Raw genomic sequence first — 128,422 nt, 5'->3', positions numbered from 1 at the left:
CATTTGCATTTATTTTCAATATGCACAACTTACATTCCATCAAATGCAGTGGAGACAGGCTACAGTTGGCCAAGTGCTTTCAAGATGCCTCCATCAGGCTGTGCTCACAACATCAGTGACTGCAGTTCTGTTACAAAGTTCCATATCCTTTATAATGATAAAGATTTCCTTTGAAAGAGTAAATTCCAGAGGTAACACACACACTGCAATTACTTTTTTTTGTTTGTTTGGATTTTTTTAAAAAAAAACTTCTCTGAGCAATTTTGTAACAGCCACGTCTTTCAGGAAACACAGGTGTGTGACTTCGTCATGGTAAGAGATACACAACTGTGTTTCTGCATGGGACAGGGAACTACTTTCGTGACACTGGTTTTGTTCTACACAAAGGCGCGCTTGCAATAAATTTTTACAAGTTTTGTACACCATGAGCTGAATTCTGAGTTCCAAAAATGTGAAGTGTGGCAACAATAACAAAATGGATTTATAGTATCACTCTGGTATCTTGTCATGTGATTTTCTTTCTTCAACAAAGTTTGTTTACAATCAACAAGTTTGAAATACAGTCAGATATACTACTGGGTGCTTTTTTTGTCTCGTTCTTTTCTGAAATAGGTGGGGAAGATGTTTGATCGTCCTCTGGGGGTGTAGGTGAAAGGATAATACTGGTAGGTAAGTTACAGGTTCTCACTATAAGATCACTAGAGGCAAAAGCCTGACAATTTTATCCAGTTACCAAGGACAAAAATATATTATTTAGAAAGGAAAGAGTTGAAGAAGCCTTTCAACATAGTCTACACACAAGCATAGGAAAGGGGACTGCTTACCCCCCCCCATGCCCTCCCAACAGCCACTAGTGATGCTTCCCAGCTGCCCCCTGGGCAGGGAGGGGCAGAAACAAGGGGGTGGCTGACTGTCCTGACTCTCAGAGGTGGTACCAACCCTTTGTCCATACTGCTTTGGCTTCCTAGCAAGGTTTGTCTGCACCACCAGTGGCACGCACGGAAACCACGACCTGCGTGCCAAGTACGAGGCATTTGCAGGCAAAGCCAGATGCGCAGCACCTGCTGCTGAGTGCTGCTCCACTGCTCTGAGCGGGCAAGTTACTGCAACCCGGGTTAAACCTGAATCCACAGAGGGAGCAGAAGCCTTGCGGGAGAAAAGTAAGTGGGACTGCAGTTGGTTTTTGCCAACAACCCCACCGAAGATGTCCCCAAGCCTTGGGCCTGCATCCCTCCTTCCCCCGTGGCCACAGAGCCGCACGCCAGGGTGCGGGCTGAGGAGCACCCTCCAGGTACGTGCTGCTGTGGCTCAACACTGATCTCTTGCTGCGATGTGTCAGGTGCCTGCTGTGTCTTAGCTTGCTGCTTCGGGTATTCATAGTAGCTTCTGTTTTCCACAGAAATTCAGTTTGCAGCTAATTTGTAAAAAAAAAAACACACTGGCTTTTCAGGGAACGTTTAATTAAACATTAGCAGAAGTGACCCGTGATCCCCTTGATGTTAGCTGTTTCATGGTTCTACAGACCCAGGCCCTAGCAGGTGATTGTTTTTCTTAAGTTGCTCAGCTAGTATCCAAAAAAAAAAAAAAAAAGTGACAGCCCTTAATGTGCTGATCTGAAAGGGGCTTTAGTATGGTCTAAAAGACAGTCTGCACCCTTCACACAATCAGCTCTGCCAAGAAATCGGTTCCTTTTCTCCTATGACTTGTATGTTTTTGTGCCACAACTGTCACTGCTGAGTAGCTGGAGAGGAACCCACAGGTTTCTACCCCGAGACCTCACATCCATCAAACCACAGTGCTTGCCTGCAGCAGAGTGGAAGCTCACCCCAAACGCGCACCAAGGCTGGAAGCAGTGTTGGGGTGATGGGCTGGCACGAAGGCAGCCTGGAGGCTGCCAGGGCTCCATGAGATGCCAGCATGCCCAGCACAGCACCTGCAGGTGGCTCTGCACATCACTCCATGGGCATGCAGAGGCAGGAGGGACCTAGGGAGATGATCACAAGCCCCTGCAGTGAGACCAGCTACACACCAGTTGAGACATCCAGCTGTGTCATAAACCAAATGAGAATTTCCCTGAGCTCACAGCTGTGGTTGGAGAGCCCCCCCAGCAGCACATCACTTTGCTCCCCGGTCCCTGGATGTGCCATGAGCAGAGCTAGTGCTGTGTGTCATCAGGCTATACGGCCAGAATTGAGAGAAGCAATGCAAATAATCTTTAACACACTAATTGAATAAACCAAGGAATTTAATTTGTGAAATTATGAAATCCAGGATCTGATTAACACCGAGACACACACTCAGGCACAACCTCAGCACCGTCAAATAAAACAGTGCCACCTATTCAGATCAGGCCAGGGCCTGCAGTAACTCAATCTCCTGCCAAATTATTCTCAAGAGAATTTGCAATTAATAATTCCAGCAACACAGTCTTACTTAATCAAGCCAAACTTAAAAGTTCCATTTTGCAATGTTTTCTAATATCCTGTTCCACATGCTCTGCCGTTCCCAGAGAGGAGCAGAAGGAAAAAAGTGCCAAGTCACAGAGGCTGCAGGGAAGGACACCCCCAGCCGTCACTAAGGCAAAGCACAGGCTCTCAAAGCACCATCATCCAAGAGCAGAAAAGCTCTTTACACCCGATAATGGATGGCATCTCATCAGACCCCTGCAAAGCAAAGCCATCTCCACGCTTCAGAAACTGTCTCCGCGCTCCAGTTTCCTTAGGTTACAGGACAGGCCAGATGCACAGCTAGACTCAGTTTTGTCTTTGGGAATGAGAGTTAAAGAAAACCAAAGGTGATGAGAACTGAGGAACCAGAGACCTCTTTCCCTCTTTTGCTATTCCCACTTCACCGCTTGAGGCCTTGGACAGGATTTCCCACAAGCACCCACACCAGAGATACTGGCACAGAATTTAGGTGTATTACCAGCTTTAGCTCTTTTATTTATTTATTTTCCTTCAGAATCTGTTTCCTGTTACAGATTTTGCCTAGAAACCTGCAATCCGTTCTTCATCCAAGAAGCAAGAACAGCAGCAAAACAGGCTCTCACTCTTATGGGGAATTCATGATCCACAAACCTGGATGAGAATAACCTCACCTGAGCAGACAGGCTCACTTGCAACAGTGCAGCTCTGCACTGGCCCAGAGGCAGCTGGTACCAACTGTGATGTGAACACACTGAGGTGCAACAAGCCAAAATACGCTCCTTTTCATACTTCCGTGACTTGGGACTGGATTGCACTGTTTTAAAAAAAATTGTTAGATATCCCTTCTGCCAGATTTAGTCTGCCCAAAATCAGCAAGGCAGGATTTAACATTGCAGCATTGTCTTGTACACTTTGGGGAAGCAGCAAAGCAAAACACTTCAATCTCTTGTGGATAGAAACAAAAAATAAGAGAGTCAGCCACAAGGATGACAAATAATAATCTGCAAAAATGGAAAGTTGTGAGGGAAATGGGAGGAGGGGAGAGACATTTATTTAATTTGGTGTGAATAAGATTAGCATCTGCAGCCAGCCACACCAGAATAAATTGCAAATCACTCTCAGAAACTGGGAAAGTTCATTGCCTGCTTCCTATCTGTATCCGAGTCTCTTAACACTGAAACTGTGGGAGATAAAAGACAAATACATGAATTAATGTATATACGTGTCTCTTGAACATTTGGACTGAAAAAGCTGGTCTCCAAACTTAAGCAAGTGTAGCTCCAACCAGCCACAAAAGAAAGTCCCCATCCAACACTCACAAAGAAAAATGTCATTCTGTACCTGGCAGGTTTCCTCCAGTTTGTCTGTGCTGGTCCCCTTCTCACTGTCTCTCTGATCCATCTTTTTTCATTCCTCTCCACTACTATGACCAACAACCCAGTGCCACCTGTTACAGAGCTACTTCTGAGACTGGGTGGAAGAGAGGCATCCCAGCAACTGGCTTAGCTTAACATTAGCATAACATTTTTGTGTTCAAATGCTCACCTTTTTTCATTCCTATCCCATGATTAATATAGAGCAGGTAGAGCACTGCTCTGTTCACAAAAGCAATTTCAAAAGTGCCACTGCGGAGTCCCACAGTTTGTCTTTTCAGACACCAGATAATGTCAAGTATTTATTATGCTGAACACAGATTACAATCCATAGTCTGCAGCCAGTGCAGTTAAAAGTGTGCTGTTAAATACTGCAATTCAGGTTTAATAAACTTATTAAATATGAGAGACACTAGTACTTTTAATGAAGAAAATACGTTACTGCCACCAGGAGCTTGGTGTACGTGGCCCTGGACTAGAGAAGCTCTGATGTATCTGAAAGGTACTTCATTAGGACTCAGACCAGCTGCTAAACATCTGCAATCCTTACAAGGGTCTTGGTCAATGCAATAAATAGACACTAGATGGCTTAAACAAGTCATCCATATTCAACAGCCCTCTCTTACCTGGGATGACAGCACCAGTTTCAAGGCATTGTGTACTTACAGTGATTTTAGAAGCTGCTTTTATGTTGCATAAAACACACCTGCCTCCCCGCCCCCAATCTGGGGCAAGTTTGCAGACACCGAGCATAGACACTCCAGTGGACTCAGTGGGTGCCAGCAACAGCTTTCTACTGCTCATGCAATAAGCAAGAGATTCCTGAACCTTTGTTCCCACTGGTCACCATGAACAAACTGTTTTTCAGGATTTGTCCAATAACATCAACACCAAATTTCCATGGAAACACCTGCAGAGGCAGAGTGGTTCAGCAGACCCATTGGAAATTGTGTATCATGAACAGCTTGCAAGGCACTGGAGTGAACATTTCTCCAACTACTTCCCAAAAGAGCAGCCTGCAGGAGCTATGACCAGGCACCCCCTGTGCAAGAGAGACCAGGTGCCTGACAAAACTGGGCTGCAAGAGCGCTTCTCTGCTACAGCCCAAACCTCAGGGGTGCTGCAAGTCCTGTCCTGCAGCAGTGTAGGTGGGGACCCAACCTCATGCCTGTGCATCAGGCCTGATATGCCTGACCCTGCTCTTCTCTCCGTGTGCACACCCTACCTGTTGCCTCATTGGTTTTATGGCTCCTGGTCTCAACTGGCCCTGCTTTTATGCTGCAAATAACCAAATCACTTCAGTGTTACCCCCAAAAAGAGAAAACCAGAACAGAAAGAGAGAAAGAAAATTTCCTCTTGCTGTTTCTTTTTCAACCAGGGAGAGTTATTTATAACATGAATTGTTATGAATTCATGTCTTTGTTGCAAGGTAGCAGTGCCCTTTCCCAGCTGACAGAGCCTCTCCAGCAGTGACAGCCTCACAGTAGCCTGCAGCATTTTATTGCCTGAGGTAGCTTAACCCAGTTTCTCATGTGGCTAATGAAAATCAGCAGTGGATGAGATTTGCTGCTGCTGCTGTTCTTCAGGACCCTGCACAAAGGCTGAGGCGCCCAGTGACAAGTGAGCAGCTTTATCTTCTTAAGACAGATTTACTTAAAAATGGGTAGTTGCAAAGTCGTCTTCCATCATTGAAAACAAAGCAGAACAACCTACCTGGAGTCTAAGGGATCTACAATCCAGTTCAAAAGTTGCCCTTCTCTCCTGTTGGCACCCTAGGTCATTGAGGCACTCAGCAGAGAGCACAAAACTCCCTAGGCAGTTGACCAAAATCCTGCTTTGCCCATCCATGCTGCAGGGCACCAAAGGGGTTTGTGTGCTGCCTTTCCTCCTCTCCCCAAAAATTAGATGCTCCAGGATGCTTTCAACCCCAGCAGGCACCATGGGACAACCCAGAGGCATCCACTTAGTTTGGAGCAATCAACCACTCCACAGTCCCCAGGGCTGAGAACTGTCCCCTGTAGAGGGACAGCCTTCACAGGAAGCAGTAACATGGCCAGTGCCACACCTGCCAGGCCCTTACCCACACAGGTGCAGCTGAAGGGCCCAGCTCTGCCCTTCCCACCTGCCCCTGCAGCACTCTGCAAGTGCTCACCTTGGCACACACCCAGCCAGAGCCTCTCTTGCCAAACAGCACATGGGTCTCCCAAAGAAGTAACGAGCAGCAGATTTGTAGGTCTCTGAGCTGCTCAAAGCAGCAGGGAGAAAATGGAACAGGAGTGTTTTAAGGAAGGGTGATAGAGGGTCACTGTCATGGGACGCTTTGGACATTTGGCACCTTCACACAGGCCTTGGGTTTCACCAGATGTTCCCTGGGTGGACCCGAGCCTCCCGAGTCAAGCTGCGGCCACAGAGCTTCACTGTAACTTTGCAATAGCAATTGGAAAAAGACACAGGTCTTGTGTTCAGCATGGCTGCCAAAAGTTAATTAAAACAGCAGAAACAAACTAAGGGGGGGGCTGTGCATATGACAGGTTCATCAGTGGGATCAGGTAGAGCTGGTGCTCAGCACGTGTCAGAGCAAGCTCCCGCAGTGAGCTTTCTCTACCTTTCCACCTCCTCAGGGCTAATTTAAGAGCTGTTCTTCGCTGCCCATAATAATCACGAGTCAGGGGGGTGGGAATAATCAAATTCTGTGCTGCCGAAAGAAGGAAAGTGGAACAAGGGAACAGGGAGAAAACTGGTCTTGCTGCCATCTCCAGCTTTCATAAGGAAACTGGTGCTCCAGGGCACCCAGCGAAAGCAAAAGGAGCTGCCAGCAGGAGCCCTCCCTGCAGGGAAAGCCAGGCAAGCAGGAGCTCGGCGGCTGGGAACGGAAAGGGCACTTCCCACAGTTTAAAAAAAAAAACAACAGTGGGCTGGTATGTAGAACTGAACACAGAACTAAGTGTACCAAGTAGACAGACAAGCATTTCTCTGTGGTTACCTTGCATTCAGCCAGCCTCTTTCGCACATACAATCCCCCCAGATCTTTCCTGAGAGGCAAGGAAAAGTTCACATTCAACTCACATGGATTTGGACCCACCTTTTGTGGAAATGACCTTTTATTTGGCCAAGTCTAGGAAAGATATTCCTTTTCCTCTCAATGTTAAAGGGAATGCTTTTTCTTTTTCTTTTCTTTTTTTTTTTTTTTCAGTCTTTCCAGAAAGTCACTCAATGGTCCTTGCTTCAAGGGCATTGCTCACTTTTGCCAGGCTCAGTTCTGCTCAACACAGTCTGGACATGTCTTCTGCTTCATTGCTATAAATTATTCTCATCCATATCACTGAAGTATAGTATTGGCACTACCAGAAACAGTGTGGCTGGTTCCCACCAATCCCACAATGCAGAAGTTCCCAAGTGCAAAAGCTACTTTCCCTTTTTGCCTTCATTTCTCTAGCAGTGGAACCCAGGGCAGTCCATCTTGAACAAGGACCCCCTTTGTGCCAGGTGAGGATATTTAGAAACTCACACAAGCCCTTCTCTAAGCACAGTTAATAAAGGTCTAAATTCAGATACAGCAAAAGATGATTGCTTTCAGGCTAATGGAAAATTACATGGCATGTTTTCAGAAGTCCATGAAAACTTGTTTTCTTCAGAAGTGTATGTGAGCTCTCAAAGACTGTCCCTTAGGGACTGTGCAATGAAGAGACACCAGAATGTCAAAGATGCTGTCTTCTACCTAGAGACTACTGAGAATGCCAATTCTTACGGGTTTTTTAACTCTGTAGCAGTTTTGGATAGGAAGGAAATTCTTAAAATGGCATGTGAAATTTGATCCCTGAAGACACTAGATTTCTGCTATTTACAATAAAGTACAAAATTAATTTCCTGACCTTTTTTTTGGTATTTTTTTTTTTCACGTTTTATCTTTCTGAGTCTGAAATTTAAAAATGTCTACATTTGGCCATTTGCCAATCTCCCAAAAACCTGTTCACATTTTAGGCAAGAGGTAAGGAGACCACTTTGTAAGTGAGCTGTAGCAAAGAAAGGTAATTTGAGACAAGTGCTGGAGGTGAGACTCTACATAAAACATATGTAGTATCAGCTGCTTGGTCATTACTTGTGGATGTGCTCAGTTGGCACTGCCACCTCACATGTTCCTGGCCATGCCGTGCTGCTTACCTTGCTGGGTCTTCTCCAAGATGCTCTGTGCAACTGCATGTTTGTTCAGCCTTGGGCATGAGCTACCGGGAACACTTCAGCTGGAAACTGTTAGCCATGCACCAAAGGACATGTCAATGTCAGTATCCAGACTTCTATCAAAGGAATATGATTAACACTGAGTAATAATTCCTCCACCTCCTCTCCAAGCTCCCATCAGTCTCTGACTTCAGAGATTTCCTGGTGCATGTTTTATATGTGTGTATGTTTTACAGTCCTTTTTTTTTTCCCTGAAAGGGCTTTCACATCCGTGGAGTAATTTTCAACAGTGTGAATTACTTTTGTTTTAAACTTGGCACCTGAAAACATCTGCTTTTGCCTTCTCATTCACTGTTTGTGAATTAACCAAGGGTTAACTCCCTGTGTTCTCCTTACTGTGCAGGATCTAACCTCTTCTTGCACAGGCACCATACATTTCCAGCTCAAATCAGGTGGAGCAGGACAATTCCTGCTCCTTGCTGATAAAGAAACTTCAAATTAACAGGGAAAGGAAGCAGGCCATGGCATCCACTCAGCGCCTCTCAGCTTCCAGTTGAGCTACGTCTGCCTCCCCTATTCCATTTTGTCCACTGTCTCTTCAGATTGTTCAGCATGCTCTGTGAATACTCTGATCTATTCCAGCACATAAACCTGTTCTGAAAAATAAGAACCACAATAGGTCAGAGGTGGAGAGCCAATTTTTGGCATGTTTCCTGACTATAAACTGACAAACTCTCAGGAGCACCAGTTCAGATCAGCAACCTGCAAGCAGCGGTCATGGACATCTGGCAGCATTTTGTCTATTGTTTTCATCCAAAAATACCCCCTATCTTAACACCTACAGGCCCAACACTGATTCACCTTGCTGTGCTGCCCTTGCTGGTACCACCCCTCAGGATCATTGACTCAGGGCCTCTCAGAGCACTGTCCAAAAGCTGGCTGTTTTCAGTACAAAGCCTGAAGTACAACATGAATGGCAAGCATCTGTGGAAATCTTAATAAGTAACAGCTCCAAGTGCCTCATCCTGTTTTTACTGGAGTCAAGTGGAGGATCTTCATTCCTCACCATCCCTCCATCTGCTGCGAGGACAGCTCGGGGAACAGCTGTGGCAATGGTTTGTCTGAAAAACCTCCTCAGCTAGTTTAAGAGGCTCAGTCTATAAGGGGAAAAAATCAAGCTGACAGAATCAGACCCCAGAAGCTCTGATAAAAAGAAAAAAATATTTTGAGGAGTGAAGCTTAATCTTCAGACAAAAGGGCTGGAAGCCAAAGCTAGACTGGTTCAGCCTGGAACCAATTACTCATTCAATCAAACTTATATTGGAGTAGATGACAAGAAGATAATTATATCAGCTGAAGAACAAGATTTCCTAATTCTCAAATTCATTGGTTTCCCATGATGTTTAAATGCCTAAATTACAGTTTTAAAAACAATACTGAACACCTCTGTAAATCAGTCTCATATTTTTTACATCTGAGCTGAATGCTCTTGTTGAAGGTCACACTCAACAGAAGTTGAGGACTTGGCACAGATATCGCTGTTGAAGATGTTACAGCTTATGCTGCAGAGCACAGGACAGCTAGATCTCATTTCATCTTAAACTATGAAATTACTGTCTTGTAAAATACCTTTTTCCCCTTTACTATTTTTCATCTTTTCTACCTAGATATCTAAGATATCACCAGTATGTGTCATCTTCTTTTGTAGATCCTGCTATGACAGAAGACCTGACACTCACCAGTGACCTGAAGGTACCACCCTCTTTTGAAAAACTCATTCAATAGGGAAAGAAAAAGCAGTGTCTTCATACAATTCTAAAACCAGCTGGCAGAGAACATACCACCAGTGTGGTTTGCACCATACCAGACAAAACACAAATCAAATACAAGATGAAGCATTTGCTTTCTCAAGATTGTCTAAACCAAAGTGTTATGTACCTTCCAAGCATGAAGGTCCCTGTCAAACATTGACTTGAAGCTGAAACTGAGACCTTGATGCAACTTAAAAATGTTCTCTCTCTTGCTCTTTCCTCCTCTCTTGCCACTACAGGCACTGGTGGCTTAAGACTCAGATAACAGCAGTAAGACTGTTTTGGTATAAATAGTAATAATAATAATTATTAAAGGCATCTCAACTGAAAAGCAAACCAGAACATCCCTCAGCTCAGGCTCTCTCTTGAAAACAAGAGGGTTGACTTTATGGTGTAGTTAAGCCAAGCTCCAATGGCTTTCAGCTACAGAAAGTAACACCACTTTCCATGCCTGTTTTTTTTGCCAACCTTCTTCACACTCCACACTGGCTCACCACCAGGCATTCCCAGTGTCCCTTTTAACTGCTGCTAGCTCACAGATCAGCACAGGACTGTGACAAAACTGTACCAAACATCTCACAGGGATGAGCAGGGAGGAACAATACCTGAGGCAGATATTAGGTCCCACTGCTCCTCATGATGAGCAGGCTGCTCTTGTATTTCACTTGTGCTGGAGCGGGGGACTAGCACATCTTCCCCCCTCACCTGCTTCTGGTTATGAAGCCCTGCCACTGGGTTCTGACTCCAGCTATCTAGACCCTTCAAAAAGCCAACTAAACTCTCCATGATAGACAGAAAAATATAATCTTGTCCTGCTACTTTATTCACTTAATTGTCTCAGGGAACAGGCACCAACACTAGCAACAAGGCAGGAGAGGCAGGATCAGCATCCCTCTCCCCCTCAGCAGCAACAAACAGATGGGTTCAGCTGAGTGTGGAGCTGCCACCTAGGAACACACCTCACATCCATTTCAAAAACAGCCTGCTGGACAGGAAGAAAGGTGGCACAAAAGTTAAAAGCATAAGCAAAAGTTAAAAGTAGAAGTGGTGTTCACCACACAATCAGAGCCCAACAGATTCTCAGTGCTCATTTTCTAACCTACTTTTTACCACAATGCATGGATTAGGAAAGTGAGGTTCAGTTACTACAGGTATGGCAGAAAACATGGCTGTTTGCTACTTCCAGATCCTTCTAATAAAAACAATAATAATAATAAAAAAAAATCCTAGGGCTGAAAACATCTGGTGGGTAGAAATAAGGACTTCAAAAAGGTCTCTTCCTGCATACAGATCAATAACATGCTGCTGTGCTGCAAGAAATCAAATCAAATCAAAAGAGTATTTTGCACCCATTCAGACAACCTCTTGGAGGGCTGTAGAGAGAGAACATCTGTGGACTGACTTTATTCCCAATTTTTAAGCTTGATTACTAGCAGATCTTAAAATAGCTACTGGATCTTAAGCTGTAAATAAAATGTGCAGTCTAACAAAAGATGCAACCCTCACATTTGTGCTCATTCTGTAATCATGGCTTATTATCCCAGACCATTTTTTTTCAGTAGTTTCTGTTAATTTGAAACCATTCTGTACAGGAACAAGCCTCTTGCTAGAGTGCTCTATAACAAGTTAATGCTAGGAAATTATTCATTGTATTTCAGGCTGAATGAGGACACGTGTGCAACTCAGGACCACTCAGATTTTATAGATCACCTAAGTAAGGCAAGGTAGACGTTGGTATTTGTATACAAAAATAAAACATTTCAAAATAGCGAAGGTTATGGCAGTAACACCTTGACTGGGAACTGGACAATGTTCTGTAGGACCCACCTTAAAACAGGACAACAGCTCTTACCTCAAGCAGATTACAGCCTTTTAATCTCTCCCAGTATTCAGCTTCCTTTCCAAATGCATGCAGGCATGTTCTTGAAAATTCAGGATTTAAAATGCTTATGTTAAGCCACACAAAAATTAAACATTCCCTTATAAAAGAGGTATAAATATATCAGGTTTTATGCACAGTGATAGGCAAGCAGAGTAAACCCATGCATAGAAACCAGCAAAGAAGCAAGACCTGAAAGTCCAGAAAATTAATTCCACTGAATAGGAAACAATTATCATGCATCTACTTGGGTGTACGGCAAAGGAAACAATGGAGCTCTGGTGAGATGGAATGTAAAGTTTGCTGGATGATTCATTCCATGCTGATACTTAAAACTAAGAAGTTCACTGCAAACAGTACACACAGAAAAGGGTAAGACTCTAGACAGACCTAAGACACAACTCGGCATTTAACATTGGATTAGATTAAAAGCTTCTACTGCCAGAAGCCTGTTGCAATTATCTTCTAGTATTACCTGTCAGCTCACAGGTGTGAGCTCACAGGGCATTTCAGATGGAGAATTCTCATTTAAGTTCTCATACACATCTGCAAATGCCACGTTGTTTCTTTTGTTTACTGCAGTTTGACAGGGCCTTTTTATTTTTGCCAACCATAACTAATAAAGATCTATTTGCTTAATTTAGACTTTTTGAAAGGAGCCAACTAGTCACTGACTTCTGGAACAACAGCAGAGTGAGTCTGCACCCAAGAACTCTCCTTTCCTACAGTCTAATAAATAAAAGTCTCCTGGTCAGTATTATTAGAAAGTGTTAAAATCTTTCCTATAAATGCTTCTGCAGCTTATGGCAGATGAACATGTCTTCGGGGCTAACTGTAAAGCTAAGTTCCTTAGATGGGGAGCAAAGATCCTAGTCCTGTATGCCACCAAGAGCGGGAAAGAAGGATGCCACCCAAGAACTGACTTGAGACATCTCTGAAGCTGGACAAAACATGAGATTTTTTTACCTCATGCATTCTCCTGCTTCCCATTTACCCTTCAGGAGCACATTGTACCATGTACCTTACCTGTTTGGTGTGCAGCCCTGCTCTGCCCAGGTGATGCTGTAACTGAGCACCATGCCCTGGCTCAGCCCCACTTACCCTTAGGGCAGTAGGAGAATCCCTCACTTTTACAGCTGTTCATCACCTGTGGTGGAAGATTTGCACTCTCCCCAGCTGTGTCAGTACAAGTTCAATTGCAAGCTCTTTGAACTACACTTGTGAAGTGTTTGCCCCCCCCAAAATCTTTTAGAAGTCTTTTTCTTTGTTTTAAATATGGAAAATTTAAGATCTAGCTTCAAGTGCTCCACAGACATAAGAATTACAACCCTGCAAAATGAAGAGCAGAAAGACAACATGAGCAGATGAGGACAGGCACCCCAATCAACTATGGGAGCAGCTGCTGCAATTGTCCTGTAGGAGGCCCTGCCATGCCTGGCACGGTGGCATCTGGCAGCAAAGAGTGGGACAGTAGTAGTCTGGAGAAGATGAGGCCTAACTGGGCAGGAGGAGGAGTTTCTTAACAGTACATTTTCGGGTGACTACAGCCAATGTCAACTCACTCATGGTAAAGCAGCTTCTGAACTAAGATAATTTCCTCAAAGTTACCTTATTAGTTTAAATACAAACAAATTATCTTTTCATAAACACAAATATACATCCACGTATACACACTTTTAGAATGGAAACTTTACGAAAGAACCAAGTGAATTTAAGCATTCAAAAACTACTTCAATCTACAAGCTCCAGGCAGAGTTCTTAGTTTTACTCAGTTATACTAACAACCACACAGTTATCTATAAAGCATTCTTCTTTATTTAAGTTAAACAATTTTTTAAGGATGGTTTCCATCTATAAAATGAACAAAGTACAAGCTCTGTACAGCAGACTTTTCAAACCAACTGAAAAAACAGTTTCCAAACTATGTTTTGAAAATCTGCAAAACAAACAACATCACCATTCTTGCTCTGAAGACGGTAAGAAAAGTTCTCAGGAGCTTTCACCACAATTTTCTTCGAGGGCTCTTAATTTATCTTTAAAATGGGCAAATTTCTTCAACATTAAAACCCCCTAACATCACAGTAAGTAACTTTGGCACACTGTCATGTAAACATAACAAAAGGATACCACTTCCTGTCTGTCCTCTCAAAGAAAAGCAATGCTGTCCTTAACATACAGCTCCTAAATTAAAACCCCTATGCACAGCATCCATGGGGAATTAGTGAAAGTATTCCTACTTGATATGATAGCAGTTGACGTTAAAGACTTAAGAGGTGGAATATGGATTTATTTTTTTTACTACCAATTCTGATTCAGAGTTAAGAGGCAGGTCAATATGCAGACTTGCAATGGCTGATTTCAGTTAGTACTACTTCTACTATGATCAAAGGTGAAAACGGAAAGGCCTCCATGGGAGAAGCTGAATGGTTGGTTTTCCTTTTAAATTGTTTTTCAAAACCTCAAACAACTGACTCGCTGCTGAGCCCGCATTGCAGCAGTTATTTTTCAGAATGTTAAGAAATCTACTGCTATGTTTATGAAGCACATTCTTCAGGTTCTCACCTAGGCTAAAAGGCTACAGACAGGGAGAGACAGAAAGCTGAAAAATAGTTTATCCACTCTACGGCCTCTAAAACAGGCAAGTTTTGAAGAAAATGGATTGTGAAGAAGTGTGGAAATTAAGGTATTAATTATTAATTTAAAAAGTCACAAGGTGGATAGGATAAATTGGATTTAATGCCACCATCCAAAAGGTATGTAGATACTTGCAAGTCATAACTTCAGACACAAGTTATTTTGGGGCACACTGACCGGCACAGTTAAAGCCATTCTGCCCAGAAGAATACCACCTCTATACCTAATGTACAGACGCAGCCAAAGGAAACTGAAAAATCAGGATCTACTCAATTTCCAGGAACAAAGGAAGTGGGGAACAACACCAGCATACTACAGTACAATAGATGTTTTTTATCTCCTTATGATCAACTCCTACATTTTTCCAAGATCCAGCATCTTACCAAAATCACTTCCTGGCACTGCATGTCTGCATTGATTTTATCAATGCTGTCTCACTTACTAGTACTTATTTACCTTTCCTTAAGCTTATTGAAACATTTGCTTTTAATAAAAAAGTATATAGTCTATGCAAACGTAAGAAAGGACAAGTCAAAGTTGGGGTTAACTTTGACAGTATTATTTCAATACAAAAATGATAACAGCTGGACCAAAGCTGCAAAATGCATTGGTTCTATGGTTAAGAACACATAGGATCTGCTGGTATCCAGGTTGATTCCCAGAGCCAAGCCCAAATCCATTCAAAAGTTTGATTTAAAAGAAACAAAACGGAAGAAAATTCCCCAGTAGTAGGTCTATAAATTAAGCAAGTGCAATTCAGAGATACTACACAGCTGCTCATCCTTGCAAATTAAAATTCAGATCTTGTGCTGTTGACAGTGACATTACTATCCTACCTTATTTCTGCAACTCAAAAGGGGAGTTTGAGACAAAGACATTTTTCTCATTAGGGCTCAGAATAGAACTGTGCTGAACCCGTAGGACTGCATGAAAGATCTGCACTGTTTCTGTAATTTCATGACAATGGAAGAAGTATTTTAAAGACAAAGTACTACATAAATGATCAACACAAATATCAGGCGCAAGTTTAACGTTATCCAGAGCACATGTAATGGATTTCCAAGCTGGAAGAAGCATTCTGAGCAATGATCTGTGCAGCTGCATGGGCGTATTCTGCTATTTCCTCTCTCCTCCTGAGCTTCATGATCTCCAGTGAGGGTGAAGTGTTAAGAAGTAGATCCAGTTTGCAAAGCAAAAGCATCCAGTGTTAGCACGGACATCATACTCAGCAGCACAAAATCTGCACCTTCGTCAAGTTTCACTCTCCTAACATTCCAATCCCATTTCTGGTTATACACATGTCAATCACTTTGCTGATAATTATAGGATGATGAAAACTGATAAAAATCATTGGGAACTGACAATATATATACTTTCATATTTATATTTAGAGTCCATCATAGAAAAGTTCATATTCAAATTACCAAGTACACACAGGAGAAAAGACCTTCAAAATGACAATTCTGTTTCTGGAAACGACAAACCATGATTTCTAGGCAAATGGAGATTTCAAATGACTTTCTCCTAGTAATTTTTCCCACCCTCCCCTCCCACACCATGTTCCCCACAGGAGTTTCTTCAGATCCTTTTTTTATCATACATCAGTTGTTCCTTGAGTTAATTATCTGCTGTGCAAGTATGTAACTGAAGACAGAAAGGAACCATTGAAGTCTTCACACCAAGACATAACTGTGGTTCAGTCATGGTCAGTGACATCTCTGCAGTGCTCCAAGTCCTCTGGATCCCTGGTGTCTGCTTCAGCACTCTCCTACTTTCAGATAAAGGTGGAATACTGAGGTATATAAGTTCCGTGGAAAGTTTTAAGAAATACATCAGTAATTCAATCAAAACTTTGCCCAACGTCTATGAATCAAAACAGCATTTTGCTTTTAAGTCCTTCTACTGCTGCAGATTAAGTGTGAATTTCCACTGTTGTGACAAAGAAGGACCACAGATTTCCACGGTGAGACCACCGTTTTTGGCATTTCGGCTGTCTAGACAGAGGTTGCTGCCAACGTGTCTCAGTTTAGAATTGCTTTCAATTTGTTCCCATTTCTGGAAGAGAAAAGACAAAAAGCAGGAAAAGGTTAAGTTCTACATCCTGTCCTTTGAGGTCTTCATAAGCTTCCCAGGCTTGTGCTTGGGAAAGCTGTGAAAACTGAAATAATAGTATGTAGTTTAGCTGATTCTTGAAGAAAACTATGTAAGTTATGGCAAGCCTTGCCGACATCACTGTTCTCTCAGCTAGCACACTGAAATAGATACAGAACACACCAAATCATTTGCCTCCACTTCAGCACTTCCCAAATACGCTGTCACACCACGTTACCTGTGTGAAACCTTCTGTCAGAAGAAAAAAAATAAGTCACAAAACCCATCCACACATCACTACGATTCTAAACCCAGAGAAGTGAGAAGCATGATCACGATAGACAACTTCACAGAAATCTGTCAAGCACCTTTCAACTATACAAAAGACAACCAGTTCTGTGCTGTTAGAGGCTCTTTGTCCAAGGTGATACCAAGGACAGAGAAAACCCCAAATACAGAATGCTCAATAAAACAAGTTCTTTCTGTTGCATTTCTAATAACATATTGTGCCTTTAAACCTTCTCAAGGAAATCCTGTTTCTCCTTTTCTCCAAGAATATTCTTCCTGCCTCAAGGAACAGCATTTCAGCTACTTGTCTTCAAAACCTGAGATATAGAAGCAAGGAAGCTGGCAGACAATCAGAACTGATGACTTAGCAGAAAGAGATGAATTAGTATACAACTAGATCAAAAAGATTGTGTGACTCTGCAAATGTGATTTTCCTCAGGCATGGGAAACACATGAAGTCACCAGGTTGCCTTAATAACTTGCATTGAAGGAGTCTAGTCCTGTTATAAACAGGTCACAGCTGAAAAGAAGGAAAGCTAAACCACACTCTTCAGAGACACAGACTACATAATCTTCAGACTTTACTGAAGAAGGCCTTTTGAAAATACACGGGGGAATATATCTTCTACTTCAGAAAACAACATGGCACTTGAAGACTGTTACACATCAACGCTGTTGGGTGAAACCTTTACATAAGGTCAATGTTGGGATAACACCTCTATGTGTTCATAGAAGTTTCCACTGTCCTAGGAAAAGAAAAGCCCAGGACACAAGCTGAATCCTGCTGCTCTGGCCAGATGTTCATGTATATAGTTAGGATGCATGACAACAGCAAAGCAGAGTGAAAAGGAGAATGGATTGCAGATATGACGAGCAGTGCACGTTCCTGCATTCTCATTCACAACCCTCGTATTCCCACTGTTTGCGGAGCACATTTGTGACATACTAACCTGTCTGCTGTCATTTTCCCTACAGCCCTGAAGTTTTATTAGTGAACCAGGTGCTCTGTCCACAACAGTAAGGCACAAATCCATATGTTTCACCGACTTGTCCTTTGTTAAGGCCCATTCCTAGAAAAGAGAAGAAAAAAGTGTACAAAGTTGTGTATGCTAACACAAGCACAAGGCGCATATACTATCTCTGCATATACAACACAGATCCTGTAAACAGCTACGTATGAGCATTCAAAGAGTTCATTGCTTTCCACAGAGCAAAAGAGGAAAAAAGGTCTGTATTCAAATGCAGTAATTCCAATTGCTTCAGTATCCCTAAGCCAGCTCAGGGCCTGGCTGGCTGTTTGCTCCCTCTGCTGGCTTTGCACAAGTACAGCGGGCAGGCACACAGGTCCTCAGGTTTAAAATAATCGTCCTGCTATATTTGTATCTATATATATCTGTGTGCATGTATTAAATATCCCACATGTTTTCTATGCAGGAGAGAATTTTATGTATGTAAAAAATGTATTACATATATAAACCCCCTAAAAGCTTGGGCTGCAGAAACACTGGCCACCCTACTCACATGCTTAACAAAGCACATGGACCACAATGAGGAAGGGAAGTTCTTAACGTGACAGAGATCACTAGAAAGCAATACACAAGCAGGTCAAACTTAGGAGTAAAGGGAAAATGTTACTTCTTATCCAAGGAGTGATGTACAACATCGTTCTTTTAAATGCAATGAAATATGCAACTTCTTAAATAAGAGAGCAAAGAAAAGCTGTTTTGAATGTACTGCTGCCCTGCTTGTTTGATCTCAGCACACTCATACACAGGGTCTGATCATGCCCAGCTTCTCTCCGTGCCTTTCTCCCTGGTCTCCAGGATCCAGAGTGGTCTTCATTTGTTTAATTATCCTTTGAGGAAGGAAGCTGATCTATCAACTAAAGCCATGCTAATTATCCAAATTATGCTCATGACACAAGCACAATTAGCTTTTCTCCAGCAACTAGAGGATTCAGAGTTGTACAATACAAACTCTAGACACAGGGCCAAGCCTGGCCAGGATTTAAATGTTATTTGGCAAGGAATGAGCACTTCAGAAAGAAATTAAATTACTAATCACATCCCTTTTTTCTTTTTTTCTTTTTTTTTTTCCCCTTATTTTCAGATACCATAACTGAATTTTTGGCTTGCATAATCACTTTTAAACTCTGCAGATTTAACAATGACTGAATTCCTTTGAGAACAGATGGTCAGGAAACAAACAGAACTTCTATCCTGCACTATTACAAGTAACCATGCTGGTACAGGTAGAAAGCCATTAGATGGGTACCATATTATGCAAGTACTAGAATAATGACAACTGTGCAAAACAAAGCAAAAGCTGGAGAACTCTGTGTATCCCTTTACTTGATTCCTAAACACATACACAGAAACTTTCCCTTTCACTCTTAATATGTAAATTATTTTCCACTAGATTCATTTCAGATGACAGCAAAATCACTTGCCTTCTCAGTTCTCTCCAGTTTGTAGGTATCAACAAGAATCATTAATAGCCACTTCTAAGAATGTAAGGGCATAAGTTATTTGCAGAGCTTACCAGGAATCACAAAATCCCCTGAAAAATATGGCCCCCTTGTAAGATTTATGCTGAACAGTGACAGCTGAAAGTTCTACCAGGGAAGTGGTACAAATTGTGTTTGAGAACCCTGCAGTCAGAGAAGGTAGAGCCTTGAAAATACTGCTTTATACATCTTCACCCTTCCATCAAAAGGCTGGAAGAGCCCCAGACTCAACAGAAATGACGTAAGAAATTAACACATCCAAAAGCTGAAGATCCTGCTTCACCGAAGCTCTAAGCTCTGCTGCTGGAGACATCTATGTGATGGCTCTTCATTGTATGAAACAGCATGTACAGATGCTTTCCTCCAGTGACTAGCAACTATGGCTGGCAAGAATGGAGCTAAGATTTAGCCAAGTTACCAGAAGAGAACTTGAAAGCTGTGTGTGTGTGCTCAGGGCATTGGCTGGAAATAGGACAGTTCTGCATAACAACTGGAAAATCAGGACAACTGAAAAAACCTGTGTCACAAATCAGAAATATAAAGTTAGTAGAACAGCACTAACCCACAAGCTTCCCCTTGCACCTGAAGTGCCTTTGGCTTTACCTTTATCTCCGTACCATAACCCTACGTATTTGTACCTAACTGCCAAATACACCACAATGTCTTCAGAGGTGCACATCCACCTTCCTACTCACTGAATTCCACCAACCAGTTCAGGGCTTGGGACAGAAATCCCTTTTTTACTTAAATTCTGCATTTTTAATTGTGTTGAGCATAAGCCACAGTATGCTCTTCAAATTATAGGTGGTCTCCATAGCCTATAATATCTGAGTACTCTTAATCCCAACCTGCTCCAAACCCTCTTGATAAGAACAAGTGAAAAACACGTAGCACAGATGTGAATTTCACCACTACCCCTTCTCCCATGCTGAGCTCACTCTGTTCATTCCCTCTAACGCTATATGAATAAAACGTTGGACATAAAACCTGTTTTTGACCCATTCTGTGTCTTAATCTGTCTGAGTGTCCTCTCACAGGCACCTGTTCAGAGCATGTGTATACTAGTTAGTGAAGGTCAGCTTCACAGAAGAAACTACACAAAAAAGTGGGTCAGCTTCAGAGGAGGCTAACTTGGTGTATTTATAGAGAATACACAACATCACCAGAAACTTCCAAGATCTCTGCATCAAGGCAATTCTGACACGCCCACCCTTTCTCCTAAAAACACTGCGGTGTTCTGAAAGATGAGTGTGCTTTCATAAAGGTAACAAGAAAAGCCTCTCCAGACATGTTCTCTTTAACTATGGGGAAAAGAGGCATATCTCAGATGTATGATGGCAATGCATTAAAATCAACACGATGTATCTTCCAGGAAATAACTTCTTTATTTACACTTCATCTGATTTTAGGGTTCTCCCCTTCTAATTTAAATCAGAGAGCAAAATTTTTATGCTCATTCAACACTAAATTCCTAATCGATCAGCCTTTTATTTTAACAGAGGTACCTGAAGTACTAATCTTATATTTGATGTATAGTCAGGTTGATTCTGAACAGAATTTAGTGACAAAGCAGCACACAAAATAGTGAGCATTTATGCACACATTTCATGAATAATAACTAAGTCACAACAGCATAGATCCTTTAAAATAATTAATGCTCCCATTTACAGATTTGACACATTTGCAAAGAGTAGAATTAGAAAGGATTTCTGAAACACACTGATGTTTCATGAAGAAGAGATGATATTTAGGTATTTCTGTTTTGAAGAAAAGGTAAACGGGGATTTAAGACAGATTTTCTTTTTGTCCTACTATTGTAAACTGGAAATTACTAATAGGACATGACAGTAAAGCATCCTTCTATTTTGCTTACCTTAGGCCATACATTTAATACAATCCAAATCTTAAGTAAAAATCCCACCCTCACCTCTCCCCCCCAGTCAAACACACCAGTTATTTGAAAAAAGCTTTCTATATAAGTATAGAACACCTAGGAAGGAAGTTACTGGCCTCTAGTGTAAAAGCAAATATTAACAGAGGGAAAGGAAGGGGATTAATCTAGTGCATACTGAATGAATCTGTGGGCTCAGATTCCAAGCCTGAAAATGCAAAATTATACTTGAGGGAGAAGTTATTTAGCCAATCTGTTATAACTGATCTGCTGATTCAGGTTTATCTTCCTATCACCAGGACACAGTACCCGCTTGAGTCAAAAAGTTTCACTTTTCTTTTAAATTGTGTACTGTGGGGAAAAAATGAATGGCATACAGACCTGGTTTCCCCCGGCATTATGACATTCATAAACTCCAACAACACCATCTGCAAAATGGCCCAAAGTGTCAAGGCAATTGGTACCCTGCTGCAAAGCCCCAAAAGCTATATCTTGATGATCAGGTACCCTAAAATAAAACCAGAGATATCTGCTTAATTCAGTTTATTTTTATCATTATTTTTTAAACTCCTTGTCTTTATTTGGAGTATTTTTGAGGTTAAAGATGAGTGATGATTGCCATATGGAAATCTCAATCATTTTCTAAGGAGAGAAGGCAATTATCTGATCATGAACTGATCAAACAGGAGTAAGCTTGCAAGCTTAGGACAGAATACACAACAAAAAGACTTGTACCAGAGAATGAGGATGAACATAGAAACTCAGCACAAAAAGCAAATTAAAGATGACTAAACATCATCATTAAAAGTCACTCAAGCTTAATGGCCAGTTAAGGCCATTAAGCCCTCTTGTTTTTTCAACCAAGCTAGCTTGTGGCAGAAAGAGGTTAGATGACATTACACTTCAGTAATGCTTAAGGTAGCACATTTTCCAGGAGAGCTTGCAAGATGTATTTTTTCTGACAAATTAAAATAAATATCCTCTAGCACTTTTAAGAGAAAATAAAAAATAACTTCCTCAGCATCATCCTGGTTCACAAGAGTCTGCAGTGTTCGTGGTTCTGTACATGTTTCACTAGGGCTGTAAAGGCTGGTGCTTTTGCATTCCAAGCCTGGATGTCACTAGCAGTTACCTGACTCTACTGACATGAAGTGCCCACAGGGAAAACCCAAATACTCTTACAAGCCACACACAGTACTATCTCATCATTACACTACCAATACTGGGTTGGCAGCAGACCAACTAGTTTATAGACTCAGATCTGACAGACATATTTATTAACAGGTTATTAAATAAAATCCTTTTTATCCTTTCAAAAAGTTTCTCTTTGACAATTTTTCATTAGTTAGGATACATTCATGTCTTGGGCATCCACCCATCTCTGACAAACATACAAGGCTCTCCTGGATGCTGACTCCTGTTACCTCTACTGTACTGTCTCCTCACTCATGTGCTTAGGTGAAGGCAAAAGCTTTAAAGGGACAACAGGATACAGGACAGTGCACTTGTGAGAAAGCAGCTTGTGTAGTAGACTAACTTCAGGCTCAGATAAGTTGAGTCCTTTGGACACTGTTCCCTAGAACACCTGCTACTGCAATTGTAGTTGTGATAACCAGAAAAAGAAAAAGCAGCTTACTAGGGAAAAATGTCTCTGTAGGAATAGAACTAATAAAGACATAAGCCCACGAAGCATTGCTTTCATAAATAAATTTTAAAACATCCTTTGCATTCAAGATAGGAAAAAGAAACTGATGATTTCTGGGGACTGCCAAGAAAAGAATTCCATGCTATCTCTGATTCAGCAAAAACTCACCGTAACTCAGGATAAACATTTTCAAGATACCACTTGAAGGGTTTGCAGCTAAGTCTCTTTCTGAGTTCCATTCGGCTCTGAATACTAGAGGGGGAAAAAGGAGCAGTTTTAAAGGTCAGGCTGCTGTCCTCATGTACATTAAGGAATACACAGAAAACTCAATAACAGTACTATATCTTAAAGAGATAACATGTGAGAGCTAGCACTACTTTTGCCTCAGAAGGTGCTGTTTCTTGAAGAACAAATCAATAGGACAAAGAAGCACTTGTGACTTACTTGCCATAAGGTACATTCCTGGCTGAAGGCACTGCTGCGTAATAGAAATTTTTATACTCATCCATCCAGACTTCTGCTGCCCTCCGTGTATTTCTAGGGACAATCACATGGAACACTTTAGTTACATTTTCTCTAGCTGCAGTGAAAACATCATTTATGCTTGGCTTGATTTTAATCCTTCCTAGTATTACATAGTCAGCTGCCGCAAACCAGGCACAAGGTTCCCTATTAAAGACCTAAGTAACAGAAAATCATTAGAGAGTAACATAAATTTCACTCTAAATGAATTTAATTCAGTTACGTCTTTCCACATTCATCCTTGCTTCAAGTTTTAATCCAGAATTTAATACAGATCTTGGAGTTCTTTCTGCAAACCTCATGGAAGTTACGGCTTTGTTTGTTTTTTTTCAAGAGACACTTGACAGAAGCCAAATTCAGTGAGTGTTCACCTGGATAAGCAAGATATTTGGAAACAAAAATCTCAGTAACGGTCAGTATTTAATAATACCTTCCACCTTTCTGAAAACAGACATGCTAACTTAGGCAAGACACATTTTCAGTCTTCATCTTATTCCTACCCACAAAGCACTCAAAGTTCCAAAAAGACATAAGCTGTCATGACATTTAAGGCTATGAACCAAACAAGTCTGCTGTAGCTGAGGTTAACAGAGGACAATCAGTAATTAGAATATATTTTTTATTTTACCTTTAAAATTCAATAGAGATTAATTATTGCAATAAATGTGGAAAACACTAACCAAATTCTTTACTTCTAATCAAACATCTCCAACTAAAATTCCTGCACTTATGTAACTGGTGTCTTTAAAGCTCCTTTTGGACTGCAGGAGGATAATGTCTTTTTCTGTCCTCTGGCTTTCATGTAAAACTCATTTACTTCTATTGTTTGTAATTTTACCCATAGAAAATTAATCTTATTTCACTTGCAACTGCCATGCTTTGAAGCTTATTTTACATTTGGCAGAATGTACATTTAAAATAACTGAAGTAAACTCAGCCAACCAATAACTTCTTTAATGTGATTTGCCAATTCAAAGTCAAAATTTAGTCAAGAAAAAGTGAGTTCTTTTTGCAGGTCACTGAGAAGGAAGGATGTGAGGAAGGAAAAAAGTCACAAGATGGACATCAATAATTTTTTTGTTTGACGACCAGTTCTTCCTTATAAAGACTCCTTTCAATTTTTTGTAAGCAAAACCCCACTCAATCCAGATTAGAAAGCTATTTCAGTTTGTCTTCCCTTGCAGTCTCTCAGGGTTGTGTGCCAGCCAGCCATGCAGCACCTGCCCCTGTTCCCTGTTCAGTGATCAGCTTGGCTGCTCACAGGTCAAAGGGGTTTTGATGGTGAGAGAGGAACTCTTTGCTTTGCCAGGGTTTAATGCCTCCAAAGGCACTTTCAAGGCCAGAAGACAAGCATGACGCTTCCCCATAGCTCAAGGATGAACAGCTCAAGCTTAGTGAGACATGGATATGGAAACTGTGTAAATACTGAGAACTGCCTTAACTAGTAAGACCCCAGAGAAGGTAGGGTGCTGAGGAACACAGCATATTGTGGACTCAGAATCCAATGCTGAACCACAGTGAATGCAACCTAGCACCAAGCCATCAGAAGTAGCTTTGCATGGAGCAGACTGGGGTCTGCAAGGTTTATTAGCTCTCTGAAGTGGTGTATTAAGCCCGTGCATACAGCTCTGACAAATCCTGCCAGAACCAAGCTGTACCTGCCCACCATACCCAGCCAGGACATCTCCCCTCTCATGAAACAGGATGCCAAGTCCTTCGTCTAGAATCACCAACTTGTTTTGGCCGGCAAAAGGCTGCATACCCACTAGTCAGCTAAAAAGAGGATGCTAACCCAGATCACTCCGGAACAAATTGTAAAGGAACAGATAATGGTGTAAGCTTACAAGTCCTCACTGCAAGACCAGCACAGATTCCAGGCACCAGGTTTCTTGGCACCATGGTCCTACATATAGCTGGCAATTCCTATATTATAAGGAATACGGGGAATTGCAAGGGAATCATTACCTTAAGTTTCCCATTCTCTCATTGCTAAAACTGACTTTAAGGCATTGTTATATTGGTTTGACACCCAAGAAAACTGACTGAGGAGGAAACCTTTAAATATACAGCAACTTGTCAACCCTGATTTGAGTAATAGGCAGCTTTTCTGAGTTAAGGAAAAATAATTCCAAAGAAACAAATAACTTCAAGGACATTTCAGAATTTGAGGCAGCAGGATAGCTAGGGTAATACAAAGGTAATAAACCACTTTCAGAGAAATATAGAACTGTAAAGGGCTGTAAGTACTCAAAGACTCTAGTTTGCAGGCTCCAGCTGTCCTCACCATTCAAGTCCATGTGGGACCTGTTTTCAAAGTCATTTTAAACACAAATGACTGGAAAACACAATGTGACTTTAAAAAAACCCATCCTAGCAACAGTCAGGGCATTTGATTGATCAAATCACAATGATGATTTAATTTCACAACAAAATCCAAAAGCTTTAATACCAGTACAAATGCAGAATCTTCAACCCCTGCTAATATGATGTATTTGTGATGTCTGCTGTGTCTTTCCATGCATTCAGCCACACCCTTTTCCTATTTTTCAGTTCAGCTATGTTTAAGTACATATTTAATATAACAAGGAAAGCAGCCTCTTGGCAACAGTTCAAAGCCAGAAAAGCTGCAGAGGAGTGGCAAAACTGCACAGTTTACATTTCTATGAATCATTTTCCTTGTTACAACATTGTAATTTCAAAACCTACTGTGAAACTAAAACAGTTGCATCCTAAGCAGAGTAATGCAGTTTAACTGGTAGATCCTTCTACTCTCTTGATGCACACTATAAATACTGGAATAGAGATGGGATGTATTAAGACAGGATATTTCATTGCTAGCTTTTGTTTTCTCATAAGTACTATTATTAATTTTTCACCATAGAATAAAAGATGGATCTCAAAGCATAGGGACCAGAAAAAACTCTAACTACTTGAATGAAACAAATTCACTGTCATGTTTAGCAGACTCAGTCATCTTGGTGGCAGAACCATCAAGGAAGAGAAGAATTATATCCCTAAGCAGGTTCCTTAATCTAAGGTGGAAAACTAAGCCAAATATACTGGCTGCTTAGAATGTTCTTATGAATTTAAGTACATCTGTGTTCTCTGTGTTGCTTCATGGCAAACACAGTTTGGGCTCCATATCCCTTCCAGCATGAATAAACCATTTTTTTTGGCAGCTCTTAATCCACAGAACATTTAGCTGAGACTTGTACTTCTTAGCCCACTAAGCATCAAGTGCAATTCTCTAAACCAAAACCTTCAGTGATGCTTCAGCTACAACTGATACAGCCTTGGTGAAAATGTCTACCATACACTCATGCAATACCTTCATCACCACTATTTAAAAAACACTATGAAATTGCTATTCTCATTCTTCAAAGGTGAAACTGAGGAAACAGCTCAGTTTTTCAGCTACCACCACATATTGAATCAATGACAAATTTAACAAGCATATTAATCTAAGCCCTTAATACTGCAGTTTCTTATGTATAGTAAAAGCATTTATAAACATAGCAAAGGAAAGCCAAATACAATATAGAATGAAGCTGCCAACAGGCTGGCACAAATGCCAGCATTAGTCTACACAGTCACTTGTATATCACATATCAATCATGTCTTAACAAAAAGCTAGCAAAGCATATTCATAACTTAAGTGTATTTTGGCTCTTAGTGAATGATACAACTATTTCTGTAAAATTAAGATTTATGAACTGGTTCTAAAAATAACGCCTCCTTTAAAACCAAATAAACACAAAGTTCTCAAAACTGATAGAATGCCAAGCTAAGCATTTCCTTCTTTTCCAGATTCTCAGGCTGTGTCTACTGTAAATTTCCCTTTTTCAACACTCAGGTTCTTCTCTCAATTTGTGTAGCTCCCTCAAAGTCATGAATTTCGTTTTAATTCATATTTTTCCATGCTAGATAATACTTCCAAGGATTTCTGAAGAAAAGATTGTCCAAATGAAAATACTGCCACCTGCTGATCATCGGAAGAAATCCAAACCATTGCTTAAGTTACCTTGCAAACACGGTACCACTCCCCCCCGGAAACGTGTAAGGATGCTGTTTGCGGAATACGTGACCCACTCTGCTGCAAGGGATGATTTCTAGGCTGCCACCGCATTGCCAGACTCTGAATGAGATCTCTGAAATAAAACAGGAAAGACCAACATCACAAAACGCTGTCATTTTGTAGTACACTATTTGCAGAGAAGATTTTTACTGATCATTGCTGAAAAGATCAATAATACAGTTTTCTGAGAAATTCCTAAATACACAAAGGCATATCTGAGCATTCATTATTTTCCATCTAATCATACAATGTGTGTCTTCCCTTATCTGATGACACCAGCATTCCCTAAATTCATAAATCATGCTGCAATTTGCCAGAGTTAAGTTAGGTCTGTAAGTACCATTACTGTGCTTTATCTAAAGGGTAAGCAGCAGGGAAATTGGTAGATACAACCTGCTAACTTACTCTAGCAGATAACCAAACACTCCAAAACACTGGGCATGGAAGAGGTTATATCAAGTCAATCTTGATTTGAAGACAGACTAAGTAAAGATACAACTTCTGCCAACTGAAGGTTATGGACAGTACACCTCTGAGCCAACCTTGTGAGCTGACCCAGCTAGTGAAGACAGAAAGGTCTAGAAATATTTATACACCTCTCTTAACTTATATGTTGGACAGCAGAAGTCTCCAAGTGCTGACAGAGAACTTTTCCTCATTCATTCCAAATCAGAGCAGTAAGAAGGGTGCCTCCAGTAGCACTACTTCAATTTTGATTATTCCCCCATTAGTCTATCAACTGCTGCCAGTTACTGAGTGCTACCCTTATTTTCAGACCTCTTTGTAATCATTCAGTGTCTTCCTACAGATTAAAAAAAAATATTGATAATACAAAGCAGCTCTAATCTAAAGTCAATGACTCATCCTACGTGCCAGTCCTTTCCCCAAAAGCCTCTCCATATACACAAAATAAAGTCCTAAAAATAGCATTACTTAAAAACTTAAATTAGAAAAAATACACAACAAACCCAAAGGTCAGAGAGCATATCTTCTTGATGGTCTATCCAGAGGAAAAAAAAACAACCAAACAAACAAGGAGCCGTGATCTCAACTGTTGATAGTGCAAATTTACTGCCTTCTTTCTGAATGGTCTCTGCTTTTACAAGGATTATTTCCTATTTGTTTTACTTGAATGCTGTTACATCAGGACCAACTAAGCATAATTATGAATCCTAGACAGTCCACATAGTCCAGCGTACAGACAGATCATCTTTCAAAAATACTAACGACAATATTGTCTTGCCAGTTACCTACAGTCTTGATTTCCCAGTAGAACACGGGACAATAGAGAAAAGCAATTTTTAAAGCAACTGAACATCACAATCTCTCTGTACATTCTCAAAGCACTGACTTCAGTCTTACACCTCTTATTTTGAGCTTAGAATGAAAGAAAAAGTGAATCACAGCAAACAACTGGTCACTGCTTCTATTAAACACGTTTGTAACAAAAGCACTTCCTGTGTTTCTACTAGAATAGATTACACATAGAAGACTTCAGGCTTTCCCTTATCTAAGGGATCAAAGATAAAGGCTTTTGCATTAGACAAGTAGACTAAATGCTCCAAATTTAGTACTAGACTTATTAAAGGAAATACACACCTCTGAAGTGAGCTGAAGTGAGATTCTGGTAAAAAAAAAGGTCAAAGAAGTATCCCTAAAGCTCTTTGATTAATCTGAAGGTTTAATCCAAAGAGTCACCTGTTGAATATACGTAGGCACAAAAAAAGCGTTTTGTTTTACAAGTAATTTAGGAATATCTTATGTCAACTTTATTCATTGTTCATAGGTTACTCTACTGTATATATTAATTTGATTAATTCTCCCTCCATAAATTTCCAGGAATGTAAACCTACATGTATATTTTCTGCACCTTATATTCAGAAGAATCTAAAAAAAAAAGGCAAAAAAAGCTCTAATGGAAAGGCAGCAAAGGACCAGTAAACACGGAGAAGCAAACTCATACTTATTTGCACCAACATGTCTTATAAAGCCTGCATGGAGTTTTAAAGAAACAGGAATATACAGCAACTAAAGCTTACAAAAACCCAAAAACTCCCTTCAGACATCTTTTTTTCCATACTCTCAGTGGGAGAATAAATTTTAGTATTGTAACAATTTCAAGGGACAGCTTTTCACTAAAAAAGCAAAAACAGCATGTCAAATATTCTTCATTGCATGAGATTACATAACACCTCTCAGTAACAGATTTCTCTTGTAGTTTGTCATTGATACAGAAGACAGAGTATCTTACTTAATTTTGCTAAAATCAGGGAGCAAGGCTAAGTTTAAGTTAGACCCAAACCTTCTAATGGTCCACCCAGTACTCCAGTGTACTCTGATCCTCCTATGCTTATCAAAAAGCATTGTAAAGATTCTGAGAATTAGAGTTTACAAATTCAAGACAAGACTGAACAAACCATGATCCATGTTTTGTACAGCAAGCACGTGTTATTAGTCACGTTTAGCAGCAACCTGAAAATACACTGGATCTTCATAGTAGGTGTCTTGTCTAATTTAGGCAAAATACTGCAGACCCATCTTGAAATCTGTGAAGCTGAGACCATACAAGTGAACACAGTCTCATACAACAGCTGCTCTGCACATGTTTGAAGGAAAAATGCCGAGTTTTATAAAGAGTAAATATAACTTCAAGAATTATTTTCCAAGCCCATCTATCAGGTTACCTGCATATAACATTAAGCCACTGATCCAGAGATATGCCTGGGAGCAGAGTCCCAGTGAGCATTCATGCTGAACTTTGAACTGCACAACACAGATTTCTGGTATCTGCTGCATACATCATTTATTGACAACTAAATCATACTCCGTGTGATTTCTACACATCTTCAGTTACTCTGGCAGCTATGAACAAGTTATTAGGTGTCTGCTGTAGTAAATAACTTTGCCTTTTCTTGGAGTAGAGGAAAGGAACCCTACAGACTCCATCTCCTCCTTCCCATGGAGGAGGGGGAACAGAATAGAGCAGGAGCAACATAAACAATTTTTCACATGCAGTCCTCCCACCTTGAGTAAGGAGCTGTTGCTTGTGCCTCATCTTGCTATCAACGCTTCATTTATCACAGCATAAAAGCAGCTACTCATTTTTCAGAAAAAACCTCAGTTGCTCAAGTACCTGCTTGGAGCTCATCAAATATTTAAGAGCTCTAGAGGCACGAGAGGTTTTCAGAGTGAATGTAAGTATTGCTGTAGTAAGTTTATCCAATTCCTTTCCAGGATATTTAATATGAATATAACAATTTCTCATTTTTTAAAGAAAATTTAGCAATATACATCCAAGAGGGAGAGAAAACAGAAACAGTGAAAGTAATTGTTAAAAATACAGATTCTTTGAGCATTACATAGGAAAGTGAGAAACTAGACCGTAAGGATGCCTCTTGTAGCATGTAAGTTCCTTACAAAGGTGTTAAACATATGGCTACCATGTTTCCATACTTACTGTGCTGCATGCAGCAGACATTTCCTTGTAGGCCAAGCGTGTGCTCAGTGCATATGCATGTTTCAGTAACTGAAAATACTAATGCGTTTTTACAAGTTTAAGGTGTTTTAGGATTTTGCCACTAGCACGTGCAGTAGAGAAGTGTCTATCCTTAGAACTGGTCCTAAAACACCCTACTTAAAAAGTCTGATGTGCGTCTCTGCCCTAAAAAACTAATGACAGAATGTAAGTCTTGAGGAGTCGTAGAGTTCTACTGCTCCCAAATTTTTATTTTAATAAAAGTATACCAGTCTTCATTGGAGAAAAAACTTGGTACAATACTGTAACGCAAAGAGCCAAGAAAACCCTACTAAACCAGATTAAAACATGAGGTCAAAGAAGAAATGGTTAAAGCACAAGCTTTCTCACAGCCCCTCCTCCCTCTTCCCTAAATCCCACTCAAACATCTGAAAATAAGGAACTACAGGACAAATGCCTCCTCAACCATAATTATCTCAAAGGGCTAAAAGCAGGACTATAAAAGCAAAAAATTCACTAAAGGCAGATCCCAGGCAGTACAGTATTATTAATGTTAAGTAATATTCTTCAGTCTTCAGTTTTAATTGATTTATTCAGATGTATGTAAGAACAATAAACTCCTGAACTCCTGTGTTCTACTTCTCATGATTAAATCAGCCAACTTCCACCACAAAAAATTTCACTGTTTTATGAACAAATATTTTTATTCTCTCATATTTAGCATTTGATTCCTACCTTGTTTAAATTCTTTAATTGCAATAATCCTTTTGGATTTTGTCAATAATGCACATGGCATCTTAACCCTGGTTTTAACCCTCTGTGACTATAAAGGCAATGACAAAACCTACTCTCTTTCAAGACTGATCTAAAGGTAATAATATACATACCCAAGTTTTCTCCGCCCCAAACATCCATCATCATGTCGTACTTCCCTAGTTCTTCAAAATAGGATTTGTCCATTACAAATAACCCACCAGCTATCATAGGTGTCCTAAACAGACAAGAAAAGTTAAATGAAATACAGAACCATAAACTGCGAGGTAACTACTACTGGCACCTCAGGGTTAATACCTCCTGGAAAAAATTTGCAGTGCTTTTGAATACGAACTACTTTTGCATCTATCACTTCAAATGTTGTTTGCACACACTTCTACAGCATCCTTAACGCTATGACCACCTTCTGAGGCAGTTTCCAAATCTCCATTTGGCTCACAAATCCCTTATGCAAAGGGCAGCAGTTGGTGCTGAGAATAAAGCTTAAGTTTTACCCCACAAAAAATACCAGCTTTAAACCATGTAACATCTGCTTTTTGTAAAGGATAAATAAATACTTTAAAGCACACTGGCAGATTTTTAAAATATAATTTATTCCTGAGAGTCTTATAATAATCCATAAATATAGAGGAAGTCTCAATATTAATGAAAGTTATAGCAAAGATCCTCTTTCAGATGTAGAAATTATTTCTAACTTCGTTTAGTTGCAAACTACATTCTATTAGAGGGAGAAACAGTGGTACAGACATACTTTATGGGAGCAACTGGATTTCCTTGTCGTGCTCTTCTTTGCTCTGGTGTCATGTAATCCCACTTGAACACCAGGTTCCAATCAAAGCCTTCAAGAAGAAAATATCAGAGAGTAGGATGTTAATATGTGGTCATCATTCAACCTGGATTAACAAAATGTTGACTGAAAACACTGGGAACTGCAACTTAGATTAAAAATTTAAACTTGTATAAACTTCTGGGTGGAAAACACACAATTAGGAGTCTAGATGAAAGGTAAAGAAGTTGACAGCACAATTATAAAAAGTAATTTCAAATAAGAAATGGATTTATCTTGTTGCCATCTGTACACAAAGAAACCCTGTCAAAAAGCAGCAAAACAAAAGACTTATATATGAATCCTTACATCAAATAGAATCACATGCAAATCTTCCAGTCATTACAAGTTCTCCCAACAGCCTTTACTGTATATTTGCATTTCAACCCTTATCAAACAACCACATACTGTTGTTGACACAGGCTTTATGCAGTACCCTTGGTACTCCTCTATCAGCAGGAGCTCTCCATCAGTAAAGTTACAACAGGTTATGCAGCTCCCACTTACTAACATTTATATAACTTCTTCCTTTTCCACTGCATGCTTGTAAGTGCATAAATTTTTAAACCTGAGACAAGTGCTGAAGTGCCTAAGTCTTACTTCCCTTACATATGTACATGTATGTGTACACAGAGCAACAGGTGGTCTGGTCATTTCACGAGTTAAGCACAGAAGCACATAAAGATCACTAGAACAGACAAGACCAACATGTCACCTTCAGCTGCCTTCTATCTGATATTCACATGAATTACCTCCTCTAGGCTGGTGTAAGAGAAACTTCCTACAGAAAACACTTTCATAACAGTTTTTGAGCTGGGCTATGCCCATAAGCATGAACGTCTATTTAAAACCCACACAAGGTCCACAGACCCATCCCAGTACACCTACTGAATCAGCCTCACGCAGACTGCCTGCTGCCAAACACGTTTAGATCCTATGAGGTCATGTAATGAATGGTTTCCAGATTTCTGGTGCACAGATGTCAATAGTTTTCTTTCTCCACAATAAATACAAACCAATTGCTTTGAGGAGAAGTGGGGAAAAAGCTAAAGTAAGCAGACAACAATTACTGCCCTACAAACTGTCTGTCTGCATCCATAAATGTCACAGCCATGATTGATGGAGAGACTTGAAAACTAACCAGTTTTCATTTTAGCTCACAAAATATTTACCACACACAAACACAATACAGAAATTATTCTGAACAGTGTTTACAGCATACATGCCAACTCTTTCTATGTTTGCATATTTCATGAAGTGTTGCACTGTAAAAATACATGAAAGACCATCTAACTGCTCCAAAACTCCAAGCAGAAGAACGGTCAGATGGCTACAATCGATCGTACTGCAGTTAAAAAGTTCCATTTCATCATGTGCATCCAGCAAAATTACTTCATCTGGGAGAACTTGAAAAAACCTACTGTTCTCCAGCAGAAGCTGTAGAGTTCCATATACCCCAGTGAACACAAGGGGTCTCTTTTGGAACACAGTGCTGTTACAAACTCTGACCAAAAGTATAAACTGTCTACCCAGAAAAAAACTGGGTTTCCATCTCCATTTTCACTGACTCTGGGAAAAATCTGCACCCGATAAGATAATATCAGTAACTCTGTAAAAGGAGTATTTTAAAACACAAGTGCATAACCAATATGGAATTCTATGCAGTGTAAACTGCATCATAGGCAATTATAAGACCTCCATTAACTACAGCTTATTCCACTAATTCAAATGTTTCTCAGGGCAGAATAAACACTTACGCAAATCTCCCCTTAAAAAAACATTTGTAACATGAAGTGCATGGATTTAGTGTTGGCCAATCTTGAGAATTATTTCAGCCCTGTCCACTTTAAAGTCCGTAGCATTTGCCAGGTTGCTTGTCTTGGGTGATTAAGTCCTTTCAAAACAGACCAGCCACAAATGCTGTCCCAGCTGTCTCAACTCTCCATGCTTCAGCCACACAGATACTGTATCTAAGGCTGAAAGCATAGTTTGGTTTCCACATTTAGACTTTGGCCCCAGTGAAACTGTCCCATGGTGCCAAATGCTGTAGTGTCTCTAACATGGTAATCTGTCCCCTGGGAATTGAGAAGAAATATATTATCCATGTTTCAACAGACTCCCAAATACCTTTAAACAATGGTATGTGCAAAATTTCTATTATTAACATAAAATCACTCCTCAGTCTGAAAGTACAGAGGCTCTGTGCACTTAAAAACACAGAACAAAACCAAAAACACCCCAGCAAAACAAAACCTATTTCTATTGTGTACAATGGGAGAAAATGAGCACTGAAGAGTTAAAAAAAAATAAAAATAGGGAAATGTAGTTCCAAAGATGAAGCATGGAAAGTAGAAACAAGTGAAAGGATCTCTCAATCTTCTACCACTTCAGTTGGGAAGAATTAAAGAGCATGAACCCCACAGGAACCAAATGAAGGTTTCAATGAAAGAATTCCTTCTCCTACTGCAAACAATAAAAGCTACATAACGGTACAGAGATTTCCATACTCTAGGCATAATAAATTGGGTAAAAGCCTTAAGGTTTAAATCAAGCTGGCACACAGATAATAGCACAAAACTACAAATTAGTATACTGTGAATATATGCACTGTAGGTGTTGTGTCAGAATGTTAATTAAAAGGATATAGAACCTCTCACCTCCAGATCACTCACTGGAAATTGAAGCGTATGTGACATTATGCAAATATTGCTTTTATTTTAGTTTACGGGAACAGCACTTTGTGGCCAGTTAGAGCCTAGAAACTGACAGAACTCGCCCCAAATTGTTTTTTCTTTCTTCAATCAAGAAATGCCATTCAGAAAAAAGCTGAAACCCTGTAGGGACTACACTGCTTCATTTCTGTATTGTGGCTCATCTTATCTTTGTGCAGACAGTTCAGTTTCCAGGGTTGTGGGAACAATTCTTTCAAAAAAATAAAATGGGGACAGGGCATAGAGCAGCTATTTTAAATGCTAGATTCTTGCTTTCAATGAGAAAAGCAAGGAGAGGGCTTTTTTTTTTTGAGGGCTTCACAAGCCTTTTTACTCTTTGCTGTCAACAGTTCACACTAGCTAGACATAGTGAAACTGTAGTGATTCTAAACTCAGTTTAACAGAAAATTTTTTAACTGTAAAGGCGTAAACACTACAAATTTTCAAGATCACTTGTTACTCTCTTTACAATTACAGATCATGGCTAACAAAAGCATTTATTTTTTAAACACATTCCAAAGCTTTCTGCTTATTCAGAAGAGTTTAATTTTTTTCAGCAAACCAGCATCTTGAAAAAAAACTCATAGCCATTGCATTGCTGATGGGCTTCTAAGCTAGAGAGCAATTAAAGCCTGTCTTACCTAAAATGAGAATCATAAGCCCAGCCATAAGCTCTTTCTGACATATTTACACAATCCTACAAATACTGCAGTGAGTACCACACACTGCTGAAAGGCAGCATAAATGTGTAACAAGTAGCATAATAAAGATGAACTGTTTTGAAGCAGAAGACAATAAGGCCAATTAAAATCCTAGCCTAGAAACAACTGACCTATAGAACTTAAACTAGATATATGAAAGGGAAGAACAGTACATTAACTGCCCATTCCACAACTGCAGTGATTATGAGCTTTGCTTCTTGATGCTTTTTAATTTGTATTCCAGTACAGGTACATACCGCCTTTTAAATCAGCTGACGCCCCCACGTACTGGAAGTTGTCCATATTAATTACATCAATAATAGGAGACACAACTCTGGTCTTGTCCTAAAATAAATATTAGAAAGTAATATTGAAATAGTTAAATCAATCTATAAAGATTCAGGCAGGATAAGATATTGAACAGTTCAGCAGCATTTCATTAGCAGGTCTCCCCCAGCTCTCCCCCCATGTCAACTTAAGGCTCTGACCAGCCAGTGCTGTGAACAGCATAGCCCAGCACTGCTTCAGAAAGCAGAAACCACACGGTATGTCTGGGAATCCTCTTCCTATTCTAGGCTACTTCTATTCAAGTAATTCCCCTTTTCTGACTTGCTCTCAAAGAACGCAGCAAGTTTGTAGTTCTAAAGGCAGTCAAGCAAACAGCACTCCCAGTGTCACTTTTAAAACCAGAAAATAAGCATCTAGGCAACTTGTATTTTCCACAGCAAATTTCCAGTCACACAGAGTACTACAGTCTTATTACTTCAACCTTTAAGGAACGCTTAGACCTTTCTTCAATCAACTTTCTAAAAGTCTCAAGTTAAAACACTAACCTTTTTGACATTAGAAGAATCACACTTCACAATCAGATACTTAGGTAGGAAAGAGAGCCTAAAACACACCTCAAACTAATGAATGCTATTAATCTCCAGCAGCCAAGATTCCAGTGGTACAGATACCACATTCCCCTGTCCAACTGCAGTCTCATGTACTATTCTGAGCAATATAACCTTAGCTGATGCTTTTTTTAAAAATAGTTTCAGAAAAAAAAAATTTCTAACAACTTCACACACATCATCCAGTAGGATCACAAGACCTCAGTACTCTAAAAAAGCCCAAAACCAACCTTATCTGATTATTAGAAATGCAGTATCAGGGTTAAGCCAGTTTGTCTCCATGACTTATGGGTGTGAGAGGGAAATTATATTTACACACTGAAGCATAACTTCTATGGTTTTTTGATGGAACATTTTGCTTGAGTTCAAAATAAAAGTTGAGCTCCACAACATAACATTATTCAGAGAGCATAGATAAATATCAGATAACTATCACTAAATCTGTGATGTAAAAAAAAATGTTTTTAACACACAGAAGGTATTTTGGTAACTGTTATAAAGAAACAGTTTTCACGTTTAAAAATACACACCAATGTAAACATCTCCTTTTTAAGAATTTATTTCATAAGTATATCTTCAAAAAACAATACATATGTTTCCCCACTGATTACATTTTTAGTTCCTGCTTCTATAGCTGTAGCCTCAAGTCCATGTTCATAATGGCAAGCAGTTTTGCTAACTTTGTTGTACTGGGAAGCAATTATGATTTACTGCACCTTACCTGCAAAACAGTATTTGTGTGCCCTCCTAAACCACTAAATCACTGCAGGTGCACCCATGACCTTATTTTAGGCATTCTATATACAGTTAAAGTACTAGAAAACTGCTTTATTTAAAGATTGATGAGACAGAAGGTATCCAGCCTAATTCACAACACATCCATCAGCAAGAAACAGAAAGATGGGAAGGGTAGATTAATTTTTTTTTCTCCTCTTTCCTTAGCTGAAACCGAGACAGCTCACACACCTACGCTCATCTCTAAAAACCTTTTCTGAGCAATATTTGCATGTTCTCAAACAGCTCTACTTGGCATATTTGAACCTGGTGGTAAAAGTAGCCCAGCCTATCATGTGTGACATTAGGCAGTGCTTTAGTTAGACTTCAACTTACCCCCAACCGGCAGAGTAAGCAGGTAGCACACTGTCTCATGCATTTGTGATTTCCTCAGGCTTTTACTGCTGGTCTGATGAGTTATCTCAATATCAGTGTGACAGCACACTAACTTCACTTGCTGCACCTGAAGTATTATTTTAACAACTTGCAGTTGTTTCTTCAACAAATATCCAGGGAGTGAGCATCCAGTTTGATATACAAACACCACTTGTTGGCTTGGAAACAGGCTGTTCCTTCCATGATTTGAAATTACAGATTTGCTCAGCAGCAAAACAGACAAAAGACTTGAACATTCTTAATGTGATGCTTTGCAAGGCACTACAAAGTTGTTAATGCAGAGGTTGCTAAAAAGAGCTTGTGGTTCCCCAAAGTACAGGGAGTTCATTCACTTAAAATACTAAAAAGCAGTTGCTCCCTTTAAATTATCCTTACTTATCTATACTGTGATTAAAGTAGAAATCTGATTTACATTTTCAAAAAAACAAAAAAACAAAAAAACAAAAAACAAACAAAACAACAAAAAACACACACACACACAAAAAAACAACAAGGAAAAAGGAGCTCTTGTTCTTGTAATCTTCTGTTTTGTTCTGAGGGGTTGACACCAAAACTTATAATGGAACACACAACTGGAAAACTATGTGCTTCTTAGTGATGATAATAGAACAAAATAGCCCATGAATACTGGAAGTCTCTAGCATCTGGAAATATGTAGCAGACCTTCATTGTAACATTTTATAAGGAGGTTATGCATGCTCTAGAGAGTTAGACTACTATATATTATTCTCATAAACCATCAGAAATGGTTTAAGGTTTTTTTATACAACCACTTATTTTTTTAAAACCATTTAATGGTTTAATCCTCAAGATTCTGCATACATTCCTGCCTCTCTCCTCTAAAAATCTCAAGGCACTTCAAAACACAAAACTCCACAACACTTAAGAGAAAACAAATATTTTCCTTTCAGCATTGTGCCAGTTAAAAGCTGACTCATTCAAGGTCACAAAATTGAGACAGATACGAAAAAGGAATTCACATTTCATTTCTTAATCTTAGTTCTCTCTTTCAAGGTCTTTTTTGTTTAAAAAATACCTTCCTAAAATTGATACAGGATTTACAGCTATGCGATGGAAACCGATTAGCTCAGTTCTGCACCAGAATCTTTTAATTTTTTTTCCATATAACTTATGTATTGTAAGAATAGAACATCAAAGTGATTAGAAATGGGCAACGGAAAGTCAAGCAGACAAATGTTCATGAAACAGCTAGTAGACCCCAATGTTTTCAAGGTTGTGTACACTTGTTACTATGTTAACATTTTGAGAGAATCAACACATACAAGTCTAGAGGGCTAAAAAGGTAGCTTTTGAGAACCAAGCAACAAACCTTCCTCTAGGAAGGAATAAAGAGGGAAAAGACATACCAGCTCCAGGTTACACAGCTGTCTGTATGTTCTGAATTCTAAAATATTCACCTTGTATGTATTTTCTTTCTGCTCTATGCTTTCGCTCAAATAGCTAAGAAAAAACCCCCAGCAGCGTCAGACCCCTGTAAGAATGCTAGGAAAGAACAGTCCATAGACAAAGATACTCTAACCAGGAAACCATTTCAAAGAAGAAAACTGTGTGATGGATCATACCGCAACTGAAGAGAAGACTTTGATGCCACAAGTGCTCCTAACACAAGCAAGAGGTCAAAGACACAGCTTTCTATGAGGTTTCAGCACATCAGTATTGTAGAATTGATTCAATTCAGACCTTTTCTTGGATGCTATACATTTTTATATTGTAACACAGACAACTAATCCCCCAAAACTCAGAGAGAATTAAGTGCCAAGTAGGTAATTCTGGAACAAAAGGGAAAAAAACCCTCACACTTTCCATGAAACATAGCACAGATGCAGCACTGCATCAGAAAATACTGTATTAATGTACAGTTGCCCTGACCTGAAGAAGTTACCTTTGAGGCCAGAGCAGAAACTTTTTCATGTCTGCTCAGCTTCATGTCACTGAGACTGTCAAGAAAATGCTGCCAATTAACATCAAGAAACATATTATCTGCACTGTGAGCAAAATCAATCCCTTTAAAATAATACAGAAATATTATATAGTATATGTAAACACTAACAGTGCCTTCATTATTTGAACAAGCAGAAAGCTTCAAAGCTGCTTTATCAAACCCTGTATCTGTTGGCTGAATTGTAATTTCACATAAATTATTTAACAGCACATTAAGCTTTTAAGAATTCATACAGTTGAAAACTATTCAGTGGCACACATGATTAGTGTGTATCACAATGACAATAGTGAGGGGCCAGTTTTGAAGGATCTAGTAATTCATGTGCTGCTAAGAAGTACCTCCCACAATAAGCAAGATATGCTTCAGTTTCTCCCACCAAGCATACCACACATAATGCTGCAGCTTCAAATTGTCAGTAATTTAATAAGAGGTTTTACATTTTGTTATGATGAAAAAGTAACACTTTTTCACATCTGTCAACAGTTTCAGAAAGCTAAATGAGTGTACCCTGAAAAAAGTCAGACAAAAAAAAAGGGAAAACGGCAAAACAGCTGCCTTACTAAAAGCAGGGCTTTGCTGATTAAAACTACCACTTTTCTTCTGATTTCTTCAACAGGTAGATGCTTCAAACCATTTACACAAAAAGGCTTGAAAACAGTTCCCACATCCCAGAATTCATTAATGCTTTTGCTGCAAGCATTCTCCACTTCCTTCTAAGATATATTTAATGCCTTCAAGTATATTTTCCAAGTTAATAATTATAGAGAAAATCCCCCAACTCTTCTGAGACTGCAACATTTTACATAGGCACAAAAATAGAAGGAAGTGCTACGTTACTCATGTTCAAGGTCTCTGTAGACTCTAGATACTTTAATAGCATCCAGGTTTGATCTGATTAAGTTATTTCTACTCCAAAACAGGATTTTAACTGCTAATATGTCTTAGGCAATTCACAGTATTTCTGGAAATCAGTCATCAATTGATATACTTCAGTATAGAGAGTTTACTTCCCTTTCCCCCTCCCTCCACCCCTCTTTTCTAGGGAGTAATGCAAAGGGATTCATAACGAGGATAAGTGAAGAACTAACTGGCCATTAGCAAGAGAAAGTAGCTTACCAAAACCATTTTGACCAAGCAGCATTTCGAAATATAGCCTTTCCAGAAAGGCCGGTTTACCAGAAAGGGAATGCAATTAAGACAGAAGAAAAACTCTGTTGTCCTGAGTGTTCCCCAGTGCTTTTTGGGATCACACTTGATTCACTTTCCACTTCATCTGAGTTCCTCCAGAGCAAGTTAGCAAGAATAACCAGCCCCTGGAGAAACCAGTATGCTTTCACTCTCAATCCTTTCAATTGCTTTTCCAGGACACAAACTAAGCATCACTTTCATAGGAGCTGAGAACCCGCAGTACCTGCTAATTTCTTTGAGAATGTTAGTTTCACAGCTGAACCTCTCTCCTATTACCACACTGAATATTAATGAGGTATAAACAGGTAAACTGAACTACATTGAGATTATATTGTTTAAAGAGAACTGTACTTTGTTCTACAGATTTTCAGCACTTCCTGAGAAGGCCACTAAAGAACCAAAAAAGCATGTATTTGAAGTGCTAGCAAAGTTAATAATAAATCTTCACATTTTATCTTCCTGTATTCATAGCATAAATGAACAAAAAGGAGGTTTTAATCATGGAACACTTGGATCATCTCCATCATCTCACTTCAGAGAAAAAGCTTCCCTAGAAAAATGTATTAAATTAACATAGTATAAACCAGATGGCTTTAAAATTTAAAAAGCTACTCCTTCAGGAAATTACTTTAGGAGAACTCTTTACTAACCTCAGCTACTCTCTCCAAAAGTGGTTCCAGCCAGTGTTCATTGCATTCACAGTGACTATCCAGGAAGGTCAGTACTTTTGCTTGTGCTGCATCTGCCCCTCTGACACGGGAACGCATCAAACCTGAGAAGATAAAAAGTTTCAAGTACTTTCTGAGGAAAACAATTAACAGTAGTGCATTCCAAGTAAGTTATGAATTAAATTAAATCAGACAGGAAAGAGACACAAGTTCCATTATCAAAATGAGATGCTAGTTAACAAGTCAGTGAAGTTACTTCGTAACAAGAAGCCTGTAAAAGCTTCCCGCCCACTGCACTCTAGTCTATAGGTCTCAGTCTGATTTAGATAGAAGAATTAAAGCACCTTTTCAAAAAAAGTGATACACATGTACAGCTAGGTCTGCATTAAGTAGTATCTATAGTGATAAATGTTACTCAAGATAAGTCCTGAAAACAAACATCTTTCCAACAGTTCAATGATAGAACTGAGGAAAGCACTGTCACTAACTTATCTTCCCCACCTATTTCGCCACCTCTCCATCTTAGTTCTCACCATTCTGTTCATTCTTCTATCAACTTTTTCCAGAAATAACCATGCTTCAGTAAGTCGTGTCCAAGAACCTTCCTTCCGTCCCCTTCAACTGTCTTTCTCTAGTGCTTCTTTTGTAGTTTGCTTGTGTTTTTTTTAATCTTATCTTGAAAAAAAATTCTTCAGAAAGAAACTTATGGAAAAGCAAAAAGATTCTTCTCTACATCTCAATTACACAGATCCCCTCACTGATTTACCCTGTTCCTTTCCTTCCTTCCTTCTCATTCAATATTTGTTCATTGGATGACCTCACCACTCCTTAGAGTCCCTTGCTATATATACACACTTAACCCAGATCATCCCACCATGTACTTTGATACAGAAAAAAAGCAAGCTTCCTCTCATTCTTTTGTGAATTTCCTCCCTACTTGTCTCTATTACTACTCAAAACTCATTGATTTCATTGTCCTTCAAAACCAAAACCAAGTAATTATTTTTTTTCTTTTTTCTTTCTACATTGTTTCTCACCAAATCTGTTTTGCTTCCCCGCCCCAGCAACCAAAACACTGTGAAAGAGTCAACCACATTTCTTTCCATCCCTGTTACTAAATAAACCTGCAAAATGTGAGTCTGCCAAACAGAATACAAGATGCTTAAGAGAAAAAGCTTGTTTGCTCTGTCCAACATTCAGCAACAGCCTTACCAAGATCCTTGTACTGTCTCTTAGTGCTCATGTAAGCACTTCACTGCTGTAGGTACGTGGTGTGCTGATGCTCTCCCACAACACCTTCTACACCTTATCTGTTGCACACTGGCAGCTAACTGTACCTCATTAATTCCAGACTTTGAACCTGTTCTGTTCATTTTTTCTACATGAAACCATTCCTCGAGCACTCTGGCTACGTTTCTTTTATTTATGCAATTCCTCCTTCCAGAGCTTACTATAGCTAACTTACATTCTTATAGAACCTACTCTCTAGCCCTACTTCCATAGAAAACACTCAACAGCATTTCTAATTTGCCTTAAGGGCAAAAAATTGGAGGTCATCACTTGGGTTTATTGAGTCCTCTACAATCACATTCAGCCCTGGACATTTATTCTGTAGACTACCATGACTTTCAAAACACATCTCTTCCTATAACAAACTCTGGTCTTCCAGATGAGACTAAAAGCTATTATCACCCATTTCTAAAAGCAGGGCAGTCAATGTGAGCCCCTCCACAGCCACCATCTCTTTATTTTAATTTTTGCTTTAAAACACACTGCTTTTCTCTGTTGCTCATACCAATGTAACTCTAAGCATCCTACACACTGGATGATTTTACCGATTCTTTTAAATTGTGATCTGTTTACATGTCTAAGATACCAGTATCAGCCTACACTTGAAAATGAAAACCAAACTGAGTATCAAACTCGAGCACAGCAAACCAGCAATCAAATGAAAACTTACAGCATTTTCATTTAAAAAATTATAACCTGGCTGCACATATGGATGCCTAGGCAGAACTTCATAAGCAGTAAAGCAGATCCCCTGGGTAATAATGTAATCTTAATCTTACAAAAATACCAACTAAATCAGTGCTGTGCTTTCAATATGCAAATAGTTGTTCTTTTCTAACATAGTAAAAGATCTGTCAAACTGTATTTCATTTTCAGATATACTGATGCATATTTTCCAAGCATGAAAGTTAAAGTTTGTAATTCCTAAAATATAAAAATCAAAATGGTGTTACTTCCGGTTTTTCCATGACTATTATCTGCACCTTTAAGTGCTGTACTGATCAGAAAAATGACTATAATTTACTCAGAACTCTGCAACCACGGCAAGTCATAGAAGGCCTGCTTTGCTAACAAGCCTTTGGAATTATATTCCAAAGAAGACATTTAAACACTGAGAACCCACAAGTTCACAATAACTTTCTTACAGGTCAACACAGATCTTGCACATTTTATTTCCAGTTTTTGACAGTCTGATGCTGCTCCCCAAGCCAGGCTGGCAGCCTAGAGTATAAAGCTCTTATAAAAATAAAGAAGCACATATTTGCTAACTCAGTCAGCTATTTCAACTGTCAACTCTCAGTTATTACTTCAAACAACTGCAGAATAACAGTTGCCTATATCTAGTACTTTAAGCTCCATAGCCAGGAAGCTGGTGACTGAAGGTCTCAGTGATACAAGACCATAATTTACAAAGCAACAAAGAAGAAAACCAGAATGCAATGGTACATGTCACACACTTCAGCAAAGCTGGCGTACATGTTCCCAGCCCTCCTGTCTGCTCAAACTCTCTCAAGATCACCAAACTTTTTTTTTAATTTGCTGGGTTGTTCATCAACCAGATCCTTAAAATGATCTCTAGTATGGGAAACAGAGGGAAAAAAAAAAAAAGGACTATTTTTAAGCTGGATCATTTCAAATATTCATACAGTTTACAGTGAGACCTTAATGTACAACACGAGCAGCTCAACTGAGGATTCAGTGCACTAAGAGAAAGGAGAGATGGAGGGTGAAAGGCAATTTTTCAAGTCAGCTTTCACTGTCCCATAATGAGCAATTGCACACAATAATACAGAATTAATCAGAATTACTGTTTCTATCTGCACAAGCGCATTTGTTTTTATTCTTTCCACCAGTAAGTTGATTCATGAAGTGTAAATCCTGCCTTCAATATATAATGTACAGCAGAGTATTCCTCTAGAAATCTGGAAGACAACTAACAGAGCAGCACAGTGGAACATGCATCTTCCTTCCCACAGACTGAGCTTACCTTCTCGGCGGTCATTTCGAAGAACCCGCACTTTTTCAATCTTTCCCAAGAGAGCACCATCCTCAGCTTTAAAAAATAAAATATGTTTTTAAAAATAACATAATAAAAAAAATATATATATAAATTAAGTGATAAGAACCAGTTTCAAATCTAACAATGTATATCATAAGAATGGCTATCTTCTAAGGAAAACAAAAGCTTTGTAGTAGAACGTGTTTAGGCTCATAAATAGTCAAATGTAAGACACATGCTTCTTAAAAAAATGCCTGCTTGTCTTACCAGAAATAAAAGTTACCAGGCTAAGAAATTACTACCGTCATTATTTGAAGCTAATTTAATTTTAGTCTTGAAATATTTGTATTTAATTACATTATCTTTGCTTACTTTAGACAGTTTCTACATTGCATTAAAAAACCCACCCTATTAAACTATTTTCTAGGATTAACTGTTTTCTTTGCATAAAAGAAAGCTCACTTTTTAAACATTAAGGCTTAAACCTATCCCAAACTAGGTATATAGCAACACAAGTGTACACATCACCTTCAAGAAACGTTCCCCAAAGATCCATTTAATCTGTTCAAGTTTGTACTGTTATACCCTAGCACTTATAAAACCTGGATCTATTTTATATTAAGAATTTTTCCAAAATACTGATGGAGAACAGCTTTTATTTAAATAATGAATACAAAAATACTTAGTGCAAGCATCATGGATTTTATTTTTACATCAGATAACATCCTATATAAAGGCTGTTTCAACTACACATTCTGCTCATTTAGCTAGTAGGAATTAGTAAAATATACCTGAAGTATTTATCATAACTCTTCCCATTTCCACAAAAACAGGTACAAATTAATTAAGACCTGGGTTTGGATCACTCTCTGCAAACTCCTATTCATGTGACACATTCTCAAGCAAGTTACCTACTAACATCTACAGAAAGTTTTATCAGAATACACAAAATAAAGTTAGGACCATGAAAAAGTACTTACAATCATTACTGTAGTCATCCACTAGTATGATTTCCTTAATAAGATGTGATGGGCTTTTTTTAAGGACACTGAAACAGACCAAAAAAAAGGCATTCAATACTAAGCAGTCTTAATTCTTCATAATAATGTCAAAAGCAGTTACTTTGTTAAATTAGCAAAATTGTTAAGCCACAGTAGAATCTAGCCCAAGATGTCATCTTCAACAACAGCTATTCTTACATAAAGTGTTTGTAGAGAGAGGCACATGTAGAATTGCCCCCCTCAAAATTCAAGCCTCCAGATGTGCATTTGACAACCTGTAACACGGAAGTTTTGCAGGTATCTTTGGGTCAAATATCCTTTAAGAATCCATCTTCCCTGACTTCTCCTGAAACTGGTTATACAGCCAACTCCACACATCACCTGGTAATTAGTTCCACACTTTGTACATTTGTAGCTACGGGGAGCAATTTTGTTTAACAGCACTATTTCAGAATGTAAGAACTGGAGGCATCAATGAAATTAAGACTCATCTTTCCCTCAGAAAAGCATAATGGATTGTTACTTCGCTTCCTGATCATTAACCATTAACTGACACAAATTAATGTCCTTTAGGGAAAAATCAAGTCTCTCAGACATACCTGACAACAGTTCGAAGCAAAGCAGATCTTGCCTCATTATGAAAAGTGATCACCACACTAGTGGCTGGCAAATCTATCCGCCATTGTTTCCGCTGACACCTAAAAGACATTATACCCTGTCACATGAACACATTATTTACATCTGAGGCTTAACAGACAGTCTGCATTGTGAAGCAGTTATCTACTAAACTTATGTGCACACTACATTCACCTAGGAAGAATGAAATACCTTGTTTTCAGGTGAGATTATAATCAACTTCTCTTCTGCCAATTTTGGTAGTTGCCTTAGTACACAACTGACTAAGAAGTCAGTGTCAGATATAAGCAGGTTCAGGAAAGTCACCAGACTATTAGCACTGCAGTATGTAATAAATACCTCTCATGTAACTGGGTATGAGACTGAGCACACACTTAAATTTAAAAGCATTTAATAAATCTAAGCAAATGAGTAAAGAATCATAGAATGGTTTGGGTTGGAAGGGACCTTAAAGATCCTCTAGTTCCAACCCCCCTGCATGGGCAGAGACACCTCCCACTACATCAGGTTGCTCAAAGCCTCATCCAACCTGGCTGTGAACACTTCAGGGATGGGGCTTCCACAGCTTCCCTGGGCAACTTGTTCCATACTTTTATTTAAAATATATGGAGTTTACACACCACCATATGTCTCTTCTTTAGAACGGCATGTGTCCCTTTCTCCCTTTCTTTTTATAAAGATACTGGTCTTGCTCACAGACAATTTCTCATTAGAACAGAAGACTGTTTCTAAGGATTAGCCAGTGACAAGTGGTGTTCCCCAGGGTTCAGTACTGGGGCCAGTTTTATTTAATATCTTTACCAGTTACCTGAACAAGGGTATCGAATGCACTCTCAGTAAGTTTGCAGGTGACACCAAATTGGGCAGGAGTGTTGAACTCCCTGAGGGTAGGAAGGCTCTGCAGAGGGACCTGGACAGGCGGGATTGATGGGCCAAGGCCAAATGTATGAGGTTCAAGAAGACCAAGTGCTGAGTTCTGCACTTGGGTCATAACTACAACTACTAACTTGGTCACTACAGGCTTGGGGAAGAGTGACTAGAAAGCTGCCCAGCAGAAAAGAACCCAGGCATATTGCTGAACAGCCAGATGATTGAGACAGCAGTTTCCCAAGGTGGCCAAGAACACCAATGACATCCTGGCTTGTATCAGAAATAGTGTGGCCAGCAGGATTAGGGAACTGATTGTCCCCCTGTACTTGGCACTGATGAGGCTGCACCTCAAGTACTGTGTTCAGTTTTGGACCACTCACTGCAAGAAAGACACTGGGATGCTGAAGCACGTCCAGAAAAGGGGCAACAAAGTTTGTCTAGAGTAGAAGTCTGAAGAAGAGTGAGTGGCTGAGAGAACCTCTCTCTTCTGGAGAAAAAAGGCTGAGGGGAGACCTTACTGCCCTTCACAACTACCTGAAAAGAGGTTGTAGTGAGGTGCAGGTCAGTCTCTTCTCACAAGCAACAAGTGATGGGACAAGACGAAAAGGCCTCAGGTTGTGCCAGGTGAGGATTAGATTGGATATTAGGAAAAATTTCTTTACTGAAAGGGTTGTCAGGCACTAGGACAGGCTGCCCAAGGAAGTGGTAAAGTCACTATCCCTGAAGGTGTTTAAAAGACTGTGTAGATGTGATGCTTAGGGACGTTTTAGTGGTGGATGTGGGAGTGCGAGATTAATGGTTGGGCCTGATGATCTTAGAATAATTTTGGTTGGATAAGACCTTTATGATTCTATGATTGTAACATTTAGAATTTGAAAAACAAAGCAAGCTGTTACAATGTTGAGCCAACTAAACACAGAACCACATCCTCCCAAACCTTGAAGATAACTAAATATTAAATTAATGTCATCACCTTTAGTAGCCTGAAATTTATATAATAAGCAAATCCTAAAATATTTCCTGCAAGACTACATAAAGTTATGCTGTTTAAATCTATGACAATAAAGCTAAAAAAGGCACTACTTGCATTGTATTAGACAGTAACAGTACTAAAAAAGACTGTATATTGAGTTTTTTGCTGAAAACATTACAGTCTGACAGGTCATGATGTTGAACCCCATTCATGCAGTAACATACACCTGTGATGCACTTCTTCACATATCCTTCATTTAATATTAGGGATAGAGATGTAATAGGCCTAGTTGTCTTTAAGGGGGATAAACACAGCTATCACTCACTTGTATGAAATCCAGTGTAAGAACTTCAGCAGGTAATTCTGTACTCTGAGCAGTATTCATCGAACAGGCTTTTAAAGGAAGAGTGGTAAGTCACACTGCTAGCTAAACTTCTAAAACTAGGCCTCTGCCTCTACAGAAGGCCTCTCCACACCTGATTAAACATCTGTGACTTGAATCATAAACCATCCAGCCTTCAAGTTGGAATCAGAAAGTGAGCAGCAATGCGGTCCTTGTCCTTGCACATCCTACAAAATTCCAAGGACCTGCAGTGTTTTCAACACAAGACAACCATGTCACCCACGTTAGTGCTTGCTGTGGAGCAAAACATTATTGTGCTGTGGTGACCCCACTTGCTCTGAAGAAAAACAAAGCCCATGCCAACCCTCCAATTGTTGTGTCAGTTTAACAAGGTCTTATCTAGTTTTGTTTCTGAAATGGTGGGCATAGAAGATGGCTTCATCACTAGCACTCAGCACTGAAGCAATAAATCACAGATGTGTGTGTTCCTGAAAAGTTAAGAATTAAAACCTTCTCTATTGTGAGCTTCTGGTAATTCATCTATACAGCTACAATACATCCAGCTATTATACACTAAAGCCTGTGGTGCCAAAAATGACAAATCTTTTTCCTGCTAATTTTCAAATTGCCCACAGAGGACAAGCCTGCTGTGCATGCAATTATCACATGAAGCACTTGCAGAAGAGAGCACTTGAGCCAGAGCACATTCTAGGGTGGAATTACTCAAGGCAATGAAGTCTCTCAATTTCAAGAAAACTCAAGAGCACTACTGCATTGTTCTGAGGTAGAAATTAAGATTTTTAGACTTCCAAATAAAACTGAAGAGAAGTTTCACAGAGCTATAAGCTCTTAAAAAAACCCTGCTTTAAGCCACTCAGTAGCAGCCCTCTTCCTGTTCTGCTGCATCAATAGTGCCACAATGAAACCTCAAACCAAAAGAAACGAAGTAATCACTTTTGGCACAGAAATTAAACTTTTCTTTCCTCAAGTTACAGCACTTAATTTTACATGCAGAATGAGAAGACACATTTGGATAACATAGAACTTGAGCTGAAAACCTGAATCTAGACCTTCAATACTTAATATAGGTCATTAAAATCAGTTAAAACATGAAAAATACATTCCTTCCCCCAGAAATTTAAGTTGCTGGACTAGTTAATAACATTAACAAATTTTCCAAAACCTCTGTGGTTTGCTGAAACTTTTTTTTTTTTTTTGACAGAAATATCCACTTTAACCAGTGCATGGAGAACATTCACCTCAGATATCTGGGTACCAAAGAGACAGGAAAATTTGTTTCTTGTCTACTTATGAATAAAACTTGAGTGTGAGGTTAGAAGCTTCTCGTGGATGCCAAATGAGAAAAAAAGCTACAGTAGAGCTAAGTGTACCAGCAACTCTGAGGAATCATGTCAACACATCAAGTAAGAGGGGTGATCAGAAAACACTGGTCCAAAGGTAAGCATGGTGGACACTGGTCCACAAAAAACATGGAGTGGGTCACCCTTTATCCCACTTGAGAGACTATTTTACACTGACAGGAGGACAGCTCTGGAAGTTTCTAGTTTTGACTATGACACTAACTTCCTGGATCTCCTAAGTCTACCACGACAAGGATAGCTTTCAGTTACACGTTGTAAACAGACTGAAACAGAAGGAAACCCAGAGGTTTCTCAAAGCTGTTGGAAATGGCAGTTATGAGCATCAGCTGGAGTGAGAATCTGTATTTCTGCTGAGAACTCCTCTCTCTGCTTCCTTATGTTGTATCTGCCTGTTTCTCACTTCTCCCTTTTCCTTAAAATAAAGGCAAGCAGCTTAAACAAGTGAACCAAAGTGTTTTCCAGCACTGCTGGCATGCTTTCACAAAAATCAGAAGACTTTGGTCTTAACTTGATGCTAGTAAAAGTTCAACCTATGCAGAAAAGACAAAACAATGTAGTGTAACGAGAGATACACACACTTACATGTCTAACATAGAATCCTGATAAACCGCTTCTGAACAGCCTAGACAATTTCAGCAATTAAATGGTATTATTATCTAGTTATTTTAAAGTCAGACAGCCTCTTAAAAGCATCAATACAACTAATAAAAAGTTGCTTAAGCAGAAACAAGTATTTCCTCATCCAGGTTTCTTAAAGAACAAGATTGTATCAGCTCCATAAGAGATCGTAATCTGCTGCCAACAGTCACACGCTCAGATCCATAACATATTCTTATGGCTATTGCTCATGCTCTTGCCATTAGACAGTTCCCAAACAAATATTTAATGAGACTTTTTCAGATTCTGCAGTGGATGTTCTTGTCAAAATAGAAGGAAAATTAATTGCAACATGGCAGAGAAAGCATCATAGACGATTTGCAGTAATGACTGCTTCAGATTGGGGTTTGGGGTTCTTTGTGTTTGGTTGTTTTCTTTAAAAAGATGACCATTTACAGACTGACAGGCACTTTAATTTGCTCCATGGTAAAGTCTAAGTAATAATCACAGCACAGATACAGCCTTTCCCCAAGAAACATCTATCTCTCCATTGCAGGGTTCTTTTCCAGCTCCATTTAGTGAAAAAAACACAGGCAAGTCAGCATAAAAATCACAATACTGACTGTTAAAACAAAAATAGCCACAGTAATATAATTTGACTTCTGTCACCTCTCCTATTTAAGTTCTTCTCAAAGGAGAATATTTGTCTGTTAGAACCCCCTCAGAGATTATTAAATATCTAGAAAAATTCCATATTCAGCATATCAGAATCATAGAAGCTTCTAGAAGCTGGTGGCTGAGCTTTGATCTTGTGAGAAAACAATACCTGGTATAAAAATGTTAAAATGGATTTCTTGTGAAAAAGAATAAAGAAAATTCATAAGTCATTTAAAACTCCTCAGCATGCCATGGGCATCACGCTTTTCAATGCTTTCACAGTAACAAGTGAAACACCAGATTCTTCCTACTTTCCCATGCAACTAATGGCAAATTAGACAAGACTTGCTTTATCTACAAATCATCTGCTGACGGGAATCTAGAACCATGCCATTATACAAGAGATTTAAAAATTAAACAGTAAGTCTCTGAGTTTTTATACAAATCTTCTTCACTATGCCATTCCTAATCAAAGACCTTTATGGAGAAAAACAGGAACCTTCATTTTTTCCTCTCTCCTTCTCTGGTGTCTCCTCCAGCTTCTTCTCCCTACAAAACTATGAATGTATGCTCATCCTAACTGTAGAATTAGTTAGACAAATTAATTATTAACAGTTGGCTAATTTTATGATTTGGTTTTAAAAATGAAGCACACATAATACCAAGTTCAGCCTGCTTTTGATACATTCCTTTAAGTTACGGAAGTCCTAATGAGCAACTGTTGTTTTAATATTAATCAATTTTGCTTAAACAAGATTAGTGCAAGTTACTCAACCCCTTTTTTAAATTTAATTCTTCTCTACTCACAAGAAAATAATATTTTTCCTTATTCTGAAGTGAACTATTTTCCGAATCTGCACAAGCAGCCTGGCATAGCTCTGAAGTGTAATTCTCTCCTGTATTCACTGGGATGTGCATGAACAGATTCCTTTAGGTCTGGAGTTGACAACGATCACATACATACTCAGAACAACAGAATCACAGAGTGACTGAGATTGGAAAGGGGCCCTGGAAATCTTTTAGTCTAAACTCCCTGCTCAAAGCAGGGCCAGCCAGAGCCGGCTGTGATTTGGGCTTTGAACATCCCTAAGCCTGGGGATTTCACACCATCCCTGGGCAACCTGTTTCACTGTTTGATCATTAACACAGTGAAAGAGCCTTAAAAATACAGGAACAAAGAAAAGCCATCAGATAAACAAGAGCAAAGAGAGACTATAATGGAGCACCACTTCGTGTATAGAATATACACTGATGGAAGTCATGGAAACAGAAAAACTTGAATAAGATTCAATGTTCTTTAACCCACTGTTGAAGGATTACAGCACAGTTTACTGTTGCTGTCATATTGCAAAGCTGGAGAGCTACTGCTTTAGAAAAACCACCTACTGCTCAAAAGCCATAAATATAAAAAAACTAATCCAAGTCAAATATTGCTCATTTTGGCACTTACTGATCATGCCTAGTGTCAGGAATGCTACGGTCCATTCGCAGTTTGTCACTTTCTACCTGATTGAACTTATTGCGGGCATATGGATCCTGCCCAGATCGCACCACGGTAGCACCAACATAAGCATCTTGATCAAAGTCTTGCCACCGAACTTTTCCTGCAACAGAAAAATAGGAAAATAGCCAACATAATCTTTGCAATTTAAAGAACAGCGTTCAGCAGTCCAAACATAACTGACGAAATAGTTTGATTTTTCATTTTGCAACAGTCATTAAACCTCAACAATAATCTTAACAGTGTAACACTGACAGTCACCTCCGCATATTAAATTCCTCTAAAATAGCCTGGAAATTAATATCAAACAATTTGACAGATCTCAGTGTATACAAGTAACCACCAGACCATGCTTCATCTTGTCCATCCTGTCATCTTGTGATTTGGCTATAAATTTACCCAATATTTATTTTTTAAGATCAAGTCCAGACTTCAAAGACATCATAATTTACTGTCTCATTACATAAGTAAAAACATTGTCAGTTATAATCAAGCCATTTGAAGATTAGACCTTATAGAAGTACAAGACAATATTATTCTCAAAAAATAGCATTTCATGTAGGCAGAGAACCAGATCACTCTCCAGTATGATATAACCAGAACCTCCTTCACAATCAGACCTGATTCACAAGTAAACCTCTTTTTAACAAGGACTGTGTAATAAAGTGACTGGTGGTGGCATTAACGTGGAAAGGTAGACTATCATCCAGCCACCAGGAAGGAAGTTTCAGGACTTTTACCATCTTCAGGTGAAGAACAACGGTATGATATTGATCAAGTGTCTTCAAACTGTCACTTCTTACCTCTGGTTGAATGTTTATTTTTTTGCCTGCTGACCACCAAACCTATGCTATCTACAGCAAATTTATACCACTTTTAACTTAAAATCAGAATTCAAGTTTGAATGCAACACAGACAACATGGATATGTATGAGAATCTCCTGCAAGCATGTTGTGGTGAACACAGCATGCTGCTGGCACACACCCAAAAAAAGACACAAAGCAAAAGCTGTCTTTTGGGGTCACTGTTTATTACAGATGAGAAGAGATAATATTAATTGTTTTCATAATTAACATAGAAAGTTTTTGAGGTACTTTCAATTAAGTAAGTAGCAGGCTGCACTCAATTCAAGTTCAGCTTTTAGACAAAAATTATGGCTGAGGCATATGCTAAACTAAGCTGACATGCATAGAGAGAATACTACTCTCAACAGTTGTTAAGAGTCAGAGGCTGCTCAGATGTGTCAAGGTTTGCCTTTGCTTTGTTCATCTCTCAAACTGTACAGCATGGAAACTAAGGCAGGCCTCATTCATAGCTTCACAACCACATTATGTTAACTCCTGCTAGAAGATCCTGCTATTTTCCATAATTAAAGAAAATAACTGTCTGTTGTTTAACTAGACAAATACCGATAATTTGATTAAAAATTCTCTGTAATCTCAGGAACATCCAAGGAGCTCATCTACAAAAGCAACTTTGACCCATGGTGTGATTTGGTTATCAGACGGTAGTACAGGTTGTAAGGCAAAAATCTCAAGGTTGGGCCAAGGGCAGTTTTGGGTTGGTTGGCTGTTTTGTTTTTAAAAAACTTCCAACATTCACATAAAGTCACGGAGTAAGAGAAAGGTGCCCATACCTTTGGATTATTGGTTTAAGAGATAGCCAGTTAGTACTAAGCAATTACTTCTACATTTGAATTACCAGCCTAAAGAAGTTAAAAAATGCACATACACGCAGAAGCCAGAACTAGAGAGTTAGACAAAAACTGACTGCAGAATGTTTAATAGACACTTGGAGAGGCAGGCTAGGGGGGGAACTATAGGAAAATAACTGGCAGGAGAAATACTTATTTTCAAATTCCAGTTACTGAAAGAACTCTAAAAAAGAAACTTCCCAGCTGTTGTTGGTAGCCCACAGTCAGTCAAGAGCTTTTCTTAGCCTTTCAAGTTCTTTCTTCAAAATATTTCCAGTAGCTTAATTTCAAAATAAGTTTACATCTCAGCCAGCTACCACACAACAAATAACCCAACAGAGAGCTGTTTACAAAAATTACATCAAATGTCACTTGCAATACAGCTCTACAAAAGGCAGAGTGGCTTGATTCAGAAAACTGGAAAAAACAGCAGAGATCACAAAATCATCTCCACATATAAGTCTCTCCCTTTGCATTTCCAAATACTTCAGCAACCCCCTTGGTAACTAAACTGTATAATCACCCTTGCTTCTAATTTATAATGTAACTTCAATATGGAACATAGGTTCAATATTTTCTGAAATACAAGACATGTCATTTAACTGCCTTTCCAGTTTAGTGCATTTAACAAAATATAATCTACACTTAAAATATATTTATGTAGGACATTTAACTTCCAAACACTCCAACTTTTAGCAGATTTTTAATGCTATGTCTACTTCAGGACTCCCACCCCCATCCACTCCTGCAGTTGCCTTCCATCCAATGGAAGGAGTAACTAAAACACAAGAGGTCATGAGGACATCACATCAGTGGTATGGTTAATGCCATCACAAGCATTTTCTTAAACAGGTTGTGTTCTTTACGAACTACAACATACAACATGGGCCACCCACAAGGTTACAAGCACTAACAGCTCAAGTTAACTGCTGAAAAGCGAAAGCCTCATCCAAATCTAAGCATCCCACACTTGGGACAAAACCCCATGCAATGCTACAGGCTTGGGGAAGAGGGACTAGAAAGCTGCCCAGCAGAAAAGAACCCAGGCATATTGCTGAACAGCCAGATGATTGAGCCAACAGTGTGCCAAGGTGGCCAAGAACACCAATGACATCCTTCCTGGCTTGTATCAGAAACAGTGTGACCAGCAGAACTAGGGAACTGATTGTCCCCCTGTACTTGGCACTGGTGAGGCTGCACCTCAAGTACTGTGTTCAGTTTTGGACCCCTCACTGCAGGAAAGACATTGGGATGCTGAAGCACGTCCAGAAAAGGACAACAAAGCTGGTGAAGGGTCTGGAGAAGGAGTCTTATGAGGAGTAACTGAGAAAACTGGGGATGTTTAGCCTGGGGAAAAAAGGCTGAGGGGAGACCTTACTGCCCTTCACAACTACCTGAAAAGAGGTTGTAGTGAGGTGCAGGTCAGTCTCTTCTCACAAGCAACAAGAGGAAAAGGCCTCAAGTTGTGCCAGGGGAGGTTTAGATTGGATATTAGGAAAAATTTCTTTACTGAAAGGGTTGTCGGGCACTAGGACAGGCTGCCCAAGGAAGTGGTAAAGTCACCATCCCTGAAGGTGTTTAAAATACATGTAGATGTGGTGTTTACGGGCATGTTTTAGTGGTGGACTTGGAAGTGCGAGGTTAATGGTTGGACCTGATTATCTTGGAGGTCTTTTCCAAATCTAAGTGATTCTATAATTTTATCACTCTAAGCCTACTGTCCAACCTTACTTTTGTTGAAAGGCTTGCTTTTCTGACAATTTATCAACTATTTCTTTAAATTTAGAAGTGGTTTAAGAAAGCCTTTTCTGATAATAGGTACTATTTCTGCTGTGTGCTTCCCTGGGGGCACACAAATAGGAGCATGTTCGATTTAACGTCTTCTGGGGAGTTAGATGGCTCTGTAGGTTCCTGAGTTTAAATGACTTTGCCAAGTGGAATGTGTATCAGAAACCACAAATACATTATTTCAAACATAAATTAAGCAACTTTGTAACTTCAGATTCTAGCGAATGTGTTTACCTGCACTGAAACCTAACATAAAAATAAATTAATCTTTTACACTTGACAGTAAATGAACTGCAGAGCTTGCTACCAGATTTAAATAGAGCCCAAAAAATCACTGAACCAGCTAAGAACCTGGAACCAGCACAGGCCACAGTGCTAAACTTGGTTTTGAACAAAAGTGCTTATTTTACAGACTGTTCTAAGCCTGAGAACCTGAGTAGAAACAACAAAAAGGTAAAATGCAGTGAAGCTGCTTCTTTTTGTCCCAAGTATTCCCCAGCTCTGAAGTCTTGGAGAAGGCAATCAATAAAAACAGTGCAATTCACTGCTATTATTTTAAAAAAGAAGCTGGTTGATTTTAAATAGAATGCATATTTTTGCTCTGTAGCTATATTGGAAAATAGTGCTAGTTTGGTACACTTTATTCTATTCCAGTTTCCATCCAAGTAGAGCTTGATATAAAGTTTTTTAAATTTATCATTTACCATTTTCCAAGACTTTAAAAGCAGCAAAAGCAACACTAGTCCAGAAAGCATAGAGTATATTCGAGAAGAAAAGAGACCATTTCATGGGGCTGAATTTACTTAAAAACAGTGACACCTCAGAGAATTAAAAAATAATAATAATAAAAAAATAATTTGGCTTCTGTAGCTAGGAAGGAGGCAAAGCCTGGCTTTGGCTCCAGCAGAAGGCCCTGCCAACTGTGTGCAATATGAATCAGAACTATTAGGGAAAAGTCAGATAACGGTAAGAGCAGCTCAAAGTGAGATCGAAGAGGAAAAAAGCATAGCAAATAAATCTGCACACAACAGAGCAGCAGGCAAGAGTAGGAATAGATGGATACAAAATGCCCTGAATAGCTTGCGCTCCCTCTTACTGATTCAATACAGCTAAAAAGTAGCAGGATACTTAATATTTATATGGTTATTTTGACTCACAGACATCAAGAGATTCCAGATCTTCTAAGAAAAAGAGCTGTTTGAGTAACTGATGAGACTCCTGTCATTACAGAGAACTGGATATACAGTTTTGGTTTAGTTATCCATTCAGACAGTTCAGGATCAGTCTCTCTAACCAGGAGAACTAACATCACTATTTTCACAAAAGAAATAGACTTTTGCAGCATATAAAATAGAGTCACCAAATCACAAAAGATCACACTGATATACAGAAGATAAAAAACTCAACAGTTTAATTTTCATGTAAAAAAATTTTAAAGATAATTATAATAAACAATTCCTTAATTCCAAGAAATTCTGAAAGATATTACATTGCATAATGCTGAAACTTAAACAACAAGTCTCTTATCATCAGTGGAAAAGCAAGAATGTTTTGAACAAATGCCCTCCTAAAATTTGTTTTTTAAATCACTTTGCTTTAAAAAAGTTGAAAGAATCCACAGAAATATGAAATCCAATTTTCATTGCCATAAGGATTCAAAAGTTTGCCTACACAGACTGAAAATAATCAAAGTTGTGATTTAAGACTGCGTAATTCTGTGTAGCCTTTGATGTTTGGCTCAAGACTCTCACACTACTTTGTAGTAATGATTCTGCTGCCTGTTAAATCAAGATGTAAGAGATCACTAATCAACAGATGAAACTAAAAAAGCCCTGACCTGCACTATTTTACACTTAATTTTACTTCTAGCTTCAACCTTTTGAACTTCTGCTATCTTTCCCTTTAAATTTGTGTCACTTCCCACTTTTTAATACTTAGGGCATCTGGGAAAGGAAGGTCTTAACAGAAATGTACAAGGGTTGGCCCAGAATACATAAGCATTCAGTAAGGGGAAATCAGAATAGTAGCTGGAAGGTGCAAAATTGGCCTACCTACAACCTCAGTAACAATATTTGCAGAGAATTCTGTTAAGGGGAAAAAAATTCTTGGTAAGATCTGCCAGAAACCAAGTTAAACAAGCCAGGCTCTTCAACTTTTTAGGATTTATTTCCCAACTCATATACAAATACTTTTCCAAAAAAAGCATACATATAGAACCAGAACCTAGTTTCCCCTCTCCAGAAATCAGGTAAGACAACATAGGCCAAAGGCTACAGAAAAAAGCCATAAATGTCCAACAGCTTATACTGTACCAGGAGTCTAAGACTGTAAAAAAAAAAAAAATCATACCTCACACATTATTGGAGATGGAATTTTCCAGCTGCTTAAAGGGAAGTTTACCTTGGCTGATTCTTTCTTCAAGACCTCATAGTATTTCAGTTGTTTGGCGAAGACAAATTTTTAAGCCAAACATTAGGATTAATCAAAGAAGAGTAAAACATGTCGAAAAGCTAGCTGATCAGAAGTTGTCAGTAAACTTTTTGAATACAGTGTAAAATGTTCAGATTTGTTTTACTAATTCTACATTTCCTGGTACATCAGTTCTAGCTATCCTTTAAATCTCCTTGATGTGAAATGGTCAAACAAAAGAAGTTTTATGGAAGCAGTCATAGGAAATGAAAGTTCCTTAACACATAATTTTCCTAGCTCACCCTCAAGGCATAAGACCATTTCAGTAAACGAAAAAAAAATTTATGTTGCTCTTTTTATTTGCCAGCATGTGACAAATATTGAGCAAGTATGTGAAAAATAAGGCATGCCATCAGTGCACTTAAGAAAAACCACCACATCAAAAGCTAGACCAAAACTAAAAGTGTATGAACCTTGGCTGAATCTTCACTCAGAAACACAGACCCAAGGCAAATTGTCTGTTGCCTGCCAGCACTACCCCTAGAGAGAAATGAACTGCTTTTGTACCAGAGGCTTTTAGGACATCTCAAACCTATTGCAGGACAATACAAATATAGTGGTAAAGGCTCACATTCCTATGGTTTTACACCCAAAGGAGCAGTGAAGAAGTGAAGATTTAAGGAAAGTGAAGTGCATGAAGTACATATTGCTAAAATAATCCTAGCACTTCCAAACTACAAAGAATTAATCAGAACTGCTATGTTTTATGGCTTTCAAGGATAAATGTTTTATGGCTACAGATCTTTCATAACAAATATAACTGCAATACCTGGAGGTAGTGTTTCCACACTTTGTGCTTTGTCCTCCCCATCACTGCCACGCACGTCTTTCCTTTTGGGGTCGATATCATTTGGGTCCTCCTGAAAAAAGTACATAATCTTTAAAAATGATCCCCTTAATTAATTTTGAATTTGTGTTTTCAAAGCAAACATCAATAACTAAGGCTTTGTAGGTTTTTAACTCATGAGGTGGTCCCAGCGAGTTAACTTTGGATTTTAAGAGAAAGGATTATTATTTCCTTCCTTGAAAAACTTAACAAACAGAATAAAAATTTAAGACAGGCTCTAATGCCTTTAATATATGCAGCACTTTTTACTTGGAAAAAAAAAAATAATATATTAATGTTTTACTAAAAATGAAATAATATATTATTAATTTTTAAAAATCAGTAATACTCAAGTGAGCAAGTCAGGCAAAAAGACTAAACAAAACCTGAAGAAAGCCCTGCTCTAGCAAGGAGTAGGTCAAATAGGAAAGTTATCTGGAAAAAAAATAAAATAAAAAAAGAAGTCAAGTTATCTAGCAGTTACATCCACAGCGGCAGCTTTCCAACTGGAAAAAAACTTCCAAAGTATCTGTAAGATGCTATTTTCAGGTGTTAATTTCAGTGCAGTTTAACACGAGTTTCACAGGCAACTCCACTGGATCTGTAATTCCAGTAACACTGAAAATACCCATTTAGAGAGAGGACAAGGGGAAAGTATTCATAAAGTTTCATCTCCCCTCCTCCCCAGTGTCCAACACTGATTATCATTCTGTAGATCTTTCTTCTCAACAGAGAAAAATGCTCTTTTATGGTCATTACAAAAAAAAACATACAAGACATCAATCAAGCTCAAATTGGGTCCTTATCACATTTTGCATTTGGAAGAAGTGAAGAGGGTAACTTACAATATATATACACTTAGCAATTGTATGCACACTGCATTTAGACAACTGAGTTAAGTGCTACCAGCTTCTGTCATTCTCACACTTGCCAAAGGAAATTCTGTTGCCTTCCCTAAGTCTGCATTGAAGGAAATCCCAGTTATAACACTGGTTTTATCTGTACAACCCCACTATGGGCAACACCTTTACCAGATCATGCAAGATGATGCAGTACTATGCCCATACTAATGAATCAAGTGCACCAAGAAACATCACCAATTACTGAACCCAAGCAGCAGGGAATGGTTTATACCTCTTCTAGTAATCAGCCTGAGCTTTCAGAACAGGGTGATGGTGTACCAAGCACATACTGTAAACTGACTCTGCCACCCCAGCTCCTAAGCCACAGCTGGGCATTCTTTGGGTAGAATAGCAAGTAGTTTGAACAGGGAAAATTCATGTTGGGGAACATTTCAACCAGAACCATCCCCAGCCATGTCTGAATTTTCCAACGTAAATTCAGCTTAAGCAATTACACTAGGTTGGCACTAATAGTTGGAAATATATGGGGGGAAAAAAGGCTTTCTAAAATACTGAACTGCAAAACAGAATTCTTATGTTTTTTTTGTAATTATTAATCCTTTTCAGATAGGAACAGCCACATAAACACTAAATCAGGTGAGTGAAATGCTACAAATGCATGTCTTTCATATAGAATTGTGTATTGAGAATACCAGAGAATTTGCTGAGGTTCTCATACATTTACCATATGATCTGTCCTTCGGATTATTTCATCTCATGGAGGTCAATAACTTTGCTTAAAGAGTAAAGCAATAAGAACAAACAAGTAAAAACTAACACCGACAAAAAAACATATATCAAGAAAATTATCGGGGCTTATGCCGGTCAGTGAAAGTATTTTTCACTGTGCACTGAGTCCTGACAGCACATTGAAACAGAATCCTTCTATGGTTCTGGAAAGTTTTATTTCACTAGTTATTCACCTATGTGCACCATGTAAAAGATAGCAACACTACGGAAATACTAAGTGCAAGCATCAGCTGTAGCTGAAAGAGAAGTCTTCCCAGTAAGTATCTGCAAAATTCCACCAAGCTTTTCACTATCCCAAATTACTATAACGAGTTTAAAAAAATAGCTATGTAATCTGAAAAATGCAAAACATCCATTAAGCAGTAAAAAAAAAAAAATTACAGGGATTTTTCCTTTAGTTATACAAAACCTACTTACTCTCATTCTGTCCCCTGCCCTTAAAGTCTTTAGGGAAAAAAAAACTGTCTTACCTGTTCTAACTGAGGAGTATGTGCCATTAAGCATGATAATTCATCATGTTCTTCCACTTTGTGGTGGGTTTTTTTGTTGTTGTTGCTGCTGCTGTTTCTTGTTTTGGATTTGTTTTTTAATTAACACAAACTACCAAGGCAAAGGTTAGATTTAGAGATCTAATAGCTAAATTCCATTTTAAATTCTTATAAATTTGAGGCTTCTAGGAAACTGCTTGGCTACTGCCTTCAGATATTCTGAGAGGAGCCAAGCTGCCAGGATGAAAGCCCCCACTGCAGACTGTTGAATGTTCACCTTGCCTCCTAGGACTCCCTATCAAACACTGTAGTGGTAGGACCATGTGGGATATTAACCTCAAACATGTGTGCTCCAGCTTAGGAATTTGTGGTACTTTTCTTCTCCAAAATGCCTATTTTAATTATTTTTTAAATAGACTTCTCAGCTAAAACTGTTGTTCTGTTTTAAGCACTGACTTTCATCACACAAAACACCAGGAAATACATGTGGGCAACCCAAGCCTTCTAGGGACAAACAATGTGTTATATGCTTTAGAGAGAACTCAAGTGCACAAAAAAATGATGCATATATTAAAACCACAGATATAAATACAACCAATTTCTTTACAAATCTGACTGTAAATTACTTCAGCATGTTACTTTGGTGCAATACACAAATGAGACATATGGACAAAAGACATTCCTATATTGTCATCACCACAGCATAGAGTTGATTTTTCAGCTTGCTTGGAAACAAAATTCCAACTTCTAGTGTGATCTTAAAAAGCCACTTGCATTTAATGAGTAATCTTCTTGGTAAAAGATAACACTTGCACTAACAAAAGCCATTCATACAAAAACCTATGCTTAAAGGCAGGACTGAAAACAATTGAAACTGTTTAAGAGGAGGCATGGCTTTTTAATTGAGACAACAAGAGAGATGTAAGGCATAAAACTTAAAAAGAATAGGCTAATGCTTTCTCTATATTGAAATACTATTAGTACTTAATCCTTTAAAATACTATTTTCTTGATATGCTAAAAAAGCTGACAATATCAGGCTACAACCTAAATATGTAAATGTTCTAAAGACAGCTGGACAAGTATTTGGAGGTTATAAAAAATAAAGAGGTAGTTGGTCAACTAGTACAGACTCAAACTAGTACAGACACACGCGTGGGGAATTAATACACTTTTGGCCATTATTCATGCAGGTATTTGCTCAGGCCAGGACACACAGAGCAACATGAAAATAAGTACATGCCAGCTCTAATGCACATATTGCAGGGATTTAGTATACATCAATTTTACCCATCATTTCACTGTTTCCCATTATTTCCTTTCTCAGTACCAGATGACATGCAAAGAAGCAAAACTGGAACCTTTCTGCTCCATTCAGTGGGAAATCTACAGTACTGTGGTAATATTTTAGATGACCCAAGCAAATGTAAATTAAATGTAATTTTTAAATTCAATTATCTAAATACCTATGCTACTCCAAAAGCTCAGAAGTTAAGGTGATTTACAATTACTTGCCAATTTGTTGCAACATTCCTTAATTACACTTATGGTTTTCATGGTTAAACTGAATACATTTTGGCAGCGTTTAGGGTTGTTGGGGTTTTTTTAGGCCAATTTATCACTGAAGTGCAGCAACTTATTCTTTCACAATACTGTAAAGCTCTCTCTAAGCCTCAGAAAGCTTACATCAGTTTACAAACCTTGCTATTACCACTTTTTCCCTGCTCAACTCGCCCACTCCTTTAAGACTACTCAGTGGTCTGAAATCGAGATATGACAAAGATGCAGTATGAAACTCCAGTTTCAGGATTCAGACTCAAAAAAATTGTTCCATCACATGATTACATATTTACAGTTGCTCTGACTGATGGAGGGGAAGGGACGATGGAGGTAGTATGAATGCAAAGCAAGATTTGAGCACATTATTGCAGCATTTCTACACATCTACAATAAGACACAACCATATGCAACAAGAAATTTAAGAAAGGTGACATTTTAGTTAGGAAAGCTTTAATTATACACAGATGTATGTTATTGGATAATTTCATTACCATTACTTAGATATTCCAGACCACTTATCCTCCTGATTTTGGTATATTTGTTTGCACTGAGTACTAAATTCCTTATAAACACAGCTGAGCTATTAGCGTTTTATCAATTGTTATTTCACTTGGTACACACACACAGAAGAAAGATACTAAACTTATTCAAGTCCCTAGGTATTGCTCCTATACTAAAACAAACTTAAAATCACTACTGTTTTTCCAATTTCTGTTCTCCAGTACTTTTTTTTTTTCTTTTAATTGAATTTTCAGGTATCACAGATTTGACATTAAACTGCTATGCATTAGAAGTCATTATAGCAGAGATTTCTGTCCTTCACCAGGCTTCCTATAACAAGACAACAACTGAACAACATGTAACATGGGGGATAAAGCCAGGCTTACTACAGATGAGCCTAGGGGTGGTGTGGTGGTCAGGTCAGCTAGTCAGGCAGCCTTACTGGGGGTCCAGCTTAAATGTCTTTATACAAATGCACACAGCATGGGGAATAAACAGGAGGAATTAGAGATGAGGGTGAGCCTGCAGGGCTATGATCTCATTGGCATCACGGAGACCTGGTGGGATGGCTCCTATGATTGGAGTGTCAGAATGGAGGGTTATAAACTCTTTAGGAAGGACAGACATGGGTGATAGGGTGGGAGTGTTGCCCTCTATGTCAAAGTCCAGCTGGAGTGCATGGTGCACTCCCTGGGGATGGATGAGGAGCCAACAGAGAGCTTATGGGTTAAAATAAAGGGGAAGAAAAGCCAAGGTGACATCACTGCCCACACCCAGAGAGTTGTGGTCAATGGCTCAATGTCCAAATGGAGGCAGGTGATGAGTGGTGGCCCTCAGGGGTCAGTACTGGGACCAGTGCCATTTAACATGTCTGTTGGAGACACGGACAGTGAGATTGAGTGTATCCTCAGCAAGTTTGCTGATGATACCAAGATGTGTGCTGTGGCTGACACCCAAGAGGGAAGGGACACCATCCAGAGGGAACTTGACAGGCTGAAGAGGTGGGCTAGTGCCAAACTCATGTAGTTCAATAAGGCCAAGTGCAAGGTCCTGCTCCTGAGTCAGAACAACCCCAGGCACAAATACAGGCTGGGGGAAGAAAAGCTGGAGAGCAGTCCTGAGGAAAAGGACTTGGGGGTGGTAGTTGAAGAGAAGCTCAACATGGGCTGCCAGTGTGTGCTGGAGCCCAGAGAGCCAAACACATCCTGGGCTGCATCAAAAGAAGTGTGGCCAGCAGGGCCAGGGAGGGGATTCTGCCCCTCTACTCTGCTCTTGTCAGACCCCACCTGGAATACTGTGTACAGTTTTGGTGCCCTCAGCACAAGAAAGATATAGACCTGTTGGAGAGGGTCCAGAGAAGCGCCACCAAGATGCTCAAAGGCTTGGAGCACCTGTGCTATGAAGACGGGCTGAGAGAGTTGGGCTGTTCAGCTTAGAGAAGAGAAGGCTCCAGGGAGACTTTATAGCAGCCTTCCAGTACTTGAAAGGGGCTACAGGAAAGCTGGGAAGGAGCTTTTCATCAGAGAAGATAGTGACAGGACAAGGAGTAATGGTTTTAAGCTGAGAGAGGGGAGATTTTGGTTAGATATTAGGAAGAAATTCTTCACTATAAGGGTGGTGAGGAACTGGGATGGGTTGCCCAGGGAGGTTGTTGCTGCCCCATCCCTGGAGCTTTTTAAGCCAGGTTGGATGAGGTTTTGTGCAATGTGATCTAGTGGTAGGGTTCCCTGCTCACGGCAGGGGGCTTGAAACTTCATGATCTTTGAGGTCCCTTCCAACCTTAATGATCCTGTGATTCCAACACCACTAGATATATTAAGATATCGCACGCCTTACAAGTGGCAAGTCAACATGAACTTCTGCAAAGCACTTGTGACTGAAAACAACTGAAGTGGGAGCCAAGTGTGCCTCCAGCACCAGCCATTCCTCTCACAGACAACCCAGATGCTGAACAACATGCAACGTTCAGGCACAGGAGGTGGTTGGGAGCTATAACTGCACCACATGCTACCTGGACAGCTGTTTGCTGTCTCTTTCATGAAAATGGAAGCCAGATGAAAGCATCTCACAGGCTAACACATGGCACTACCCAAGGGCTAAAGCCATCTGACTATGTCAAACCAATTGCTTTGCTCATTATCACCTACCAGGACAACTTTTCAAAGAACTTCATGCAGTATACAACACAGGGAATTACACTGAATAAAACAAAGGTCTAATTGCCTTGGTAGCATACATTCTGATAGAAAAATTGAAAAATGTGGCTTCATTGGAGAAAATACATGCTAAAGCTTAAAATCTGTTTCACTACTTGCTTTTAACATCTTGGCCAAGGGCCAACTGCAGACAGATTTCCATCTACCGATTATTTTCTAAGAGGAAACTGAACACTGGCAGCATCTTCAAAGAGCATCATTTGATCCAGCTGGCCTAATACAAGGCTTCTCTGCATCATGCAGTACAGATCAGTCAAATCAGTTGATGATTTTGGATGGGGTGCCCTCACTGCAGATGACACTTCTCTCAGCACTTCATATACTTCTGTTCTGATTGTGTACTTGGGGCCAGATTCACAGAAGCACTTTGATGTTATGTAGAGCAGCACTTGGCATCGCAACAGTTTAATGGCTCCTACAATTCAGATCCCCAAACCAAGCATGAAGGCTTCCTACAGAGCTTAGTTACCTAAGAAAAGGACTCAAAGCCAAGCAGAGTCAGACAGCTGTGTAAGCTAGAGACACAGCAAAAGCTCAGTCTCCATTGCTGCTGCTGGCACTTAAAATCTGCCTCTTTTTTCCCCCAATTCAGTTTACAATCTTTGAATTAGACATCATGTTCCATGTTTACAGAATAGCTAAGCAGGCTCCAAAGCACCACTTCCTCCTAACCCAGGAAAACATTCAGAGAGCAGAGTCTAGCACACTGGCTTGCTTTCTGACCCAACACTTGGTCGCTGCCTTCTAAGAGATCTTCAATAACATGACTCCAAGTCTCTCTTGCTTGAAGGAAATGACTCCAGCTTTCCCACATACCAGGTAAGCACTTGAGCAATTTCATGTAATTACATTACAGGGCATCCATGTCTTCCCTTGTCAATGAAAATGTTTTGCAGGAAACTGAGACAAAGCGTGCTCTGAAAATGCCTGGAACACTGCTTCTTACAGACAAGATGATTGGGAAATACCCCATAAACAAATGCTGGCTTCTTTTGACTGCAAACTTGTTTAGCATTAGTAAAACAGACATTTCCACCTACACCAAGAAGCAAAGTATAAATAAACAAAAAACACCCAGAATATATAATTTGTGATATTTGATTACCACTGTTAATGTCTGAAACTATTACAGTAGAAGTGATTTAATTTTCATTCTTATTCCTTTATTCAGTTTAAGTAAATTGCTCTAAATTACCAGAAGGTAATTTTTAATTCTAAAAAACAAAAGAGGGGGGGAAGTAATCAAGACTATACTTTGATAGTGCCATATCTAAGTAGTACAATTAGATACACTCTCAGTGAATACACTCAAAATATTCTGAAAATAGCAGTTACTATAAGCTGTAGCCTCCAGGCAAAATCAAATGCCTTAGTGTCCTGCCTTCTCTATACATTTTACCCTTACGTACGGCAAAGTACATATTTGAACTTCTGAAACAACTATAAAACCAGACATTTTATAAACCCAGAGTGGAATAGACAAAAAGAAAGCTTTATCTGAAGTTTCTGGTAAGCATGTGTACAAATTCCCTGAGGAAGGTCTGATCCAGCCTTGCAAATGGGATCAACTGGAAGTTCTGGTTCGACTTCATTTAACATTTCTGGGCACAGCAAACTTATTCAACCGACAAGAGTCAATGAGCAACAGAAACTCCCACATAGGGATATTCAGCAGTAAGCATAGGTAGGTTTTAAGTATGTGTAAGCTGTTAAATATAAAGATTTGCATTTCAGTGTATTTTAAGAAACTAATTAAAAATTGAAAATTATCTAAAATTAACAGCCTGACGTATCCTCCAAATGCCCACAGTAGTTTAATATACACTGGGTTAATTGAGTAGCCCACAAATGCTATGCAGTTTTATTCTGTATTCTGTATTTTACAACAAATTATTCTGTAAGCAACTGACATCATATAACATGATCCTAAAGGTATTAAAAAAACACACTCGTACAAGCTCTGTGAGAATTCAGGTATCAAGCTCCAGATGACCTCTAATAAACCATGTTCTCTTTTGCATAAAAATTTTATCCACTCTAGTAGCAAGTGTCTAAACTAAGTGGTTAACCTTATCACCTACCAAGAAAGCAGAAAACTAAGCACTACCTGCCTTACACGATTGACAAGCTAGTATAACACCAGGAAGCAGAAACAAAAACAAACCACAAATCCCAAAAAACTCTAAAAACTACACAAACCCACCAGCTCTAGACATACCCTTCCTTTTTTTCAGCTGTACAGTGAAAAGAAGTGTTGGAGCTGAAATGGTCATCAGACTGAGAGGGCAGTCAAGACAGTGAAGTAACACACGTCCCAGCTCAGATATAGCATGGGTGGGGAAGATTGCATCTTCTTGCCAGAGGCTACTTCTAACAACACCCGCTAACCCAAGTCTACCGTGTCTAAAGAGCCCTACCAACCCAGAAAAAAAATCTCAAAGGCTACCACAGACATAAGCAGGACCAGCACCTGCTGTGAAGTGTCCAAGGATCAGAAAGCAAAACAGAACCCAGCAACCCCGACTCGTGGGAGAGCCTGCCACCTCTCCACAGAAACAGCAGAAGCAAGGGGAAAATCTCATACACCAGAAAGAACATAAATGCAACAGAAACACCGCAGAGGACTCATTAAAATGCTTTGCTGTATTTTATAAGGCTACTCAACTCATGATTCATGAAGCTGTGTAAATGTGTAAGGGTGGATGGCAGGAAGTAGTGAAAAAATAGAGGAGGAGAAACATTTAAGGATACTGGGACTGACGGAAGGGTGAACTCCCAAGTGCACCAGTAACTTTGAAAACACGGAATAAACATCTCTAAGCATGGCAGCAGAGAGTCAGAAGCAATATCCATTAATTCTTGTTAAATTTATCTCTCAGAAAAATCTCACTTGTCTGCATTACCTGCCACAGACCATGGAAATAAAACATGACAAAACATCTGCAACTACTATTTAAATTTAAGATAACATCTAAGTCTATCACCACTCAATTTTAGCTTCCAAAAGGAAAGACTGATGGAGACAAAATACTACATTTCTTTCAACAGTTGTTTTTTTTTTTTTTTTTTAATAGAATGTTTAAAACAGACTTCTATTCCAGAATCATTGTCAGTACAGATACATAATTCTGTGATTTACAGAGTAAATGCACACTCAGCAGCAATGGTGTTTACATTGTTCTTTTCATTGTGCTAGATTGGGAAAAAATTAAAGAATAAATTCATCTTAAATCATCATCTGCCAAAAGGAGTTGAGTGATCCGATCTGTTATGGAAGGGAAAAAAAGCTTCACCAGCAAAAAGGAAAAGTCAGGAAGACGTCACAGAACTTCACCATTTGTGACTTGTTAAAAGCATGTTATTGGCACATTCTTCTCCAGGGACCAAGTTGTCATCACATCTCATATGGGTCAAAGTGTTTTGAGGTACATACTCAGGAAGCAGTGCTTATTTTAGCATGCCTATCTCATCTCTGCTGCTTTTCTCCACACTTAATAATGTTTGTAAATAATATTTTAATTTTTTGTTTTAATTGATCTGTTTCTGGAATGGGACAAGATAGAAAAAGTGGCAACAGGTGCCAAAAAAGTTTGATGTGCCAACAGTATCTGTCCACTGTGCCTCTCTCAAAGTCCACAGCTCTTGTGTGAGAATTACTGTGAATAATCCTTTTCTCACTCGAGAGCTTTCCAAGACACAAAATCTGAACATTCAAGTAGCTTAATGCAAGTATACAGACTCCAATTCAGATCCAAGAGCAACAGTGAGCACGTTAGTCATTCAAAAACCTAATGAGGTTGAACTCCTGTTTAACAATCCCAGTTGATTTTACGTACAGTAGATGAAAGATCGCACAGAACAACTAGTCCAGCAAGGGGCAGAAATCAGAAGGACAATACAATCTTAAACTGCTGCAATGCTTTGCAAAGTGAGCATGTAGCTGGTGCTGCTTACCCGGACAAGTTAGCTGCTGCTGCTGCTGAAACGGGCTGTTCACACTTCACCATGTCCCCAACCTGACACGCTGGACTGTCCCCACTTTCTCCCCTTATAGACACTGGTGTGGCACGTCAGGTGATTAAGTTAGTTTAACTGACTTGACCATAAGCTGGAGGGGCATGGATGTATGGATGTATTATTTCATTGGTTGGATTATTTTTTTTAAACCAAAAGATCAACCACTAAATTATTTGAGGCATTTGATACTAGGGAAGCAGTGGCCAGGATAGCCAGGAAAAAACCTGTTGAAAAGGGGTGTTCCCATTACAAGTAAAGGACTACAAGTTTACTTACAACATTAAATGACCCATCACTCAAAACGACTACATATTTTTCTGCTTCAAAGAAGGCAATTATTTCAACTAATGCTTAGGCATGATTTAATGCCATCTCTTGTTAATTCTACAGTATCAGAAGTGTCTGATGAATTAGCCTCCATTTCAAAGTCCTGACCCTAATCCTCTTTGAGTTCAACTCATCACTGCTTGCTCTTAGCTCTAAGATTGTCTCTCTAAAGAAAAAAAGAAAGGGGGAGGGAGAAAGGGGGAGGGAGAAAGGGGGAGGAGAAAGGGGGAGGGAGAAAGGGGGAGGGAGAAAGGGGGAGGGAGAAAGGGGGAGGGAGAAAGGGGGAGGGAGAAAGGGGGAGGGAGAAAGGGGGAGGGAGAAAGGGGGAGGGAGAAAGGGGGGAGGGAGAAAGGGGGAGGGAGAAAGGGGGAGGGAGAAAGGGGGAGGGAGAAAGGGGGAGGGAGAAAGGGGGAGGGAGAAAGGGGGAGGGAGAAAGGGGGAGGGAGAAAGGGGGAGGGAGAAAAAAAAAGGAGAAAAAAAAAGGAGAAAAAAAAAGGAGAAAAAAAAAGGAGAAAAAAAAAGGAGAAAAAAAAAGGAGAAAAAAAAGGAGAAAAAAAAGGAGAAAAAAAAGGAGAAAAAAAAGGAGAAAAAAAAAGGAGAAAAAAAAAGGAGAAAAAAAAAGGAGAAAAAAAAAGGAGAAAAAAAAAGGAGAAAAAAAAAGGAGAAAAAAAAAGGAGAAAAAAAAGGAGAAAAAAAAGGAGAAAAAAAAGGAGAAAAAAAAAGGAGGAAAAAAAAGGAGGAAAAAAAAGGAGGAAAAAAAAGGAGGAAAAAAAAGGAGGAAAAAAAAGGAGGAAAAAAAAGGAGAAAAAAAAAGGAGAAAAAAAAAGGAGAAAAAAAAAGGAGAAAAAAAAAGGAGAAAAAAAACGGAGAAAAAAAAACGGAGAAAAAAAAACGGAGAAAAAAAACGGAGAAAAAAAAAGGAGAAAAAAAAAGGAGAAAAAAAAAGGAGAAAAAAAAAGGATAAAAAAAAAGGAGAAAAAAAAAGGAGAAAAAAAAAGGAGAAAAAAAAAGGAGAAAAAAAAAGGAGAAAAAAAAAGGAGAAAAAAAAAGGAGGAAAAAAAAGGAGGAAAAAAAAGGAGGAAAAAAAAGGAGGAAAAAAAAGGAGGAAAAAAAAGGAGGAAAAAAAAGGAGGAAAAAAAAGGAGGAAAAAAAAGGAGGAAAAAAAAGGAGGAAAAAAAAGGAGAAAAAAAAAGGAGAAAAAAAAAGGAGAAAAAAAAAGGAGAAAAAAAAAGGAGAAAAAAAAAGGAGAAAAAAAAAGGAGAAAAAAAACGGAGAAAAAAAACGGAGAAAAAAAACGGAGAAAAAAAACGGAGAAAAAAAACGGAGAAAAAAAAGATCTAGGAAAGCCACCTTGGATGAGGGCGGGGGGGAAAGATGCAGTTAACAGGTTGAGCATTCTGCTGGATCAGATCTTCAGGGTTACGATGCAATCAAGCAACAAAACATTACACATTTTCTCAGCCCTAACAGAAGGTTAATCACAGACATATAAGCGAAGATAGGTTGAGACAAGGGAAATAAAGTTATTGTGTCTTGGATCTGTTCTGTAGGATGTAATAATATTGGTTTGTCCTCTAAGAAAACAACAGGAATACAAGAAGTGAGATGGACTTAAGATTTTTAACTTCTTTTAAAAAAAGAGGAAAAGGTTAATCTTCAGATTCAGAAACTGATCCACTGAAAACCTTTCACCTCTTTCAAGGACATCTTTGAACATAAATAGATGGAATAAGTGCCAGGAGTCTGAAAAATTAATTAGTAACTCCCCTAATTAAACAACCTTATGACAAGCTTACATTTGACAGATGACTTCTGCCTTCAGTAACTCTATTTTCCCTTCTATCCAAACATTAGGATGGACGAGTCTTTGCAGCTCTGGGTACATGACGCAGTACACTCAGTATCACTGTTTAGCATCGGAATTTAACTGCAGATTCTAATTTTTAAAAAAATCAAAATGAAAAATGTTGTCCACAGCAAGTATAAAGTTTTAACACAGTCCAAAAATTCATACAGCAAATGATATCTAGTGACACATTCAAGCATTAAGTGTTCCACAGTATGAAATTCACTTAGGTAATTGCTAATAATATCTCTCAGTTTTGCCAGAATTATACAGCATCATTCATCTGAAATACTCTGGACTACTAAATTAAAACTCAATTCCTTAATGAAACTAATACCTATCACAAACCAGACAGTAAGCGTGAAAGGCAAAACCCCAAATCACAAGAAAGAAATACTAAGCACTACAAAGGTAACAGACATCTACACTTCCTTCAAATTCTTCTGCCAAATTTTAGTACTAAATACTTGTATCTCAAGTAAGCAATGCAGATCTTCGTATCTCTGCTCAACATAGAACAAAACTATACATTATGCCTTTGGAAGCCACCACTCTGCAGTAAGGCAGCAATTAGGGAAAAAAAAAAAAGCTTGCTTTTTTGTCTGCTAAGGTTAACACCCAAACCAATGCTATGACAGGAAACTGATGTCAGAGCACTCCACTAGTAAAAATTTTGACTGCTCACAGACCTACAGCTTCAAGGTTTGCCTTGTTACTATACACTCTGCTCTTAGCACATGGCACTGCTTTTCCTCCCAACTGCTTCAGTGGTTCATCTGCACGTTCTGAGAAAGTGCAGTCCTTCAAGTTGGGGTCCTGTTTGTTCAGTTCTGAACAAAGGCAGATAGAGAGATGCAGAGAAAAGCAGCAGTTCTACACACAAATTTTATATTAAGAGTCCTTTAGATACAATGTAGGTCCGTGAAGGTTTTGCTCACAGATTTCAACTGTATATCAGATACATCTGTGAAATTATCTTCAGCGGCAAGATAAAGCTAATACACAAACCTGTTCATAAGAAAGTAAGTTTCGAAGGACTAAGGTGAAGATGTTTAGAATGGACTGGACAATATATTGAAACACCCCAGGATTTCTGCACACTTGCCAGCACCAACCTGGAAGGCAATTTTACACTATACAGCCACACTGGAGTTAATCTCATTCTAAAAAAGAGGTAGGAAACTTCCTTCATGTTAAGGCCTAGCAAGAAGAGGATGGGGACTGAAGTCTGCTCAAGTGATGGCCCACTCATCTACAATCCGTCAGAGGTCACCAACTGTGCATGCTCTGCAGACATCTAGCACAACCTCTACAAAGAGCCCTTAACATAGAAATTGACATAAGAGAGGGAAAGCCAGAACTAAAGACTGATCCAAGCATGACGACTAAACCAGGTGCAGACCAAAAAGCTTTTGTTTTGCTCTCAAACCTACCAATAAGGAAAAGTCTTGCAATTTAACTCAAAAGACTCTGAAAGAAAAGATTACTCCAACTCAGATTTCATTTTAAGGCTGCCTAACTCAGAAACTATCAAAAGCTTCTCAAAGTCAAAATGTAAACCCTTCAGCGGGATTTAATGAAGTACCATTTTCTAAAATTCATTAGGTCAAACAAGGTTTTTAACTACCAACTTGGAAATGGAATATTATCTTTAACATTGGAAAATACCAAAAGATGAGGTAAAAGCCATCACCTGATTGGGAAGTTGTGAATGGTAGCTAGAAGATAAGAGCAAATCATCACTCCTATCATCTACAGTTCCCACAATACATACTACCCCACTATTTTCAACAGTGAATTCTCTGCCTCCTCTCACTAGATATGCCCATATTCTGACATTTAAGTCAGAAGTCATTCCAAAGTAAGTGTGAAAATTAAAAAAGAATTTGAGGAGAAAGATTCCTTAAATTCACATGCATGCAGGCATAAATACATTTATATACACACATAAAATTAGTTGCACAGATGCATTCAGAGAGAAGTACCCTTTCACATCAACAGCCAGAAGTGAACTCAAATCACAGACTTACTTAGCGGTAGAAAAATGGGGGCAGGCACAGGCTGGGAGACCAAGTGCATTTTCCAAACAATAGAAAACCTAGTAACTAACTTGAGCTACCACTAGAAGACATAAAAAAGAAAAAATGCTTCCAGGCAAGTCAGAGAAGAGTTGAAATGCTGATCACAGCACAACAGTAAACAACAAAATTAAGAGAAGCATTAATCCAACAACAACAAAAAAAAAACAACCTCAAAGGAGAAGCAACAAGATTTTTAAAAAAGTAAGAAAAAAAAAATAGTAATGTCAACTGTCTTGAACCCAAGCCACAGCAGCATTCTCCAATTCAGCTGGTAAAATAAAAGGGTATATTCAGCTTCCTGAAAAACATACTGTCATATGAATTAGAAAAGTCCTTGAAGATGAGAGAGTAAGGTCTACATGATACTCAGAAGAGGTAATGCCTGTCTGTACAATAAACACACATATGTCTATACAAACTGGCTCCAGTAAGAATATGCTTATCAGTTTGACAGCAGTTCAGCAAGCTTCATATTGAAAAAGATCATTCACTGCAGAGAGTATTTTAATTAGTTTACATGAACGTAACTAGTTCTTATTTTGGTGTTCAACGAAGCAAGATACAGTCAGTTAATGCATCAAGTATCTACCACTACAAATCATTTTAAAACAACAGCACAGCTCTCATGACCACAAAGTGTGTGTTTCATTAATAGGATATTACTTTTTATTTCTCATCATTTTTCATCTCATTTTCTGTAAGAGTCAAACAGTAGCAGCACTGATTGAAATAAACAGTTGATACGGGTGGAAAAGAATGAGGATAATCTTGTATTGGCTATTTCACAAAATATTAATGAAAAAGTATGATTTAAGACACTGACATTTTCTTTCCTTGCATCAGTCTGAAAACATGGGTTTTATTTATGCCCTAACACACTGCAGATGTGGTCCTCAGTTTGCACAGCAGTAACACCACTTCGCACCTGAAATCTGACTCATCTATTATTTTTCAGTCATTTTCCAACTAGACCATAATCTCTACAGTATAGCAACCTTCCTTCTGACTGGAAAGGTGTTTTATGTCTTTAAATCAGTCTCACACTCCACCACGAAGTGCCACTGTGTTGAATAAATTTAATCAGAGCCATCTCACCACAGAAAAAAATAATTTTCAACACTGGACTGTGCAGATTGCGATGGCTGCATTCTCCACTTCTACCAACTCTAGAGACTGTTTAATCTCTCTTTTACACAGTCTCTCATTTTATGTAGAACTTCAACCTGGTTCAGCCTTTACAAACACATAAAACAGCTGCCCAGCCCCAATAGTTCAGACAACAAGGTTATGAAGGGAACAAGTAGTAGCATGAGATACTACATGTAGATACCAAGACAGTTGCATCATTGGGTTTTTAAACTACTTCCTTCATCATTGTTCTTTCAAATCACCTATAATTCCTCATCACAATGAGGCATTAAAAGTGTCAAGCTTCATCAGCCAATCCTTTCTATTCAAGGCTGAATAATAGTATTTCCAAGAGCAACCTATTATAGCTGTAGATGTCCAGTAGTGGCCAGTCATCAGCACCTCAAGTCAGAAAGCTAGATTGTCTGAGGCAAAACAAAAAACTGCACACCCAAACAAAAACAACTTTTCTGGGTATTTCTTAAGACCTAAAGCAGTTTGTGTCACCTAAAAGATTTAGGAGATAATAACAAGTTGTTTATCAAACTTGGAGGGATTCAAACTACGCAACTCGTATGTTCTCAGACACTGTCTTCACTTCCTAATCACTTGTTTTAACAGTTTGGATAAATAAATCAGTTATAGTCAACTGGCTTCAATTTCTAGGCCAGCGACACTATGCAGAAGTTAGAGCCACCAGACTTTAAAACCCACACATCGTTCTAATTTCTTAGCCCATTTTGTTTGTATTTTGGAAAAAAGCACCAAAATACTGAACCACAGCATCCAAGTGTAACTGAGCTTCAGAGCAGTAGTACTTATCACAGCCATAGTTCTCACTTACAAAGGCTAATAATTCAAAAGCTATTTCTAAACTAATAAGTACATATGATCTGTCAAGTTCCTTAAATTCTGACTTACATAGACAAATTAATAGCTGAGTTGCAGCCTAAATGCAGCTTTATCATAATTTTTCAGACTTCAGTAAGACTAGAATAGATAGCAGAACTACGCAAGCAGTAGCACTTATAAACTAAGGCCATAAGAAATTAGGCTTTGTAATCTTAACTCACAAGGAATTACAGATATTTCAATTCACAATACAGCTGCTCCTTCAGGGAAATCATAATCTGATCTGTCCTTATCTACTACATTGTCTAGTTTCAAAGAACTTGACAAATATGAAATATTGAAGTCTATTTTGAATAACAGATTCAACAGCTGGAGGAGGAAGAATAAGGAGGAAGAATTTTCTGGGGCAGCAAGTAGGCTAAAAAAATACTGACACACACAAGCAAAAAAATTCCTAGAGAAAATGAAGTACCACTTCAGAAGCACCAAGCAACAATTCAAAACAAGTACTCCTTTGACATTTAATTCTCACTACTGGATACACATGTTTCAGATAACAGCAACTTATAAAAGTTTTATTATTAAAAACATAGATCACTTGAAAACTCAATTTATTTTGCACTTCCAGGAAAACACTGATAAAGACAGACACATAGATTAGGTCACCTGCTTTTAAAGTGAGCGCTGTTCTGTTAATGGATATTATTCACATCTTGAGAATAAAATTGAAAAAATTAAATGCTATAAAAAATCTGAAAGATAAAACCTCCTGTATGAACATAAGCACTAAAAGGAACATTCACAAAGAAAAAATCTGAAGGGGAAAGGAAGGGGACACACATTAACTGTGTCTAGCTGCTGAACTACTGATGGCTACTTTCCAAAAGCCATCTGCTACTTTTTGACAGCTCCAAGCAAGATAGTGACTCCAACCTTATCCACCTTTTTTCCTTTTCACTCATGCAATCACACTTCTTTCCTCTAAGACCTGGCTTTGTCATATGTACAACACCACAAAAAGATTAGCCCATTCAAATAGTGATTGATTCAACTAGCAAGAACTAAGGACATACATGAGAAGAAGGCAAAGGAGGAGAGCTGGTACACACAGATGCATGTGTCTGTCCAGGAGCTCTTCATGAGTGCTCCACAGAACAAAGAACAACAGACCGCTCTGTTTTGATAGAGCTCTTCTAGTAGCAACTCAGAACTACTAGAAATATTTTCAAGCAGAACTTCTCATGCCTTTCATCTAGGTATCTATTAATGAATTAAAGTGGTGACAACAAAGCACCACTTGTCAGCTTTCAGATTCATTTTCCACTGAAGGCAGGCTCAGGCATGCATCTTCAAGCAGCTTTTATATTACACTTTGGCATCCAGGCTGAGCAGTTATGTCAGTTATGACCCAGGTAAAAGTTGTGAAGCTTAAGAGCATGCAAGTACTGTAACGTGAACAGAGACACTCAGGAAAAGTCTGTTCTGCTAGACCAATTACACCAGCTCTCTTCAAGTGGCAGAGCTAGCACACCCGAGCATGCACAGCTGCAAAAATGTGACAGCGCTTATGGATAACGTATTGGGAGGACATGGTTCAGCCAAGGTAGCAGGCTTGAATCATGAAACGGAGAATTTAGTCATCAGGTCAGCCCTTCTTGACTGCTCAGAAAGCTTGGAAGTAAAGGACTTTGTGCCATGTGACATTTTGCTCTCTTTCTCTCCAGCCACTGGAAGAACTACTAAATCTCATCTATACAGCAGACAAAAGCTGACAATTTTAAAAGTACGTAAGTAAATAAAATTTTCTGGTAGTAAATTCACTTGCATTTTAGTGATACCTACCGAACCTAAAGAATGGATGTATCTTCTCAACAGAATGTTATCCTCTACACAAAGAATGCCCTGATTTTTTTTCTTTTCTTTTCTTTTCTTTTTTTTTAAGAATAGCTTTCATGCACAATAGAAAAATGGAAACTGAAGGGGTGGGCAAAACCAAACCACAGTACTTATTTCACACTTATAAAATGCACAAAACTTCAAAATGTGTCATTTGTGCTATTCATTTTCCAGGTGCCTACCGCTCACAGGTAAAGTTTCAAATGGGTCTTTCTTGTAAAAGCAGTATCACAGAATCACAGAATGGTTTGGGTTAGAAGAGACTTCAAAGATCATCTAGTTCCAACACCCCTGCTTGGGCAGGGACACCTCCCACTAGACTAGGTTGAACTGTTCAGAGCCCCATCCAACCTGGCTTTGAACACTTCCAGGGATGGGGCTTCTACAACTTCCCTGGACAACCTGTTCCAGTGTCCCACCACCCTCACACTAAATAATTTCTTCCTAATGTCCAACCTAAATCTGCCCTCTTTCAGCTTAAAACCATTAGCTCTCACCCTCTCACTACAAGTGCTTAAAACAAGTCCCTCCCCAGCTTTCCTGTAGGCTGCTTCAGATACTGGAAGGCTGCTATGAGGTCTCCCTGGAGCCTTCTCTTCTCCCGTGTTAACAACCTCAACTCTCTCAGCCTGTCCTCATAGGAGACGTGCTTCTGCCCTCGCATCAACTTTGTGGTCCTCCTCTGGACATTCTCCAGGAGCTCCATGTCCTTCTGGGGGCTCCAGAATTGGACACAGTACTCCAGATGGGTTCTCACAAGAACTGAGTAAAGGGGGAGAACCACCTCCCTAGACCTGCTGGCCACACTTCTTTTGATTACCCAGGACACGGCTTTCTGGGCTACAAGCACACATTGCCAGCTCATGCTGAGCTTCTCGTCCACCATCACCTCCAAGTCCTTCTCCTCCAGACTGTTTTTGATCCATTCTCCACCCAGCCTGTATTTGTGCTTGGGATTGCCCCAACCCACATGAACAACCTTGCCCCAACCTTGCACTTGGCCTTGTTGAACTTCATGCAGTTTGCACAAGCCCACTTCTCAAGCCTGCCAAGGTCCCTCTATATGGCATTCCTCCCTTCCAAGGTGTTGACCTCACCACACACTCTGGTGTCATCAGCAAACTTGCCAAGGATGCACTCAATTTCACTGCCCATTTTGCCAATAAAAACGTTAAATAGCACCAGTCCAAGTACCAGCCCTTGAGAAACACCACTCATCACAGGTCTCCATCTGGCCACTGATCATCACTCTTTGAGTGCAACCATCCAGCCAGTTCCTTATCCAACGAGTGGCCCATCCATTCAAATCCATACCATTCCAGTTTTGACACCAGGATGCCATGCGGGACTGTGTCGAAGGCTTTGCAGAGGTCCAGGTAGATGACATCGGTTGCTCTTCTTTTGTCTACCAATGTTGTGACCCCACTGTAGAAGGCCACCAAATTAGTCAGGAAGGATTCACACTTGGTGAAGCCATGCTGGCTGTCACCAATCACCCCTTTGTTTTCTGCATGCCTTAGCAGAGCCTTTAGGAGGATCTGCTCCATAGTCTTCCTGGGCACAGAAGTGAGACTGACTGTTCTATAGTTCCCTGGGTCTTCCTTTTTTTCCCTTCTTGAAAATGGGGGTTATGTTTCCACTTCTTCCAGTCAGTGGGAATTTCTCCAACCTGCCAAGGATTTTAAAATATGATGGATGCAGGCTTTGCAACATCATTGGCTAGTTCCTTCAGAAGCCATGGATTAATCCAGTCAGGTCCCATGGACTCATGCACCTTCACGTCCTTCAGATGACCACAAACCTGCTCTTCTCCTACAGTGGGGAGATTTTCCTTTTCATAGTCCATGCCTTTCTTGATTTTCTTCACATCTCTGGCCAGGTCCAATTCTATCTGTGCTTTCGCCTTCCTTACCCAATCCCTTGCTTCTCTGACAACTTGCCTGAACTCCCCCCAGGATACCTGGCTCTGCTTCCACTCTCTGTATACCTTGCTTTTACATTTAACTGTGTCCAGGAGTGCCTCCTGGCTCTCCTGCCTGCCTTCCTCCTCATTGGGACACATTGCTTCTGGGCATGGAGGAGGTGATCCTTGAATGTGGACTAGCTTTCCCTGGCTCCCCTCCCCTCCAGGGCTTTGTCCCACAGTACCTTACCAAAAAAGATCTTTGAAGAGACCAAAATCTGCTCTTTTGAAATGGAGGGTAGTGAGCTTGCTTCACTCCTTCCTAGCGGCCCTAAGGATCCTGAATTCGACCACGTCATTCCTGATCCCTGCAGCCTAGTTTCCCATTAAGTCTTACATCATCAACCAGCTCATCTCTGTTGGAAAGAACAAGGTCCAGCATAGCACCTTTTCCTGTTGTTTTCTCTATCATTTGGAGGAGGAAGCTGTAATCAATGCACTCCAGAAAACTTCCTGGACTGCTGGTGCTTTGCTGTGTCTTCCCTCCAGCAGATACCGGAGTGGTTCAAATCCCCCATGAGGACCAGGGCCTGTGAGTGCAGACCTGCTCCTGTCTGCCTGTAGAGGGCCTCATCTGCTCCATCATCCTGGTCTGATGGCCTGTGGCAGACCCTCACTATGGTATCTCCTGCCCCCCTCTTCCCTTTAACCCTGATCCATAAGGTTTCAGTCAACTCCTCCTCCATCCCCAGATGGAGCTCCATGGACTCCAGCTGGTCCTTGGCATAGAGGGCAACACCCCCTCCTCTTCTGCCCTGCCTGTCCTTCCTAAAGAGCTTACACGCAGCCATGCCCACACTTCAGTTGTAGGAGTCATCCCACCACTTCTCAGTGATACCAGTAACATCACAGCCCCGCAGGCATGAACACAGCTGCAATTCTTGTTTATTCCACATGCTCCGTGGATTTGCATAGAGGCATTTAAGATGGGCCCCCTTCGAAGCAGCTATACTGGCAGGTCAGTGCCTTCCTGTGCTGAACTTGTATAACAAAACAAGAACTGATAGGAAACAAACTAAATTTCCATCACAAGATTTCTACTTACAAGTAAAACCAGGTTCCATCTCAGAAGTCTACCTTTCCAAAAGTTAACACAGACTATTAGAAATAATTCTTAATTGTCCTAAAGCACCTTACACAGCAACATTGATTACTATGACCAAAAAAAAAAAATGTTCCTTTTCCATTGGTCCCTCATGGAATTTTCATAAAGCCAAATACCACAGTAAATGCATAACAAAGTCCCTGGCCAACAAAAAAAATTAGTTTTACAGCTTTTTTTATCGTGCAACTAGCAAACTGTATGGAAACATATTCCCTTCATAGGAAAAAGTTAGAAGGGTGAGAAAGTGAAATAGCTGTTCTGGCAGTCAATACGTCTCTCTTATCCTACAAAAACATACCGCATGTCATCCATCGTGAGAAATGTATTAATACAGAAATGAAAAGTCTAGAATTCTCTAGGCTGCCAAGTTTCATTGCAGTGGAAGAAAACCAAGTTTGGCTTCCTCTTAACACCTACTCATGATCTTATCAAGTTCTTGTATTAGCCTTCCAATGACTCATATCCAAACAAGCATATCTTCATCTTTTAAATAAATTTAAATTAAATTACTACTCATAAGATTTGCATAGATGTAAATAACAAGATTGGGAAAATGCAAGAAACATGTTAACCCTAAAGTTGGTGTGAATGCTTATCTGTGGGTTGACAACATTCCTGCACCAAATAATACTCTGTTTAAATTAAGATTTATTAGAAATACACTTGATACATGCTTCTTGGTCTACTAATTAAGGCTAAGATGATTCTGTTTTATGGATGATTGAAGAATAACTTGACAAAACTGTCAAGAGTTGTCTAATTTACTACATAAAAGTATTACTTCATAACATTCCTTTCCATCTTGAGAAGGTGACCGTAAAGAAAAGGATTTTCAACTTTTGTTTTTAAACCTTTGTAGGAATGCATACTCTAGACATTACTCCAACTACCTAAAAGATAAAGCTAATAGAATATCATAAAACTGTCAAATGTACTGCAACAGCTAGCTTTTCTGTGCAGCTAATACATTTTCTCAGCACTGCATCAAGGATTTAAGCATTTCTTCATAAAACAAGCCTCTACACAAACACACACTTTAATATTACATTTTGCATTTTTCTTGATTTTTTTTTTTTTTTAAAGAACAGATACTCCTGACATTTTTTTGCAAGAGAATTTTAAGACTTCAGAATTAAGGCACAGAGAGCCATGTACTGCAACATGATTCATATCTTTCCTAGGCATTAACTGAAGAGCAAGAGCTGAATTAAATTGTTAGGCCAATCTGCCAGCACAAACAAGAACTAGATTAAATGATTCCTCTTAATTCAAAAGGCTGTGTTTTGGGCAGAATTCACTTCAGTGCCTCCACAATGACCTGCAGAAGAGCTATCCTCAGAGTTCACAGCTCACTGCTTGGCCATGGGCCACCCCCTGCACCATGCAGAAGTTGGCAAAACACACACACACAGCGCTGCCAGTTCAATTGTGCACTCTGCCAGGAAGCCATTACTCTGTGGACTCATCCAAGCCTATGGGAAAGAGCAACTGATAACCAGTTATCCCTTGAAAATATATTTAAGTATCTTTAAATACAACAAGCACTGTGGACTACATTGCTTCTCTTTAGACATATTTTCTCCCATTAATTTCTTGCAGTCAGGAGGAGCATCAGCTTAGCCTGCTCAAATAATTCTGACTATCAGGCCAGTTTTTAACCCAATGAAGAATACACCTTTCTAAGCCATGAGCTGCCAGCTTCTCTAGAAAAACACTATGGGAGACACTGTCAAAGGCTTTACTGAAGTCCGGGAAGACAACATCCACAGCTTTTCCCTCATCAAGTGGGTGAGTCACCTGGTCATAAAAGGAGATTAGGTTGTTCAAGCAGGACCAGCCTTTCATGAACCCATGCTGTCCTGCACTGTGAGCACACTCAAGATGAGCTGCTCAATAATCCTCCCCATACTGAGGTCAGGCTGATAGGCCTGTAGTTCCCCAGATTCTCCTTCCAGCCCTTCTTGTAGATGGGAGTTACAATGGCAAGCCTCCAGGCATCTGGGACCTCCCGTTTACCAGGACTGTTGATAAATGATGGAGAGAGGCTTAGCAAGCTCCTCCACCAGCTCCCTCAATACTCTCGGATGGATCCCATCCCACCCCATGTGTCATGACCAATACAACTTCAGTCTGATTCCTGATCAGCTCATCAACCACATAAGCAATAAATCATATAATCAAGGAAAAAATATTTGTTAGGAAATATACTCCTTAGTTGCAACTAATGCAACTGAATAAACATGCCTCAAAAACAAGGAACCTTTCACTTCCCTAGTGACAGCCTATATTGCATGGCTTAGAGACTCACCTGTCGACACACAGAAGTTAAAGATATTTAACAAGTAGCATAAAAAGCAGAAGACAGACCAACAGCCAGTTTTGCATTCCATCTTGAACTGTACAGTACATGTTCTCACACAGGGCTGTGGTCTTACCTCAATTAAGCAGTGAAGTATCACATCAAAAGATGAAACACCAGTTTTTTCTTAACTTGTACTGCTATAGAGTCTAAATGACATCTAAGCACATGATTGGGCCGTAAGCTCTACAGAATACTTAAATATGAAACTACTTGCTAGTTTTCCAGCTAGATTCACAGGCAGCCTTATTCTCATTCTTAATGGAGAAACTATCCCAGAATGAGTGTGTGATAACAAAGGCAAGCCTATTTGTCAAACATCCAAAACAATTATTTTGGAAACAAACAGACATGTGCAATTTAAATTTATTTCAATTAGCAAGTGCTAAAAGCCAAACAATGTGTTACTAACTAGTCCATGTTGACAATGAAAGGAAATTTCCAGTAATCCAAGGACTACTTTTCTGAAGCCAAACTTTCCTACTTTACTATCTATATTTACACAGAAATATGTGATAGAAACATTTAAACTCTGTAGAATTAAGTTTGCAAATTTAGAGAAAGGCACTACACAAACAAACGTCGCATTACAGTACTTCATTTACTTTACTACTGTAATAGCTGTACAGCACTTTAAGGAGACAAAATTCACTGTTTCAAGTGACTAATAGTTCACTGCAACAACTAATGACTAGGGGAGGTGGGATGGCTTAGCCTCACTTTCAAGTATCTTGATTACAAGAAATGCTGTAGCATTGAAAGACAGAGTGCTATGCTGCAAATACTTCTGAGGAAAGGAAAAACTGAGATACCAGTGTAGATAGCACACAGGGCCCCAGATAAGAGAAAGACAAAGTTAAAAAGTTAGTTAAGAACCTCTTCAACATAACATAAATGGAGACAAAAATGTTAATCAGAAGTCAATCAAGACAGCTCCTTCTCATCTTAAACAAGCCATCCTTCCCAAACCCCCACCTCCCTCCCCCCCCACCAACAGTTTATCTGTACAAAAACTAAGAGTTCTAATAACTTTTTTTGACTGAGATAAAGTAAGAAGTTTGAAACTTGAAAGGATTAACTATTTGGCTTACTGTATCATATAAAACACTTACCAAATTTGACAAAATTTAATTTTAAAAGATCAATTAATATGTTTGGGGGACTTACTAGAGCTGGGCTCTTGATGAAGAGAAGTCATTAATGAAGGAGGAGGAAGTAAAGGCAGAGCTATAACAATTACTTCATTTTAAAACTATGATCTAATACTGAGAATAATTTGGGGGAGGGTAAAGAAATCCAAGTAACTCTGGTTTATAGTTACACAAACACACACACACAAATATCAGTGAATTATCTTAATCAGTGCTATGAAAAGATAAGATACCCAAACCTTGATAGTTAGAGGAAGAAGAAAAAGATATATCTACATACATATCAAGTACTCCTTTTATTAGGTATATTTGGCATAAGTTCAAGATAAATTTTATATAAAAAGAGGCATTCCAAATCCAACTCTGCAAGATTGGAAGTTATTTATCATGTAAAAGCAGGTTTTTCACATAAAACTCCTTTCAGAGATGCACATAGTTAAAAATCTGTCATCTCTAATTGGTGAAGGGATTTTGAGCACTTAAGATGCACCTAATTGCTGAAGCAATATTGAAGATTAGTACTATAACATTTCTAATAACTTTCAGTTCTGCAGAGCTGCTTTGGGGAAAACCAGAGCTCTCTGCAGTGTCTTCAGAGTAATTCAAAATAATCATTACTTTGAGGAACAGAAGAAAATTGGAAAATACCATGGATCTGTAGGAGACATGGTCTCACTACAAGTACATTGCAAATGAACCATGGAGATCTATAAGCATATAGAAGTCAGACATCAGTTTCCACTCCAGAAATGCTGAACAGCAGTTTTATCAACCTTTTTACTCCAGGAAGATGTTTAAAGCATCCAGCACCTACAAAGGTACAAAATATCTTAAAAGAATAATTATCATGCTTCTACAAAGGAGCTCTTGAGAGCCACTAGAATATTACAGTCCTTGCCACAGCTTTCAGTACAGATCAGAAATGAACTCCTGAGATACAACTTTTCTCCTGCAGGCACAAGTGAAGAAAGTTGCAAGTTAAAAGTATTTCTTTCTCTCCATGCATTTCAAGAAAAATCTTCACAAGAAGCTAGCTTCCCAGAAAAACATTTTATACCAGCTAACCTAGTCCTCCTAAGTCTTCAAAAGTAACCAAAATCCTTTCTTGTTTGTGGTAAGGAAAGAAGCTTTGTCTTAATTTATCAGTCATGCTCTGAACAAATATTTTCATAACCAGGAATCTAAACCACAGTAACTTTCACAGCTCAAAAACACCCAAGAACAACAACAACAACCACCACACTAAACTTCGTATGTATCTTTAACAGTATACACAACAACATTTTATAAAAGAACAGCAAGAAGTGAGATACTGTAGTTGAAGTTTTGCTCAATAGAACATCTTAAAAGTTGACCCAAAAAAAGGTTGGTTTGCCAAATGCCTCTCTGCCATAAAAGTCTTCCTTATGCTTTTAAAATGAGAGAACAAAGGGTAAAATACCAAGTTCTAATGGTCTCAGATTTGTCAAAGGACACAGACTATATAAATTTTCACACCTTAGTATAAGGCATAAGTGAAGAACAATTCTTAAAAATAGTGCACCTTCACATTAAGGAGCAGAAAACATCTTCCTTTACACTTTGGTGAAGAAAAAGGTCATTCCTCCCCTTACAGAAATGACAGACTCTTTCTCTTCTAATTACCTGGTAAATCTGAACTGTCAATTTTTGTGTTACATAGAGTGTCTGCTTAGCCTGGAACACTATTTAGACAGGCACAGTAGAAATACACTCATATTTCTCACACATTCAATTTGTGAAAGTTCTTTCCATCCCAAAAAATCTGACAGCCATTAGAAGTCACATCTCTCATTATTCAGCTGCCTAAATTCACTTTCAAGAACATCATTTTACAGCTGACAGCCTTAAAAAGGGTAACTTCTTTAGAGCATCACAGAAGTAGCATCCACGTTAGTTTGAAACCAACTCTATTCATACGAAGTTGAGATCAGAAAGACCTGCATATAACTTGTAGGAAATAAAGTATGACACGGTAACAACATAAGGAACTAAAACAGGAAAATTAAGCATCACGGGCATTTTAATTCTCATGCTTAATAATTTTCAGCAGGCATTTAATTTCTGGGAGTTTTCAAGTATTCAGACAAATGAAAGACAAAAGATGTAATAACTGGATTTCAGCCAAAGCAAAGAATCACATATAAAGAGAGATTTCAATTTCTGCTGATTTTTCATATCAATTTGCACCGTTGACCCTTTTCCTCCTATTATCATCAAATAACTTCAAATAGGTCTAGAAATGTATTTCCTACAGACCTTATTCTTCAAAGAAATATACAGGTACAGAAAAAGCCTTTGGTAACAAGAATTTAAACAGGTAAGCGCAAATCTGTTAGTCATTTTCAGCTAGGGCTACTGTGCAGATCACACTATAATTTCCTCTCAGCTTCCTTCTAAAATAACAGCAGATCTCCAGGAAGAGGACTATCACCTCAAATTAAGGCTGTCTCAGCATCTCCCACCTTACCTTCTGAGGGTAAGACATTCAATTTGTCCTCTCCTAAAGACAATACTTCAGGGAGTTAGGAGAATGCAGATTTAGAGTGAAGCATCCCTGTTAAAATCTTGCTCAAAACTTTCCCAAACCACTAGAGAAACAAATTTATTTATCTGAAATAAGTTACTAGTCATCTGTAGAACTATAGAACCTAGAAAAATCCGGCCATTAGCTATAGCTGGAGGAATTACAAAAAACAATTACAGAGTTCTAGATTAGAGCTTTTTTTTCAGTACCTTTGAAAAAAAACACTCACTTCTACTGTTCAGATGGAGTAGCAGCTCAGGTGGATGCTACATCTGCTACCAGAGCCCAGAGAAACTGGGATGTCTGGGCAGCCTCTGGAGCCCCAGCAGATGACAGTAAAACCCATTTCTTCCCAGAACAACAGCCCAGGTTCAGAACCACTAAACTTTTGTTTACTAGTCCAGTTACTAACAAAGACTTCAGAAACATTAAGGTCTGTGAAAGATTCACTGGAGATGGCAGGTGCTGTATCAGGAAACTGATTTAACGCAGATGCTTTTACAGCCAATAGCCAAGCAACATAACCTGCCAGCTGAGGGAAGAGTTCACTGTATGCATCTACCATGCTTCTCTTCTGCAGTAAAAGGACAGAGGAAGGGATGAAGTAACTAAGGAGAAGAGTTAAGATACCACAGCAGATAAGAAAGTGGAATAGAATTTGTTAGAATATTAATGGAAAGACAAATCACAGTACACAGCACCAACCATAACCTCCCAGTTAAAAATCACCAAGTTCAGAGGTCCCAAGCAAAGCAACCAAAAAGGTTCAGCTACATTTCCACCCAGACTATCAGGCCCTAGCTCTTACTTTTAACTGACAGTAAAATTGTTAGAGCTCATCACTCATGAGAGATTAGCACAGAGGGGAAAAGAGAGCATTTGACTTCAGCAACAGAAATCAAATTTTAATTGTCAACATCATTTTGAGAAAAAGGCAAATACGCATATGACTGGGTTTGTTAGCTGAAGACAAAAGGCAGTTCTGAAACTTCAGAAACAAGATACAATTTCTCATGCAAGACTAGCCTGTCTGGTACAACATTAGACAAAGAATTTTACTGATACAATTTTACAAGCAAGCCATTAAGGAATATGGAAGCATTCATACTTGCAGCTAGATGCTTTCAACATCTAATAGAGGGCCATTAAAAATTACTTTGAAAATCACCACTCACAAGGTGCAGAGAGTGGGGGGGGTTCCATCAAAGCTTCAGAGAAGACACCAGCACTGCCCATTTTCTGGGCAACACACACGCAGAGCAACGCCAATTGCACATGCAGAAAGCTGTTTATAATACAAGCACTAAAGACAAAGAACAAGGTAACAAAACAAAAAAACACATTTCAAACAGACCCACGATTTTATATAGTCATCCCAGAGGCACGCATTAAGCTGCATCTCTAAATCAACTTCAGGAACAGTCAGTACTCCTCTAACACATCAGGCAGGCTAGATAAGTAAAGTTTTGTTTTCACAATTTCTCATGAATGTGACTTACAGCAAAACAACAAAAAAGCCAAAACCAAAATCTGCCTTAGGACTAAGAATAATTCTTCTATGGTTACTCTGCCATGAAATTACTACAATCTCTCTCTTTTCTGAGTCTACCGAAGTAGTATTACCACAAGAAGAGCCAAGAATGTTTTGTCTTCTCTAAAATTGTAACACGATTACAGTAAGTAAAGTAGTATCTTATACCTGTAAGACTACACATGATACTTTTTTAGAAATTGTTACAGAAGTACTATGAGATACAGAGTTTGTACTTGAAACCAAATATACATTCTAGTATGGTAACTCACTACACTGTGGATGAGATACTAATGAATTAATTTCCATAAAACCTTATTTTATTTTAAGATAGCTGAAGGTCCATCTTAAGCAGATTATAACTTAACTCTTGAAAATGTGTGTCAAGTTAACCAACAGAACATAATAAGAGTGTGCTGACCAAAGTGGTATCAACTTTTACCCTCTACTTGTCTAGAAACTCATTTCAGGTTGTCAAGTTATTATGTCAGCTGGCATACCAAAAAGCAAGTCTTACATTTCTGAATGCTGAAGAGCATCACCATCACTTCATCCTGTCCTGTATTTCTGAAATATGTCCTCAAACACTAATCAGTTTCCTGCAGCTTCCATAAGTAGATGCTTTCCACAACAAAGTGCAAATTAATATGCTGTTTTGTGAAACATGACTGAACTTTTCAATACTCGAATTCAGCAGTAAGTACACTGCAGAAAATACTGATCTGTGGCAGGAAAAAAAAAATAAAAAAAAATTAAAAGGCTACCTAGAATTTCCGGAGTGATTGTAGGAGAGCTACCAGAGGTTTGCCCAGTATTTTGGGATGTCATGGGACAAAGAATAGTATTGTTAAGCTGCTGCAAGGAAACACTATTATGTACCCACTCAATTTTATACTAAGACTATGCTGTAGATACCACTGATACAAACTAAAATCCTCTTGCTCTGGCTTTTTGCTATCCTGGACTTCAGCAGAAGTCGTCACTTCTTCTATACAAAGTGACTGGCAGGTGCAGAACCGCTGTAGAGAAAGATGTGCCCAGTAGGTTCCATCATTTCAGGGCAGCTAATTCTAAAGCTTACTGTAGTTCAGGGTAGCAAATTATACTGCGATTCAGATTGCTTTCTATTTTATTTATACAGTCTCCAAGTGATATTTTTATGTGTTAAAATATAGGCTGGAAGAAGACAGCTATAACTAGAACAGGAATTTGCAATTTCTAAAGCAGGTTTTTGTCAGCAAAAAACTAAAGCACTATAATTAGTCAACATTTAATTACCCCTGACATGAAAGATATGAAGATGTAATCAAGAATGATTAGAAAAATTGCAACTTCAAGTTGTGTAGCTTAATGCTAGCAATACCTTATAGAAATCTCAGAGTTCTAATTTCACAGAAATTAGCACAACCACTTAGTGCTAGGAGTTTCTAAGGAAGCAAACAAACATCAAATAAAAAAGCAATACTTGTTTTTTTTTGTGTAAATGTGTACAGTTTATATGTATGTATATATCCTGATGGCTAATGAAAGAACATACACATACAGAAAAACCACCACAGACAACATGCAAGGCCTACATTCATTACATTTGTTAGTCACTGAGTTTGTGTTTTTATTTCTTTCTGACTTAATCCCAGAAGCGTTTTTCTTTTCAACAAATGGACAGTTTAGAGTTACTGAACATACATGAGTTCAGACCAAGGCTCATGTTCACAGCTATGCCCTTTAATACTGGTCAGGAACCAAATAAAACATTCCCTGGCACTTGAATAAACGTATATTATTCAGTTTCCTTTCTAAGACAATGCCAAGTAACATGGTTTCAGGAGATGCAATGACATAATAAATGCAGACAGATTTCCAGCATGATTAAAATTAAGCACTGGAGTAGAATGCCTGTATAGCACAGAAGCAAATATTAAGCCTACACTGCTTTGGCACCAAGTTTTTGCTGACAAAGGACCCTGGGTCAGATCTTGGCTACCTGGATGTCATTTAAACTTCAAAAGAAGACATGTCACATCTGACCTTGTCAAGTATGAATTAGAATCACAACAGTTTTTAAATTTCTGAAGTGCTCCCTGTCCTTCTGCTTTACTTATCTGGAAGAAATTAAGCATTCAGTAAGCAGCTTACAGCTGACTGAAAATATCAGCAGTTAAATAATAGATATGGCTCACACCAGTTAACCTACAACAGTGACTGAGCATGCCAAAGGGGTAGTCGTTGCTGAAAGTTTGCGTTGTCCCTACAACTAGAGTTTTGCAGCATTTAAGGCCAAATCAGCACACTCAAAAAACCATTCCCCCTCCTGATGAAACTGGATTTGAGGTCCTACCCAGAACTCTACCTGTAGTTCCCTACTTCTAACAAAGATACAAGACCTTCCAACAGTTTGTTCTCTATGCAAGCACAGCGTGCTTCAAAGACTGACAGCTAACACAGGCTTTCCTGATATAAGAAATGCTAAGTGTAAATGCAGTTCTAGAACCTCAATAGAATATAGCAAACAGCCTCCCTTCATCACACAGAGCAACAACAGACATGCACCCAACCAACTTCTTATATCATCAGTATGACATACATACCAATACCAAAATTGGTTAATTGGTGCTTGAGTCAACTAACCCCTAAACCTGTCCTATATTACAGTAAGTTATCAGGGTTCATGGGATGTTTCCACAAAAACCTCGTTTTTCCTCAAAATTTCAAATCTGTATATTGAGCAAACACATCAGGAAATACTTTAGAAGTTAGCTAAGTCTTATAAGTTAATTGATATGTCAGCTTATTTCCTAAAAGGTTATGATAAAGAAGAGGTATTTGGTCTACTCACTGTCACTTTAAAGGCACAAGATCAAAAATAACACGCTTAAATTCATTCCATGATCTACCCTCTTTTCTCTAAGACCCATCTGCTCCTTCAGCTCTACAGTGCCCACTCCCTGTGCTCTGCCAACTCATTTCTACAAAAGCAGAGCAACTATTCCTACTGTGCTGTGTTGATGATACCCCTTCAGTATACATCCTTTCATATTTTCTTCTTTTGCTCTTCATCAATTCTAATTGGTATTTTTAAGCCTCTTTCCTGTGCCCTTCCATAACTCTGCTTTGTTTCCTCTCTGCTTTAAGGGTTGCAGAACAGCCGGGTCTAGCAAAGTTTATTGTACTAGTCCAGCAGTACTGCCCACTACATTATCTGCTCTTGCTAAGAAGGTATTGATACACAGTAACTGAGATCACATTAACCTATTACTGTTAATAAGCCAATAGAAGAGGGTTACTGCAGTCAACTTACACCTGAGCTAGATTGCTTTCAGTTAAAGTTTTTAGAAAAGGTAAATAGAAAATTGTTGCCTTATCACTGTTGCTTTGAAATTATGTGTTGCCTTCCCAAAATTTATAGACAAATATCATAGAAGGGTTTGGGTTGGAAGGGACCTTCAAGATCATATAGTTCCAACGCCCCTGCCGTGAGTCAGCACACCTCCCACTAGACCATGTTGCTCAACACCCCATCCAACCTGGCCTGGAACACTGCCAGGGAGGGGGCATCCAAAACTTTCCTGGGGAACCTGTTCCAGTGTCTCACTACTCTCACACCTAAGAATTTCTTCCTATCTCATCTGAACCTACCCAATTTCATCTTAAAACCATTATCCTTCATCCTATCACTACATGCCCTTGTAAAAAGTCCATCTCTAGCTTTCCTGTAGGCCCCCTTTAGGAACTTGAAGGCCACTATAAGGTCTCCCTGGAGCCTTCTCTTCTCCAGGCTGAACAATCCCAACACTATCTCAGCCTGTCTTCATAAGAGAGGTGCTCCAGCCCTCTGATCATCTTCATGGTTCTCCTTGGGGCTTGCTCCAGGAGCTCCATGTCCTTGTGTTGGAGGCTCCATAACCAGGCACAGTACTCCAGGTCTCACAACAGTAGAGTAGCGGGGAAGAATCTTCTCCCTTGACCTGCCAGCCATATTGCTTTTGATGCAGCCCAGGATATGGTTGGCTTTCTTGGCTGCCAGTGCATGTCATCAGCTCATTTTGAGCTTTTTGTCAACCAACATCCCCAAGCCCTTCTCCTCAGGAGAACTACAAAACATAACCCATGCATCTCAAGACAGCAAAAGCCAATGATACTCAGGCATTCATAAGCAGGAAAAGCGGGTCTAAACTCCACTCAACATAAACACTCATTTGTTTCCAACATGCTAGCTATGGCTGCTGCAGTTCTGTGGGCTTGCACTCTACTGTAGTTGTGGATTAGCTCCACAGTCCTTTCGACAATAAAATATCCCAGAAAGCTCAGCCAAACTTGCAAGCAATAGCAATTATTTTTACTTATTTCCATCTTCAACAGCCTTTCTCAAGGCAGTCACTAGGACATTTGCAGCTGAGGAAGGAGTTCACAGTCTACCCATATCCCAGCATAGATACAAGAATGGAAAATTGTCACATTACTACAAAAAAATCTTCACAGCAAGTAGAAGCTAAGAAAATCAAAGACAACTTTTTACAAGCTATGCTTATTATTGTACAAAACAGCAACACCAAAGCAAAAAGGGTATTTGTATGCCTGACTGCAAGGCTGCCTTCACTGTTTGCCTTTTCAGATTAAAAGCAAAACAGCTTCAAACATAATACAAAATCACAGAGGTTGTGAAGCTGTTCATAGGCTTGCTCTTTGGAGTCTATGCAGACAGACTAAAACATGAGGTATAAAATGCTACTGATCATGCCATATACCCCCAAACTAGGGAGGAAATAGAAATCTAGACTGTCCAGGAGAGAAGTCAGTGTACTTTTAGAGATATTGAAAAACTTTCAGCATTGGTCGAGAGATTCAGCCCTTGAATTTTGAAAATCACTACTTGGATTTAAAAAAATAATACCACTATTGTGCTAACAAGAATATCTACAACTATGCAGCCTCTCTCACCCTCTGAAGAAGAGAGCTTCATAGCTGCTTACAGAAACTGTCATGCACAGTTGTCTAAGCAAGACACGCTGGAAAAATTATCTGGAGTGCAACAACAGACTTCCCTTTGAATTCAGTAACAACCCTCTTCAAACTTTCTTCTCCTCATGTTGTCTTTCCTCCACAGAAAAAGGCACAAAGATTTATAGCTAAAAAGCTGTTAAAAAGAAATCAATTCCATCCTCCTCAAGTAAGAGAAGGAGATGTGAGGGAATAACAATACTGAGGGCTGGATATGGGCACTTGAAGGAAAAACTTAATTCAGACCTATTCTGTACTGACAAACAGGTGTTCTTAATCCCTTAGAGGAAAATAATGAGTAAAGAAAAATTTTAATGTAGCAAAAATTCTTAGTGTCATAACAGTTGTGAACAATTAATCACCTTTTCCAAACAAATTCTTCCTAACAGTGAAAACTATCAAAAGCACTAGTTTATTAAATCCAGGAGTAGCAACACTGTTCAAAATAAGAACTACATGCGGCCTAGTACCTGCTTTTCCTGAGAAATTCTAAAACAGGGCAAGAAAACCTGCTTTTTTTTTCTTTATAAAAAATCTCCATGAAAGTTTGTACAAAATTAGAAAGCTTTGGTTTTAAAAATTTGGAATCTGTGGCAGCTTGACAATCAGCATCCCATTTCCAAAACTTCAAGAAAAAGGACCATTCCACCAGTGGTCTGAGGCTACCAGATGCACCTTCTGCCACAGTGGCCTATTACTGAACTAGTCTATCAGTAATTACAGTGGACACATTTAAAATCTGGCTTTTAACAGCATAATTATGTCAGTTTATTTGCTTTCTGCACAAATTGAGACCCCTTAATCACCCATTTCACAGAGAAGTCTGCATGCAGTACTTCATAGGAATTTCTTTCTGATCAGAATTTACGCTACTCAGGAGTTTGCCAATATTACTATTATGGCAATGGGAAAGGAAGACTGCTCAAAAAATTTGACCTTTCCATTGGAAAATCACATCAGACTGACAAAAATCTTTAAGAGCAGCCACATGGATAGAGGGAGCGATGGCAGGCAAGAATTCCTCTGCATTGCTGTTCCAAAAAAAATTTAAAAATAGAAAAAAAAAGCCACCAAAATTGCTTTTTTCTTACATCAGACAAATGTTTACACTGGCCCCACTGAAAAGAAGTAGAGCAAAGGTAAAGCTTACAGTTAAATATGTTAAAATTCTGAAATCCAGAATCCCCTCTCAACCGCTTGCATTAACCAAGTAATATTTGAGCTCCAGAATCTAGCAGCTGATGTACAGCTTCAACATCAAAGGCTAAATCTGAGGGGGTTTCTGCATTGTGGTACTTTCTACCTACATGTCTGTGTTGATAATCTGCACCAACAGAACATATTTCTCTGCAGCTCACATACTGTACTTGTCACCAGCACCTGCTATGGACAAATTTCAGACATGAAAAGCAGAAATGTTCAGATTTACATCCTTCTCAATAAATACAAACTCCTGGGTTTGAAAACCAGTTCAAGCCAAGCAACTGAAAATGTCACAAAGGCAAGGGAAATGCCAAGGAAAAACATTGAGGGCTACATCTGCTTTATGGAATGAAGATATTTGAACGAGCAGAACAAAGATGCTTGATTTTGTATGCAACTAGAATAAAGAAATAGCTACATCACCACTTCTCAAAAACAAATTCCCAAGCCTTTGGAGATATGCCATGCCACACAAACACAGACTCCCAAGACTGCTACTAGAGCAGAATTCTTTGGAAAAAGAAAGCCCACAATGACAACACATTCAAAGCTGGCAGAAATTGTTTTTCAAAATGTCCCTGTGAAGCCATCTTTAAGTTAAACTTCATTCAAAATTTTTGATATTAATTCATATTTAGTTCAGTTTGAAACATTAAATGGCCTGACGTAGTAAACTGAAGCTTTGCCATCCACCCTGCTATCATCCAACAATGTATTCTCTCACTCTGAAGCTTTGGTTTTGTTTTTTTGTAGATCATTATATTATTTGGGCTCTGGTTACCAACAGCACAGCATTGAGTCACACTTTCCTTTCAGGAGGAAAATAACCATGTTATTTTACTTTGTTGCTGAACTTCCCCCTTTCACACTAATTTGAGGATTCCCTAAGCAAGAGAAGAACATAAAAATATTGGTTTATGACAATATTTTAAATTATTTCCTCCCCAAAGAGGACTGATTTGCATCAGTGGCCAAAAAAAAAAAACTCAACAGGAAAGAACTCGGGTTTTGTTTTGTTATTTGTTTTGGTTTGTTTGTTTGTTAAATTAGTGTCTACATGTATGGGTTGGATCAGGAAAAGTGCTACTGTAAAATAGATAACCCAGTATTAATCCTACTGGCAGCCAAATTCTTTAAAATCTGGAACAATAAAACAGCATAATTTTGTATGAAGATACTATCTATGAGGACAGGAACTACATAGCTACTTTTTTGCAGCAGTCAAGTACCAGCTGGAAGGGGAAAAAAAGGAAAAATCAGAGGGACAACACAGCATTACCAGGTGCAAAGAAAGCCAGTTAGCATGGCACAAACTTCTCAGTGATCTCTGTAAACTGAATCAAAGCTCCCTTCCTGGGGCAGAGCTGACTATGATCCTTGGTAGAGAAATTAACTAATCCTCTGAATACAAAACTGGTTTTTTTAAAATATAATCTTAACATTAATTCTAACTTGTAAGTTTGGTAGCCTCTGTACTACTACTGCTTTTAATGATTCAAAGAAAGCCTACTAAATATTACTTGAACTTCAGGAATTGGCTACACACCAAGATTTTTTTCTTATGATGACTGTACACGGAAGATGCTGTTTAGGCTCTGCAAAAGACTTCATTATAAAGAACAACATGCTTCTTCAAGCAGTCCCAGGAGCTACTTAAAGTCTTCCAAAGGTCATCACTTTCTGCAACTCTCAAGGAGGAAAATAATTGTGTATATTAACATTTCATTCCTATTAACTAACACTACACAATTAGGAGAGCAAGAGGGGGGGGAAACAGGAGAGGGACTGTCAAATATTTAATGAAGTATACTTATGCATTAACCATGAGAACATGGTCATAGTACCATGCCATGAGACAGTTCAGTAACCATACACTTCCTCCTACAGACAAAAATAAAGTACTTGTCCACACTTACTTTACTCTATTCCATCACCTCTTTATAGAGGAAATTATTACAATGTCTTTATCTCTGTGGTATTTCAGGTCAATAGTTCTCTGGTTTAGAAAACATGCTCAAATACCACTGCCTAGTAACCCAAGATATAGAATATAAGGTGTTAGTCTGTAGCCTGATGCAGAAAATGGAAGGCTCTGACACCCCCCCTATTGCTTTGAAGTGTAGTACAGATTAAGTAGTGGCCTGAGAAAGGCAATGAGACACAGCTTGCCATCATCAAAAAGAAACAAGCTCCAACATATTTAAGAAGTCTTAAAGATTGTAAACAGCACAATGGCAAAAAAATGACAAGCAGATTAAATTAGCTTTTATTTATAAGACATAATACTTTCCACTTGCACTCAATGCAAACATTTTATAACACAAAATAGCATGCTTACATCAAAAGGTAAAAATATTTCAGAAAAATCGTGCTTGTTATTTCTTGTGCAATAGTAGAAATCTTCATTCCAGTTTTTAAAAACAAACCTGTCTTGTCACGTTACTGTATGCAACACAGGTGGACAGAAAGTGGTGCTGAACAGGCAACACCTTCAGAATTAGTGCATCTTTAAGAAAGCTACTGCAAAACAGAGCCTTGGCAAATGAGTGTTGTTGTGAAACATACAGCTTCTCTCAAAGAAGAGCCTAAGCCCACCATTGAAGCAGAGTGTGAAAACACATGGTAAAATAGCAAACAAGTTAAAATTTGTAGATAGATGCCTATCCACAGGGAAAAAAAAAAGGCTGGCAGTATCACCTCTCTTTCATAATTGCTGATCTCCTCTCACAACACATTCTGATCTATTATAAAATAAGCTGAAGTCATGCAACATTAAGCTAGACACTGACATTTCTAGCACCAGTGCCACTTACTGGCAGGAGCGATGGCCCAAGAAGACCAAAAGAGTAAAAAACAAGTTTCAGGCCAATTGCTTTGAACTGTGGAGAGGCACTAAATGTAGTGGGAGTCACAGGCACCCCACCAGAATCTAATTCACTACCTGCCAAAAGCTACTGTGAATTCCCAAACAGCCATCAGTAGGAAAAATCAGATTCATTTTAACTTTAAAGATAGAATGCATGTCTGAAAGCTAACTAAAATCTAGCATTTCAGTGTCACAGTGATGGTTACAGAGTAGACTGAACCTTTCCTGAGAAGATTTACAGTACATTGGTTTTGCCACAGTTCAAGCTGTAACTTTGCTTGCAAGTTCTCCTACCCAGATTAATCTTTCCAGAAACTTTAGAAGCATGGTTTGTGGCTACACAAAACTCAGATTTATTTTTTTTTAAAGAAATTTAATAGATTACTGTGACTTGAAAGTTTTTTTGAAATGTGCCCATGAAAAAGTGGGTACAATCCAAATCAACTGTCATCCTAGCATAATGGACAATGACTTTGTCAGGTCTCTTTTATTAGATTTGTGCAACTCTACACCACATATTTAATTTCTCTCTATATACACCATACAACTGCCAAAAAAGATACTGTAGTATCATGATGGATGCAGTTACTGTTTCTAGAAGCCTCCTTCTCTGCTAATGCAAATCTGAAGGCAGCTGACACAGTCCACAAAAAAAAAAACAAACCACAACCCAGTTGTCATCATTCAAATCCAAACATGACTGAAAAAGAAATAAATCAGTTGAGTTGTCAAGAAGCAACCAAATGGTAAAGTAGAGGGATACAACAGCCCCAAACACAAAACAAACATGAAGAGAACAGCTTTCCACTCATATTTGGTCTTAACAGGATGTAATTGTTTTTGTCTACAAGTAAACAGGTAAAACTGAACTGAACCTGGGAAACAGGTACACTTAACAGCTCTAAAACTGCATTATTATCCTTAGCACAGAGGCTATTTATTGTTTTGTAAACCTCAAAGATAAGTTAATTTAATAGGATAATCAAAATTATACATTGTTGCCTTTAGTACACATGAACATCAACCCCAAAACATCTGCAGCATGGATTCTCTCCAGATTTCCTTCAGCTCAACTGAATTTGACTTTCCTGCGGAGACCAATAATATAAGCAGCTTTTTATACTAATGGTAAGATTAGTAGAGCACATGTTTGTTCTCTTGGGGCTTGTGGTGATTTTCTGAAATAGAAAAAAGAAAGCAAAAGGCTACAGTTATTTAGCATACCTGTCTCTCCTTTTTGATCTACAGCTTATCTTCACTCCATTTCTTGATTTTTTTATGCAGGATGCTTTGTTGGTGACTGATAGAAACTACATACGACAGATACCATGCCTTTTAAAACAAAGTAGCAGCCTACATCATTACCTGTCCCTTTTCTGTTTCAGAACGCAAATAAAACGTGAGTTGGTGTGTGCCAGATACTATTAAAATTCTTGAGTTCCTCAGCCCTTCTTCCTTCACAGACACACTGGCTTTGATGGAAGCACTAGCTTTGGGCATCAGAAACAGAAGTAGCCAGTTCCTAGTTTAACTTCATGAAACAGAAACACTGAGCTCTTTTTTTCATACTCTACCAGCATGCAATTATTTAATGCTTAAATTTAGGATCATAAAAGCTCTAGTTAATGGAAAATAATCAAGTGGCCATCTAACTTTTTCTTGATAAGTTCACGTTTAGGTAATAGGTTTCCCAAGAAGTATTCACCATACATTCTTTATTCCAAGACAGGAATATCAGTAGCTTTTCATACTTGCAGGGAAAAGAGAACATAGAATCTATTTACATGGTGCTTTTTTCCAACTAAGATATAAAGAATACAGTCCCTAGAGATTCAAGCACAAACCCAAGAGCACAGCACAGAAACTGGGCAAATGGAACTAAACCAACTTATGCTGTATATCTTCAGTCCTCAAAGGAGTAAAAAGGCAGTGTATGTTACAAGACACCTCTATTATTGGAAGGGGCATAAGACCTAGAACTGCACTTCCAGAAAAAAAACAAAAAGGCAGAATGAAGTGAATCGTTAGAAAAACTACATGATGCTACATGTGAGATAGATTATACTGGGATAAGTAAATATAAAAACTGATTACTGGAATCATGGTAGGGACTAATTACTCCCATTATAAAATGTTTAAAGGCATCTGCATTTTTACTAGACATGAGCTTGTAAATTTAATTTTCTTCAACAGCAATATTTAGAGGATCAATCTTCCAGTTAACATGGACAAACTAAGATCACACATACTTAAGCATGCTAGCATGTTATCCACCTACTCAAACAGTGCAACTGGGACAATATCCATGTCAACAGTAGTTCTACCCATGCTAAGACCATTGCAATAACTGGCAAGCACTGCAGTTTACTGGCAGAACTGGGAAAAACTTTGTTTTCCTGGCAAAATATAGAATTCAGAAAGAGAGAGAAGAGAAACAACTATTTGGTCATTTAACTATGGGCAATAACCACTGTAACTTCTAAACCTAGAAGTGAAGCCAGTAGTAGCACTTCCTATGATTTCGTTTCCATTTTCTTCACTATTTGTATGATGACAAAAGACCATTCAAATACAGGGGGGGAAATACTACAAAGCTAGTGTCTTAAATTGATAAGCCTGAAAGAAGACTAAACCATGCAACAAAAAAAGCAAACATGCTGACATCCCAGCTGCTACAGCCTACTGCCAGTAAGAGCATGAGAACAGTCTAAGTGAAAACATCAGGCAGTTGCCAGAAGAATAGTTACACTGATATACTTCCAAAAGACCTCTCCCATTGGAGACTCTTGTTCCTCTGGCTGACAAAGAGCCAGCTAAACAAATTCCAAGCTAGAAAACTGATATCCACAAGCACTAACTGATCACAGAAAGCTAGAAAATCTTTTTAATTATTCTGATAAGACACTAATGCAAAAGTACGTCTTCCAAGCTGATCGTTTAATGGTCCCTTTCTATCACCTCTCTCCAGGAAAAGCAGCATGGTACCTCAACCTACAGAGGACAAAAGCAGACAAGTGTCTTCAACTCAATTGAAACTGCAGATGGTAAGCTGTGTCACTGAGTTCACACATCTAGGCAAAAAGAAGCAAGACTTGTTCAAGTATAATTTGAGAAACAGCAGCAAACAAAGTACAAGCCTCTACAAAAAGGCCACTGTCTTCAGTTTAAAAAAAGAAAATTACAGACCACACACACACTTCACCAAACCCAGTTTTACATCTATCCTCACTTTTATAGTAAAATAGAATCTCTACCTAAAAACCTGCCTTATCTAAGAAATGATGTTTTTAAAAGACCCATTGTGTGCCATGATGTTCTGACAGTTTTATGACAGTACAACAGGAAAGTAACACAGTCATATAGCTAAGGGAAATTACAGATAAACTCAAAATAAGAGTACTCAAACAGAAAAGTAGCAATAAATGAAGCAAACTGCAGAACTTATTAGCTGTTCTGCATACATAAACAAGTGCTTAGCATCTTCAAGTACTGCCATAATTCCAGTGCTTCTATGGATTATTTTAATAGAAATTGCCATCTTAAGTACAAGATTTCTCCGTAAGTTCTACTAGTCATGTCTGTTTAAAAAAAAAAAAAAAAAAAAAAAAGATTATACATCTTAGAAGACCATCAAGTACATACATCCACTAGTATCCAACACCCTGCTTATTCATCATTATGAATCGGCTTTTTTCACCAACTGGGTGCACTAAAACCAGTATTTCTTAAAACAATTTTAGAAGTCTTGGCAAGACTTGTACAAAAGAAAAACTATCAGTTCAAGGATTGTAAAGTGTTCAAAGAAAGTAACTTCCAATGTGCTCCTACACCCCAAGACTCATCAAACAATATCCCTAAACTGCCTTTTTTTCCGATACATCTTTTGGAACACCAAGGACACTCAGTAAGTTTAAAAAAAAAAAAAAAATCACTGCAGGATACATGATATGCAGTGAGTGGAAGGAAGTTTTTACATCACTCTTCTTGCTTACTTATCCAGATTTGTCAGTGGAAACTTTTCTCAGTACCTGGGTTAACAACATTGTAAGATGACAACCACAATCACAGTTGATCTGAACAAATGCCATAAACCCAAACTGTCATCTGCATCTGCACTATAGCTGCTCTTGGAAATAAGCATTAGAGTACCACAATTCTAAACAAAAATAAACATGTATGAACTCAAGGTTTCAGAAGTGGTCAACATCACCCACACCAAGATTAGACACTAGATGTGGTTCCCTGCATAGCTCAACTACTGTATCAGATCTAGACCCAAACTCTAGTCAGCTTAGCAGCATAAGGTCCCATCACACTTCAGTGCTGAAGACAGAAAAGCTTGAGCTCTTTTCCATATGCTACATAACTTGAGACACTATCATTTCTTAAAGGCAATTACTTCAATTACTGAGTTTTAGTCCAAAACAGTCAATTATCTAGTATAGTCTGTTGAGATACAAATAGACAAAAAGGTTTGGTTTGGAGTGACAGGTCACACCAAGAGATGACTCTTAGAAGTACAGCAAGTAACAGAGTCAAGCTTCAGCTCTCTCACGGGTCCTTACAGCACTTGCTATAATTACTTTTCAACATCAGCATCTACAAAGAACACATAAAGCAAGCTAGATGCTGCATCAGTGGAAAAGGAACGTTTCCTTAATTAAAACTTTCAAAATTATTCACTAAGATAGTAGATATGGGTAACAACTACTCCACATAGCAGAACAGTCAACCATTTGTTGAGGCTAAATGACACACCACATCTTCATGCCAGTGGCTGCTGGCAAAACAAGAAATTGTATTGGGAGATATCAGAGGACCAAAGAATACCCCCTCTTTGGTCCAACTAGATAACACAGGAAAAAATAAGCCAGATTGCTGTTGCTGGATGGTCTGCTATGGTAAACAGGACAACTGGTGCATTCCACTGTAGCAGGAGACAAGCCATCATCCATAACAAGAACTTATTACACCTCTGCACAACATACACAAACCTAATTTAGCGAAACACTCCAGCAGATAAACTGTAATTCAACTGCCCATACATTTTTTCGTAGGTTTGCCTACCACAGCAGTGGTTTTGTGATAGGGACATTTCCCAGTGACTGAACAACGACCTGCAAATATATAAGTTGGTCCAGCATTAGTCAGTAGCAGTTTGCTATCAAATGAAGTAACTAATGAGAAGTACATTTTCCTTACCAAGGTCCTAAGAGAATTCAAATATACTTGAGTGAACAGACTTCAATTTCACTTAGAAAAAGCAAGAAAAATAAAAGCCAAGCTATCTAAAACCCCTAACATTTAATCTCACTAAAGTACACATCCATATATAAACCCATTTATTGACCATCCTTAAACTGACAGGTCAGCTAGAGTAAATTTATTTTAGTAACCAAAACTAATTTCAGCTGTGCTGATTACTTCCAGGGTGGCTAAACATTTGGAACTTCATACAAGGAGAAAACATTTTCCCCTCATCAAGTCATAGCTCTTGGAGAATTTGCACACAATAGCATAACTCACTGCCAATTCTTTGTATAATCTTTCCTTGGCTAGTTTTTTTGTTTCAAGCAGATCTGTTACACACTACAGACAGTCTCTTGCACTTTGCTAATGCCTGAACCTGGGTATCTAGTTATTATTTGCTTTCCTTAAAAAAATGCACAAGTTTTATGACAATGTTACAACTTCAGAAAAGTTTAACTGAATCCCCAACTTTTCAATAGGCTCTTTTTTCCATGAGAGACCATAGTTATAAAGAAGACAAACCCAAATTACAGCCTTTGACGTGCACTACACAACAGTTTTGGGGGATATATGGAATGCTCTAAAATTCAGAGTTTTAGTATCTCATTCCATTCCCATTTGAATTTCATAAGCAGAGTTCAAAACTAACATCTGCTCAGATAGTCCCTTTACATAGATGGCTCTGTCAGGTGCTGGAACTATTTGAACTAGCATATATTAGCTTGTTTAAATGACAGTAAACATACCTTAGGCAATTAAGAAAACCAGTGTATAAAAAAAGGGATAGCAGGGAAAATAAAACAGTTTAGACAGATGAGAAGGCAAATGGGAAAGAAAAACAGTGTTGATAGTAATCTGCACAAGCTACATTGGAAGGCTATCGTATGAAAAAGTAGCTTTGTTTTCTTGGAAGAAAAACAACTTCAACATGCAATTTGATACTCACCAAGGGGGAAAAAAAATACCACAACAAACAAATCACGTCACACACAAAGTAAAAAAGGCCTACCTTAAAGACACAATGGAAGAGTAAAATACTCTGTATTACAACAGATCATTGGAATTGCCCCACCTAAGTGGTATCAGCCACTTCTTATGGAGAGAAAACAGATGCTGATTTTTTCCATTTTCTTTAACAACTAACATAGGACACAATAAATTGTCCAGGACTACTTTGTTCATGGTAAGATTACTTGGCAAACACTTAGAGAATGACAGGTAAGCATGTACTTGCTATGCATTAGTAACATACAGGTTTCGTAAAATAAATCACTCTCCAAATAATGGAGGGGAAAAAAAAACCAATACCACACATTTAAATATCTTCACTTCTACTTAATGGGATAGGTCTACCATATGAAAATTTCTGTGGAAGAACCTTACAGAACCAGAGGGAAGATGAAATGGTTCAGTTGCTAATGTTATCTAGACTATCTTATGCTATGCATTTGAATTCCTAAACACATAAAATTAACATTTTGATGTGGACATTTACCTTTTTTTTTTCCCAATCTTCCCTCCTCCATCCATCCTTTATTCTTTTGAAAGCTTACATGAAACCAAAATGCAAAAGAGAAGAAGAGAACCTACTAATTTCAAAACAAACAGCATGAAAGAATGCGCCCTGGTTTTAAAATGTATATAGCTTAAGATACCACTGTTTTGCATTGCATGACGGCAATAAAACAACCTGCTTAGTGTTTCTTTCTCTAACACAGACTAATACTCTTTCCACTATATCCTGATATATTCAGGCAGTGACATTCAGCCACATATAGCTGCAAAAACATAAATGTCTCACTGCTTCCTGCAGATTCATTATTAGAATTCAAATGTATTGCCAACACATGGCATCACCAACAGATTGGCAAAACACGGCTTCTCCACTAAGTCCTAATAAAAATCACATTTAGTAAGAAGTTATCAACTGCCACAGAGTTGAAAAACTGTAGAACACCTGGCTATACACTGATTTGTACCACTATAGCTAAACTACTGCCAGGAGTAGGTTATTTAAGAAAAGACTCAAGTGGACCAAATCAACTTATGCAAAAAATATAAGTTTATATCTATCATTTGCATTGACTTAATTTGAGCAGCTTACATTCATCACCTGAGTTTCACAGGATCAACCATGTCATAATATTTTCTTCTCAAACAGATTTAATTAACCTAACTGAAAGTAATGCATATTAAATTATTTATAAATTCCATGTAGTTACCAAGAAGCCAACCAAAAATATTTTCTAGGCTGTCTCCTGGAATTATTATTTTTAAACAGCTTCTAGGCATGCAACAAGGGTTACTGTCTTGCAACACTCAGTACCAATATAAAAAGCTCTCTATTCTATTCCGTAGCAGAGTACCATCATGATTGGCTTTCTAGCAGACAATAGCACATCTATCATCTGACCTACAGAACACTGTAAATCAAAAAGGACCAAAAGGACAGGCAAGACTAAAGAGGAAAACTAATCAAAGCTTCTAAGGAAAAAATGTAGAATTACCATGTAATTTTGAAGACTGAGATTGAAAGTTCTCTAACATATGCTTAAATGGTTTATTTTTATTTTCTCTAGGTTGGTCTGAAGACCAAGAGATGACAACTGCATTTTGGTAATCATTACTGAGATTGATTCACAGGAAGCAACATCACGCCTTTTCTAAATTAGAAAAAAAATATTGTATGTTACTTCTGTATTTTATTTTTGGAAGTACCTAGAACACATGGAAAGAATGACTGGCTTTTATTTGCAATACACTTCAAAACACAAGACTGACAAGAAAGAACAGGTAGAGTACATGACACACTTCATTAGTACACTACTTAATTTTTAAACTCTGTCAAAGGTCATCACTACAACTTATAAACTTTGTACACTGAGATCACAGCAAGCAGCAAGCCACACCAGCAATGGAAGAACTGGGAGAAGCACAGCATACTACAAGAATACCCACATGAAAGGGAAAAACTAGGGAAAAAAATTGTTAACTACCCTGTTTCATATGAAACTACTGAGAAAATGATTCTTGCTTCCCCAGCTTCTTCTGCCATCACTACAGCCCTGCTCTCCATTTATTCTCCATTTATGAAACAAAATAGCTTTCAGTAATCCAAGAGCAACAGCACTTATATCGACATCAGTCATTGATTTCTAATCTGGCAGGTTGCAGGGGACAACACAAGTCTTCTGGCTAAGAATTAAATTCTCACTACTCCTCTATAACAACAGCAAAGCCCCCACTGAAGCATTTCAAACAGCAGGGGAGAAAATAGGAAGAGCCCAATATGACCACAGGCCTAAACAGACTGAAAAAAACTGCATTCGACTGTCTTTTAACTGCAAAGTTAAATTTCTATGAATACACAGACATAAGTGACTGAATTGCCAAGACAGTAATTCTGCCACGCAACCTATGTTAGATTAAAAAAGCTTTGCATGTATAACAAACTTCCAAGACTCATTTTTATATTCTAGTGAGAGGAGGGCAGATTTATGATTGAAGTGCCAGACCATTTTATTTCTTTCCCATTTATTACAAAATTGAAGAAAAACATCTATTAGCAGAAACTGTTACCTGTTACACAGAGGAACATCCTTTCCATTCTCCTTGGACCTTCTAGAAAATGAAGGCCACAAAAAAGATACAATACTTTTAACCTTTGGTATCTTCACTTGTCTAAACATCAGGATATCAGAAATCCCATCAAATGTCACATCATATAAAGATTGAAGTTGCATTTAAAAGTGATGGAGCAAACCAAAGTTTAGCAATCAAAACACACAATGCCTCCCCAAACATGAACTGGGGAGGTAACTTTTGACCCCCTTCCAGAAAGAAGTTCTACTGCCTTCACACACCTTAACAGTCAAAAGAAGTTACACTCCACAGTTTCATTCTCTGTCAAAAATGCGTTAATGCACCTGAAGTTAAAATGTTTCCCTTTTCCTCCTACTTAAACCTTCAAAAACAAACTTAGGTTTATTAAATCTGTAGTATATGTAGTGCTCTTGCTCTCCTATGTACATCATTATGTACAATGGCAGTAACAGCCTCATTTAACAGTTCAAAATAGTTCAAGGGTTCCGAAAAAGCAGAAAAGAAGAGAAGAAAGCTTTGTATACGCTGAAAGGAGTTACTCTAAAGTTTTATGCTAGAAGAACAAGAACTTACAAAGCTTTCTTTTTTTTTTCCCCTTGCTTTTCCCAAAGTGATCAAGTTACTTTTAATGAGTCACATACTCAGGGCAAAGCTTCACCTTTTACCTTTGGGTTTATTTCATCTCCACTAGCTCCATGGTACAGTCACCTATCAAAAGCCTGCTCAAAAAAAAATAAACCCAAACAATTAAAAAACCCCAAAATCAGAATCCTGAACAGAAAAATACCCCTATATACAGGGCAATAACCAGTTCCACAGGAGAAGCCTGCCTCCTTGTGGCTCAACTAGCTATAAATTAAATTTCTCCCATTTTTTCCACTACACCCAGCAAATCCAGTGAGCCAAAAGATTAACAAAGCTTCTAGTTCAAGGTGGGTTTGGAGTTTGGTTTTGTTGGGTTTTGGTTTTTGGTTTGGTTTTTGGGTTGGGGTTTTTTAAGTGGTGGGGGATGGAGAGCTGATAAAAATAAGTATGTTTCTAATTTTAAGAAGCACTGGCAAAAGTTATCCATCTCTCATTACTCAAAGACTGCTTTTAGCCTCCTCCTCTAGATAGCAACGACAGGGCGGGAGGGGAGAGAGGGCCAACTTTAAAACAACTGACATTCTTTATTTACATGGTAACAAAAGCAAAAGCTTGTCAGCACTCTGGCACCTCAATCCAGAAGGCTCCAAACCTTGGCTCAGCTGCAGCTAAACCTAGCAGGCCCTTCTTGATGCTTTAGCTTTCAATAGTATCTCCTTTCTGTTTACAGGTCTCCTTCAGGATACGCCTAGGAGGACTGCGCTCTTGGCAGCAGTGAAGGTTCCATGCTTTCAACAAGATGCAGACATTCCTCTGTCCTGCCTGAAGGGCTCAATTACACAGGGCTACTTTCTTAATACCTGGAAGAGTAAGTTCTTTAGAAAACAGCTGGGGTTTGGGACTGTTTGGTGTGCTGGTTTTCAATCCAGCCATGCTATTGTGCAAGAGCTTAGTGGTTAAAAAACTTAAAACCTGTGTGACAAACACACAAATCCAAATTCACACCAGTCTTAGGAGGAGATCACATCATCAGTATGACTTTGGCTTAGCAGGGTATGAGTAGTTTTCTAACCATCTTGCAGAAACTGCTCCATTTTGTGCAAGCTGGAGAAACAGAGCATGAACCACTTTTGCTACTGGTTAGGAAATTAATCCACAAAAAGAAGCGAAGTTCCAGTCCACCCCTGTGTCACAGCCCATGCTTTGGGAACTGTTTCTCTAACCTTTAAACAAGCAAATCAGACTCACTCTTTCCAGCCAGTCATCTGGCTGGAAAAGGAGTGAACTGAACCTGTGGATCTCAACCTTACAATCATTTCAATTGGAGATTCACTGAAGAAAAAAAAAAAAAAAAAAAAAAAAAGGACATAAAAAGACATCTCTGCCCTCTCCCAGTATGTTTTGAATGAAGAGCATCAACTCTACCCTTTTCTTCTTTTCAGGGAGAAGAAAACAACAACAACAACAACACATTATCACACCCTAAATTCCAGACATGGAAGACATCATTTCTTTCTGATATGGTTTTCATGCCAATGTCAGAACCACAGCACAGTCAAGGTTGGAAGGGACCTTAAAGATCATCAGGTTCCAACCTCCCTGCTACAAGCAGGGACACCTCCCAGTAGACAAGTTTGTTCAGAATAAGAAGCACGGCACCTTCTTTTTTGTTATCATTATTATTATTTACATGTTTACGAATAAGACAGCTTCTACTTGGTTTAGGCCCTTTCATGCCTGCCCAGCTCCTAACAGGCCAGAGCACTGGTGGGCTGTGGATTCCATCACTTTTGCCAGGGGACAAAAACTTAGGCAAGGCTGTCCTGCACAATGCGACATCCAAACAGCTTCATAGATCTCATCAGAAGGTTGTAAAAGAAGAAGCGAAATAAATAGAGGCTTACATCAAGTCTGACACCACTCTAATAAGAAAAGCAAAGAAAAAAAAGTAAATCACCCTTTCCTCTTACTCAGGTGCAATCCTGGTTGGCAAAGGGTAAACACCTTCAACTCTACTGAAGAGAAAGGGAATTGGTGGTGGTCATCACATCACGGGACTGGCTGCTTTAACAAACAAGTCCAGCATGTCTGGGTAACACACTAGGTCTGTGTACAGAATAAAAACCATCCTTATGGAAAAAAACATTGTATTTGTATAAGCAGAACTGTAATTAACATGCAAATTACTTACTCACACAAATGAAGAACTATCCCCTCCTGGCTTTTGTAATCTTATAGACTGAACACAGCAGAGACTTCAACTTATTAAAAGTGGTGTTCTTCTGTAAAGCAACTGTGTTTCCATTATATTGAAATAGTGGGCAAGCAATAAGGACTACATGAAGTCGTATACACCAGGAAATTTACTACAGCCGGAATTCTGTTCGCAAGTTTAAGATAGTTTGTGGGTTTGCTTTATACCAGGGTCTGACACCAAGTTAATAAGCCTTTTATTGAGATTCAAAAGCTATTACATTACACTCAGTTTCCTCTACTTGCATTTGCTAACCTATGCTGAAGTCCAGGATTAAATTTTATGCTTCACTGACAGAAAATAGAATCCTAAATCACCAATCCACACATAATTGTTAATTTCTCCACTTGTTTCTCGTGGTCACAGCACCTATTTTATTCCTGACTATTGCCTTGCATTAAACTTTCACATTTTTTGAAACCTAGCTCTGAGCTTCAGCTCAGGCCTAAGAAATGTCTCATTTTCTTTAAATACCAGTAAGGTTTACGAAATTTTGTGCAGCATGATGACAAATTACACTACCGAAGCAAGTATCAGGATCATAGACCTCTTAAAACCGTAATAAAAACTCCTCCTAATATCCATAATAAAAATCAGCAGGTTCTAGTAGATTAAGTACCAGACTCGTACTCAGAAAAAACAGTTTCTTTTCTGTTTTATTCTCACCTTGTCTTCTAGATGACCTTGGACAAATCACTATCCCCACACTGCAGTTTCCCCAGCAGTAAAAATGAACTGAACAAGAGTTGCAAATCTGTCTGGAAACTCCAAATGAAACACACCATAAGAGTTAAAAATACATTTCCCTATCTGCAGATATATTTGCCTTGATAGCTTTTCTTTATCCCATTATACATCAGCAGCAGCATAAGATTGCTTTTACTTTCTAAATACACTCTGGTGGTTGGTTCTTCAAGAAAGGCTCCAGGCTACTGCCTTGCTTTTTATCACATGCTTGATCTATTTCTGCTACTGTACCTACTTCGAAGGACCACAAGCTTGCATTTAGCAATACACACTTAACACTTACTTTAATATATTACGTCAAAAGTCGCTGTTGAACACATTCCTAATCTAGAGGGAGAAAATAAAACAGGACACATCAGAACAGTGAGCCAATTATCAACGATCAGCAAGTCATTCTCTAGACCCTTGCTCACGTAAGTAATCACGCAAGTATCTGCTTCCATGACCTGCCATGGGAAACGGCCATCAGCAGATCTTTACCATGAATGCATGCATTGATGAAGCAAGCTGCATCACTGTAAAAAGATTCCTCTTCTTATACACTGCTAGACTTCAGAAACACTACTTTTCATTTAACAGGAGACTGCCATTTATGAGCAAATAACACTCCTTAACTGCAGTACACTCCACTCAGTTGCCCTCTTCCGATTTCTGGGTTTGTTTGGGGTGCTTTGAAAAACCATGCAATTATGAGATGCTTTTTCAACTTCCCTACCCTAAAATAAAAGCAATAGTTTCTAAAAGCTCTTGGCTTTGCTAGTCTTTGAGGGAAAAAAAGGCCACCAAAAAAAAAAAAAAAAAAAAGCAGCACTTATCCATAACTCATTTTTCTAAACAGTTAGTGGATAAAGTTGCCACTTCCCACATCATGTTTTGATTGACACAAATGTGAACTAGGACATACTTCCAGCTGCTTTCCTGATCAATGAATTGCTACAACACATAGAAACATTTACTGAGTAAGTTCACGGAGAGAGTAATGAAACAATACTCCTGTACTGTCAATGGACAACTTACTGAACATGAGCAACGGAGCTGTTAAAAAAAGGAAGGGACAGACCTTCCGCACCCCCAGGCATGAAATGTGACAAATCCAGCTATTTCCTGAAATATTGCCAAACCGATCAGAAAACGGTATCTTTTAGGCACAGCGCCAAGGAGAAAGGAAATCGCTGCACATCCAAGGGGGGCAAAGAAAGAGGAAAACGCATTTGCAGCTCGGATCCCGGCGCGTTCTCTGGGTGGGCACACAAGCCCAAAGGTCTCCGGTGCCGGCGGGGAAGGAGGGAAGGGGCAGCCGGGAGGGGAGCGGGCCCCCCGCCCCAGCGCACAGCCCCGGGCCCCCGCCCGCCCGCCTTCCCCTCCCACACCAACTTCCCCCGGCCCGGGACGTGGCCGCCCGCAGTTGGACAGGGAGCCGACGTGACGAGGCTGAAACCGGTCTGAAGTCCACAAAGAAGCCATCTGCCTCCGGGAAACGGGCAGGGGAGCGGCGGGCCGGCGGGAGGGGCAGGTGGGGGTGGCGAGGGAGGACCCGGAGCAGTCCCACCCCACCCGAAAGCCAGCGCCCGCGGGCGTGAGGAGATCCTCCCGCCGCCCCTGCCCGCACAGCGGACCCAGCCGCCGCCGCCGCCCGCCCAGACCGAGCCGCCCGCCGCCGGAGCGGGGAGCGCGGAGCGGGCGCACCCTCCCCGCCCGCCCCGCGCCGGGCTCCGCGCTGGGCTCTCACCTTCCTCCCGCCGCCGCCGCCGCCTCCGGCCAGCGCGGCGCTGCCGCCCGAGTACATGTAGTAGGCGATGCCCAGCACCCAGAGGAAGGCGAAGCAGAGCAGCAGCCGAGACCTGCGCCGCATCCTTTCTCCCGCGCCGCCGCCAGGCCACCAGGAAACGGGCAGCACCCGCCGCCGCGCCCGCCGCCGCCGCGCAGGGTCAGGGGGCAGAGGGCGGACGCCCGCCCCCCGACCAATCCCGCGCCGCCCGGCCCCGCGGGGGGCGGGACGGGGCTGCCGCCGTCACCATGGCTGCAGCACGCCGGGCCGGCCCCGGGGCGCCGGCTGCGCGCCCCGCACCGCCCGGCCCCGCACCGCCCCGCACCGCCCGGCCCTCGCGGGCGGGCGGCGGCAGCTCCTCGGCCCCTGCGCCTTCGCGGGCCGGCGGGTCAGCGGCCCGGCAGCCACCGGCGCGACGGCCGGCGTGGTTCCCGAGCCGCTCCGCGGGGACCGGTCTTGAGGGGCTGGGCTGTTGATGCGGGCTCGTTGCCTGGTAATTTCACCTGTCTGTTCACCCCGTCCCAGCCCGAAACACGGCGGGACAGGCGCTGCGCGGCTGCTCGCGCTCGCCGTGCTTCGCTGACCTGTGCGCGCAGCTCGTGCTGCTGCTCTTCCGCGGCAGTTTTCTGGTGTTCGGCATTTGCTGCCATCTCACCCCGCTGTGAGACCTCAAGAACTGGGAACGCAAGACTAAGCATGGGAGGGACATACTCCCTAACAATTAAACACCACCTCTGTTTCAGAGCAGAGCGCGGCTGGTTTCTTAAGGTTTTCCCTGTCATCTCACCTCTTTTTTTTCAATCTGCTGTTGTACTGCCGCTCATTCTGGATGTCTGCACATTTCTGTCCTCCCGTCTGTACCGATGTCAGACCTCTGTCAGCCCAGCCACACCGGTGGCTACAAAGCCTCTGTGCAGACTGCTTACAAAGAAAGCCATGCTGGGGTGAGGCAGGGGTCTGGCAGAAATCCTGTTGCATGAGCAAGAAATGATCCAGCAGCCAAAAGAAACAGCATCAAAAGCTCACCTGCTTGCCAGCACAGTCACTGTCTGCTGACAGTCTTATCATGAAGGTGATTCATGTCAGTATTGGCACTGCCTGGGCAGAAGTTATCTGGCATGCAAAGATTTCAATGAATCAGTGCATACCTTCCCACCTGCCAGGGCCCTGACGGAGAGACAGGATGGGCAAATAGGCAAAGGAAGGTATCCCAAATAAGTATAGGTTCAGGGAATGTAAAATAAGGAGACCTCTTTCTTCAGAGCAAATGACTTTCAATAAGCTCAGCATTACGATTCTTCGTTTGGGAGGGAGTTGGAGAGAGAAACCAAATTTGTCCAAAAATCAAGTTTTGGAACCAATTAGCTGTCATCTATTGAAGTGAGGTAGACCAGAGAGCATGGGCTGCCAGGAGACACACAGATACTCTGGGTGAGAGTTTTTGATTGATCCAAAGTGTGTTTGATGCAAGTGAGAGTCCTTCCCGCAAAAGCACCGATTGTGCCTGTGTCTGAAAAAACACACACGTACTAGCCCAAAGGCTAAGTTTTAATTAGCAAGATTTTCTATACAATTCAGAGCAGCATCAGCACCCCAGGGTTGTGGACATGGGGGTAAACTGCTGCTTAAGCTCTTGGACCGCCAGCTAGAAGCGCGATGAAGAAGCAGCTTCCCTGCTGCTGGGGCATTCCTTCACCGAGCAGATCTGCTGAGAGAGGGGGCGCTGGGCATCACCTGGCTCTTCACGGAAAACATCATATACTTGCATGTGTAAAGTCCTCGATTCTGGAGCTACAATCCCATTTCACCTTACAAAATCTGCAGGCCACTTATTCTTTAAGCACCTTGTAAAGCCGACAGAATATTTTTTTGCCCTTTTCACAGTCTAAAAGATCTTGAGAGTCTTCAAAGGTCTCCCTGAAGCCCCAGGTATTTTCACTTATTTTAGCAATGTGCTTAGATAGATTTTTCCCTTTCCAGCAAAATTAGCCATCCATGCATGTATAGAAAATCCTTCTGTAGCTGCACACTTCACAAGCTTATCGAAATAATCCACTGCACATGCTCAGTTGCAGTTTTCAAAGGTTTATAGCTCAGTCAAATCAAAACTAATTTCTTCTCAAACAAGCAAATACATGTCTACTTCAAAGAAGGCTACTTCCATGTCAGAGTTCATTTTTCAGCCTTCTGCTGAGTTATAGAAATGCTCAGAAAAGGCTGTAAGAACCTATTTAGCTTGAGAAATGCTCCTTTTTTTTTTTTTTTTTTTTTTTTTTTCCTCACTCTCCTTATATCCTGAACTGGCTCGACCAGTTTTGTTCAAGTCTTTCCAAAATATCCACGTTTGGACAAAGTCCCAATCTGGCAGACTTCGTCCTGAATCATTTATATTTCAGAGACCACAGAAAATGCAAGGGTTTAGAATGGAAAATGTTACATCACTTTAACTCTAGGAAAAGCTGCCTGTTCTATTACAAAGCATTCTCATGCACATACTTCTTTGCCTCAAAAGTCCTAACATGTTTAGTCAGCAAAGCAAAACTGGAAAAAACCAAAAAAAACCCAAAAAACCCCACTTCAATTAAAGCAAAGAAGTCAAGGAAAATGTAAGACATTTTTAAACTCTTTTTCCAGTGCATTTCAAAAGAAAATATTAGCATATTTTAAGAGCAGCATTGCTAAAGTGATTCACAGAATATAAATGCTTCTGTATCAACCACAGCCTTTAAACAAAAGAGAGATCAAGCATATGAGAGTACAAATCAGAATTAAATTTGCAGAAGGAATTATCAAAACTTTGCCTTTGATCTGTAGTGCAGACATCTAGATTTGATGGGCTAAATTCTGATCTAGTTAGCTAGAGTGTTTCACTCCATTTGAGAGTGAGTGTAAAACCAGACACAACCATGATCAGAGTCTAATTCTGAGTGTTAGTGTTCATCTTTTTGTAACTGAAGACCACCAAATTTTCTCATTCTTTTCTGGAGTTAAATGACCTTGTCAGAGATAAATGAATCATCTGACAATGCAAAGGAAAAGTAGTCCTCACCTTGAGGAATAAGTGAATCAGTTCCCTACTATGCAAGCAATCCTGTCCTTGCAAAGACAGGAAGGAAATTTTTCAGATCAGGTTTTGAAAACTTTAAAAGGCAAAAAATCTTATCAAGATGCCTGAACCCCTTTGATACACAGAAGTTAATATGCTACTGATCCAGCTCAGATTACATTCTTTCAAACTTAAGCAGCTATGCCAAAAAGTATATAATCCTTCTCTCTCATGAGAAAGGTTAATCATTAGCCTAATGTAAAGTGTTTTATAACATAGAAATCACACAATAACATGAAATTTAAAATGCATCTTTAGAGGATGTAGGCTTATTAATGTCCCGAGCGCTTGAGCTGAGTAGTCAGCCCAGGCCACTTTTGTGCTTGTAGTGCAAGAATTGTGTTTGTAGTGAAAGATCCTGGACCTGCAAACATTCATGCAAATGTTTAACTTAATTCAGTGTGTATTCCCATTGGAGTCAGCTGGACTACTCAGACATTTAAAATTACATGCTCATGACTGAATACTTGCAGGATTAAAGGTTAAGTGTGGCTTGAAGGTCTGAAAATCTATGTGGATGTTTTGCAATTCCTCATTGCATAGTGGTAACAATGAGAAGCAGACTTCTTCCTCAGCTGAAGACTTGGGAGTCAACATGTCCTTTCCCATCTGTTTAGATGCCAAGAACTATGTTTGTTTAATTTTTCAGCACAGTTTCTGATGATACCCAGAGTAGGCAGATGTGCTGGCAATAGCATTCAAAAGTGTCTCATTCCAAAAAATCTAATTACCCTCCAAGAATGTTTTTTGAGCTGTTAAAATCCCAAGAAACAAATATTGCATTATCCACACTTTACCTTGAAAATAGTGTGGCACCCTGCCTGACCTGTCCTGGGTTTGCTGTGCAAGGTCTGAATGTGTTGGGGGCTTTCAGGACCAAAGCTCTCTTGTCTTAGACTTTGATATCAAGAAGGTAGTATCTTAACTTTCAAAGCATAAAGCAATGTCTGTTTCCTCTGACAGCAGTTTTTTTAGGCTGTTTCACTATTAGAGATCAATCAACACATTACATCATGCAATGCAGACTTAGTAAACGCTGCATTTTCTCACACAGATTTGCCGTATCAGCTGAAGCCCACATGCTTCCAAGGCAGATGATGCAAATCTGGAAGTCTTTCCTCTCTGTTAAACAAAGTTTAAGGTTCAGCATTCCTTGGAGTTGTTCAGTTCTACTAAGAGAGGAAGCAGATTATCTTTCTGTGGGCAGTGAAGTTGAAGAAAGAACAGCTCAGCCTTTGGTAGGCTTCTCATTAAAGATGGCAGAAGCCAATACAAACTGCAGTCCCATTGCCAACCATTCTTCCTGAGCTGAGTCACTTAACGTGCTGGAGTGAACTTCAGCTACATAAAACAAACCTCTTGTGGCATTCTGTAGGCTGATGATCAGATTTCAAAATGTGATATGGCTCAGAAGCATCTCTCATAGGAGAGTGATGATAGACGAAAGAAAGAGTTGGCCATGGAGAGAGACTTGCTGAAACAATGACCCCACCTTTGATTGAGGTAATTTGATCACCCTTCATCGCATTTATCTGAATTCTGAGGGTCATGCTACATTCTTTGTAGCTGCCAGGAGTGGTAAAGACTGATGATCTACAGTCTGAGACAGGGCAGGAAATTCCATCCTTTCCTCTCAAGCAAGACTATGTTGCAGTGGTGTACAGCTGTAGTACTGCAAGTCATTTAAGGCTAGGAGTAAACACTATATGTTAATGTGTAATACAAAAGTCTGTTTTTGAGCAACAAAGGCAAATATGAACACATCACACAACGCTGCTGTAATCACAACTGGTACTTTGTCTATTTGAACTCATAACCCGGATCAGTAAGGCTGCAGCTAAGTAATTTGAGGCTATCTATCTCTGATACAGCTTTGCTATAACAAAGCACAGAAAATGCAGCTAAATTAGCCTACAATAAGATTCCTGAAGATCAAGAAAGACATTTCCCCAAGTCAAAGTGTTCTACCAGAAGCGGATTTTGCTTATCTCTTTAAATAAAATCTTTTCTAGCTAATTGCATCATTATCAGTTCACCAAGGGGAACATAAGAGTCTAATGGAAAAAGAAAGAAAAAATGTAGAGAGGAGTGAAGGAGTCCTAGTAGGAGGGGAGGTGAGACTACAAGGAAGCAACATGGGCCTTTCTCTTATGAAGTTACTGCACCATATTCAGTTTCTCTCTCTGCAGTGTCTGAATTGAAAGGCCGTTAAGTGATTGAAGTCACCAGCTCCCTAGATGTCAGACCCTAACTTCTAATGCACGTGCCAAGAACCTGATGCTTAGTGAGTGCTTAGCCTGGGTATTGCAAATACTTCTCTGCAGTAACTGTACCTGATTCAGAGGGGCAAATAGAGAGGGAGAAAATACTTCCTTGCTACACAATATTTTAGTTTCAGCTGGACAGAATAAAGCGTCTCCTTATTTCTTCCCCACTTTCCTTATGGTAAGAGTTGAAGAAAGTGCTTTCAGTTTGAGACACAGAAAGCAGGTCTCAAGTTTCCTGGAGAAACATCCTAATCACTGACAGTGACAAGTTACTTACAGAGGTGCCGCAGTGGACAGGCTGAATACAGCTCAGATGTCTTTGATTAATCCTTTTTTATTTTTTTAATATTCTTCAGTACCCATACTGTAAGCTCCCACACAGATGCACACAAGGAGCCCATGTCTCAAAGGTGGTATGCTGCCCTCCATGCTATTCCTCCTGGACACCATGCAGTCTGACAGTCAGCAGTGCTGTACATCCCCAGAGACTCCTCTGTGCCAGGTGAAGGACACTGCTCCACACACACCTGCCCTAGCACCGTGTCTGCTTTTTGCATTACAACTGTGGTTAAATGTGTAAAACCCAATGACAAATTTGTATCAGCACTATAGATTGCATTCCCAGACATTGCTCAAGAACATTTTGCACTGTGCAATTAAAAGTAGCCTTTTCACACAGCACATATCATCAATAAATACGTTACTTTATCATGTTCATTTGCATATTTGCCAGTTTGCAAAATCTGGTGTTTGGATCCCACAATCGTTGTAGCAAATTAGACAGGTCTGAAGAGTGTATGTCTTGTAAGAGGGAAAATGATGCTCACTGCTATTTCAGTTCACATACCCTCTAGAAGCTATATATTGATTTCTCACAAATTTAATCTTTCAGTACTTTGGAACAGACAGTAAGTAGGTTCAATTACCACAGGGGATGGAAACTAACCCCGCTTGTAGCCTTCACAACCCTTTTGGCTTCAAACCGTTATCATCACCTGTTGAAATCATGAAAGACACTGCTTCTGAAAACACAGCCCAAAACAGCAACTCCAGAAAAATTAGTTTGATGCTGTTCCTTTTCCAACAGAAGTAGCAAGATCCACACTCTGTGTAACACAACTGAACCACAACAAACTTCACCCTGGCTCTTATCACACAAACAAAATAATTTGAAACAGAAACCGGGGTTGCCCTTCTAAACTTGGAAATAGATGCACCACATGAAGAGTTGGTAAAACAATGATTTTACTTTTACTTGTAAATTAGATTGCTCCAGCACATACAGGTGTAAATGAGGCCTTTCCTATTGAAACAGTATTTTTGTTTCAGGAATTCCCCAGCAAGGTCATTCCTTCCATAAGTACAAGTGAGATACTTTGTCCAATTGTCATCTCACATACACTGGTGTAGCTTGTTAGTAACTCTGAAGACTGTGTCACTTCAGCAGTCTAGAACTGATGTAAATTGAGAAGAAGAATCAGATTTCCCATATACTCCTTCTCTCACTGAAAAGTGGTAACATACAGCAAAGGGAAAAGAAAAAAAAAAAAAAAAAAGGTGTTTGCACAGAGTACTGCACTTCCACATATGCTTTGCAAAGAACAGTATTAAAAACTGTCACCACTGGAGACTTAGTGCATGGAAATGCTCACAGGGTCAATGTCAGCCCCAAAAACTTGTGTACAGGGGGAAGGGGTGGCAGGGGAGACAAGGGTAAGGAAGACAAGGGAAGAGGAAGAGGAGAATCAGAAAAGAGAGGGTATACCCTCTGCTTCGTTACATACAGGCATATACTGGTTGTGTCAGGAAGCTCAGCACAAGGAACATGCCTTTCGTTCTGTAGCCTCTCAAGCATCTTATTAAGGAGGGAAAAACTGCACATTTTAGGAAATACTTCCTGCTGTGATGCTAGGAATAAAAAATTCTGTGATGCTGAACAAGAAAAAACACTTTCTGGTATTGCATCTTTGTAAGCAGCACTGCTCCTGTATACTTGTTTCTGTTTTGTGCTCTCTGAGTCATCCCCTCTAGATGGATGTCCCAGGACAATCTTGCAGGAACAAACATCCTTGGTTGTGCTGCACTGTATAAAACATTCACCAGCTATTCTATGAGTGTCTGTGTTACAGAAGAGCTCACTAAATACTTGCCTAGGGACAGAGATGTACCCTCTACCCTCAGAGGTACAGCATGACAGTGGCGAGACAAATGTACATACACAATATTGACCTTGGCTGTCATATGCCATGTGGAGCACCAGCAGAAAGCCTGCCTTTAACCAGCAGTGCTCCTGCCAAGCCCAGTAGTGCCTCATATAAACCATTATTTTTCTGAGTCACTTGCCGTTTCAGAGTCCAGGACGCTACATGCCTTGGAGCAGCTGAGACCCAGAGCTCTCGCTGAGGAGAGTGCAGAGCGGATGGCTGCTCCACACTGCAGAGACTGCAGCACCTGAAGGCAGGGATCCCAACAGGAAGACAGCCATGTCACTGCACATTAGCCAGCCACACACCTACGCACTGCAGAGAAACTCTGCACTTCAGAATGTATCTCTCCGTGCTCCCACACTTCCTCAGGGCTCTGTCAAGCCACTGGGACAGGATTTTGGCCAGAACAAAATCAACATTGTCTGTGCTTGGATGTCATAATCTTCCCTGCTTTCTAATGGGACCTTGCTAGGAGCTGGATGTAAAGGGAAGCCTCACCTGCTGCAGGACCACTGTTAGCTTTTATCTCACTCTTTCATGCTTCTGTTTCAGTTTATCAGCTTCACTGGTTTTGTTTTTCCTCCGGGCAGGCAGACATCTTTTAAGCTCAAAAAAAGGCAGTGCATTTTCTTGCTGCAATTAATGATATGCTCTCTGACATGTGATTAAAACCAATAATTAACCCAGCAGTTGGAGTTTTCTTGGGTTAGATATTGATGCTCTGTGTTGGCTGTCCATAGCGTTTGCTTGCTGTCTACACTGCTTTCTTGGCTATGTTACCTTCAGGCATACCATGTGCTTGAGAAACAATAATAAACAGGAAAAATGATGCAGTTCATAAGATAATTATTATTTTAGTTAGATTTTCTATTCTAAAAGCCAAAAAAAAACACATTAGCAGGCCCAATGCACTCAGGAGAGCTCAATAAAACATTGAGCTGTTGTATGGCTGTATCAAAGAATCAGAAGGGACACCAAATTAGTTCAGCATCCCACTGGTATTTCAGCTGCTGAATTTGATCAGCCATGAGCTCATATCAGCACTCAGAGAGAGAGAGAGGGAAGATGGGTAGTTTGCTTTGAAAGATCTGAACAGATTCAGATCTTGAGCTCTTGTCAGGGTCAGTCTGTACATGTCATACTTTCGGTTCTTGAAAAATTGTACTGTGCTGCTGCACAGAATAAAAAGCTTGAAATAAAGGGCCTCCAAGAGCCAGAATAAGTCCTGAGAGGACATCTATACCCCAATCCCCAAGCCAAGGAAGCAGCATCCTGGTGGGAACTTGAGGTACTCAAACACTTGGGCTGACATGTTTGAAAGGAGTTAATATGCTTTCTGACACCCCAAGAAACACAGAACCAAAATGCTTGCACTTACAAACACAACAGAGGTCTGCATTTGCAATTTACCAAGTAGAGAAGTTTCTCCTTCTAAGAAGAATGAAGTCTTCAGAGACCAGCCTCTACAATATAGGAAACCTTGCTAGCACTGTGTTTTGATTCTGCACACCCTATCAGAAGTGACATTACCTACAGCTGAGTAAAGTTTTAATAAAAAAATCAGATGCGCCAAAGCCTCTTTCCACTGTGTAACCAGTTAATACCTTCCCATGTAAATCTCCTTATCAAGGTTTTCCTCTGCTTCCTTGAGAAAAGCCCAGGAGCATTCAGACAGGTCCTGCCACCAGCAGGCTCTCCACAGGTCTGCCGGGAGAGCTGGCAGCCTCAGGCAGCTGGTGACAGCACGCAGACCTCCCAGTCTCCACCAGAGAGAACTGGCTGGGCTGCTCAGGCCCCTGCAGCAGTTGAGAAGCTGTCTGTGAAAAAGCCGGGTTGCAGGCCACTTGTAATGCATCAGAGTACACAGCACAGGCTACAACTGATGGTTGCACTTGCAATAGGCACCTGCATTGTGGGTTGTTGCAGGGACCACAGTCCAGGGAGTGCACTGCTCTCCAACCTACTGAGCTGAGATACACCCCAGTAAGGAAGCCTTAGTAAAGTCAGCACTGATCCTGCACTTGCTCTGTTAATCTGGCACTACTCAGAATTATTAAATTCGCTAAAACAAACCAAACAAAAAGAACAGGTCCAACTGGAATTTACTGTATTTTCAGCTCATCATTCCAGTTAGATCTAAATGTACATAGAAAAAACACCATCAAGTAAAGGCAGGATGAATACTTTCTGGAAGCAAAGAGATACATTTTGTCAACTGATTACACAGATGGGAAAATCATACAAGCAGTTGCAAGGTTGACAGCAGTTTGGGAGAACTGGCAACATCCTAAATATAAGGGAAGTATCCTCCTTGTCCAATTCTTCTTGACATTTCCTCAGAGAGCAAGTTCACAAGTTGTACGTTTCTGAGTTCATACAAAAGCTCCCAGGCTTGTCAAGAGTATAGATGCTGCACTTGCCAGCCCAGGGCTGTAAGACTTATATAGGTGTTGCCATTTCTTTTTCTTTTTTTTCTTTTTTTTCTTTTTCTTTTTTGCTGAAGATGGCCCTTGTAACATCTTGACTCCTGAGCAAGATTAATTCTGTCACTGTGCCAATTCTTTGCACTAGGCAATGAAGGGCAAAGATAAGGCTTCAGATGTGTCCCACTTATATGTCAAAATACTGCAACACTGACAAGCATTTTAGTGCTGTACATTCCCTGAATACTAAACTTTTTTCTGGTACTACCTTCTGCCATAAAATATGGCTCTTTTTATGCTTCAGTTTACCAGCATTTTTTTTTCATTTGCAATGAGGCTGGTAGGGGAAGAAATCCCCTCACAAAAATTAGGATTTTGTTTTTCCAATCTTTACTCAAGTATGTAGCACTTCTGCACTACTTGCACAAACCCGGATTAGAAGTCCCAGAGCTAAGATATGCTCACACTTTTTCATCCTGAAGTGTTATTTATCAGTGCTTAACTCACTGTTTATCTTTGCAAGGTTTAAAAATAATGTTTTATTACCTAGCTCAGTATCTTCTGGCCATCCTCAGAGATGATGGAGTGAAGAGTGCACTTATAAAATTTGTGGATGACACCAAGGTGGGACTGGATGCAATGACTTCAGAGGATGGGATCAGAATTCAAAATTATCTCAATATGTTGGAGAGTCTATGCTAGTTTAAAGCTAGCAGGACAGAATTTAGAAAAAAATGAAAGATCAAATGCACAAATACAAAATGAGGAATCATAGAAGAGGTGGAAGGACTGAAAAAAAGAAGGATGTGAGAGCTACAGTAGGACTCAAAGCAAATATGAGCAAAGCAGGAAAATCTCATGAAAGGCAAATCTCATGCTGAGATGTATTATTACAGGAGTGTTATATGCAACCAGGAATTATTGAGCTCTGAAAGGCACTGGTGAAGACCCAGTTGAAGTATTGAATCTAGTTCTGGGTGGCTTTTAAAAACAGCAACAAGAATATAAGACCTCTTATATAAGGTGGCCTCTACAAAATAGCTCAGGTAATTAAGCTGGTCACTCTACAAGCTCTAAAGGGAGATTTGACAACAGTTTTCCAGTATATGAAAGACTGTCCAAGAAAGCACAACAATAATTTACTTCCCTTTCCCGGTTTTCAGGAAAGAATCCATTAGATCCTGCAAAATGGCAGTTAGATATTGGAGTAATATTCAAGGCTGGCTCATAATCCTTAGGGAGACTCAGGACTCTAAACTAGTGGAGGATTTTAAGAATAGATCTGGCAGTGCTACAGATACATTTGGTCCCGCTTGAAGCAGGAAAATTATCTCAGTGGTTTCATATAGCTTCTCAACATTCTCAATCCTATTTTATCAACAGCTCCACAGAGTTCCTTTTTGCTTGCAACAGTGCAGTGCTGATGCTGAGCTGCAGGTGCTTTTCAGTCACTTCAACACTTTGGCAGATACAAATTCAGGATCAGACACCTTTCCTTTTTCATGCTTTTGTCGGGCAAGCAGGGACTATTCTCATAATTTAACTGCTTTCTGCTTTTACATGTGAGTTTCCCAGGAGCAAGAGCCCTGGAGGAACTGTGTTCCCCCTTCTCTCCCCAGCTCACTGTGTATGTTCCCAGCTACGTGACCTGGGTAAACTTGAGGGGTCACAAACACCTCCTTTTCCATCACTCCTACACTCTGTTCTGAAATGGGACTCTACTCATAGTATTTTCTAGGTCACCTTGAATTTTTGTTGTCACTGTGGCTGAAAGCAGACGTTTATTCAGGGTTCAGCTGCCCATGAAGACCCTCACGCTCCAATCTCTGCCCCAGATTCAACCCTGATGAAGGCAAAGCCTGAGCTGTGGGATGCTGCAGCCCCCCCAGCCTGGCCTGTGGACTGCTGTGCAGGTGCTGAGCGAGCCTTGAACTGCTGTGAGTCCTTCATTCCTGCCTGCCAGGGCCCAGAAAGCGAGGAATACACACTATTCTTCCAGTTTTCCCCCTGCATGCTGCTTTACAAGGAGTCCCACAAAACAAAGGCCTCTGACAGAGCTTGACAGCCCAGCATCCCAGGCAAATCCCCCTTCTCTCAATACACGCTGACGTGCAACAGCTTTATGATCCAGGTCCAAACTCTTGCCTCCATGCAGATTTGTTGTAGAGCACAAGGGAGTGCCTGTGCAGCAAGAAAATGAAGATACCACCATCACTTCACCTGCTCCCTGTCTTAGTGGTAGAATGGGCAATGTTTATCTGGGTCCCTGCCCTGGTGTGTGTGCTGCAGACTGTGGTGCAGTAATGATGTGTGTGAGATAACTTCAAATTATGAGAAATGGTTTAGCTGCAGGAGGATGGAGCACCATGCAGACTGATTTGCCCTGCTTCACAGTGGCTCTTAAAAATTATTTTGTTCACAGCCTGAAAACCCCAACAATGCAATTAGCACCGGGAATAAAGCTGGATGGCAACCTCAGGACTGAGACCTGCAAAAGTGAACAGACTGAAGATCTCCCTTGCGTCACCCTGCAGTGCTTTAGTCACAGTTGGGGAATATTCTCCTGTGTGAAGATGTACTACAGCAAAATGTAGAAGCTTTCATGCAAGTAATTATTTTCTTGGAAAGTATATAAAAAGTGTAATTGCCTGTATTTTCTGAAAACTTTGTTGTTGTTGTTGTTAAAAAATATTTTAAGTCAGAGTAAAAGAAGACTTCTGGTGGAACTCTATTTTGCTCATACCAAGCTGTTGTGCTTCGGATACATCAGCATGCACCAAGAAAAGTCACTGCATGGATGCACTCGGGTGAGTCCTAGCCACCACAGAAAAGCTGAAGAAGTCTTCTGAAGAGGGAGATTCACAGGTGCAGCCAAAATAAAGAGGATCACGTGCACACAATTCAGTCACCACCAGACCTGACCAGTTCTTCTCCTGCCTCTCATAAATTATGAACTGCAGAAAGTGGAAAATCAAAAACTGTTTCCACAACATCCTGGCATCAGCCTTTCCACAGTAACATTGATATTCCTTTTTTTTTTCCTTGAACTTTCTCAGCTGTCCAATTCTATACCTACCTCACCTTCCTGCTGGATTCTGATCCTTTTTCTCATGCAGACAGGCCCTTTGCTCTGCACTTGCATTTGCTGACTTAACCAACTGAACAGCAAGATATGTGTAAGGACAGTGAAGCCTGGTTCTACTTGCTTTTTACTTCCATTCACAGCCTATGTTTTCCCATCCCATAATTTCAGCATGCTATTTTTAACATTTTTTACATCCTTCAGCATGTTCCTTTTTCTCTTTCCTTCCACAACTCTTAATTTCTCTATTTTCTTTCTTCCTATTCCCCAGTTCCCTCTCCCAACTTCCCCTAAGAAAAATAAGCACCCAATAATTTTATTTTTTTTTTAAGCATCTCTTCTTTCCTTCTCTTCCCAGCCTTTTCTCCAATTCTATCCTATCTTTCACTTACTTTTCTTACTACCAGGTATATGTTTCCTCAAACATTCATGGATTTATTTACTTATATGTTTATTACTTTTGGTTCTTGTCCTCTCGGAAGCCCTCACATTTTTCACACTTCCCAGTTTTAGCTCACATCTCCTGCAGCTGGCTAAGTTTCTGTACTTCACCCCTCCAGCTATGTGTCCACAACAAGCCAGTGTACCAATTGCAGCTGATATAACACCTCATTTTATGTTAACTCAGTGTTAAAAACAGTATGACTATAGCTATGCAGGGTTTAGTATGGACTGCAATCTGCTCAGGATCTTAATAAATGCACGAGGGCTTAGCTGTGGCTCTGCTCTTTGCTGCAACAGCTACACAAGGCCCAAACAAGCTGCAAGCCCATCCTTGCCTGGTAAAGTATCTGTAAGAGGCACAGCAGGGAACTCATAACCTCCACAACCAGGGCATGGATGCCTTTAGCAACCTGTTCATTATCCCATCCCACGTTACTCACAACACTTTGGGTAACGCAGAAACTCTGCTGGAGCCTATAGTGGGATGTTACTGGGGATTTCACAGGAGAAGTGGCCCTACTTAGAACTAGCAGTCAGGAGACTTTCTCCCCCTTTCCTTATGCACACCTTCCCTCCAACTCGTGATACTCCAGTACATCTTTGCCAAATGCCCAGGGATATAGCCTTGTGGCTGCTCCCTGCAGAACTCACAAGAAAACAATCTTTCGCCAGACAGAGGGGGACCTTTTGTAGCCATTTGGTGAGCAACATTTAGGGGTCCAAGCAGGGAAAAAGGTAATGTAATTTAACTTTTTGGTTGTGCAACACCTCAAATCAACAGGTGCCTTGATTCTGTGCTATTCACATCCAGCAGTTTTGCTTTTGTGTTCAAAGGGATAAGAGAAGTTTTGTAGCATTTGCTTCCAGTAAGATACAGCACTTTTTCAGCATGCAAGAAGGGGGATAAAAGAAATAAGAGAAAATAAAAGGAAAAGCAGACTGGTGGGATTGAGGAATGAGGTACCGGAATTTCTATTGCAGCTGGCTTAAGTCCAGCTTCTCAGCAAGTTCAGATCCCCAAAGGTGTTTGAATGTACAGCTAGCAAATGAAAAAAAGAAGAGGTTGATACCTAATGCACCTGTGTGAAACCCTTTGATGGTAAGCCCTGAAGATAAGGGAGTGGAAGCCAGACTCACCAGAGCACGACACGCCAGTTTAACTTGGCTGCAAGTCAGGCTCTTTGTGCTTTTCCTACACTGTGCACAGAACTGAACTCATTGGCAATGCTCAATAAATAAATAATGATAACAAAATTTGAAGCATAACCAAAAGGATACACAGGAATTACTTGTGTGTGGAATTCCCTTGGATGTGGCACAGTGCCTTCAGCACAGAGAAATACACTTCCATTAGAAGCTTGTAGTAGGGTTACTGTCACTTTTCAGCAGTTATTCCAGGGTGATGAAAGCAATAACTTGAGATTGTGATAGGTCAAATAGTATATAAATTATCAGACAGATTATACTGCAAGTCCATAAATGAAGTGAATGGTGTTCTGGGAATAATGACTGAAACATTAAAGATATCTGAATTCTTATCTCAATGTTTGGTCCAATCTTTGCATCTTGATGACCTGCCAGACTTGCCTGTGGTGCATCACTTGTTATTTGTGAGAGTGGACTGGAAGAAAATAAAGAGGCTGGATGAGTGCAGAAGGCACAAAAGCGTATGTTGGTGGAACAACATCTGTCTCAGAAATTGTCCTTTCTTCTCATGTTGTTCAAATCTGCTGCAGTCAAAGAGGGGATTTCCAGTTGCAGGAAACGGACATGGGGGATTTTTCTGTAGATCTGCACTACTTTTTTAAGAATGAATGCAAGGCACAGAGTAAGCTGCAGCAATAAAATTCTGTGCAACAGGTAATAGATAAATAGTTCAGGGCTATGGACAAGCAGATGACACAAGCTGGTTCAAGCTGGTATTAACTGCATCTCATAGTGCAAATCAGTATCTTGGATTGGAAGCCACTTGCTGTCAATAAACATCTCAGCTATTTACATTCAGGCACTTCAGGCAAACATTTAGGAGCCATGGCCTGACCTAGCTCAACCAGAAGAACTGCTGCACTGGAGCAAGCAACTGACCATCCCTCCAGCTCAGCTTCCAGTCTCCAATTGTGACCAGAGCAGCACAAATCACAAGACATCCCCACAGATTCATCCAGGCAGCTGAGTTCTGCCCTGAGCTAGCAGGACTCTGAGCCCCTTGGTATACACCTTGAAGGGTGATAACTGATAACTTGCAAATGTAATGAACTTGAGCTTGCTCCTGCCATAGATGAGGGTGATTTCCCACAGAATTCAGTTGGGAGAAGGATACAACCACAGAATCATATCATCCCTGCTGTGATGATAAGAAAATATTGTGTAGTTGTTATTAATATTATAGCCAGAAAATAATCATACTGTTATACAAAAACAAGGCAAAAAAGTCTCTAAATCAAATACATTTAAATCAGATTTAAGGTATATCAACAAGTGCCAGAAGAAAACCCATAAAGAAGGAATGGAGAAGTGAAGAGGAGAATTAGAAATTATAAGACACTTGTGTTCTGGGGACAAGTAGTTTTATTCTTTAGAAGATACAATTAAGAAATACTGAACCAGGTTATTAGAATCTAATAAGTATTTACCCAGAACAATTGACTCTGCACTTCACATCTGAAGTGAGATTTGCAGAGGAC

The 128,422-nt window shown here is 39.6% G+C and overlaps 1 protein-coding gene across 2 annotated transcripts; it reads right to left on the bottom strand.

The window, feature by feature from the left end:
* Positions 1–13,460: 13,460 nt before the first annotated feature.
* Positions 13,461–112,337, bottom strand: GALNT2 (polypeptide N-acetylgalactosaminyltransferase 2). Of its 2 annotated transcripts, XM_051614935.1 has the most exons (16): positions 112,171–112,335; positions 59,662–59,752; positions 52,891–53,044; positions 46,582–46,680; positions 45,962–46,029; positions 44,970–45,035; positions 41,675–41,796; positions 36,065–36,152; positions 32,321–32,408; positions 31,683–31,786; positions 27,267–27,393; positions 23,168–23,260; positions 22,892–22,975; positions 21,460–21,586; positions 17,632–17,751; positions 13,461–16,357 (listed from the first exon to the last, which is right to left on the bottom strand). In XM_051614935.1, the coding sequence occupies exons 1-16, from the start codon at positions 112,291–112,293 to the stop codon at positions 16,202–16,204; spliced, it is 1,710 nt and encodes a 569-aa protein (XP_051470895.1). In that variant the 5' UTR covers positions 112,294–112,335; the 3' UTR covers positions 13,461–16,201. The 2 variants fall into 2 exon arrangements, with proteins under 2 accessions (XP_051470895.1, XP_051470896.1); XM_051614936.1 differs by lacking the exons at positions 13,461–16,357; positions 21,460–21,586 and having other exon boundaries at positions 17,647–17,751; positions 112,171–112,337.
* Positions 112,338–128,422: the final 16,085 nt, after the last annotated feature.

Source organism: Apus apus, chromosome 3 (assembly GCF_020740795.1).
Source record: "Apus apus isolate bApuApu2 chromosome 3, bApuApu2.pri.cur, whole genome shotgun sequence".
NCBI lineage: Eukaryota > Metazoa > Chordata > Aves > Apodiformes > Apodidae > Apus > Apus apus.
The sequence above is the reverse complement of the archived record's forward strand: the minus strand, read 5'-3'. Positions and strand labels throughout refer to the sequence as shown.

Bases quoted from the DNA above. Each gene is read 5' to 3' on its own strand.
- GALNT2 (XM_051614935.1), bottom strand. From the start codon at position 112,293: ATGCGGCGCAGGTCTCGGCTGCTGCTCTGCTTCGCCTTCCTCTGGGTG. The intron at 46,030-46,581 runs GTATGTCTGAGA...GGTCTGTTTCAG, and splicing joins TTGCTTCGAACTGTTGTCAG to TGTCCTTAAAAAAAGCCCAT. The intron at 17,752-21,459 runs GTCTGTATGCCA...TCTCTTTTCTAG, and splicing joins ATAATGCCGGGGGAAACCAG to GAATGGGCCTTAACAAAGGA.